This window comes from Leptosomus discolor, chromosome 10, assembly GCF_034619465.1.
Source record: "Leptosomus discolor isolate bLepDis1 chromosome 10, bLepDis1.hap2, whole genome shotgun sequence".
Lineage (NCBI taxonomy): Eukaryota > Metazoa > Chordata > Aves > Leptosomiformes > Leptosomidae > Leptosomus > Leptosomus discolor.
In genome coordinates this window covers 254,556-390,537 of record NC_141400.1, presented here as the reverse complement: position 1 = coordinate 390,537, position 135,982 = coordinate 254,556, and the positions used below count along the sequence as shown (strand labels likewise).

The following is a 135,982-nucleotide window of genomic DNA, read 5'->3' as shown; positions in this document are numbered from 1 at the left end:
AAAACAGGGCCGCCTGCCTGCTGTGGTGAGGCAGAAAGCAGGTACTTCTCCTCTCTGGAAACGGGACACTGGGAAAGCGAGAGAGATGGTAACTCCTCCTGGTGTTTTGGGGCAACAAGCCTAGGAGACAGGAGGAAACCCTACTCTCCAGGGCAAGGGAGATGAAGCATCCTCCTGCCAGCACCATCTCTGAGCTTCTTGGCCCCATTCTGCACCCAGGTCCCCAGCACTGCGCTTGTCCAAAGGCACCCAACAGTCGGCTGTGGCTGTCCTCCTCCAGCCAAAGCTGCCATACAGCTCCCCAGCTCCCCTCTGCCAGTGCCCAAAATGCCACACCAGCTGGCCAGGAGCCTCCCGCCGCTGTCCCCTGCAGCTTCAGGAAAATAAATGACTACTGTTTCACCTTTTCCTGGCAGCCAATTTGCTGCTCAGCCAGCTCTGCCCCTTTGGCAGCTCACCTGACCCTGCAAAAACCACTTGGCTTTCCAGTCTGGAGTGGGACTTGAGGAAGGCAGAAGGTTTCTGCTAGCCCTCCTCTGTCCCTGACCCTCCCTCCAAGAAGATGTGTAGACCTCTAACAAGGGGCGAAGGACACGAGAGGCAAGGACAGCACCAGGCTTGCAGGGGCTGCCAGCTCACCCTGGCCATACCTGCCCAAACACACCATCTCACCTGGAAAAGCCCTTTCCCGGCATACCCAATTGCAGGGAAACCTCACAACTGATCTCTTTCCAGGACAAGACGCTCATCTCCCTTGCAGTTTTCATGCTGGAAGAACAATGACTAACCTCCAGAAGGAGCTTTGAAGAGGGCAATTCCCTCATCCTGGATCTGCACAGCAGCCCCCATCCTCCCTGGAGAGCATGGACCTGCTTCCGGGGCAATTCCCCGCTCAGCCTCAGCACCAGGGCAGCCCTGCGAAGAGTGGCAGATGAAGCGTTTCAAAACAAGCTTGGACAACGGCCATGGTGTTAGTGCTGAGGCTGGACCGCCTGCAAGCCAGAGAGGGGCCAAGAGCACTGTGAACAGAACAAGCATTTACAAACACCTCCTCAAAGCCCCCTGCACTCAAGAGGAGCTGCAGAAATGCCTTTGGGTCCTTCCTGCTGGGCATCCACGAGAGCTTCCTGGGCATGTTTTTGTCTGCAATTGTGAGGGAGAGGAGTTGGAATCATTTAAATCAATGATGTGTGCACACAGCTCCAGTGCCTCTGCTCTCCTCCAGGTCGGTATTACTCTGTTGCTGGGTTTATGTAGCGTTCTTTTAAATCACTGCTTTGGAGATCAGCTCTGTGTCTGCAGGGTTGCATTCACTCACACACAGGCATATGCCCCAAAAGGCAGGTCCTGAGCTTCTGCAATGAGCTTACACCGCTAGAACAAGCCTTGAACACAACCATCAGCCAGTGCTGACTGCCACCTCAAGGATCAAAGATTCAAAACCCCAGTCAGTGACAGCACTAGGTGGGTGCAGGAGATGACCATTATCTGAATGCAGCAAGAGGTTCCACAACAGGGACATTTAAACTGAACAACATCAACCGCTTGCAATCCAGTAACAAATCTAAGCACTTGTTTTTTCTGTATGGGTTGACCTACACAGTTGCAGTTTGCTCTTTGTTGTGTGAGTATTTGAGATGTTTTCCTTTCAGAGCCATGTAAACAAAACCCCACGGAGGATGGGGAGTCAAGATGGTGCCACGCTGGCAGCAGCCAGCCCACCTGAGAGTGGGAACAATTAGTTGGGTGCCCATCCTGTCTCAAGATCCAGGCATTTGCTGCCACGTCAATACATTCTGACAATACACGTGTTTTATGCTAAGCAATGATTTCATCCTCTCCATGAAGGATTAACTGGTTTTAGTCCCACTTAGCTGATCCGTGGTATCTGGCTGAAAGCACGTGCTATGGGCTTATGCTGATGCTTCCTTGCTTTTTTTTTTTTGAGGGTGGGAAGGCCTTTAGGTCTTTGTGGTGTATTGTCTTTTGTTTCACCCAGTGTCCCACCCTGCATCCCCAAAGTTATGACATCTCCTCCAAGGTAATGGGGAACTCATCCCTCTATGTTCTCTGGCACAAAGAATTGGGCCCCCAGCTCAGCACACCACAAAATTTCCAGGCTTATCTGATGCTTCAGACACTTGCTGGTGCTTGCTTGGGAGGAGCCACAGCCTCTGAAGCTCACCAAAGAACGTCTGGATATGGGGGAAGGAAAGGAGTCCATTTCTAAGGTGTGAGTTTGGCACCACAGCATCTATTCTAAAAGCCAGGCAAACCCCAGTGGATATCCCAAAGCCACTAACTACACCGGAAAGAAAAAGATCTATTTTAAAAGTAAAAAGAAAGCCTTTGGGACTGGCGTCCTGTCTCACAGCATCCTTGGCATGGCTTCTGCAGGGAGGGTTGTGATGCCGTGGACCCGAAGGCTCCTGTAGAGTTGTGAAACACCACTTCTAGTTGAACTTGAGAGAAGAACACTTTTGGGGAAAAAAAATAAAATCAAAGCATCCTTTTCTTGATAACTGCAAAACTGTGATTGGTCTAAATCTTATTTCAAAACTGCAATTTGTTCTAAATCTTCTTTCACATCCTCACAAATGTTTGGGGTTTCTTTGGCTCAGGATGGAAGTCGTCAGTTAAGACAACTCCATGCACCCCCCTTTGCCCCAGCTCCATGAGCGGCCTCACTCCCTGTGAACAGGGGGCACTAAGGGACTTGAGGAGGTCAGGGCAGACAGTTACTGCCCAGCTCTGCCTCTTGTAGTGCCCTAATAAATTCCAGTTGCCCTAAGGGAGTATTTTGGCTGGTACTTTGAGAAGAAAGATATTGTGTGGGGAATAAAGGTATGCTGCCAATATTGAGGCCCAGACCATGGTCTTTATTGACAGCTTTATTCTATGTGTCTTGGTTTGAAAGACAGGTGTCTGCGGAGGAAGGCAGGAGCCTCCCTTGAAATGGAAAGTGCAACCCCCTTCCCTCCAAATTATTATAATTTTGAAATTAACGGGCCTTCAGGCAAAGATATGGGGAATAGGAATAACAGTTCTTTACTAATATATATATATATATATAGCACAAGGCAGGGAAAAAACCAACCCCCTGGTTTACACTGACAGAGTCAGAAATACAACCTGACACCCTGTTAGGGTGGCAGTAGCAGTCCGATAAGATGTGGCTGCAGTCCTCCTGAAGCGATGGATGTAGTTCTGTGGAAGCAGCGATCAGGTAAAAGGGTCTGGTCTTCCTCCGAAGGTCCAGTGGTCGGTAGGTAGCTCTTGTCCTCTGGAACTCCAGTGGGGGGAAAAACTCCTCTGGGAATCCAGTGGAAGAAGGCTGCTAGGGTGTTGGAGATCTCAGTTTTTATTTGGCATGGACTGCTTGGCTCCTTCCCCCCGGGCGGAGCATCTCACCATGGGATGGGGAGTCGTGAGGCAGTTCCTTGATGGGCCATTAACAGGAGATAGCCCAGGAGCGAGTTACCGATGGGTCAGGCGATAAGGCATTGTTGTGCCCATCAACAGGAGATAGTCCAGAGGGGGGAGGCAGGGAGCACCGCCCCACCTGGTCTCAACAGCTCCTGAAGATGGTAATGGAATACTTTTTTTTCTTTTGGCACATTTTACACTGTAACCTAGGACACTATGTTTGCTCTGTGTGTGAGTACACCTTTGAAAAGGGAGGAGGGATGGGAGCAGGGAGGCAGCCCTTCCTCAGCTTTGGACCCGCAAGGGCTCTGACCTCTACTTCTCTACCAGCTTGCGTGTGGCATCACATTGGAGACACGCCAGCTAGGAGCTGGGGATGCAGTTTCTCATGGGGGCGAGGGGAAGCAGCGTGTGGAGACAGCAGTCTTCATGAGGAAGACTGACTCCTGAACTGCAAACACCCCACCACTCGGGACAAGGTGGTAGGGCCTGGGAAGTGCTAGCAAGGAAACCACAAACTCACTGCGGTGACTCACTGGAGCATTCATTAGAGAGCCACCGAGGGCCAACAGGACAAATCTGACAATATTTCAACATTCCTGATGGATGAAGTAGCCCCACAGGGAGCTTGGCTGCAGTAAGCCATGGGGCGCAAATGTATCTTCCTCACACCTCCCCGGCCACAATGAATCATGACAGCTCTGACCAGGACCTGTGGCAGAGCTACATCAGTCCTCCAGCACCAGTCGTCTCAAAGCATCCACCAGGGTCAACAATTTGTCTCAAATCATCCACCAGGCTCAGCAATAAAGAGCCTGAAGAAATGGTTTTACCAGCACCAGACCATGGTCCAGCCAGGGAGAGGTCTCCACAGGGCAGCCACCTGTCAAATTCCACTTGCACAGGCAGGAGACTGAAAGACAAGCTCAACCACAAGCCATTTTCACAAAATAACTTGTGTCACCTTGGTGTCCCTAGCTGCCCCGGGCCAAGAGCAGAGCAAGGACTTAGGGATATGCATTGACTACAGGAAACTTCCTCCACACACGTGTCAAGTTAATGCCCTGCGCTCCTACTGAGACAAAGTTCTGTCTCCAGAAAAACTGGAGGGAAGAAACCCCACAAGATCAGTAGGTTTGGACTGGCATCTAGGTCCCATCCTGAGATTAAAGCGGTGAGAAATGATGGGTGATGGGTTTGCAGAGCTCTCAGCACGTTGTCTGAATGCTGCAGAAGGCTATTTGGATCCAAGAACACATGAAGGACATTTCAAAGGACTGTAAAAGATCCAGTCCATGATTTGGGAATTGCCAACATCCTTGCACACTTTTTAAGGAGAGGGGGCTTAAAGTAGCGGGAAAGAATCACTAGCCTGCAAGAAGCTGCATCGGAGAGGGGCTGGAGTCTTAACCTCCAAAACCAGATGTTACAAAAGGCCAGAAAGAACCCCAGCCTGGAGAAGGCATGCTCCTACCTGGAAGTCTCTAGAGCAAAGGCTCCTCTCCACACAGTGTGGAGAGCACTGCCTCCCCCATCCTGTTATTCAATGGGAACCTGCAATGGCTGGACTGCTCTTGAACACATTAGTGACCCCACTTGGTGTGACCCAGCAGCTTTTGGAGGCTGTAAATTAATGGCAGGATAAAACAGGTATTCTGGCACAGTAGCAGGTGCGTCTCTATCAGGCAGGGCTGGGAAACCCAGAAACCTGCAGACAATGCCTGCCAGTGCTTTCTAAAGCACACTTTCCAAAAATGTGCCTTGAGGGGATGGATTCATAGCCCACAAACCCCAGCATGTCCATAAGCCCAGAAGCAAGAGCAAGACCAGAGAGGCTGTCAGTTGGCTTGCTGCACAGCTGTACAAGTCAAGGATCTGGCATCGTGGCTGCAGGAACAGCACCCCAGGACCATCCGGGCACAGCTCCACAGCTCTGGAGGCACCAGCAAGGCAGCATGAGAACAACAGGAATTGCACAGCAAAAAACACAGGCGTGCCTTCATCCTAATAAAAGGATGAGCCAGCTGGTACACCAGGAGCCAGAGACAGCTGTCCCACTGAGCCAGCTATGCCCATCATCCTGGACACCGCTGGGGACAGAGCACCTTCCCAGCCAACGCATGGGAAGAGGGAAGGGAAGCAGGAAGGGAGGCAGGGAGCCAAGCCAGGCATCGCACTGCTTGGACCAGAGGCGAACAAGGCAGCTGGATCCTGGGAGGCAGGCTGTTGTAAAGTGGGGTGAGCGTAGCCCTGGTCCAGCTCAGGATAGGTCTGCTGGTGTTGGACCAGGGCATGGTCACATTTAGGGGTTGCATAACCTTTGCTAACTACTGTACATGATGCTGGGCTCTACTCCTTACTCATCCTTAGGAGGCAAGGAGAAAAAGCCCTGGTTTTATAAATTGTTGTCACTGACAACCAGCAAGATTAGAACATGGTAGCCATTTGTTGCTAGTTTTCAATGGAACAGCAGCCAGTGCTTACTGGATGATGTGGGAAGCCAGAGAACCATGCTTCCCTCTGACGTCATTGGGAACCAAGAGCTGGCAAGGATCCTCCCTCTCTGCAGGTGATGACACCATAGACTCCTCCATGGTCAGAAAGAACCCATGAGGGGGAAGCCAGCTTGCTGAGAAAAGGGTGGCGGGGAGACTTGCAGGCCAGACAAGGGAAAAGAGAAAGCACGATGCGTAATTGGAACAAGCCATCAGGAAAACAATCCAAACCTAATTCACTTGGATGGGCCTTCACATGCTGCTTAAAAGAATCAGCACTTTATCTCTGCAGACACAAGAAGCAAGAACTTGTTCTGCCATTGTGAAGTCACCAGTTCCCTTTCCACCCCCCTTTTTTTTTTTGGAAGGGCGAGTAAAAGAGATGTCTTTACAGCTCATCATGGGAACAGCAGTGGTGGACAAGGAATGGCTGGTATGTCCTCAGGATGTCAGTCTCTAGTGGGTGGCCAGAAAGACGCAAACCCTGTACGCAGGGTCAGCTCGGATCCAGCTGTGCCCCGCTCCTGAACACCGGGAAGCCAGGCTCCCTGGCAGGGTGACCCCCTGGCAGTGGCCCTCCAGTACCCCCATGGGGGAAACCTCGCCTCGGTGCTCACCCAAAGTAGATCATCAAAGGAACCAGAGTGACTTTTTTTTGAGAGAAGCAGTTACAAATGGAGGGCCGCAGTTAACCGTGGCCACGCTTTTCCATTGTTATTTTACAGTTGCTTGATGTTCTGAAAGATCTTTAGAAAAATGACTTCAACTGTCCTGTGCCAAACTGGGCGAGGTTGAAAAAAAAATGAAATTTGGCAGACATTCATTCAGCATGTAGTTTGGATGACATCCAGTGACTAACACAGGAGTTTTAAGTGATCTGGGAGACTAAAAACCATTCACAAATAATTTGATTTAGGGTCACTGTGATTTCTTTTTATAAATAATTTTCATTGAGAAGTATTTTTTTAATTAGGATTGACAGACCTAATAGCAACTCTATTGTGTGCACAGTTCATCGTTCCCGTCTTCATAAATGACTTACATATGTGGTGTGCTAGTTTCTTGTTCACTGCACATGACGGGGCTTGTTCGTGGGGCAACCAATGCCTCAGAGACAGTGCACAAGCCATGCTAAACGCCTCTCTCCAAAGGCACGGTCTGAAGAGGACCCCGATGGAACGCAAAGGAAGCTTTCACCACCCTGTTACATACTCTGGTTCAGGGCTGGTCTAAGCCTTTGCACAACTTCAAACATCCCTGCGCAGCTGTAACCGCCTTTTAATTGCTCTCGCTCCAAGAGATGGTAACGCCAACTTTGCTTTGATTGCTTTATTGCTCCCAGCCCCATCACGGCTCCGGAAACACTCTGAACCAGAACGTGCTCCCTCTTCCATGGTGGGAGCACTGAACAAGGACTGGACCAAGGCAAAGATCTGACACGTCCTGCCAAAAAGCTGTGTCCAATGGCAAGTCTAAACTGAGTTGCCTCCTAATCCAGCGCATCGCCCAGCTAAGCCTGAACAGATCTGGGAAGGCTGCAGGAGAATTCGGACAGCGGATGGGAGAAGAATAGCTCAGTGACTCGAATGCATCTTTCTTGGCAACATCTTCCGTGTGTGACAGCCTTTTCTTTGACTTGCACAATAACAATTGCATTCCAGCCACTTTCATTACTAATCTTATCTGTTGTTCGAATGGCTCTTAGATTCCCTCCTGTGATTATAAATGCTCGTACAACTTCCTGGAGTCAGCAGTTGTTGTTTTGTAGCTGAATAACAGGCTTGGGCTCCAAACTTTGAGATGCTCACTGCAATGATCAGATATGTTCTTAAAAGCCCTCCAAATTGGATTTAAAAACAAAAAAAAACACGGATCTTAAGCCTGAAATCCCAGCCATGACTCTGAAAACCTTCTCCCTCGTCTTTCACAGGAACTGAAACTGGTGTGATAAAGGACCAGACTACAACGGTCAAACAAAGGAGGATTTATCTTATGAGAGGAAACTACCAAAAGTTGGGTCTTATTTAGATGACCAGAACAGGGGCTGAAGGGGATATAATTGCTACTGAGAGACATGTGGAAGGGAGGAAAACATAAGAAAACCTTGTGAAAGCTCCAAGCCGAAAGCTGTGGAGCTGTAAAGAAGCCATTGATATTTTCAGGCTGGGGATGAAAAGATTTCTGAGCAACGAGGTCTGGGACAGATTTCAGCAGAACTCACAGAAGCAGCCCACCATGAAGCCTGATAAAGATATGGGGCATATTGATACGACTGCCACAGCAAGGGAGGGCAGCGTGTGACACAGGTGTCATGGACGCGCAAGATCCCTACCCAGCCTTTGGCCATCAGCACCTGGACGAGGTATGAAGAGATTCCCCTGGCTCCTGCATTTGTCCCTCACCTTTGTCCGTCCTGTTTTGCACCTCGCCTCATTCAAGCCATCATCCCAGGCTTGCCTTGGCCACGTTTTAGCACTGGACGGACTGATGCAGGTCCCTGTGGCACAGCCACAGCCAGACACCCAGGAGGGGCTGCCACAGTAGAGCTCCTTTTGAAAAAGATCACCTATTGGGAAGTAAAAACGCATTTTTTGCTTTGCTCTGTTTACTGAAATAAACAGAATCAACTTGCCTGTATTCAAGCCAAACTCAGACTCAAAACCGAGAGTATTAGGTAGCCGGTGTGACTAGCACCACAGAATGACACTGGGCAAGCAGTGTCCCACCAAAGGAGAAACGTTAGCAGGTCTGTTCCCATGACCATCAGTATCCACCTGGAGTGCAGCCACTCTGAAAGCAATAATGCTGGCCTGCATTGGGGAAGAAAGATAACCTCTGCTGCTGCCTGCACCTGGCCAGCATTGTCACCACCAGCAACTCCCACCCCACTGCAGTCACAGATCGGCCACGTCCCTCCTGGGCACCAGGTTTTCACCAAATGCATTTCCTCAGCAGTCCTGTATTTCCCTGCTCTACCGCATGAATAAGGCAGTGGTTTAGGCTCCATAAGGGTACCTGCTGGCGTTAGTCAGAAGCGTCATGGTTAGGCCTCGGTTCAGGTTGTTTAATGTCGTCTTCAGGATAAAAAGAGCAGATCGAGAGAGAGGGACTGCCGGAGCACCAGCCCTCAGCCTGCCACAGGGGTGCAGTGTGGCGGTGCCAGCCTGGCTGCGCAGTTCCCATACCGGGGACCCACCGGGAGAGGTCTCGCGTTCGGCTTGGCTGAACATCAAAAGTAGCATCTGCGTAGCCCCGCGCGTCCCAAGCATTCGGGGCATTTCTGCAAGGCGACATACAGCTGCTGACAGCTTGCAAGCTGCAGCTCACCGCAGCTCTGAAACATCGCTTCTATATTACATGAAAACTGTTTTCCTCTCTATTTTTTTTGTTGTTGTTATTAGCCATGGAGTCACTAATAACGAAGCCTTTAATTGTAACGATGTGGCAGTCTGGGGGTTCCTCCCGTGATATCTAAGCAACATCTTAAGAAACACAGATGTCTTAGCAATTTACTCTTTTTCTCCTCGATGAACGCATACGTGCTCTGCTCCAGCGCAGAGCACGTCCCGCGGGCCACCACGAAATGTGCCTCACAGCACGACCGCCTTGTGTAACACTTGCGGGTTTTTTGGGATGCTCAAGGTAGATCGATGCCCTGGCAGCAGCGGGCAGGGAAGCAGGCAAGGAAGGGACTGTTAGTCAAACGCAGCCTGTCAGTTTGCTTCCTAGCCCACAGCCCCGAGAGAAAGCATCCTGACTTGGGCTGGAGCTGGCTTGGGCTTCGGCATTCGGGGTTTGTTAACAAGGACCAGCAGCGAAGGGATCCCCTCCAAACCCCAACAGGAAGCAGCAGCTGAATAAAAAGCAAACTGGCCGCCAGCGAGGGGATGCTCGGAGGGCAGCCTCCCTGCCCCCTGCCCGCCGGCAGCCGCCCCTTCCACCCCGTTCCGCTCCCGGCGGGTCCGGCACTCCCGGTACCCCGCCGCGCCATAGCTGTATGAATTCATTTCATTAGCGGCCCCGAATAAATATCCCAAATTTCGCCCCGCCGGTGCTCCCACCTGGGAAGACCCGGTACCCCGATGCTGAGCAGGGACCGCCGCCCCGGCACTGGGGCGGGCTGGCGGACCCCGCTCCTCCCCGGTCGCCCGTACGGTTTCCTCCCGGGAGCCGGCGGCTCCCGGAGCATCCTTCCCGAGGAGCCCGGCGGCGCTGGCCGGTCCCGCCAGCGGCCCCTGGGACCGGGCAGCGCCGCCGGGAGCCGCTGATGCGCGGGTGGTGGTGGTGGGGATCACGGCCCGGCGTGGGGTGCGGGGGAAGGGGGGGGGTCGTCCCGCCCCCGCCCGGCGGCGGCGGCTGGCGGAGCGCGGCGCTGCTGCCCGGCTCGGCGGGGCGGCCGGCGTCGGGGGCCGCTCTCTGCCGCCTTCCCGCGCCCTCTCCTCGCTCCCGCAGATCTCGCGAGAGCGGCCGGCTGGTGGCCGCGGGGGCTGTTGCAGCAGCGGCGGCGGCGGCGGCGGGCGGAGCGGCGGCGGCGGCGGCGGGCGGCGGCCGGGGGCGGCCGAGGAGGAGGAGGCGGCGGCGGCGGCGGCCGAGGAGGAGGAGGCGGCGGCGCGGGCGGCGGCGCGGGGGGCGCGCCGGGCGAGAAGCGGCGGCGGCGGCCGAGGCCCGAGCGGCGGCGGCGGCGGCGGCGGCGGGCGGCGGCATCATGGCGGACAGAGACAGCGGCAGCGAGCAGGGCGGCGGCGGCGGGGGCGCGGCGGGCGCCGGGGGGCCGGGCTCGGGCGGCGGCGGCGGCGGCGGCGGCGGCCCGGGCGGCGGCCTGCAGCACGAGACGCAGGAGCTGGCCTCCAAGCGGGTGGACATCCAGAACAAGCGTTTCTACCTGGACGTCAAGCAGAACGCCAAGGGCCGCTTCCTCAAGATCGCCGAGGTGGGGGCGGGCGGCAACAAGAGCCGCCTGACCCTCTCCATGTCGGTGGCCGTCGAGTTCCGCGACTACCTGGGCGACTTCATCGAGCACTACGCCCAGCTGGGGCCCAGCCAGCCCCCCGAGCTGGCGCAGGCGGCCGACGAGCCCCGGCGGGCGCTGAAGAGCGAGTTCCTGGTGCGGGAGAACCGCAAGTACTACATGGATCTGAAGGAGAACCAGCGCGGGCGCTTCCTCCGCGTCCGCCAGACCGTCAACCGCGGCCCGGGGCTGGGCTCCACGCAGGGCCAGACCATCGCCCTGCCGGCCCAGGGCCTCATCGAGTTCCGCGACGCCCTGGCCAAGCTCATCGACGACTACGGGGTGGAGGAGGAGCCGGCCGAGCTGCCCGAGGGCACCTCCTTGACTGTGGACAACAAGCGCTTCTTCTTCGACGTGGGCTCCAACAAGTACGGCGTCTTCATGCGGGTGAGCGAGGTGAAGCCCACCTACCGCAACTCCATCACCGTCCCCTACAAGGTCTGGGCCAAGTTCGGCCACACCTTCTGCAAGTACTCGGACGAGATGAAGAAGATCCAGGAGAAGCAGCGGGACAAGCGCGCCGCCGCCGCCGCCGCCCCCCCCGCGGGCGCCGGGGCCGAGCCGCCCCCCGAGGCCGAGGCCGCCGCCGCCGCCGCCGCCGCCGGGCCGCCCGGCGCCCTGCTGCAGGCCGAGGAGCCCGAGGAGGACTGACCGCCCGCCCCCCGGGACGCGGACTGGCCCCGCCGCCGGCGGGAGGACGGGCGGGCGGCGGCGGGGCGGGGGGGCGGCGGCGAGAAGCCCTCCCCTCTGCCCGGCGCCCCCCCGGCAGCGCCGCCCGCCCGGCGCCCCCCCGCTGCCCGGCAGCAGCGCCTCCGACCCGCCACCCATCGCTGGATGTTCCTCCACTTTACCCACCGTATCAAACAGTAAGCAGCTGCTAAAACAAAAAAAAAAAAACAAAACAAAACACACAAAAAAAAAGTCAAAAAAAAGTAATAACATTATATATGAACTGTGTTTCCTACTTGATTAAAAATATAAAGAACTGAGTGTTTATTTCCCTAATTAACCGAGAACTTTTGTACACGTTTAAGCTATTATTATTAAAAGTGTTTGCAAAAATGGTCAAGATTATAATATTGCTGAATTATATAAAAAGAAAAAGTCCTTTTCATGTTGAGCTAACATTTGACTTTAGCACAAAAAAAAAAAAGAGATATTTTAGAACACGTAAAATAATATTTTTAGTTTTTTCTTCTCATTTTGTTACCAAATTTCGAACCTTACATGGAGGTTACTATAGTATATTTGACACCCTATATACCTGTGATTAGAGATGTGTATATATATATGAGGGCTAGGCATGCTGTGTGTCTGAGCTTTGTCTAAATGTTATGCAGAAGTTTGTAGAGTTAAAAGGTACGTAGGTTTAATTCATGCAAGGTAAACAATAAGTGCTCTCTTTTATACAATATGCATTGCATCTGGACCTTAAACATATAAAAATGGTCAGTGAAACTTCTGTGAACATGAAGAAAAATTATTAAAAAAGGCATTTAAATGAAATTTGCTAACTTGTGATTTTTACGTTTGAACCAAAGTTATTCAAATAGTTAAAAAAAAAAAAAAAAAAAAGAGAAAAGAGGAAAAGGAAAAAAAAAAAGAGAGAGAGAGAGAAAAAAAGAAAAGTAAAGAATTTCCTCCCGTAATATTTTTTTTCTGCACCTGTTTGGTTTACAGCTGAGTAGGCGTATTGTCATTATTGTGTATATGAGATGTACTTGTATTGTTCATAATATATTTTTTTTATTCTGTGTACTTAAAGTACTTAACCTGACATGCAGCGGTTTCCAGTCAACCTGGTTTTGGACAGCAGGTAGCGAGTCTTTCCGTGTCGCCATGCACTAGCACTGTCTCCTAAACTCGAGAGAGGGCCGAACATCTGCCGTGCTCCCTGCCAGCGCCGCTCGCCCCGGCGGCCTGTCAGGGACCAGGGTGACGCCCCTGCAGAGCGACCCTACTGAGCCGTGGGGTGCGAGCCCGTGGGCCAGCGAGAGCCGAGCCGGTGTGTGTCTGTAACAGTGGCCATGTAGCTGTGGTGCTAGTCCTTCCTGGCTACATACCTGGCAAGCCTGGCCGTGCCCTTCCCACCCCGTCCCAGCCTCCTCGCCAGCGTGCGTGCTCACGGGCTCTGCTCGAAGCCTGGGGTAGGGAAGCGCAGATTTGTCAGAACACTGATCTGTCCAGGTGTGTTCTCCAAATTGAAATTGTTTGTAATAATAATGAGAATAATAATAGACTTTGACAGGTTGTTGGTTTTGTTGTTTTGGTTTTTTTTTTTTCTTTTAAAAAAAGTTGGTGTGCTTTTAATTGACTAATTTCTTGCTGCTGTATAGTAAAATATTAATATATTTTTATCATTAAACTGCTGCATGACTATCATCATTATGAGTGAAGAGAAAACATTATAAAAAAAAGATGCCTTAAACAGTGAAAACAAAACTTTTTCTTTTTTCTCTCTTTTCTTTTCTCTTTTCTTTTCTTTTCTTTTCTTTTCTTTTCTTTTCTTTTCTTTTCTTTTCTTTTCTTGTCTTTTCTTTTCTTTTCTTTTCTTGTCTTTTCTTTTCTGGAATTTAGTAGTCAGCGTTTCAGAAAAACTAGGATCTGGTTCCATTCGGAAGTTTTTTTGGGATGCAATCGTTTTTCTTAATGCTCTTGGCGAAGTTAGCCATCTGGTAGACCTAGCTGCTGCGTGTAGAAGGCACCACCTGTATGAGCAGGAGCTGCCTGCGCTTCTTTGCTGATGGTCAAGGATGGAGTTTCAGAAGGGTGGGGTGGGGGGAAAGCTTGTTTTAAAGAATTTCATTTCCTGCTGTCTTTTGACTCCCATTTGAAATTATAATTCCCTTTTTCTTTTTCTTTTTTTCCTGAGATGTACTGTAAGTGTCAAAACAAGCTGTTTCCATTGTACCATGCATTATTTCCCTTTAAAGAAGTTTGCTGTTAGTGTTCACAGAAAGTTAAATGCGAGATGCCGGTAGTGAGGTGTTTCTGTTTCTTTTAAACAATCACTGGAAATGTTTAAAATTGCTTTAATGTGCACTTTCCTATTTCCCAGTAGTAAAATAAGCTTTTGGAGTGCGTAATGTGACATTTGAAACGGTTCTCAATTGCATGTAAACATTTGTCTGATAACCTGCTTCTGAATCGGAGGGTCTGGACGGGCAGTCCCATCGATTACTGTACTGCAACTGTGATGTGTGCGGGACTGCATTCTCCATGCTGCTAGCCCTAGTTAGGAAATTAATTGCTTTGGTTTTGCTGCTCGATTGATTGTCTCGGTCCTGCTGTTCACTGCCCTCCCAAAAGTTGTCGCGCGGCCGACGGACGCGGTCTGGCCCTCGTAGTTCCACGCTGCCGCGTTGCGCGCCCAGCAGTGAGTAGCAGGAGGCGCGGAGAGCCCGGCAGAGTGTCCTTCCCTCCCCTCCCGCGCCGGGAGCATCGCGAACGAGGCAGGCTGCTCCCCGTGGTCCTCCTCACCCGCGCCGCCCGGATCCTGCCCGGGATCCGGCTCACTCGAGAAGCGCATGGGCCGCGCGGTTCCAGTCAAACCAGTACAGCCCACTGGCAGTTTTGTGAACAGTGTCCGAGAACTTGTGGTCAGTTTTTGTCTCGTTTTGGGTTTCTTCTGCGTGTTTCGTTGGGTTTTGTTGTTGTTTTTTCTTCTTTTAATGCACGTTCTGTATGTTCTAAGGACTTGCTGAATGATAAAAGACTAAAATGACTGTAAAGGTTCGCGGGATTTCGCTTCTGGTTTTGTTTTTGGTTTGATTTATTTTTTGCCTTTTTTTTTTTTCCCCCCCGGAGGTGCTCGGTACTTTACCAAGGCTCTAATATCTCAGTATTTAAAACCAAGTACAGAAAACCCTGTTTAATGTTAGAAGAAGAAAGGTATATTTGACCATATGTGTTGTTTTCAAAAAAGACAGTATGCTCAAATGTGCCAAGATATCTAATTCCTGAGAAGTATGCCTTATATTTTCCTTGATGATATGCTTTTAAATGTCTTGTAGAATAGGTCCAAGAGCATGATAAAAACTACTTTATAATGACTACGTGCAAGAAAACTTGAAATTCATTGCAATACTGACATTATTTTATCTTAAGTTAAAGGGACACTGTCAAGTAATTTACCATTGAAATACAACCATCCTTTAAATGGTTTTATGCTAGTGGAAAAATGTCCTCCAGATTCAAAGTCCTTACTATTATTTTTTTAGTTTTAAAAAAAAAAAAAAAAAAAAAGAAAAAAAAAGTGAAATTGCTCTGTCTCTGAGAAGTTAAATAAAAAAAGAGAAAAAAAAAAAAAAAAGAGAAACAGAACGAGCCACTGTTGATTCCTGCCTCTTCTTTGCGGTCCCGCTCGCGATGCCGGCGCAAGAGGCAGCCCTCCAGCTGCCCCGCGCAGGAGGGGACTGGCTGTCCCCGTCCCGCGGGCAGCCCCGGGCCCACGGGGCCCGGCGGGCCCGCGCTTGCCCGGGCGGGCCCGCGCTTGCCCGGGCGGGCGCCGTGGCCCCCGAGTCAGGCGCGGGGCGCGGACAGGCTGCCGAGCCCCGCGCGAGGCGTGCCCGGCCCGGCCGCGGTGCCGGGCGGTGTGGCCGATTGGACTGGAGGGTGTTTTGGTGTTTGAGACAAGGAAGAAGAAATACTTGACAGTGTCACTTTCTCGCGCACCCCGCGCAGGGGTCGAGGCGCTCGCCGGGACGCGGCCCGCAGCCCGCAGCCCGCAGCCGTGCCCGGGTCCCCGCTGCCGTGGGGCGTGGAGGAGCGGCCGGTGCTGCGGCGGGTGGGAGGCAGAGGCGGTGGAGGCGGAAAGCTGCCGGTGGGTTTAACCCCTGCTCAGAGCCGACCGATGACTTCTTTTTTTTTGGGGGGGGGGGGAGCGATTACTTTGTTGCCTTTAAAAATAGCACTGTAACCACCTTTTTTTATGATTAGCTGTAGTGTAACCTTTGTCCCTTCGAACTATGCAAGCTATGAAATGTAAATTAGGGATCAGTTAAAGATAGTTGATTATATTCAATCAGATGGCGTTCATGCACTAACTGGAGTATATACAGATAAAGCTATTAGAGTGACTTGTATGCTAACAGTGAGATATAACATACCTACCTATTCTAAAAAAATGACTATTAATATTGTATAACAGGACTGTGGGGGTTGGGAGGGGATGTTATCTCTTACCTTCTTAAAAGGGGATTTTAGATTTTTATAACTGTTTTTTCCATCAAACTTTAATATTTTTGTCAAATTTTTAGGTATTTAATTTGTAAAATAGATTTTACTTTGTACTGGCGTACAGAAAATAGGAGTTGATTTAAACTTTTTTGAAGCCAAGTGATCAAGTACATTTGTAATAAAAAGTCAATGGATCTATATCAGTCGTACTCACTGTTTTCATTTCTTGTACGTTCTAATGCAGTGGCGCTGAATGTCTCCCAAGGAAAAAAAAAATTGGGGAGGTGGGTGGAAGGAGAAGGCAAAAATACCAGCATCGATGCTGCAAATTGGTGTGACTTTCCGTACACAAGTGGCCCGTGGTCAGTGGAGATTTGGTAGATATGCATTTTTACTAAAAACACGGTGCACTTTTTCAAGAAGGGTTTGTGAAAACCTGACGGTTTTGGCATGTCTTCATTTCATGCTTCCACCTTGGTGCCCGTAAACTCTAAAGCTGCCCTTTGGGAAGCACGTTTCTCTGGCACTTAAGAAAAAGAAAACCAAACAAAGCAAAACTGATTTCTTCTAAGGTGGTGAACTACAGCACGTTAACATTTTTGCACCCACACACTTTGTCTCCCTTCCTCTAAAGGTCTGCCACTTTCTTCTTTTCTCTAAGTTGAATGGGTTAAACCTTTTTTTTTTTAAAAAAAAAGTAAAGTTACCAAGTGTTTTGTATTGAAGACTTCGGCAGATCCACCGAGTTTGGATCCCACACCTCGTAGAGCACTGGCGTAATTATTTTTTGTTTGCTTGTTTGCTTTAAACCCGGACCTCCCGTTTCCCATTCCAGGGCATATATATACCAAATCTGATTGACTTGTCTGTGGCAGAAGTTGTGGGAGCTAGAAGTGGAGAATCCTGACATTAATGTACAAGAATGCTAAAACAGGTTTACATTTCAGGAGGCTCTTGTGAAACACAAAAACTCAAAGTGTAACTAGAACCAACTCATTCCCTGGGTTTTGCTAGTCCAGCGGGTAGAAAACGAGTTTCTCTTAGGTGAGCTGTAAAGGAGGCAGCGAAAGCAAATTCTTCCACAACTGTGCAATTTGCTCATTCAAAAACCTGCTGCTTCTCACCAGCTTGGATTGCTTTTTGAGAGGTAGCGCTCTGCCTAAAGCGCTGCAGAGTTTATCTGTTAAAACGGTACTGTCAAGAATTTTTTTTTTAATTGCAAATTTAGAATCCTGGTTTGCACCTTTTTTTTCTTTCTTTTTTTTTTTCTTTCTTTTTTTTCTTTGATTTTTGTCAGGCTTACTCAAACTTTCCTTTTATTTTCTTACTGTCCTCCTCTGCTGGCTGCCTGCTCCTTGTTAACTCGGCTCGTGTGATTGAAGGGTCACTGTTCATGTTGGTGTTTGGGCTATCTGGAAGAGGAGTCCAGCGTAGTTTTAAGTTATCGTGCTGGGCTTCGTATCTTTTGCATTTGCACTTCTCTCCCTGAAAATTTTACTCTGTTTGCTTTCTTCTATAATGCATGAAGATAGGTGAAAGGATCTGAGTTTTTGGTAGCAGAACGGAGAAGCGGGCTGCATGCAAAGTGTTGTCAAAATGTTTTGACAAAACCAACAAGGTAAACAAGCAAGTTCCATTTTTATTCTTGATTCCTTCTGCTGTTGCCATCTCCCGTGCCACTTGCAACAATGAAAGATAATTTCAGCCCAGAGCTTTTTTTCAAGCCTGTGGTTCCTTTTGCTCCGCTCACTTGCATGTGATTTCGCTCGCTTGCACTGCAAAATGTTGTGCACGGGTTGCAGACGTGGCAAGGAGATAGGTACATGCGGTTTAAAGCTAGTTAAGGTTAATCTAGATGGACTTTCAAAACTGTGACCTTTTTGAAAAGCCTGTTTTAACCAGAGCCTATTTTTGGACCTGAAGTTCATGGCTTTTATTTTTTCTTCTCTGAAGTGGGATCTCTCATGTTGAAATTACTGAGGGTGATGGCCTGATGGCACAGGAAGGATGCTCCTCTCATGTGGCAGCTGAAGTTCCTCTGCCGGAGTCGAGCTGCCTGCTCTGCTCCTGTCAGCGATGCTGCCTCCCCACTCCCGCACTGTTCATGCCAGATGGTCTTGGGTCTGCTCTGGGACTTTCTCTTAGCCTGCCTATCATTCTTTTTAACTTTTTATCTCTTCAAAGCGTTTCAGTTCCTGATGGGACTGTGTTTTAGCAGCACTATGGTCTGGGGGAAAGTCAGCCTACATAGGGGTCTGCAGTGCATCCCACTCCTTGCAAAATACAAGAGGGCTGTGAGGCTCTACTGAGCCCTGCGTCGCTTGTTGTTAACGCAGGTCTGAACAGCTGTTGGTAGCAGAGAGAAGTAAAAGACCAAATCATCCGTTTTTAGGCGTTCACAGAGTTACTTCTCCAATGGTACACTGGATATTTTATTGCAGTTTGGATGGTGTAAAGGTTGCTAGTGGAGCAGTACATTGGAAGGGAAAGGATGAGCGGGTTTGCTGCTGTTGTCACTAAGACATTTCCTGAGCTGGTGGACTCGGACGGGTACCAAGCCAGGTGAAAAGAGTTTGTCGCAGGGGAGAAGCTCCTGGCAGTCACAGTCTGGAGGGTGGGAAAAGGCTTTCAGAGCAAGGTGGGAGGGCTGGGCTGGCAGAGGTGGATGGCTGAGGTGTGCCTTGGCCACCGTTGGAGTGCTTCAGCATCTGAGCTGGTGTTTGGGATGGAGGGCAGGTGGTGCCGCTTGCGGAGAAGCATGTAAGAGCCGGATGACAGCAGCTCCGGCAGACCCTTTGCTGCGGGCAGCCGAGGGGTGTCGGGCAGCTGATCCCAGGGGCGCACGGGGCAGCAGAGGCGTGGGGCTGAGCTCCCCAGCTGGGGTAGCTCTGCTGGTCCCGTCTCTGCCATTCGATGTCTGTGTGTGGCTGAAACCAGACAAGCGGTCATGGATTTTGAGAGAGCTGGAGCATGTCACGCCTGCCTCTATAAAAGTAGCAAACATCTGTGTAGCCTTTTTGAGGCAAACTATCACAGGAGAGGGAGAGTTGAATTCATACAGCGAGGAATGAGGCCTGTTTTCATGGAAAAATGTCAGCTGGAGGTTAAGTGAGAAAATATAAAGGTAGAAGAATTCTGGCCCCGCTATCTGTCTTTTGAGTGTTGACTGATTAAAACAAGACAGAGTGGATGGCTGGGTATCCCCGAGCAATGCGTCACTGTCCCCCTGCGGATCGATACTGCTGGTGCTCCTTTGCCTGGAGAGGGGATCTGGTCATGAGCCTTTTGCTCTGGGAGGCGCCACGTTCAGCCAAGGTGGAGCCCTGCTCAGCCTGGCTGTAGGTTTTGCCTGTGTGTGGGTATTACCTCGTTTTGGTTATCCAGGACCCTGCACCAGACATCCCCGGGGCCGAGGCGGTGTCTGCAGTAGCTTTGCAGCTTGGGTTGGGCATGCGCTTCTGCAGCAAAGTGCTCCGCTGTCCCCGCGTGATGGAGCTTGGTTTCATCGTGGAGCAGTCTCAAAGCACACGACCTGATTTGTTTTGGGTATAACTGAGCCGAAAGACAGGCTCTACCAACTGATGGGCGTTAGGTCTGTCAGACCAAGCTAGAGCTTGTCGGAGAGTAAAAATGCCGAAACACAGATAACGTGACCGTCAGTCACTGAGCAGTGACTCCTTCGCTGTCAAACTTGGCTCTGGCTATGCTGATTGCTGGTGTAGACGTAGCCCTAGATAAAACAGGAGACCACCTGTGTAGATAGCTGGCCATTTTTGCACCTTGTTGTCTTGAGGCTTAGGTTCATGACACATGGCGTGCTTCTGCTCCTTTCTGGATCAGCCATCAGCTAGGAGAGTGCTTGCTTTGAATGGGCATGTTCTGGATCTCCCCAGCAGGTAACTTGGTCTTAACTCAGATAATTCCTTGGCTTTGCTGGTTGTCAGTTGGTTTGCTGTCCATCCTGACGTTAGCTTTGCAAAAACGCATACCCTTGCCTTTTCTTAGGCTTAGGCCACGTAGGAGACTGAAGTGAAAAGAGGACTAGCTGCAACGCTGGTGGTGGGAGTTTGCACTGAGCCTTCCTGGCTGTGGCGCAAAAGGTTTTTTTTTCTTGAAACACTATCTTGAAATATGTAGGAAGCGAAGAAAAGCTTCATTCTTTCTGTCGCAGATCAGAGAGGTGAGAGGTGTGGAGTTACATCTGCAGCGTGGAAGGATGTGCCCCTCTTGGCTAGAAAGACCTTGGAAGGAGGTGGCTCTTGTGGGAGCTGACCCCCTGCGTGCCTCTGGGAAGCCAAAGTGCATGCCTTGGAGTGATTTAGACAGCTTTTCAGGGAAAAACCTCTACACATTAAAACGTCATCCCGGTCAGCACGTTGGTTTCTATGGACAGCTGCTTGCAAAGGTGGTTTGCAAACGGCATCCGAATCTCTGTGACTGTGTTGACCCCTATGAGTTTGAATTTAGTGCTGGACATGGTGCAGGGACCATGTGGCAGCCCCCATGGCTGACCGTCTTGGTGCGAGGGATCATGTCTCACTGACGCACATCAGTGCTTTTGGTTGTGAGCTGGCACTGTCACGCTCGTGGGAAGGCCTGGGAGTTGAGCCTGGGCTCCCAGAGTCATCTCAGAGACATCTCATCATCCCGCTGGACTGATGCCCACCTGATCAAGGGTGGGCTAGCACAGGCACAGGGGGCTTCGGGGCTGGCGTACAAGGACACGTGAGCTGCGGGGTCTCTGCTGCAGGGCTGACCCCCACTGGCGTGTTTTCAGCTCCCCCGTGTCATCAGCTGTGCTGATGTGGCCAGCGCTGAGATGGAGCTGCAGGCTTCACGCGGCAGCTGGAGGAGGCTAGGTCTAGACAAGCTGTATGCCTGGGTCATTTATATTGCTGGGAGTTGAGGGTGGAGAAAAAGAGCAGTGGCATTTCTTTCTGTTGCTGGTGAACGTCTTGATCCACGACTTGAGCTGAAATCACGGGTGCTTATCGTATCTGCAGTGCCCTCCAGCTAGTATGCTAGCCCTGCTCAAAGACTGGAGTGGGTTTTGTTCTTCTGACTCTGGGTAGAAAGGCACACTATCATGTGCCAGAGTGCAGGGCAGCACTTGTGCATCTTGGGCAGGACCTGTCTGGGTTGGAGATCTCAGAGCAGCGGTCATTTGAAGGTTAGCTGCGCTGGTTTGAGTGTCTTTCTCTCCCCCAGGTTGAGCTTGCTGTAGTGTCTCACTAGGGAATATGTTTTATTTCTCTGTGCTCTATCCTGGTTGCACAGTAGTTTGTGAGAGCGATGCAAACCACTGGCTTTATTGCCTGTGGTCTCCTGAGGTTTGGAACTTGCCTTTCCCGGGCTTTCCTTTTGCGCGGGCATTTAGTGTGGGCAGAGGGGCTCAACCAGCAGCTCCTTGGGAGCATGCATCAGCATGTCGGCATCAGCTGGTCCAGGCTCCTCAAGACTCACCTGGAGGTCAAGAGGTGGGTGCTGGGTTTTCCAGGGCCAGCTCTTCTTTTCTGTGCCAGTCCAGCAGAAGCAGGTCCAGCTGTCTCACTTCTAGACAGACTGTGAAGGCTTGCTGGTCTGTCAGTGCTTCAAGAAATGCCAGGGCTAGGAAGCATGGATAAAGGATTTTATGAAATCTGGTATTTAAACCTCCCACTCAAGTGATGCTGAGGAGAGCTGGCAATGTAGCATTGGCTTATCAGGACCTCTGTGGGCAGGTCAACTTGAGAAAAATGTTGTGTGAGCAGCACCAGAGGTGAAGAAAAGAAGCCAGTGTCTTGTCAGGTACAGAGTTATAAGGAGTCAAAATTTCTTTTTATTAAAAAGATTATTTTATTTAAATAGTAAATGACAGTAGGATCACCGTTGCCAGGGACTGCTGAAGGGCAACCAGGAAGGTCTCTGAGCAAAATAGGGGCTAGAGGCTTGGAATTATTTTCTAGCATTAATAATTCTGAACTAAGCACTGCAAATTCATGTAATTGTCATTTCTGCTTTCATACATGCAAACAGTTTCGTTTGTGGTTAGGTCTTTTGACAGTGCTGTGTTCAGAGTCTCGTTCAATCTTAAAAAAAAAAAAAAGTTGGCTTCTGAGCTGCGACTGTCGATAAAAGTCCTGGTAAATGAGTCCTTGCAGACTTCTGCAAGGCCATATGTAACTTATCTTGTCCAATGAAAGTCTCTAATTGGTGGTTTAAGTAATTTTAAAAAAATCCATTAACAGTCAGTCTATTTTTAGTTTAAAGATGGACTTTATATGGTCATAAAGTAAAAATCCTAGCTTAATTATGGGAATCAAAGAACATCATCTTAATTTCACTAGGAACTGCACACACGAGTGCAGAGAGGACACACTTTATGATTTATTATCTTCTGATAAAATACTATACAGTGCAACAAGTGGAGGCGCTCCAAGCTCCAGAAAGCATCTTGAGGCCAAAGTTGCTGAGTTGGTGGGCAAGTGATGGCATTAAATCATCTGCAGATGGTTGTGGTCTGTCCTCACCTTGGCACTGGCTGCCTTGCCTTTTATTTGTGGAAACTTGACTTGCACCTGGACAGGATTAAAGGGGTGATTTATAATTTTATACTAAAGTCTTGGTTGAGGAGTTGCTCTCTGTTCTGGAGATGCCTCCAGAAGCTGGGGAAGTAGCTCTGGGAGGTTTGGGTGGCAGAGGATTTGGTCGCGGGAAATACAGGCTCTGCTCCTGATGATCAGGAGATCTATGTGATGAGTTGCCTGTGGAGTGGGCAGGTAGATCCTGGAAGATATCAGAGTGCTTGGGGCAAGCCTGGGGCCGTCATCACTGAAGCTGAGATACTTGGGAAGCTAAATTTGGGTGCCTGGGAAGAAGACAGAATTTAGGACATCGTGGTACCTCTTCCTGAAGTCTTGATATGTGCCTGGGAAAATGATAGAAAGGATGTAAGCAGGTGAAGGGAAGAGTCATGGCTTCGCAGCACGGGCTGGTTTCTGCTTCAGCCGAAGCGTCCCTAGACTGGTGGTACAGAAAGTGGACAGGGTTTTGGGAGGATGGACTGAACACAGTGCTGGTGGAAGACTGAGGCTGTCAGGACTTGGGCAAAGGTGCTGACCAGGAGTGCTGGGAGCAAAAAAACACGTGCCCATTCCTCCTGGAGGGCAAGGGGCGACTTTTCGGCACGGGGACGAGATGGTTGGGAGCAGAGTTGTGTACGCTAGAGGAGCAACCAGCTGTCAGGCTGCAGATTGGCATAAGAAATGGGCACGTGGTCCAAACAAGAAAAATGCCTGTACACCAGTGTGGAAACGTGAAACAAAGATAGACCTTGGCATAGCTGGTCTGATTGAAGCATGGTGGGGGGGTGATGAAAATCAGTAAGATACTGCGTTACCTGCCATCAGCCTATAACCGAATAGGCATGCGAGTTCATAAAGGTGTGAAGGAACACTAGATCTAAAAAGTGGCCATAAAATCTGAGAGGAAATTGAAGTAGTGGCAGCCACACAGCCAAATTTATGATGGATATAAATCCCATATTTTAATGGCATGGAGGTATTAGGAAATTTTCTGTTCCAGACAAGAAGGTGGTTATGGATTTCATGGGTCTTGGGAGAAAACGTCTCATGCATCTTCATAAACCTGTAAGAAAAAGTAAATTCAATTATGTCCATGCTGTCTGGCTGGATTGTTTGGGAAGGAGCTGGCTAATATTTTGGTGAGCAAACGTCTTGATTTACTTAAAGGATCATTTCTTGTAACAGCCTGGTAGAGAGCTAGCCTTGATTTAGGACTGTAATGTAAGAACTGGTTCAAGATATAATTAGCATTGAGTCATTAAATAACAGTGACCACAATTACAGGCTCAGCATCCTCAGGGGTGGACGGTGCTGGACTGAAAATGAGTCTTGTGTTATAAAGTATTGTAGGGGAGATGATCAGAAAAACAAAGTCCTTAGACTTGTCAAGGCAGCCCCATAGATACTTGGAAAGGTTGCAGATGCCCAAGTTAGGCAGAGGATGTCATGAAGGAGCTTCAGAGCTGAGCTGAAAATCAGTTGTGAAGTAAAATAGTTATAAAGGAAGCCACTTCTGGAGTCCAGCAAGACTCCATCAAAAGACAGAAGTCCGACTCTTGCAAAGCAGACCCAAAGAGCCATGCTGTACGGCAGGTGACCCGTGATCTGGAAATTAAGTGTGAAGAGCCAGGGGCCTTGGGAGCAAGCGCTACCTTAAGTGTATCAGAGAGAAGGCTGGGAGGAAAATCTGAGCATGCAGGACTGAAGGCACAGTTAATTTTCTGCACTACTTCATGCTACTGAAGTGACTTCTCTGCGTCACCCTGGAGCACAGAGTGTGTTTGAGAGCCTGCCTACCCATCACCTAGTCCTTTTGGATGGTAAAGATAAGGAGCCTCCCTCTGAAACTCACGTGCTTGAGGTGGAGATGCTGGAGCAAAGTGGTAAATTCAAGTGGAAGAGCAACAGGTGTACCTGGGAGTTTTAAAAGAGCTTGAGACCAAAACGCTGAAGTCACTAGCAAAAATAGGGCTGTTAAAAAATAGCTTAGTATTCTCCATGTCTAGGTAACATCCTGATGTGGGATTATTATTTTTTTAATTAAAGTATTAAACGGGGCACTGGGAATTGCAGATCAGCAACCCTCAACTCCGGTTTGAGAAGGAGAAACTGAAGTGCTGCAACTCTTCAGTATGTGATATGTTGTAAGCAACATACTTTCTGCATATAAAGGGGGTTGGACTGGGTGGTCTTTGAAGGTCCTTTCCAACCCAAACCGTTCTGTGATTCTATGATCAGTCTTGAGTAATCTGCCAGAATCTTTGAACGTGTTGACAAACAGCAGGATGTTGGGAATCAACTGATCTTTATTGGAGTGTTTTAAAACGCTTTTATCAAATCCTTCCAAGAAGGTATTAAAAAATTGTGCTTGTAATGAGAAGAGAAATACCCTGGAGTCCTTCTTGGGTTGCAGCCAATGTTCGTCACTTGGGCAGCATGAGGTAGACAAAAGTTTAGTGGGAGCTGGTGATCGAAGACTTCCAGGTCTGCATCTTGAGTAGATATTCAGCCTTTGAGCAAATTAGTTTCCTCTGGAAAACACCGATTCATTAAAACGAAAGTGGCCAGGTGAGGAAGGGTTGGTTTTCATTGCACTTCTCTAGTGAGCACATCTAGGTCCAGACTGCAAGTCCGGTTGACGGAAGAAGAGAAGCAAAGCCCGGAATAGTGGGTAGCATGGCATCTAGATTTCTTCTGAGATGTGACACCCCCAGTTCAAATTCCTACCCTAAGCTTGACTTGCAGGTCTGCTAGATCCTAGAGCATGCCTCAGCACCTGACATTGTGGCTATGTTCTGCTTTCTTTAGTTTTTACCAAGAAAAACCTAACAGGTTTTGGTTTTGACAGTGGGCAGAAAGGGAGAGGAGTGGGGAGAGAGCTCTGGTCAACATTTTCCTGATCTTGTCTAGCTCTGTTCTTGAGGGAGGGTTGTCTGTGTGTCTGTGTATGTGCGTGTGTGCAGACCTGTGTTACCTCTCTTCCCAAGAAACCTAGGAGGACCCATAGCTAACTGGTGTGAGCTAGAGCAACCCTCTGCTGCTCTAGCTTCATTTTAGGCTTCTTAAAAGTCTAAAAGTCATGGCAAATACCCTTGCTTCTCCCACCTTCCCTGTCTTCAGTAGATGATGGTGCCAAAGGGTAAGTGGTTTGATAAATCGCTGGGGTTTGCAATAGGCGCAAGCTAACTGCAGGCACCTCGAGGCTTTCGGTTAGAGTTAGTGTTTGAATGTAAGAATTGGCAATTGGACGAGCAGAGTGGTTGGTTTATACTAGAGAAGTGACTTCAGCCTGGCCGTGACTGGGAAGTTCAGAAGGGCATGATAAGGTCTGGTACTGTGAGCATGCAGCGGTGAGAAATGCAAGGCAGTAGGCAGGGGGAAAAAAAAAAGGCAGTTTTTAATGCTTCAACAATATTGCTAGGCTTTAAGTGATTTACTCATTCAGGAAGAAGAATATCTGGTTCTGGGCAGCAAAAGCAAATGAAGTGAAGGTGTATAGACTGCCATAGAAAATAACTGTGTATTACAGATGTAGGTGCTAAGGTCTGAGAGGCTGCTGTGTGTGAACTCTCCTGTAACACAGTTCATTAGACCCCCACGGTGTCCCTATGCTGTTTTCACTTGGTAATCTGGTGGTTGTTGCTGGCACAACCTTTGTCCCCTCCCCCTGGAAATAATAATTTCGTTAAATTGCTCACTTCCAGTTAAATTATACCAGCTGACTTTGAAGTACTTAATATAAAAACATCGTGGTATGCTTGCATGATAGTTACTTGATGTAAGAAAAAAAATCTCTTGTGCTCTCTCTTTAGGAATTTGGGCTTTGAGTTTCATTGGGGAGTGTTGTACGTACCCAACTGCACGGGATCAGGCCCATCTCTTTTTAAAAATGTATTTCACATCTGAGATTAGGAACATTCTAGAAGACAAATCAGAAGATAAAATTGTCTGTTACAGGCTCAGATGATAATAGCGATTTGTGCTAAAGGCTGTCCGTCCACATAGAAAACTGCACGGCTGCTTCTGTTTTAACTGCTGTCAAAGGTCTGGCATTTTGGTAACAGTGTTTTTTTCTAAATGTACTGAGTATACTTGCCTTTAAATCCTGTTAGGTAGAGATAGTTATCATTGGTATTCTGTAAATTAGCTCTATACTAGCGTTCACATTGGACTAGGCTTAATATTGTGAGTGTCAAAGATGACTTGAAAAAGGAAAATTCATTTATACCCTTTAATGTGGTTCTACCCCGTATAGGGGGTTGTTTGTACAAGTGCCAGGAGTGCTACAGCTGTCTTCCCCCTTTTACTTGCTGTGATTCTCTGCAGGGGAACATACAGATTTAAATCTACTTTTCCATCCTTTGGAGACACTGAGATACTATCACAGTGAGGTCCATGGAAATACCTAGATAAACCAGGCCGTAACGCAGAGATAATGCATCTTTTCCATTTTTTTTTCTCTTTTGCTGTCAATCAGGCCTCAGAGCTTTTCTTTTAAAACATAAAAAAGTTAAATTGTTTGAGTAAAAGTCACTTCCCTCATCTGCCCCGTGTGACATTCTCTAATGCCGTAGGTCTGTTCAGGCTGGATTATTTGTGGTCTTCAAGAAAAGGCAGACAGGACTGGAATTACTAATGCCAAAAATTGCCCACGGCAGGGGAGGGAAATCCTTGTTTTCAAGGCAAAACCCCTCTGGACCCCTTTCAGACACCCCACAGCACACCACAAGGGTATAAATACCTACTTTTTCTTTTCCAGGTGATCTTTAAGGCCAGGTAGCAGCGGGCAGGGTCAGTCTGTCTGGGTGGACGGGATGGGGGTCCAGCCCTGCAGATTTGCCCTGCTTTGGCGTCAAACCTGACGGTTTTTAGGCTGGGCTTTTGTCCTCTGAGCAGAGCTCAGCCCCACCACAGCCAGCCCCGAGGGTGGCCGCTGCCGTTTGGCATCCGCGCTGTTTCCCACTCCTTGCACCTTCATGGGGACCAGACCCCCGGCATCTCCGCGGGCGGTGCTGCCCATGCATCACCTAGCCGCTCGGTGTGTGTTTAGGGAGCTACGTGTGGTTGGCTTTCACCGTGTCCTCAATTTTGATCCCCAGGGCAGAAAAATTAGCACTTTCTCAGTTAAAGAAAAAAAGAAAGTGAAGCAAAATCTCTGGAGAGTGGTGTTTCCCCGCATTAGTGACAGCCATTCACTACCTGATTCTGTTCAGCCATGACCCCTGGTTTGGTTCTGCTGGGTTTTTAGCCATCTTGACATCATGTTTGCAAATATTATTGGTAATATAATGCTCTATGTACAAATGTCTGTGTGGCTCATGTGTATGTTTCTGTGGTTCAAGTCAGCCACAGACTTCTGGAATTTCATTGTACTTTGGTTAAATGTTGGACTTTTAACTCTTCTACTGTATGGCTTCTTGATTTCTCTTGTCCAATGTGGACCAACTCTATTTTTGGAAATAAATAAGCATGTAAATAAAACAAATGGGTTTATGCCACTTACAAGAAAATGCTTTATTTAAAATATACACTCAGTCTTGTATATTTTATGGTATCTCAGGGAGTGGATGAGGCTCAGGCACCAGCAGCCTTGGTGATGAGATACCATATTATGTACAGATTAATTTCCAAGAGGTTTTAGAAGACTTCCCATCTCCTGAGCCAAACCCCTGTAGGACCAGCCTTGCAGAGGGCGGAGGTGGGAGGTGGGAGGTGTGGGGGGGGGGCGGTCCAGAAAGAAACAGGTAGTTTAAGGGGAGTAAAGGAAAGAAACACAACTTTCCTCTCAACACAAGGCTTCTGGTTTGAGGTGTCTGGGTGCTTTCAAAGATGCTACCGAGCGTAGGGATGACATGGGGCGGTTCTTGGCTCTTGCCCTGGAGCATGTGGAGGTCAGGAGCACAATGACTTTTTTTTTTTTTTAATCTTCTCCATATAAACCAATATTTACCAGTAATCCTGTGTTTCTGTTTTTGTTTTTTGGCAGACTTTTACCAGTAAATATCGGTTTATTCCTGAAACCAGAAGCCCTAAACATACCTTTGTTTATAAGGTCAGTTGTCATTTTGTCTCTCTCGTTCCCCGCTCCCCCCCAGTACAACCCAGCAGGTGATTGAAAGGTACCGAGTTTTCTTTCTAGTTTTCCTGCTCTGCATCTCTGGGAACTGGAGCCCGCAGGACCTAGAGCCTTCTGTTGGTAACGTAGACCCAAGTTTACAAATTATTATTCTACCATTTTAAAGCCTGCTTTTAAGGACAGAGGTGTTCCCCGGTTGCCCACTATGGGAACTGGTAGAACCCCCCTCCAAACGCATAAATTGCTTCACCTCTCTGAAGCCTGCTCTAACAAGCATCTTCAGGCTTGGGGCTGACAAAATAATTTATCCAAAAATATACACTAGAAAATGCCATTTCTGTTTTGCAGTGAGCAGGACTGGGGGAGGGAAGGGCGGGAAAGGAGTTTGAAAATTTTTTTTCCCCCCCATTTTTTTCTAATTTACTGGTAGAAAGCAAGCGTGACGTGGGGAGGAGGGAGAGAATTTGAACGTTGCCCTTCCTAAACTTATTGTAAACCCTTCCTCCAAAGCTGGGAGAAAGGGCAAGTAAAAGGTCTGATCCTTAAAAGGACATTGCTAGGTGTCTGGGACCCCAAAAGCAGCTGGCACTTTTTAATGACGGGAATGAATCACTTTAGGCCATTTTTTTTGAGTTTTGGTTTATACCAAGACAAATCGACTTGGGAGCGTTGAAGCCTCCTTTTTTTTTACCTGCAGCTGATTACGACCCAAACACAACAGTGTTATGCTAATACTCAAGAAACAGACAAGCTGGCGAGGAGTAGAAAATGAGTTGACCACACGGTTCCAGACAATTTTTTTCTCCCAAGCAAACAAAATGCAAAAAAAACCCCAAACAACCAGCACCAACCCCCCAAAACCACCCCCTCCCAAAAAAGCAGGCCAAAGAGGATCTCAATGCCTAGTCTGGTTTTATCCCATGTGGTTGGCGAGAGTGTTTTTGGCATAGCTGCAACCTAACTATGTCCCTTTAAGGAGCACCAGTGGCTAATTTCCTCCTAATGAACCCAAAAGCTGAGGTTTTTGCAGTTTTTGAGTGCAGATCGAAGCTCCTGCAGCCCTAGTTGGAGTCCAGAATGAGGGGAGCCCTTCCAGCTGTGCACTTTGAGCTGAAAACTACCTTTCCTCCCCTTTTGCAGCCTGGGTGGTTCTGATTGCTGGCAGTTCTGTAATACAACTTTAATCTGAGCAATTGAGGCTGGTCCTACATTATCTTCAGACGTCTTGCGGAGGACTCCTGTTACCAGTTTGGTACTCAAAAGCTACACCCCACCATCAGAAGTCACTCTTTTTTTCTTTCAAAGGCAGTGATAGATTACCCTCTCTAGCTCTAATGGAAACATGATAATTGCAATGCAACTTTCTAATAAAATTGTTCATATATTCGTAATTCCGTTGCAATCCCAAATTGGAGAAGAGATCTGTTAAAGGTATATATTAGTCTAGACTTTTTCTTATTGTAAATACTGTAATTTTATAATACTGTCAATATTTTATTAACTTAGACATATTTAACAGAGTTTAATCTATGGTAGTTGATTTGTTTATAGGTTTATGTTGCAGCCGATATTGCATTACATTCTAATGTAAGATTAACTTTCAGCATGTAAACATTGATTTAATATATCATTGGAAAGATTAAGAGAGAAAACTCTCGCTCTTAGTGTGTAATATTTATCCCAAATTCCCAGTTTGGAATTCTTTAACAAAATATTAGGAAGTTTCAAGAGCTCATGAACCTAACAACTGCAGTTGGACTTGAAAACTTGAATTTTGAAATGTACCTGGCTCTTTCACCCTGTGAACAAGTTCGCTGCAATATCTAATCTATACAGTACGGAAGTCTTTATTTTGAGCAAAGGGACACTGTCAAATCCATTTTAGATTCTCGTTTGGGGCGGGGGGGAGCAAACCTCACCCCCAGTGCATGTGTGTTAATTCCTTTTTAATCGCGAGGGGAAAAACCCTTTTCTCGTTGGTTTGGGTGTTTGGCTGGCAGCATTCTGGCTCCGGCAGCCGTGTGCACCCCTGCAGCTGGGGCGCGGGGTGGGAGTGTGGCCGCTCCGAGGAGCCCCTCTGTCCCGGCGAGAGGCGAGGTGCCCGGCGGTGCTGCCACGGTCCTGGCGTCCCTGGCACCGACCGCAGTCGGAGCTGGGTGAGACAGGTCAAAGTGCACAAGGACTAAAATTTGCCAATTTTTGACCAAAGTTTTTGCTTTTTTTTCTTTTAAACATCTCTCTCTCTCTTTTAGCCTGATGGTGTCCCTTTAACAGCATAAAGATGTTCACGTTCTCTGAAAAACCATTAGAAGTGAGTTTCTTTTTAAGGCAGGGGAGAATTGGTCTGTAATATGTTTGCAACGTAACTTGCATAAAAAATACCAAAAATATATTAAGGGTTTTCATGGGAGTTGGTATTTTTTGAGTGTAAAAGTTAATCTTTATTAGAGATGTGCCAATCTATACTGCTTTATTGTAGTGTTGTTACACTTAGGCATTTCAGTTAACTTACGAATATATACTGTAACAGTATACTTTGTACAGATTTATTTAAAATTTATTTGAAAACTGAAATAAAGTAGGCAGAAAATAAAGATATTTATTTTTCATTTGACTATGTAAGAAGGTATCATTCTTTTGGTTTTAGTGCACTGGTGTACCAAGCCTCAGAACCACTGCTTTCTCCAGCTCATAGGATGCTTTTCCGAGACTGTGGATACGTGTATGTGTACTGCTGTGTTGATAAGTAAATGCCAACGATGGAGTTCGTTGCTTTTATACATCCCAAAGAGAAGTTCTCCACCGCTCATTTTCTGTTTTCTGACCGAAAAGGCATGTGTTTGTGAACAGTGTTCACGCAAGTTCTGCCATCCCACTCTCACATCAGCTTATACCAATGCCAGGATGGGAGGATTTGCCTGCGTACCTTCCCCAAAACACCCCAGTCCACAGTGGCATCGTCAGGGAGCAGTTCGAACGTGTGTCCTTTGGGCTTTGTGTAAAGCAAATGCAGAACAAGAAAAATTGAGATGTTAAATCCATTAGAAAACAAATTCCTTATTGTACAGTAGTATGGAGATCTCTAGTCAACCTGCCATTAATAATAGATTCTTATTTTTTGAATGATCTATTTAAAAGAACAGCAAGCATTGTATTTGCTAGTAAATCTGAAGTGTTTACATGGAATTACTAAATAAATTATTTGATCTAAGATGGCTCTCATCAGTGCTGATTTTTAATGCTGGAAATTAATTTTGGCAGCTGCTATTTTAGTTTGTGCTGTTCTTTAAAAATCTTCCAAAGCAGGTTTTTTCAATGCATCCTCGTGTTTTAAATCAGGTTCTGAGGAAGACACAAAGCATGCCTCTCCCTGCGAGGTCTGCCAGGGGTGCTAGCTAATGTTTTCCAACGCCCTACACGCCATGAGTCGTCCCCGTCATATCCCAAACGACTGATTACATTGCTGAGGCAGAGCGGGAGGCCCTGAACTGAAAGCCCTGTCGCAGATAGTACCGCTTAGCTGCAGGTTTCGCCAGTCTGAGTCCAGGTGTGTGTATATATAATTTTTTTTTTATTTTTAGCAGAAAGCATTGGGGTAGAAGCAAAACATCCTTCTGCAGGGTAACAAGTTGTCAACCTCGGTTCCAGCGTGGCTTGGTCCTGCTTTCCGCTGTTGCCAGGCTGCAGGAGGGCCCTGTGCTCCCGGCCCCGTGGTCCTGCTCAAGACCCTCGGGTCCGCGGGCAGCCGCAAGAAGCTGAAGCGGACGAGTGCTTCGGATCATCACCGAGGCTGAAAGTGTATTCAGGGGGGTTCCATCCCCTCCAAGCACCGGAGGACCAAGGTCGCTCTCTGACACGGGGGAGCTGTTTTGCGCAGCTCCCAAAGCGTGACGGTGCTCCTGGGGTGAGGATGGAGGAGGTGATGCCCTGCCCTGGGGCTCCAGCCCAGTGTGGAGGCAGGCTTGGCAGGTTTTCTGCCTGCAGGTGGAAAGCGGCAGGAGTGTAGTTGGTGAGAGGCTGGACAGAGAAATATATGCGAAAGGGCCAGGCAGAAATAGCAGGCAGTCATTGCAAATGCAGAGTCTGGCCACACCGTGTCCCCCTCTAAGCACTGCATATGCTTGTTCTTCCTTAGGCGTTCAAAACGGGGAAAAAAATGAAACTATAAATAATGCAGTCTATCCCTGCATTTCTCATCTCCCAGGCCTCCTTGTACAGCATGCTAAGTCACCTAATGTTTAATTTAATGCTCTCAGCGCCAGATCCCTGGTTAGAAAACCCATCGAACACTTACATTATGTGCTATTTGAAATTTTTTTTGGACATGGCTTTCATGCTTCATATTCAGGGCAGGATTCCCATCCTCCCTGCGCGTCCTCGCACCGCGGCAGCGCTGCTGGCTGCCTCGTGCTTGCCGGAGCCGTGACTCAGCTGGGGAGCGGGGAGCCCAGACCCTGCTCCATGCACATGGCTAGCAATTTCCCCCAGCCACCCGGTCCCCCATCCCACTCCTCTTGCCCCTGCTGGTTTGGAAAGGTCCAGGATTTCTGTCCCCTGGCCCTGCAGTGCAGTCCCCGCTCGCCGCGAGCCTTTCAACCCCAGCTGCTTGCCAGTCACAGCACGCTGCACACCATGCTGCTTCCGTTGGAAATAATTCTGCTCTCGCTTGTTCTCCCGAATAGTGTATTTCTATGCATCTTTTTCTTATATGAGAGCTAGCACGTGGTCATGAGTAGTATATTCCTAGTAATTTGCTTCCTAGTTTGGGGGAAACTGAGCACTGATAAAATGGCTATATTTATCTGAGTAACACCAGGAAACTTATTTGGGACAGATGTTTCTCCAAACTGATACCTACCAGCCCTGGCCAATGGTTGGTGCTTCAGCAGAAGTTGGAAACAGCTGCTCTGCACCTTGCCAAGCCATGCAAAACCCTTATTTTGGAAGAAAATATTTCCTCATTAGCTTTCTTTGCCACCCCACCCCCCACACTCCCTTTTTAGCATGAGGAATTACAAACATATCTTAGGAAATTATTTAACCCGCTGCTGAGCCTCGCAGCTCTAATGATGCTTTAATACGGGCGATGGGAGAGAACAAGGTGGATGGCCCAGCCCGCTCCAGGGACATGCCTGCAGCTCTGATCCCACTGCCTCTGGAGGCTCCTCTTCTCATTTTAATGTTTAAAACAAAAACTAAACTGAAGCACCAAACAAAAACAATGGTCACAGAGTTGCGGGTTTAGTAATTGCTCGCATCTTTTTTTATGATGGGGCGACTCCAGTCACTCAGATACAGAGCATCTTGAACTGGCTTTGCCTTACGCGATGGCTTCCAACGAAAGCAACTCCTTCCACGCTGGCTTGTTTGGCATTGCAGAGAACCCGCCAACTTTTCTGGAAACTGGCGAAAGCGGGTTACTCAAGAAAAAAGAAGTGCCACAGGATGGCATTTGCTGACATAGGAAACCAGAGCAGGTACTTTTACTACTTTTACTGTCACCACCACCACTGCTTACGTGGAAAGGTGGCTCGAAAGCCAACTGATAGCTCCCCAGTACTGCCATGGAGGTGTTAGGAGTAGGGGCTGCTCTTGATTTCAAGAAATGCATCGTTGCAATGAGGAGGCATAGATGTGAACTTGATCCATCTCCAAACAGCCTCCCTTTCAACCCAGCAGGGCATGGTAACTGTAAAGACATAACTTGAATTATTTCACCCCAGGTTTGTTCTCCAAGTCTAAAATATGGAGCTGCTAAAAGTGGGGAAAGAGAGGAGTTTAAAAGAGAGAAGCAATACTGATGATAACATCAAATAGTTGTTCAGATAGGAAACCAACTCGATCATTTGTTGTAGCCACCCACAGGAGGGGTGGGAGAGGCTTGTGTCCTATTGTATTTTCTTTTATAATTCACCCGAGAGTTGGCCTGAGGCTCAAAAGGCATAGCAAGGTGGATGGTGGTTCCTGCTGTGGGGCAAGGACGAAGGTGGCGTGACTCCTGCTGAGCCATTGCTCTGCACCTCCCGGACGAGCTGGTGCACAAACGTCCCAGCTGCTCTGGAGTTTGACCAGGGCGTTTGGAGGCAGCTGCCTGCTTCTGAGCAGCCGCCAGGCAGCTGCTGCCCGTGGGAAGTCATCTTGGTGTTGCAGTGCAGCGCAAGCCTGTTAGCGCTTGCACTGAGCCCTTCATGCCGATGGATGCCCAGAAGAGCTTGCCCCCCAACAAGGATGCCCTGCAAGAGCAGCAAACACAGAGGGGAAGAGGAAGGGGCTGGATTTGAATGGCGAAGCCAAGCCTCGCCCTACTGCCCGTACAACAGATGTTTGGCTTCCCTGCATCTCCCTTCGCTCTCCTTCCCTGGGGTGTCTCCCTGGGCTAGCCTGCGCCCATCACACCTGGGCTGGGCAGAGGGAGGAGCAAACACTTTGAAGATTGACCAGAAGAATTGGAATTGTACTAAAACTGAAAGGAGGAGACCCCCCTGAAGCGCCAGCTCCTTGTGCTACCTGGTGAGACAAGCTGTAACCTCAGCTCACATCCCATGAAGCATTTCCAATGGAGGCTGTTCACCTTGGTCGTGAAAATGAACCTGCCTCAAGCGTCTCTTCCAGGAGTGGCCATGGAAAAAACACCTTCCGACACTTTCCACTGCTGCACTGACAGAGGGGCTGAATGGTCTCCTGACGGTAACAAGAGCAGCCAGTGGCCTGACATGGTTGCTGGGCTCCCCATAAGCACAGGAGGGGCTGTTTTGCCCTGCGAGCAAGCAGTCTCTGGTGTTAGAGGCTCTTTGAAGCTTTTCTGGCTGAGGGAGATCAGATTTATCTCTACCAGCTAGTGATGCTCATGCTCCCCCTCACTTTGCCAATCCATAAACCTATCCCAAGATAGTATCATTCAGCCAGAAGGTCCTCGACAAAAATCACCTCTAGCAACAATAGAAACAACTTCCCATCTGGTTGGTGCTGTCCCCCAACCCTGTGTTTCCTCTGGCTCGTAGCAGGTGCTACGAGCATCTGTCCCCAGAGACTTTGTGATTGACATGTTGCTTTGACCAGCAGCTGCAAGAAGGGAGTTTTGAGAGTTTAGTTGAGGGTGCTGGGGACAGATGAGTCCCCACTGCTTTTGGGGAGATCTTATGTTTGGGGTGAGTCGTGGTGATGCCTGGCAGGAGCGGCTGAGCCCAGGGCTGCACAGTGCCAGATCTAGCACCCAGGAGCATCCCCGCCTGAGCAATAGGGGGCTTGGCACCCAGCTACCTTCCAGTGCAGGGCTCTCCCCATCACGGCTCCTCCTGTGTGCCGAAAACCTTGCAGACATGACCTTTGGTGGAGGTGCAATTCAAAGGAGCTGCAGACACACGTTCAGCCAAACACTATGTCTGAGCACACTAAAAGCAACGTTGTGTGTGGGATGAGCTGTGAGTCCCATCATGGAGAGCAGCAGGGGTGTGGGGAGTCCCCATGCCCAGTTTTGGTGTGCCTGGCGCTGCTGCTCCTCCTGGCCCTCCCAAGGCCCATGGCACGAAGCGCCCCTGGTCCTTGCGTTTCCTGTGGCGGACGTCCCTCAGTCCGTTTTAGCCTGCAGCTCCATGAGTTCTCAGCAAGCCTCTGCTTCTCTAGGATGGAATTAGTGACAGCAGATACAATCATAGCAAATAATTATTCAATAATTAGTAATTAGTAAACTAAATACCAGCTTTATGTAGAAGATTATTATTACACTTTGTTACCCCCTTGTGCATCTACTGGCAGCAAAGAATAAATTAATGGGGTTTCTATTATTTCAATAAAAACTTGCAACCCTTCCATAAATACCATTCGAGGTATGGCACATGTGACATGCTGGGAAGCTTAAGAAGCGTGATGTCTTTAGTGCAGAGAGAAGAGCTGACCTGAGCATCTCTACAGGTGCCTTCATAGACGAGGTTTCTGGTAGCAGCTGAATCTTGCATAAAACAGTACAGAAGGAGCGAGTGGCCTGAAGACGACAGCACTGAGGACACTACCATGACATGACTGAGCAAGTGATGTTGGACTGACAGTCGCCCGAGACCTCAAAATTGAGAGCAGAGGCCTGCAACTCGGCGCTGTTCCATGGAAGGTGTAGGTGGGTGTTTCAACATATTTTCTGAAGCTGGAGATGGGAGGAAGCACCCCTAGAAACAACGTTTCAGGTTTAAAAACCTGCAGCTCTACCAAGGGGTAAACATTCATGAGCCTAAAGAAGCTTCTGAAGCACCATTTGGGCAATAGCAAAGTACACCTGGGAAAGGTGAGCTCGGCTGGGAGCAGCACCGGGAAGTCTCTCAGTGAGAGGAGGACCCTGTCTGGAGCCAGGTCACATACCCTTGAGTCCTGGCTGGTGTTACAGCCAGGGGACTTCCCATGTGCCACCTTGAGCCATGGTGTCCCTACCCAAGTGCAGACAGTGCTAGGACACGAGGATCCCTGCGTGGCCTTTGCAGCCCCTGGCTGGAAGAGCAGCCCAGCCGTGGCTTTGGGGGGAGTGGGAGGGATCACCCAGTCCATCCTCCTGAAACAGCTGTGGGCACACGGCCGTCAGATCTGGGGACATCTGGTAACCACCACTGCCCATCCCAGGGCATTTGTCAGTCTTAAGGCCATTGAACCTTATTGCCAGTGTGCTGGCCCAAACCCGGCACCTCTGGCCACAGCAGGAGACGCCAAGAGGAACAGGCAGGAAAGAGGCCTTCCCAGCTCCAATGCATGGCCTGCTCTCAGACCTCTTAGCTTCCAGTGCCATTCAACTGGGAGCATGCTGGGTAGGGTCTCCTGAGCTCTGCTGTCCTTCACACAGACTCATTCCCTAGAAGCAACATGGTCTTCTGCCCTAATATTGTCCGTAATGGGTAGTGGGATGCCAAGTGTATGGCTTGAACAGCCAACGCCTCTGAGCTTCTTGGGAGAGCCCACACGCTAAACAAGCCCCTCTGGGGAGGAGGAAATGAGCCTCAGACTGGAGAGCCGGTGGCCTATCTGTTTCACAGTTGTCCAGCCCCTACTGAAAGAGAGAACTCAGTCTTCCAGGGATGGGTCAGGAAGCCAGATGAAGGATATATTTCTAGTTCTTTCTTTTTCACTTCACGTCACAAATGTCCCAGTGAGGCATCTCGTGGACTCCCTGGTGTGATGGCCCAGGTGTCCTTGCCCAGCACCCCAGCTCACCTCTAAGCCCGAGTTTGGCAGCAGCCCGGTCCTGCCAGGAACACATGCAATTCAGGTCACTTGTCAAGCGAGCAAACCTGCGTCAAACAACAAATTCCAGTCTGTACCACAGCTCACTGTGAGCAGAACAGGAGCCCAGCCCTACACGCTCACCTCTGACCCAAGCTCTGCCCTGTCGGTTGTTGGAAAAAATGCAGCCCGAGTCCTGGCAATGGGCAGACAGACAGACAGACGCTGCCCGCGGAGCCAGGATCACTGGACCTGAATGAAAGCACTCAAATCACCATTACTGGGTGAAGCTGGAGGCACTGGGGCAGCTCTCAGGAGAGTGGTGCCTGGAGAAGAGGAGGACGGGGAAGGCAGTGCCGTGACAGCCATGCTCCTGCTGGGCTGCTCGGTGGTGCAGAGCTGGGTTGGGACCCCTGGTTCAGTGAGAGCAGAACTGGCTTTTTGGCTTTTTTGCCTTTCAGTTGTGTACCCTAAGGTAATTCTGCCCAGACAGATCCTTGACACGAAATGGGAATCAATGATTCAGAAAAATGTAAACCATCTGTTGAGCAGCGTAACAGCAGAGACCTCTTGGATCATTCACATGTGTGAGCCCTCAGAAGACCTGCTCGTTTGAGCAAAGCAGAGTGAGCTACAATTTGTTTTACTGGCACTGCTGTTTTGAAGGGAATGCTTCCTGTGCATGTCCAGAATGTGGGCTTTGATCTCAAGTAAAATATTAATAGTGATTATTCACAGCAGAGAAATGCAGGCATGCTGCCTCCTCTCCGCCAGCAGCCCGCATTTGGGGTGCTCTTGGAGCTGCCGTACTACAGGAGCGGGCACCCACCGGTGTCGGCCAAGCGCAGCAGGCTCTGCCGTGGGGCGTGCTGCCCTGCTGCCTCCGCACACCTGGGGTTTGCCTCAGCCAAACCTTTGCTCAGCACATTGCCTTTACCGTAACCTGAAAGGTCTCCAGGGCTGTCCCAGGTCTGAGGCGACTGTCCCTCCACCAGGCTGGAGGAACACCGTTTTCCCAGGGCACGGACTGCAGCCCTCCTGCCGGGTCCCAGCGTCTGGCCAAGAAGCTTGGCTACAAAATGCTTCTCTTTCTACTCTACGAAAGCTGATTTAGAATCATAGAACAGTTTCACTTGGAAGAGACCTTCAAGGTCATCAGTTCCCTGCTCAGAACAATGCGGTGATTTTCACCTAATGTCCACACAGGAACATTTGACTTAAATAGCTTTGAAATGAGGTAAAAAGCTGTTTTTCCACTCGCTTTAGTAGCTAATCCTGAGCAAGCCATGTGCAAAACCAGCATTTCTAACCTCTGCCACTGGGTGCCCAAGGCAAATTTGGAGAGGAAAAGAAAGGAGACCTGCAAGGCGCTCAGCCTGGGTTGGGAGGTCAAGGAAACGCAGGCGACCTGGGACTTTGATGCTCCAAAACACCGGAGATGGGAAATAGATGCCCCGCGAGGCTTGGCAAGTCCTGCTCTTTGAGCCCTGACAACCTGCAGGCTTCCCTGCACTCACCTCCACTCCCAGCTGCACTCCTGACCATGAGCAGCTGGATTTGGCTCTCCTGAGGTGCTTGTGTCTGGTCTGACACTGTCTCCTTTCATCTTTTCTTTAATCCTTTTCTTTTTTCTGTCTTTTAAATCTTTTTCTTCAATTTCAGCATCTCTAAAGGATGAGTGAAGCCGACTGCTGTGTTCTGCTGTGTAACAGCTATTTACTAGGCACCAAACCACACTATTGTGAGTATTGAAAAAATACATATTGAATCTTTTCAGGGCTCTAATCCAGACAAAGCACAAGGGATTGGGGATTTCAGCAGTTCCTAGGCAGTCCTGAGCTCTTCTTCTTCCAACCAGACACACACAGCCAACACATGTGTGCAAAGATCCACCAAAGTTGTGTCTAAACCCAGTAACATCGAAATGAAACTTCATCACCATGACATCCCTGTGCCTGGCTCCCCAAGACCTCCTTTTTTTGCTTCCCAACAGCTTTTGGCTGGCACAGGGGTTTTTCACTGGCGCTTGAGGAGCACAAATGGTGCAATCACTTCAGCTCCCGCTCCCCCACCAAAATGGCTCATCCCACTTTATTTCTGCCCGGATCTTCCACCTAGCCCTAACAAATGTAATGGCTGTGAGGCTAAATAAAATGCTCATCTATGTAAATAATTCCCAGAGAAAAGTACAAATCCATTTACAAGATTTGTGTCTGATGCAAACGGGTTCCAAGCCTGGGGAGAAGGAGGTGATAATACTCTCCTACGCAGCCTTTTAGATTAATCAGCTATAAAATACTGTGGGTTTAGTAGACGATTCTTTAGTGATTGCACTGGTGTTGACAAAAATCTTGGGTTCAGCCCCTCTTTCTCCTGGCAGTCCGATACAGGAACTTCTGGGAAAATGTAGGAAAACCATGATTTACCAGGAGCTGTGCTGGAGGACTCCAGAGCCGAGGCTCCGTTAGACTTTGCTGTGATCATTTAACCACTGGCAGGGCTGTCCCCTCCAGCCTGTGCCATCATGTGGCACCACAGCCACACTCACAGCTCACCCAGGTTTGCACCCAGTGTCTGCAAGCTCAGCTGCCCCCACGGCCTCCCCGCACCATCACCCACTCTTCCCAGAGCCCATCCAGACAGAAGTGCCTGTGTGCTGCAGCGCACATGTGGCTCCTCCTCACAAGCTGCTGTCCTGTGTCCCTTGGAAGCGACTTCCATAGCCAGAAGGGTTCACATCATGCATCTTGGGAAATCCTGCTGCAAAGCCTAGGATGGGCTGCTGGTCCTCCCTGGGCTTCTGGATGCTTCAAAGGCAGGAGAACCACCGGGAAGATGACCCCAGGAGGTGCTGGGAGATGCCACATTGCAAAGCAAGCCTTGTTCCAGTTGTCTCAGCACCCTGGGCCCACCTAGGGGAGATTCTCAGTGCACATGGGTGCTCCTGTGAGGCCTTGGGGCCCCTTTTCTCCCAGTGGGGTTAAACCCATTTTCTCTAGATATTTGAAGAAGTCAAATAATAGCATTTCCAACACATCATCTGCAGTCTTTTTCTCATTAGAGACCACACTCCCTTCAGTTCTCCATCACCTACACCGGTAGCACTTTCAGCTTTTGCTGCTCTGGCCCCAAGATCCTCATGAAGCAATTTGTGCTCAGAGCAGATCTCCAAGCACAGCACCAGGACCTGCAGCTGCACTGTGACCATGGCCAAACCATCACATCCCACTACTGAGCCCCAGGGTGCCTCCCTGGGACAAATGTGGGTGATCAGCAGGGTGCTCTGGCTTGCTCTCAGCGTGAGAATGGAAGTTTTTCTCTTTCATCCTTCTCCACCTGCAGTACCTGGCTGTCCTCACAACTGCAGACGTGATTGGCACCCAGACACTCAAGGGTATTGAGGGGCTCCCAGAATTGGGTTTGAAATCCCAGCCAATTCTTTCTTTACCCAGTCCCTGCAATTTGTCCTAGAAGACAGTAACACTTCTCTCCCTGTCCAGCTCTGGAATAAAAAGCAGGGCACAAATGCACCCAGATGAGCATCACAGCAGGTACTGAGCCAGGATCCCTGCCAGGGCTGCAGCTCTTGTCTCCTCAGCACTCGTGATAAGCAGCAGTCAGGACATATTCCCAGTGAGCAGGATGGAGGTGTAAAAAGTCTCCTTTCCTCTGTGCCTGGCCCCGTGGGTACCACGCGTGTCAAAGTCTGCTGATGCACGCCCACCTCGCTGGACTGGGCAGGGTGGAGAACCACCGGCAGACTTGTATGAGAAAATCCGGAAGAAAAATTCAATCCTCTGCGTCTTGCTAGTAAATTCCCATTCGTGCATGATTTCTCAAATGCCTTTGGAGTGCTTTCCTTTGCTCTCTGTGCCAGCAATGAGTCAGACTTGGATGTGCATTGTCAGGCAACCCAGAGCTGGCCTCTTGCTAGGAAACACCATTTGTTCAGCAATATTTAGGTGCCCTCTGGTGGTAATTCCCCATGTCATCGCTGGGATTTCCCCCCTCCCCCGGGTTCTTCGCTGGAATATCTGCAGCAGTGCCAGGGCAGCTCCTGCTCTGGTGGCCCCCGTGCGCTCACAGGCACTTCATGCCCCGCTCCGCTGCCAGGTTCTGCAGCAAAACCACCAGCACGTCCCTGGTTCCAGCCCTGCGGCGGGCCAGGACAGCCAGCGCCGGCAGCCGAGCGCTTGGCCTGGTTCGCTGCCCGCGTGTTATCGCGCCTCCAACCGCAGCACCGTCCAACAGCAGGGCTGCCTCGGCTGAGGATGCTCGGAGCGGGCGCTCTCAGCCCGCTGCTTCCCCCACTAGCACTTGTATTTCAGCCAATTTTAGTAAAAACCAGAAAGTGTGAGCTCTCAGGGTGATTAAGTCAGTTCCCCTGTGCTGCATGAAAAGTGGTGGCCAGGCAGCAGAACAAAACCTGCCCCTCCAGGATGAAGGGACTGCCGTGAGAGCTCAACCAGGGTACAAGCCCTCAGAGACACCACAGGAAACCTGGTTTTATAACACTGCTTTTCCCGAAACTCCTTTTGCAACTCACTGTTCTATTTAATTTCCACAAAACATATTACAGAGCCACTAATTTTTCTTTAGAAAAAAGCACTAGAGATGCCTGCACAATAGCTTTGACTGCTGTGGGGGAGAGGGGGGATGTTACAGAAAACGTGAGCTGTGCCCACAGCGGGATGGAAATCCAGCCTGACTATTCACTTAAACATGAAACAGGCATTTCTAACCATGAGGTCACGCTGCCCAGCTCCCCAGCAAGGGACACATTTATGCTGGCTCTTTCTGCTCTGCTCCATGAGAGGGGCAGAAATAGGGAACTGCAAAGTAAAAGTAAGTCTAAGGGGGAATATCCCCCCGGCCTGGGATCCCACGGACCCCAGGCAAATGTCAGAGGCGTGCTGGTGAGAACCCGTATCCCAGTGGCTCCCTCCTGCTCCGGGGCAGAGGGGCACAGAGGGGCTGCAGCCGCCACACAGTGACCCCCCAGCCTCTCCGCTCACCGCCATGCATGGGCTGCACCCCTGTGTTTAAGCTGCACAGTCCAAACCCTCTGCCTGCGGCTTTAAGCCGAGTGGCCCAAACGCTTGTGCACGTCCCCCCTCTCTCACACCAGTCCCGATGGGGAAATGGTCTCACCACCCCCCAGCGCAGCCCCTCCGTGCCAGGGGGCCGCTCGAGCCGCTGCTCGGGAAGGTGCAGAGCTGTCACCTGCGGGTTGCACATTACTGTGGGCTGGTTTGACAGCCAGAGGAGGAGTGACCCTTCACATCTGGTTAAAACTCCGCTTTGCCAAGGGCTCTCGTTCTGCAGGAGGGACTTGGCCGGCTGAAAGCCTTGTAAATGAGGTGTGAGGCTGACAATGCTTCATTTCTGTGTGCGCTGTTCCTGGCACTGGGGTGAGGTGCTCACATAAAACGTGTGTGTGTTAAATGCCAGCCCCAGGACTGTGAAATAAAGTTACCCGAAGCTGACCTCTTTAATTTGTATTTCAGCCAGCTCAAGAAACAATCTGTATCTCCCAGGAGCAGCCCAGCACACAGCAGTTTCGAAAATTCAGAGTAGCTCTGTAGCTGTTTAAATATAGACTAAAGCAGATATTTAAGTACTTATCATTTCTCCCGGCCTGTACAATAAATCAGCTTATCCTGCAAACTGTCATGCACTTAACTTGCTCTTGCCTGGCTGAATTCAGCCCGGGTGTTCGCCACCCAAGCATCAGCCGGGCGATGGAGACAGGTCACACCGCACACCTTGGTGCCCATATGGTGAATGCTCGCAGTCCAGCATAAGAAACACACACGCATGTCCTGGCTCAGCACCAAACCCGAGCAGCTCTGTGACTGTCCCACCTCCAGCACAGGTTAGCAGGGAACCTCTGCAGGTCGTCAGTCCACAACCCTTGGACGGCCACCCGGTAGTGCCTGCTCCACCAGCCTACTTTGTCCTAGTGGCCCCAAAGCTCACCCTGACACTTCTGTGCCAAGTCACGGAATCACACAACTATGGAGTGGTTGGGGTTGGCGGGGACCTCTGTGTAGGTCATCTGGTCCCCTGCTCAACCAGCACCACACAGAGCCCATTGCCCATGACTTTATCCAGACAGCTTTTGAATACCACCAAGAATGGAGACTCTGCAACCTCCCATGGCACCTTGCACCAGTGCTTGGTAACCCTCACAGTGAAAAAGTGTTCCCTGGTGTTCAGAAGGAACGTCCTATGCTTGAGTGTGTGCCCTTTGTCCCTTGTCCTGTCACTGGTCACCCCTGAAAAGAGGCTGACTCTCATCCTCTTTCCACTCTCCCCGCTTTCCACTATACATTGATGAGACTGTCTTCTCCAGGCTGAACAGTCCCAGTTCTCTCAGTCTTTCCTTATGAGAGATGTTCCAGTCACTTTACCACTTCTGTGGCTCTTCACTGGATTCTTTCCAGTATGTCCATGCCTCTCTCTGTGCTGGGAAGCCCAGCACTGGACACAGTACTCCAGGTGTGGCATTCCACATGAAGTCATGCTGACTACTCCTGACGATTTTCTTGTTCTTCATGAGCCTGGAAATGGTTTGCAGGATTAGCTGCTCCCATTCCAGGGATGGAGGTAAAGCTGACCAGCCTCTAGTTCCCTGGATCCTCCTTCTTGCCCTTCTTAAAGATAGGAGTGACATTTGCTTTGCTGCAGGATGTGGGTGCTTCTCCTGATTGCCATGATGGATCAAAGATTATCAAGAGTGGCTTTTGCAATGACATTTCGTAACTCCTTCAGCACTCATTGGTGTATTCCATCAGGGCCCACGGACTTAGGTATGCCCAGTTTATTCCCTGACCCGATTGATCCTCTTCCACCAAGGGTATGTCTTTTCCAACTCTGCAAAACTGTTCTATTTCATTTCCATAAAACACATTACAAAGCCATTATGTTTTCTTTGGAAAAAAAAAGCACTAGAGATGCCTGTCCGATAGTTTCAACCGCTGTGGGGGAGAAGGGGATGTAACAGAAAACGTGACCTTCCCCCTGGTCTCTGGCCCCTGGGATTCACGGAGGCTGGTGGTGCTAGCAAAGGCTGGGGCAAAAAAGGCGTTCAGTACCTCAGCCTTTCCCATGTCCTGTGGAACCAGGTCCCCTGTCTCCTTCAGCAGTGGGCCTGTATTTTCCCTAGTCTTCCTTTCATAACTTACAGAAGCCCTTCTTGCTGCCTTTGACCTCCCTTACCAGATTCAGTTCCAGTTGGGCTTTATCTTGCCTAACCTCATTCTGTGCTTGGACAGGGTCTCTGTACTCCTTCCAAGACACCTGTCCTTGCTTCTACCCTCTGTATGTTTCCTTCTTGTGTTTGAGTTTGGCCAGGAGCTCCTTGTTCACCCATACAGACCTCCTGACACTTTTGCCTGACTCCCTGTTTGTCAGGATGGACCACTCCTGAACTTGGAGGAGGTGATCCTTGAATACTGACTAGCTTTGCTGTGCCCACCTTCCCTCCAGGGCCTTATCCCATGGGACTCTTCCAAGCCGATCTCTGAAGAAGCCAAAGTCTGCTCTCCTCAAGTCCAGGGTTGTGAGCTTGCTTTTCACCCTCCTCCCCCGGCCCAGGATCCTGAACTCTATGGTCTGTGTCTCACCCTGTCCTGACTTCAGGATGAGGCATCTGAGACTCCACTGTCCATCAGTCCTCAGCAGCCAGACAGGGTATTTTCAGTCTAAACCTGTCTACCCAGCTGTAGACCCTCCATGTTTTCTCCTCCTGAAGCCAAAAGGCAGCTGTTTTCAGGCACCTCACCCCATGCTGACCAGGACTGAGTCTTCCCTTGTGTCAATTAATCTGAAGAGACCGAGCACCTTCACTCTGCCTCATACTCTGTGTTGTCCTGCAGCCATGCCTGCCACTGCCCAGCTTGGCTCTGGCTGTCTTTGGAAGGAGGTGTTCAAAAGTGGGCACCACTGAGCTCCTTACAAACTGGAATGTGCTCCTAAAAGCAGCAAGCAGGTTGTTGCCCTGTAGTCAAAGCTACAAAGCACTCCTGTGGAGTGCATTTCTGGGATCTCAGGACAAGGGTAAGGTGTAATTAGGCAGACTGTGATTAGTCTGATTAGCCAGAAGCTGCACATCGGGGTGAAGTGCTGCACAGCCATCCCATTTCACAGCTGGCCCTGTGGTTTTGCCACTCTGAGACAGGCACCTCACTGGAGATCAGAGCGCATGCCGTGCTGCTGTTTTACAGGGTGTAAATGCTGCATGGTGCGTGTCAGGTGTGTAAATAATTGCTCTTCAACTCTGCAGTTCCTGGCAAGCACCAAAGCTCAGCAACCTCCTTCACCAGGACATTTACAAGGCTCAAATGTACGTGCTCAGGGAGGCTCCCAAGTTCGCACGCCACGCTCACTCACCAGCAGGTGCAGCAGAGACAGCATGAGCCAGGCTCAGTCTCCTCAGATTGAGTGATGTGGTGGTTCCCATCACTGCCCAGAGCCGCAGGTCCCCTGCACTACTGGGGCGGCAGACCACCTCCAGCTGTCCACACAGGGCACGACTGTAGTCTGACAGGGAACAGGCTGGCGACAGTCTGACCAGGCAGCAGCTGGCATTAAGGGGCACCATCCCCCAGAAGCCAGGGAGCTCTGGTCCATGGCCTCTCTGGGGACACGACCTTCCTAAGGGGTGGAAAAAACTGTCTGGGAATAGCCACACTGCATATTAACTAGGGCTGAGGGACTTTCTCCACTGCTGCTGGATACCGCCACCAGAACAGTGTCTCCGTTGACAGAGGGGACTAGCTAGCATCTGCTTCTTCCTACGATGGAGATACAAACTATGCTCCAACAAGGGCTCAGGTCTAGCACACCTGGGAGTCCTGGAACAGAAAGGACTAATGAGATCTTGGACTGAAAATAGCTGGTGACTGGCAGACATCCTGTCACATGGTGTCACCGGCACCAAGCATGACCCATGGACATGCTGCCTTGGTTGCCATTAGTGGCATGGGCATGGTGGCTGCCAGACGTGCTGCTCCAGGAGAAGGGAGTCCCCAGAAAAGGAGGGAAAACTAGAGGGAAGAAATGCCAGCACCCCAGAAGCCTCCTGCCAGGATTTCCTGGGGACAGTGTGAGTTGGGAAGTTGGTTCTCAGAGACTGGACCAGATGGCTTGCCTGATGGCTGCGCAGGAGCGCCAGGGCACAGGGAAATGGCACTTGTGCTGGTGGGTCCTTCCTAGTATCGTGTCCTGTCTGGGGATGGAAGCAGTGCAGGAGTGTTCACAGCAAGCAGGCAGGGCTCTGCTTCCCGATGGCAGCAGCAGCTGTCTGGTCTCCACCTTGGAACATCTCTGGTTTGAATTAAAATAATTAAAAACATGTAAATCTGAGAAGATGAAATTGAGGATTGTTCAGAGCCCCCAGGCAAGAGCTGGCTGATGCCTGCTCACTGCCTAGAGAAGGGTAAGGAGCATCTTTCCTCTGCCCTGGTCCCAGTGTGGGTGGCACAGCTGTATCTCCTTGCTGGGGTGGAGGTGAGCTTTTGAACCCCCAGAGCCTTGGGTTTCACAGAGCTTCTTGTGCAGTTGCTGATCTCAACATGACTCCAAGCCAGATGAAGGCACACAGACTCCCTGTGTCTGAGCCCTGCCGAGCCCCTTGGGAGCTTCTGGCCTTTCCTCCCGCTCCTGGGGCAGCTTGCTAAAGAGGTGACAGCCACTGCAGGGGTCAGAAGTCTCTCTGGCACCATGTGAACTGGAGGGCTGCGTTCAGCCTCGTAGCCAGGACTTGCTGAAACCAGACGCTAGTGCAAGGCCATAAAGATCATATATGTGCCCATTTGCCACAGAGCTTCTTTGCTCAGTGCTTTCCAACCCTGCTCATTGTGAGGCATGACATTCCTTTCTAGAAAGATAAAATAAAGCTACTGGAAGACAGTCAAAAGATTAACTTCTGCTTACCAGGACTCCCTGCTGCACTGCAATCCGTGGGTGGTGCATCTTCCTTGGTTGCTGCACTCTGCAGAGGTTCTCTCTGGCAAAATGCTGAGAGATGGATAGCTGAGGAGACCCGTGGGACTCCCTTCACTCCCAGGGACTCCTTCCCTGTCTGCCCTTTCTGCTCAGGTTACCTGCATCACCTTGGATTCCACGTCAGGGCGCAACCCCACTGTCCCACTTCCCTGGGTTTTTCTGTCGTTTCCTCCCACATGCCTCCCAAAGCACCTATGCTGTCACTGTAAAAATGTATGATGTTTTTTCTTCCACCCTTAATCGTTAAACTGTTTTATATCAGCTACTGCTTCTTCCATTTCTATGTATTTTTTGACATGGGGTAATGTCTCATAAACCAGTCTAAAACATCATTGTAATTCAGGAGAAATGCAATGCTCCTGGAAAAAAGCTTGTAAACCCACTGTTATTTTCTTTCCTAATTGCAATTTCAGTGACTCATCCCTGGTGCTACACTGCAGTGCACATCCATTGTGTGGATTTTTACCCAATCTTGAGCAGTCACAATTCGCTGCTCAAGTTTTCAGGCCACCCAAGCCATTAGGAAAATAAATGTAAAATAAAAACCTGCTGGTACAGTTGGCTGGCTGAGCAGCACAATCCCTTGGGATAACAACAGAAGAGAAAGGCATTCACTGCTTTCCAAGGTTGCTTGTGTCCAATGTGGCTGAGCTAGTGCGAGCTGCCGTCTGAACGTGTGCTTCTCTGAACATGTCTGAACAAGAGCTGACTCTTTCCCACTCCCTTCCTCTCACCATCTCTATCTCAGCCCCATTCCTTCCCACTCCCTTCCCCTTTCCTCCCCATCTTTATCCTACTCCCCATCTTCACCTCATCCACTAAACCCCACCCCAGTCCCCTTCCCTGTCCCATCCATTTTATCCTCACTCCGCTCCTTTCACATCCTTATCCCTATCTCTATCCCCATACCATCCCCATGCCCACATCTATACCCATACTCATACCCACTCCATTCCTATCTCCTCCCCATTCCCATCCCATCCTGTCCCTATCCTCCTGTTTTGCAGAGTTCCCCAAGGCTTCCCCAATCACAACCATTTACCCTTGCGGGGAGAGGTTTCTGGGGACACTTCCCGGGAGGACGATAGTGCTGGGCAGCTCCCACAGAAGCTGTCGGAGGGGTGTGCTGGGACATGGAGCAGAGCTCGCTCCCCTGCACTCTGCTGCCTGTGTCTCAGCCACAGGAGGCAAAGGCATCCCTTGGAGCACTTGGCCCTGTCCCTGCTCATGCTGTCGATTCACTGTTCAAGAGTCTTGTTGGCCTCTTTGTACAAGGATGCACAATCCTGGTTTTGACAGGACCGTTCCCCAGCTCCTCTCCCTCTCTCCTGGTGGTGAGAATTAGAAAGATGGTGACTTTGGCCATGAGACTGGCAGGAGAGCACTGGGACATGCCCTGCTCGTGCAGATTCCAAACAAATCCAGGGCACCAAAGCCTTTTGTCAACTCCACACAACATCCAGGGAATTGCTGACCATCTTTGTCCGCCCTGTGCCAAGAGAGCTCCTGCCTACCATTGTGGCAGGCTCTGCCATCGGGTCTTGGCACCTCGCTGAGCATGGCTGAAGCGAGCTTGCTGAGTGAGGCCAAACTCTGCTACAGTGAATTAAACTCCCCCGGCCTTTCATAGCCATACTGAAGGAGCTCAGCGAGGCTGGGGCAGCTGGCAGAGGATCCCAGCCTCCCTCTGATCTGCCATGTGGGACACAGGGCTCTGCTGGGCATCTCCAAAGCCCACACTGGCCACCCACACCGCTGGCCAAAGCATGATGCTAGCAGGCAGACAAATGCTGTGGCAGTTGTGCCGCTCAGTTTCTCATTCGCTTCATCATCATTTGGGAAGTTGAGCGATCCCATTTCAGCCACACACGCTCCGACTTTGTCCCAAAGTGGGCTGGGAAGGAGAGGTTGGAGCCTGCAAGGAACCAAGTTGGCAAACCCTTCCAGTGTCTCTGGGGCACGACAAGTCGGAGCAAAGGGGCTTCCTGAGCTAGCCTGGCGGCGTGGCCAAAAGCTGGGGTTACACAACCTGGCAGCAGGCTCACCAGCTCTCCCATTCCCGTGCTGCAGGGACAACCACAGCTGGCTTTGCTCCTGGGACTGAGAGGGATGGGAACTGCCCTCACTCACACCACGCCTGGCAGAGCACAAACCCTGCTTGGGGTCTCGCACTGTCCTGTTTACGGCCCGGGAAGCCACAGCGTGGGGGGCTGAGGCTGTGGAGCAGAGCAGGGCAGAAGAAGGGGGAACCCAGGTCGTGGCCCTGCCCCACTGAAGCTTCCAAAATACCTGGGAGCAGTGCAGCAGCCAGCACCAGCATGGCAGGGAGGACTGCGGGAGCCACCCAAGCACCTACTGAATGTACAGAACTGTGTCATTAGAGGGTGCCAGTGCATTGCGCTGCAGAACAAGCCTGTCCACCTCACCTGCCCCGGCTGTGTCAAAGGGCTTCTCCAGCAGCCAGGGGCAGGAGGGGTCCTGGGGCTTTGTGCTGTTGGGACGACTGCAGATCTAAATTCCCTCTTTGGAAGTTCAGGTGCCAGAGCCAGCCCGGCTGTGGAGCCACAGGGCTCAAGCAGCAGATGCAAAGGCCTGGGTGGCTGGGAGGGGAACCCGGCATGACACAGGTATGCCACCAGTGGCACCTACACGGCTGTGCAGTGAGCTGAGCTATGCCAGGGGCTCCAGCATCTCTTTCAGAGGTTGCTCAGCCTCATCTGTGTGAGGGCACCTGCACCGCTGTGGCCATTATCTCACCCAAGAGAGCACACAGCTCACAACAGGCACAGAGTAACTAAAACCCAACCTATCCAGCCCTGCAGCCCTCTCGAACCTTCCCCATGGGAGCACAGGACTGGGGCTCCAGGACATCACAAACAGGCCCCTGGATGCGGGCCAAGGGCTTACACATGTCCCACGAGGATCCATGGGTTGCTTTCTTTGTGAGGATGCTTTGATGTCAGGACCCCATTGGGACGTGCCTCCAGAGCTCCCAGCAAATACAAATCTGCATTAATCCTCCTGGAAGGACAGTCCACAGGCTCCAAAACCTTCTCTGATGAGCTGCAGGGCTTGGCTTGCTGAGCGAGGTAGTGAGCAGCACTCTAGCCAGGTTTGGGGACCTTGGGGACACATCAGCCTGGCTGTGCCAGTCCGTGGGTGCCTGTGGCCATGACCCCAACACCTGGGAAGCATTCTGCCACCAGAGGAGTAAAATTCTGGCTGTCTCCACTAACCGATCTACAGCAGGCACCTTGGAGGGACTTGAGTACAAACCATCACCCCAGTCCCATTTGCTGCTGGGGACAGTCCTTCGGCATAAAGCAGAGGTCTTTGCTGCTATTGTTGGCTTCAGCTGATGGGACCTATCTCCCTGTACAGGTTCAAGGACTCAAGACTCATCCCATTAATCCAGGTGGGACAAGGGGCTGTACAACACAGGACAGGCCCTGTGAGGGCTAAAGCATCCCAGCAGAGAGAAATGTGCAGGTGTAAGAACAGGGAGCAGAGCTGCACAAGGTGGGCTTTCTGCAGGAAAACTCCCAGTCTTGTGTCAGAAGTGGAGACTGGGCACCCTAAAGGGCCTGGGAACTGTAGGGTCTCACCCAGGGGTAGCCATGAGCAGGGAGAGGGAGCCCCACAGCAGGTGAAGGAAAGAAGTCTGTTCCCAACCTGCTCTTTCGGAGAGGAGAGGCCAGGTACCCAGGCCACGCAACTGGGCTCTATGGAGTGTTTGCTGCTCGGGGAGCAGCCGATCCCTCTGGCACAGCCTTCCAGGGCCAAAGGCAGCCCCTCCACACCTAAACAGGCTCAGCTGGCAGTGAAGGTCATTCAGATGGCGCCTTTTCTACAGCTGGAGTTTGCCCTAGGCTCAGCTGCTACTCACAATACTTCATAGGGTGGTTTCAGCCTTCAACTCCCTTCCTCCATCGCCTTTCTGTTTCAGCGCCTTAAGCGGCAGGAGGGTTTCCCGGGCTGAGCTGTGTGGCAGCAGAGCAGTGGTGCTGTTTGCACCAGAACAGTGGAGTTCAAGCACAGAGGCTGCGATGCCATGTCTCTCCAGAACAGACAAGGCTGAAATGACCTGAGTCCCAGGGCTGGGAGGTGGAAAGCCAATGTCAGAAACAAACCAGAACACCCACAAGGACAGGCATGGCCTTTCACTGAACCCTCAAGCTGCTAAACTGCTGCTGGGGCATCTGGAAGTAAAGCCAGTCCACAGCAATAGGGGAGCTGGCTGAAAAGGGTCTGGCATACCCTTTATTAACAGAGAGCAATGCCTATATGCTGTCCCATGGGATATAAATAGTGTGCGACTGAGATTCGCAAGTGCAAGGGACAGGCCCTGCCAGCGGCCAGGGTGCAATTCTGCAAGGGTCTGATTTCAGCAGGTCCTGTGGGTTGGGGCTGGCCATGGGACAGCGCCAGCAGAAGGGCTGTAGGCAGAATGTGTGGGTGTCCTGTGAAGTTTGGTATTGCTTAAGTCAAAATCCCTTGGTTAGTGGCGTGGGGAGCCTTCAACACCGGCCACAGGGCTCAAAGCAATGTTTAGAGCCCTCAGACAGAGGAGGTCTGTTCTCCAGGTATGTGTCATGCCCAGTTCTTCCAGGACCAGGGCCAAAACCCGTGATCATTCCAGCTACTAATAGAGAAACACTGAACAAAATCAAGGTCTGGAGAGGACTGCTGCTGAGCCACAGCCTCCTAACCTGGTAACAGTTGAGTATCCCACCAAATGTCCCTGCAGAACTGGGGGTGTCCCAGGGAAATCTCAGCTCAGTATTTACTCTGAGCCCCCCAGCATGTTGAGCTGGGAAGCTTAGGACAATTTTTCCTTTCCTGCCCTGCCCATTGGGTCTTATCAGTGTGGGCCACCTCAGACAGATGAATTTTTGGAGGGAGTGGGATATTTCTGTCTTATGTGGTACTACTCTGAGGCTTAATTATTTAGGATGTTGCAAAGCACTCGGCATTCTTGGGGTAAAATGCTTTGTAGGAAGCACAAGGCACTGTGACGGGAACACCAATGTTACTGCCTTCTCTCTAGTGACTTTCTGTCTGCCTTCTAGGAGCCAAGGGCTCCTGCATAGCACAGGGTACCTGCAGCTCGTCTGCTCTGAAGGGCACTGGTTTGCCTACTAACAGCCTAAAACCGCAACCATCAAGATACAATTCCCCCTCTGAAATCTCCTCTCTTCCCCCTTTCCAGCCATCACGCAGGACGCTGGTAAAACCCATGCCAAAGTCTCCTGTGCTCAGTCTCATCTTGCACCACCTCTGCTCCCCAGACTGGGCTCAGATCATTACGTTCACATGGCCACATGCCATCCTCTATGCGCATCACACTTTTTGCAGTGGCAGCAGTTGAGCTACCCAGGCCACCCCAAGCACTGCCCTGGCCTCCTGGCCATGCAGGCAGGTCTCTTTGGAGCGGGGAGTGAGTCATGTCCAGCCCCTACTCCACACTCCTACAGCGCAAGGAAACAGCAGGGGTTTGTTTGACTGAGGGTCCAGACCCAGCCAGGGTTGCTCTGAGGCTGATTTATGGCTTCAAGCTCTTCTGCAGCAGTTCAGCTACACAGACCATGTTTATAGTGAGAGCAGTGCTGCTCTGCCCTAACATCCTCCAAACACCACGCTCCTGCCTGCAGCCTCTTAGCTGCTCAGGGACCAGCATCATAGGACTGAAACAGAACCCTAATGGGAGATGGAAACCCTGGCCCTTTGGAGGGCTAGATCCACATGGCCCTGCTATGAGAGCCTGGACTACTGCAAGAACAGGTTATCCCCTCTGTGAGGCCCCTCTTAAAATACTACCTTTTGGGGAAAATTTCCCTCTACAGGCATTACAGCATTTGCTGTCTGGCCTCCCACCAGCAGCCAGGTATGTTCTGCAAAGCATCCACATCGTGGGCATCAGGTACTCCAAATATGACTGCAAATCCTGTGTCCGCTGGTGAATCCCCCCAGCTCTCTGGCCAGGAGCTGCTCTGGCTCTACAAAGATCACTTTCAGACCATTCCCGTGCCTTCTCCACTCCTTTGCACCCAAGGCTGGCAGTGATGCTGATCTCCACATCTCCCCGCAGTCCCATGCAGCCAGTAGGGCTCTTTGGAGAAAACCACACAGGGGCCCTGTGGCCTAAACAAAGGTAAGATTTCCACAGCCCACATCTGCTCTGCCAAGCCTCCATCGATCTCTTGTGCTGAATCGCAGTCAGTCCAGCCCAGGAATGATGTATTGTTCTTGGTTTATAGCAATAAGCTGCCTTGGTGTCCCACGGCTTAAGCGCCTCTGGACTGGAGTCAGCAGAACTGAAATGTGCCCTGCCTCAGCTGCTGCAGAGCACCTGGTCGAGGAGGTAACAGGTATTTCCTTATCAGCTCCCTCAGCTCAGGTGGCTGGAAACCATCCCCTTGCAAGCAACCAGGGTCTGTCTGCCCAAACCCTTTAGTGACAGCCCCTGGGAATACACCAGCTGGAGAGCAAAGCGATCGCATCTGCCTTTTGAACTCAACCCTGTGGCTCTGCTGCAGGCTTTCCCCTGTACAAATGACCTTGTCCTTTCAACAGCACCCAGCCTTCAGTTTCTTCACCGCATTTACAAATGATAGTGAGTTGAAATCCACACTTCCAGGGGTGGCCTGTGCTCAGCCTTGCCTTGCAGATAGGAAAACTGAGGCACAGCAGATGATCTACTTCCACCAGCCATACTGGAGTACAAGGAGCATTCATGTATTGGAGATACATCCCTGGTAGCGCAGGAGAAGAGCTATGTCTCTAGCTTCTCTTGCAGTAGGCACCTTCACATGGGGGTCCCTCGAGCCTAAGGCCTAGCCAAGGGATCTGCTCTCTTTCCGTTAGTGATCAGCCTGGCCTTTGCTGACGTTTTATTTCCACACACCCAAATGTAACAGCCTTCCTGTCTTATCTTCCAGCACAAATCTTACTTTACTGGGTGGGAGTGAGAGATGAGCACGAAGCAGGTAGAGATCAAAAGACATTGAACATGATGGAGTGCAGAGACCCAAGTCTTCAGAAAGACACAGCACCAGGCAGCAGCCTGGAAAGGACGCAGAGCCCTGGGATGCGCAAGCAGAAGAGCAGATCAACTTCAGGACTATCTTGCATGGGGTCAGGGCACAGCAAGCAATATGACGGCCTTCTCCACTGCTCTAGCATGTGGTGCTTCCCAGCCCTTGGAATAGGGGAAGGGAGAGAGGGAGATGCCGCCAGTAATAATGAATTTCATTGCCAGACAGGGCAACTGAGACAAGATGCAGTCGGAGGGTTTATTAAATCAGTGGGAGGCACACCAGAACCCATCCTGAGGAAGGAGGGAAGAACAACCACCACTTCTTTGTTGCAGAGCCAATTTTTAGACTGCAGGGCTTAGATTCACACAGATGAGGCTGTCAAGATACGAAGGGACATTGCTCAAAAGCATCATGCCAGGAGGGTGTGCCTGGGTTGCTGCAGCTTCTCTACTCACAGCACCATGGTTTGCCATCAGGAGTACTAGCCCCATCCACTCCCAGCTCCAGCAGCACTTGTTTGATTCGGATCAGACACGCGGGCACAGCTCTTGGCAGGGCAGACCTTCTTCTAAAGCCACGTGTGTCCCTGAAAGAAACCTGTGGACTTGAACTTTTAAATCGATAATTGTTGTCAAGCAAGTCAGAAAATTTTCCTGATAGTACAGGCGATGGGTAAGGAAGACCTTTGTCCCAGGCAGGCCTTGGGATTCAGCACACAGAGTGCAGATCTGCTCACTTTGTCCTCCCAGGCAGCATTTTCGTCTTGACGTATTACGTTGATCCTGGATGTGCCCACTGGGTCCTAAAGGATATTTTTGTGTGGAGGCGCTGGCACGTGGTAGGAATGAACACGCAGGCTGGTGGGAGCATGTGGATGGACCGCGATCTCTTCAGCCGGCACTGGCATAGCAAAAAGGACGAGGACGTCTCCTCCCTGATCCCTTCTGCCCTGCAGATACCTCTGCCGAAACTGATAGCCAGCAGAGCTGCCCTACCCTGCCTGCGACCTGTAATCTCACATAACTGTCTCGCAAGACACTGGGGTGTTTCACTAGGCTTTTGCAACAGTTTTAACCAAATGGCTGTGTGGAAAGAGGTGCAAAAGGCAGCAAGAATGGGGACAAGCAACCACGGCAAGTCCTCCGGGCAATGGTCTTGCACTCCGCTGTTTCCCTTCTTACGGTTCACCTCTTCTCTGCAGCTTGACATGCTCTGTAGGTCCAGCTTCTGCATTTGTCCTCTGTAAGGCCAAGTCCTGCCCTCTGGTTTGTGTCTTTCAGGCAATCAGAATGGAAAAAAAAGTAAACACCAAAGACAAAAGCTGTGATTATAGATAGAGCCAGGTGTGGGGAGGGATAGGGGAGATAAATGTTGCCAAACCAGAGTTTGGCAGCAGAGGTTTCCCAGTAAACAGGATTCACACCCCCCTTCCCATGTCTGCTAAATAGTGGTAGGTCATATGAGGGAACAGGAGAAAGCAAGGGAGAAAATCACTGGTAGAAGAGAAGTGCAAAGGGGAGTGGTTTCGTGGAGGCAGGAGCTGCTCTGTCTTCCAGCATCCCGGGCAACGCTTTCACACAGGACATCAGTGTATCTCAGGAGTTTCCTGCCCTCAGTCCTGGCCACATCACACTCACACACAAGTGTGTAAGGAAGCCCATGTGGGAGCTCATGTGAACACGAGTTCTACATGTGTAACACCTCCAGAATGCTCCCACTGCCTCCCAGCTGACCTCTGGGGATGTGCTAACACACCTGATGGAAACTGGGTGAACCCTCCACGTGCCCTTGCTTAGCAGGAGACCTGCCCCTTCTTGTTCCAGGGGACAGCTGGCTTGTCTTCTCTTTGTAGGAGTTAAATTCCCATCTGTTGTATGGCATTGCATCCCAGACTCCTTTCCAGGGTACAGTAAAGATATCTGCACCTAGAAATTAATATACAATTTCTGTTGGAGGGGTAGTAAGAGCGATAAAGCCTCGACTGCATGAATACTTCAAGTACGTGCAACCTAGGTAAGAAGGAGATCTAAGTATCAAGTGTCATTTTAAGATTTGAATGAAGCTAAGCAAAGTTTTTCAAGCTGCTTTCTCAGTTAATGTTTAACAAGACAACTGCGTGTGCCCACTGGCACTGGAGTAAAGGACCAAGACAAGTTTAACGTCAACCAGCAGAACAATGTATATTGTGTCTGCTGCAAGGTACCCAGCCAGTCAGTATAATTCACAAATTTGTCAGTAATACCATAGGGCAAAGGAAGCCGCATGTGAGGGGACTGGTCTGCAGCTTCCAGGGCAGCAGAGCAGCAGCCCCTCCTTGTGCCTTCACCTCAGCCCCTCCGTGCCAGCTCTCCCCTTCCTCACTGTCATGGCACAAAACGATCCAGAGGATTGTTCTGTTTTGTTAGTTTTCTCCCATTTTGGCGACTAAACTGCCTCCTGGGAGGCTCTGCCAGATGTGAGGAGGGCAGCGTGACAGGGACAGTCAAGGCTGGGGAGTGGTGGGCTGGTGAATCACTCCCTGCATCCAGGGAACCACAGCCTCTGCCAGAGCAGACAGCTGCCTGGAAAGGGCTCTGTGATGTCTCCCACACCCCCCATCAGCCAGAAGGTTTCATTTGGGATGCGCTTAGGGCACTGGGTTCCTCATACAGAGCAGGGGTAGCTGTGTGTCTTGTTTTTCTCTTGCCCAAGAATACAGCATGTCATATAACTAATTAAAATAATTTCTTCCTGGCCGAGCCTCACTAGGGCCTCAGTATTAAACTGGCCTGATTAGATCTACCGATTGATGAAGGGGAAAAGGAAGTGGGTTTTGGCACGCACGGCAGCACAGTGGCAGGATCGCACCCCTCCACACCCCACAGACCACCACTGTGCCCCAGCCGCAGACACCACCGCAGCCCCCAGCCCCACCGCGTGCCCACCAGGCACAGTGTCACCCTGCAGGTGGCAACAGCTGTCCCCTTGCCGCCAGCCACCACCGTGAGTCACGGCCACGTGCCGAGGGCAGGGATGGCAATTCAACATTTTTACCTGTGTCCCTGACCCATTTTATCTGTGCGAGCCTGAGCAACTGCTTTCCTAGTCGGCCCTTGGACCTTCTCCTACGCACATTTACTGCCGCCAGCTGAAGGTGACAAGGCACCATGCGAAGACCCCAATCACTGGCCCGCGTGTCCTTCTCAGCCCCTATGCCCCCATGAAGAACGGGAACCGACCTGGAGGCATCTGGGGCCTGTGGATCCCAGCCCACACCCCGGCATGCTGGGGGCTCCCTGACGGGGACGAGGGTCTCCAAGCCCCACTGCTGCCGGCACTGACCCTGACCAGCCCCTTGCTGCTGCCTGCCCTGCCTGCACCTACGACAAGCCTCGGTGGGGGCTGAGGCAGAGCCCTCGTTTAATTTCAAGGGGATGAGCCCGCCTCGTTTCCAGTTTGGCCCCATCTCTGCCCAGCAGCTTGGCTTCCTCTGTCCTTTTGACCTTGGTTGCACTTCCTTGTTTTTCTTGTTCCCCTTTTAAGACTTCCCTTGGCTTAATTTTTGAGAAGTCCCCACTTCCTCATGAAGTTCAACAAGGCCAAGTGCAAGGTCCTGCCCCAGGCCCGGGGCAATCCCAAGCACAGACACAGGCTGGGGGATGAGTGGATGGAGAGCAGCCCTGCGGGGAAGGGCTTGGGGGTGCTGGTGGGTGAAAAACTGAGTGTGAGCCAGCAATGTGCGTTCACAGCCCAGAAAGCCGATTGCCTCCTGCGCTGTATCAAGAGCAGCGTGTCCAGCAGGTTGAGGGAGGGCACTCTCGCCCTCTGCTCTGCTCTGGTGAGACACCCCCTGCAGGGCTGCGTCCAGCTCTGGGGATCCCAGCACAAGACAGACACGGACCTGCTCGAGCGGGTCCAGAGGAGGGTCATGAAGATGCTCAGGGGCTGGAGCAGCTCCCTGTGAGGACAGGCTGGGAGAGTTGGGGGTGTTCAGCCTGGGGAAGAGAAGGCTCCGGGGAGACCTTGGAGCGGCCTTCGGTGCTGAAAGGGGGATGCAGGAGAGGTGGGGAGGGACTCTGGATCGGGGCCCGGGGGTGATGGGACGAGGGGTGCCGGTTCCAGACCGAGGCGGGGAGATTCAGGTCAGAAGCAATCCGTCACCGGGACGGCGGTGGGGCGCGGGAACAGGCTGCCCCGCCCCGGCGGTGCCAAGGCCCCGCCCACTCCACGCCCAGGGCCCGGTGCCGGCGGGCGCGCGCACAGTCCCGCGCGGGACGGGTTCGGCCCCTCGCGCCCCGCGGCCCCGCCCCGGGCAGACGCTGCCCGCCCGCCCCGCGAGCGCCCCGCCCACCGCGGCTCCTGCCCACGCCTCCCTCCTGGCCACGCCCCCGGAGAGGGCTGCGGGCCTTGTCACGCGCCCGCCCCCTCCTCGTCCCTCCCCGCCCGGCTCTGTTGAGGCGAGGGGCGGGGGCTCTGCCCCGCTGCCTGACGTCACCACCCGTCGCGGAGTGCGCAGCAGGTGCTGCCGGCGGCGCGAGACGGGCGGTGCCTGAGGTAGCGGACGGGGGGGAGAGGTCCCTGGGGCCGGGAGCCCCGCGGGTGTGCGTGAGGGGCTGCGGGAGCCGCTGGGGGGCTGGGGGTCCCCATGGGGGTGGGGCTCTGAGGGGCTGCGGGGGCCGAGTGCGGAGCCGGGAGCAGCGTGTACCCCAGCGTGTGGGGGAGGCTGCGAGCCCGCCCGGGGCTGGGCTGCCCCGGCTGTGCGGGGAGGGTCAGAGCGCTGTGGGGCAGAGGGGTGGGCTGTGAGGCAGGACCGGGACGCGGATGGGTGAGGAGGAAGGCATCTCGGGGTGAAGAGAGGGACCGGAGTGGGAGGCCGGCTGCGGGTGGCTGCTCTGGCAGCATGGGTCCGAGGTGTGGGGCCAGGGGGCTGTTGTTCTGGAGCAGGCGGGTGGATCCCAGGCCTGGGCTGCCGTGATGCTGAGCTAGAGGTGTCTCTCCCTGCCTGCCAGCTCGAACGGTGCGTTGGATACCGAAAAGTTGCTTTAAACTCTTTCAGGCTTTCATCGCAGGGAGAGAGGTGGCTGTGGGGTGCTGTGGGGTTTTACAGCCCTGCCCCGTCCGTCCGGGAGGGCTGTGCTGCTCAGCTGCGGTTGTTTATGCAACACGGGGGGAGAAGAGGAAGGCTGGCGTCTGCACTCAAAGCAGATGGGCACGTTTGATAATAATGGGCTTATTTAGTGTAGAGCAAGAGGTATGCTCGCACTTTCTGAGTAAAAATAATAATGATGCATCATGTGTTTAAAAGCTGTTATGGTTGTCCTGGATTTGTATTTCCTGTTCCTGTAGCTGTTGGAGACCTCATTTGGATAATTAAATGTCATGGTGAAATAGGAGAATGAGGAAAGGGGAGTACTTGTCTCCTTTCCTCAGCCACTAGGGTCTGGCAGCCTCTTCCGACAGCAGTGGGGAGACCCTCTTTGTCCAGGGCAGCGCTGAGATCTGTGCCAGTCATCCCAGATTCACGTTTAGCTCTATTTGAAAAAAAAAAAAAAAAAAGTGCTTTTTGCTTTTGCTGTTTTCACCTTTGCTACGAGACCCGTGTAAGCAGATGGTTCAACCTCATTGTCTAAATAGGGTAAGTCTCAGTAAGGTAGTAAGTGTGGGTGAGTTAAAATGACTGTGCAGAGCAGCTGCTGCCTCCTTTGTGCTATGGTAAATATAGTGACAAGATACAAGGTGTGGGAAGTGCTGCTGTGCCAGAAAAACGGGTCTTTTTCTTTCAACTCCATCAGTTGCTTTAATAAAAAGGCTGACTCTTTCTAGAAACATTGGGCGGTAAGAATACTATATCAGACAGACTGAGGAGGAGGCACAAAATGCTGAGTCTTAATACATTTTAGTGATCATATTTCGGTGCATTTGGGGGACAGTCAGGAATTAGCATGCATGTTGGATAAAAATCTTTGGCGCTACACAGAATAGTGTTTTTTACCAAGCACTGATTCTGTTACACTTTGCCTCTTATTCATGTGCTATAAAGGCCATCTTTGTTAAAATACTGATTTGTCATTCCCTTAACGGCTTGAGAGCAGTAACGATAATCTGCAGAGGCTGGGGGTGTCTTCGCTGCAGAGGTCGGAGAGTGGAAGAGAATGTCCTGTAAATGAGTGGCTCCAACATGGGCTGAGCAGACCTTGCGAGGTGGTGCCCCCGTGTTGGTTAGAGGAGAGGGCTCTGGTGTTTTGCTGCATGTGTCCCCCCCCTGGTTCATATTACATTTAAAATTGGCAGTGGCTTGCTGCTCAAAAAGACTTGAGGTGATCCTGTAAGTGTAAGCAGCGATGTTCCTGCTCATAGCATTGTGCTGGTATGATGGAGAGTTTCCCGGAGGGCTGTGTCTGTGGTAAACAGGAGCGACCTGTTTTCAGGGTAGCTCTGTGCATGATCAGGTTAATATGTTACTTATTTTTCTTCTTGGAAGGCAGAGCGAGCTTGTGTAACTCTGGATTTTCAACAAACTCCGCGTTCCTCCTGTTACCTGTTGGTGGTCTCCCTGTGGTGTGGCTGTAGGCTTAGCAGGGTGCTGCGAAACCCTCCAGTGGGAGCTGAAGACGTGAACGAGCAGGGTTGGGATGCCTGTCTTTGGTACCGATGCGTTCGGCTCTCCCGGTTGTGTGTTGTGTCTTTCTCAACTTCCTGCCTGTGAACTGAAACTGTATGGCTCAATGAGTCGAAAATAGCGCTCCGTCATTTTGGGGAATAGGGGAAGATTGCAAGAAGCCCGAGTCATTCAAGCAGATGGTGGGAATTGCCAGGCCTGGCATCCTGCCGGCTGCAGCTTGGCTTCCCACCAGGCAGCCTGGGAGCCTCTGAGGCCGCTCGCCCCACGGTGGGAGATGTTGCTTTCTCCAGATTTGGGCTGAGGTGTGGGGCTGTGCAGCGGGGCCAGTGTTTGTTGGGCTGCCCTCTGCAGCCCAGGGAGTGTTTCCCAGCTGGGACCCGGTGGTGGGGAAGCATATGCACGTTCCTGCCCCGCTGTCTGGGAGAGGGAGCTGTGCTGGGCTTCACGCCTGCCCCCCACCCACCAGGGCTGCAGGGGTTTCGGGGAACGCGCCTGCCTGGAAACGTCGGGTCCCCATTGTGTTCCTTATGCCCCCCACCACCGCTGTGAAACAAAAGCAACCGTTTCTTTCACTTGTGTATCGGAAAGATGTTTCCCTGCTGGCATTGGAACACGTTGTCCAGGCGTTGTTGGGTCTGACGAGCTATTGAGGGCAGTGCCCGGAATTGTAACAGCTTTTCAGCCTCTGACGGGGCAAGGCAAAGGCTTTCTTGGTTTCCTGACAACGGGTATCAGAGGTACTTGGTTGTGCCAAGCAGCCGCTAAACGGGATTTTTGCATATGCTCTGCAGGTGTGTTACAGCTGCATGTAGGATGTGGAAAAGCAGAAAAAGTGAGAAAACATAAACAAAAAAAAGTCTCATTCTGTTTTCCAGCCTGTCACGAAAACTTCTGAGCAATGAGACCTTAGCTGTAGAAAACGTGTGTACTTCTGTTTGCTTACACTGACTTTGCTGTGTCTTGGAAGTTGTGTGCTGCCCTTCAGTGTGGCTTCTGCTTGAGATGGCAGAAAACCATCACGCAGTTGGGGCAGTATCTTCCACTAAATCTGTCAGTGTATTGGAGCTGGGGAGGTTATCGTGAAAGACTGCTGCTGTTTCATGGCTGGGATGCTGCCAGAGCACCATCTGAATGTATTATCTGTGCTTATTCATTTTCTTGCAAGGCATACTGTTTGTTTCACATTCTTCTCTGTTGGATCAACAAAGCTTCTTTCTTTACTTGTTATGTCTGGTTTAACTTGACAATCGGATGTTTTCATTGATGTTTTGGTTTGGTGTTTGTTACACCTTGAAACTGTCTTTAATATATCCCTTTAGGAGCAAAATCTGTGTATTTCTGGAAGTATCTAATGCAGCGCATTGTACAAGAGCAGTGCATGCAAAAGCATTCAAAACCTGAAACCAAGATGTTAACGCCTGTATCTGCAGTGAGTTCTGTGTAAAAGGCTTTGCTTTTTTGTACCTTTTGCCCCAAGCCCTTCTGTAACCGGGCAGAGAGTCTCACCTGGTGTGTCAGCAACAAGTGCCCTGGCTTGGAACACTGGAGGGGCTGTGCTGTGGCACTTCCCGGCGATGTAATTGTTAGTCTCTGGTGTTAAAGCATATGTTCTTAAAACCTTTCAGCAGATGTCTGAAAAACCTGAAAATTTTTCCCCGTAACCATGTAGCTCATCTAATAACAGTAGCAGAGCGTTGGATTTGATTTTTTTTTTTCCCCTAAGTTTTATTTTGAGGACTACACAGGCAGCTATTTCAGCTTCATACTTTTCTGCTGTGCAGAACATGTAGGTGGACAGCAGACAACATACTGCAAGCAGGAAAACTAGGCAGTAAGTTATAAGTAGTATTTCTGAAGAGGTTTTGTAGGTTCATAATGATTGATGAGACATTGAAGCTTGTCTGCAGAAGGAAACTCCTGGCATTCAAACCTGTGTGGGCGTGAGGCTGCATTGTTGGAGTGTCCTGTGGAGACAGAGCAGCAAGGACAGATCCTATGACTGCGAAGCGCTGTGAAGGACGTTGTGCCTGAGGCAAATGCTGTCAACGTGACTACAAGGCCTTTAGAGCTGATCAAAACCCTGATTTTTGAAATCAAAACCAACCGGAAGCATGTCAGTCGTGGTTTTGCAGAGAAGACAGGACAGATGATGGGGCTGGCGAGGTGGGACAGTTTGTAGGGACACAAGTGTCAGGTGTGCTCTCCGTTTGCAGGCTTCAGGCCTCCGGAGGGCTTGGAGGGTACTGGGGGGAGGGAACACCCAGCTCAGGAACTCGGAGGGTTAAATGCTCGTTCGTTGTCCAAACTGCTCCTGTTGCTCTGCCCGGCTGCCTGGTCCGGTGGCTTTGGGCGCTGGGAACAGCAGCTGAGGTTGTTGTGCAGGAAATGCCTGGCAGCCACTGGAACAGAGGTGAGGAAATGCACCTTCCTGGTGGCCCTGGAGTATCCTGGAGACCTCTGAAGGAAATGGGTTGAACAAAGCAGTGTGTTCTAGCTTTTCCTTTGACAGCACAAAGCTGGGCTTTTCACTTCTGCCTAGACCTGCATTTTGGGAAGCTTTCAGCAGCTTTTGTCAGAAAAGGAGGGTGCAGCTCCCCTTCAGGTGTTCCTCTAGGCCGGTGGTGCTGCCTGCTAAAGTGGGCAAACCTGGGAGGAGGCTCTTCCTGGAAGTGAACCGAGCAAGGATGGAATCTCTTACAAGTTATCCTTAAGGTACCTTTTGTGCAGTCACTGAATGGAGCTTGCAAAGCAGCTGGTAAGAGGGAAACACGCAACCAGTGCCATTTAAAAGCCGCTTGTGCTTTTTTTTTTCATTTGGATACTGTTCATATGAAATGTAATTTAAATGCTAGGCTGGTTGCCAGGAGCTGGATTGTTGATGTTAAATGTACTTTCCATTAGAGCTCTGTATTGGAAAACTACTTCCTAGCGCTGCAGGCATTGGAAGGGGTGGGTTACATCAGGGTGCCCCAGTTGCCCTTCTCAGGAGCTGTGCCTCACTATGCTCTCCATCTTCTGTGCAAAGGCCAGCTGAATCAATATCTGACCTGCCCAAAATGTGATTCCTTCTGACTAGAGCAGCATATGAGGTGCAGTGCTTGTTCTGCTGTTCTAAAAGCAAACAACTTCTTGCCTTTACATTCCTGAAATCTGCTAATTGTGTTTTTTGGTGGTTTGTTGTTGTTTTTTTTTTTTTTCCCAGGGGAGGTTGTCTAGGTGTTCCAGACTGCTGATCTGCTTTGGGTTTTCTAACTCATTAATCCCTCATTTGTTTTCAGAGGACTGTTTCTTGCACTGTTGTTCCCTGTGCAACAGAAGGTGTTTAACCCTGTTGGTACCCAGATTAGATTGCCATCTCCTTCTGCATACACAGCTTTTTATTTAATTGATTCAGTGGCAGAGGAGATTGCACTTGAAGGATCTGACTTGCGGGCAGTTGTCTGTAGGGATTGGTGGTACTTTGCCAGGTGGATTAGCAGCTGTGAACACCTACTCTGTAAAAACGCAGGTGACTCTTCTGTGCATGTTGTTTTCAGTTTTGCCAAGGTAACAAGGTGGTGTCAGTACCAACAGGTAGAAGCAGATTTGTACTGGTCTCCAGTCACTCTGATGGCCAGAATTATGCTGACCTCAGAAGAGGTGCTTGGGAGCACCAGCCTTCTAAGTGGCATTTTGAAGGAAAGAAGAGGGTGAAACTGGGTGGTCTTGGCAGGATGTGAAGGCTCTTTGTTTGGGAACTCCTTGTGCTAATGGAAGGGCTTTACTTCCATCATGCTTTCCCTTATTCTCTTTGTTCTTGGTTGTTTTCCTGCATCACCTTACCTTCTGACCAGAAGTCCTACCTGTTCAGGCCCTCATGCTGCACTGCAGGGCTTCTCTTGCGAAGTGAGACAGCAGTCAGATACCTAAATGAGGCTACCCATTTTTCCTAGTTTAGGAGAGGAAAAAAAAAAAAAAAAAGTCCTTCCCAGTGATTCCTAAACATAGATGGGATGAAGGTGGATGATTCATAATCCACCATGCACTGATCTGTCAAAAGGGGTAAATAGGTGGCAGCTTGTGGATGATGAGACTTTCCCAGGTTGAAACTAAGGCTGTTTTCGGGGACTGGTTGGAAGTGTCAGGTACCTGGTCAGTGAAATGGTGGAAGAGACTGTGTTGGTGCTTTGAGGAGCAAGGTGTACGAGAAGGACGATGGCCCTAGCTGTACGTGGGCAGCGACAGGCTCTGCATGAGCTATTCCCGCTCGGAAGGATCTTGCAGTTAAATTAGTACGGTGCAGCTCGAGTGCTGTTTGGCTTGGCATATGGCAAGAGCTGTCCTGGGAGTGAGCTGGGAAAGGGATGGAAAGCAGAAGACTGCTGCAGCACTGCGCAGCAGAACTACGTGCAGCCTGCTCTCTCCCTCCCGGACAAACGGTAAAAGTAAAAGCACAGCAGTGGATGGCAAGAACAGCCAAGGAATAGAGCAGGCTTTGTAGAAGCAGAGTCTCCTCAGCTAGAGAGAGATTCCTGGAGGAAAAAAAAGCTAATTCATGAATGTGCTGGAAGAGGAGAGTCAGGAGCAGTGACTGACTAGTTCTGTAGCAGCTGCATTGTATGCTGACCTTGCATGAGGCAGTAAGTTTAAAGCAATCGGAAAGAAGGAGGTATTTTCGAAGCTTGATGATGAAATTTCTCTGAGGTGTGTTGGTTGCCAAAATGGAGAGGTTAGAAAACCAAAAAAATACAGCGTGTACAAAAGCATCATTGTTCTGTACTTGCACCTTTTGCTAAGCCTTAGTCAAAGACAGGTTACAGATGGAGAGGGACTTATGTTCTTGCATAAGATGGTCATTCTTACCTTTTGATGTCTCAGTGTGTGCCTATATAGAGTGCTCTGTGTTCTCTATGATGCATTGTGTGCATACTCCTACTTGAGTGATTTCTTCTTTTGCAGACATCATGGGATACAATGCAGCCTTTTGGGGTATGGTAAGCTGCTGCTTTAAAAATAACCCCCTTCTGTTAGAGTAGGGAAAATGATGTTTGCTCAGCAGTGTGGAACAAAGGAGTTCAAAGATAGCTTAAGGAAACTTTATGGTATATTAACAAACTTGCCACCTAGCAAAAGTACTAAGGTGGGGGGGAGAGGAAGGAATAGGAACATGTTTTGTCATTCTCTTCAGGTGGACTAGTAATTTCTCTGTCATTAATCTGTGACATAGAGGGCAAACATTTAGTGGCAATCAGGGAAGTCTCTTCGTTTGCTGGTTTTAGTGCTAGGTGAAGTTTTGCATCAGGTGAGACTGTGCAGTGCTGTACTGGCTCTTCCTGATGGACCTCCTACAGTGCCGTGAAAACCAAAGGGCTTTACAGAGGCGTTGGCTTCTGTCTTTTGAGCTTTGTCTGCAGGAGGTGCTCATTGGGAAACCCACAGATACGAGCCCTGATGTAAGCTTGTAGGAATTGGTCTTGGTTGCAGCTCGTGTGGAATTACTAGTTGGGGTGAGAACCCACAGAAAAGCTTGGTAATACGTTTGACTAGGAGCTCAATTATGTTCTGAAAAGTATCTGCTTAATGATTCAAGTCTCTGCCTTGCCAATGCATACCCCAGTGAGTAAATAGGGCTAGTAAGCATGTAAAACCATGTGTGAGCTCATGAGAACGAGGAAAACCTAAATACTGTCACACAGTTCAAAAAGGGCAGGTAGGGAAGGGTATATGCGTGGCAGTAACTGATAGTGGAAGTGAGGCACGAGGAAAAATTCTTCCCCAGAATGTGTCTGGGGACAGAGGCCATTGCGAGAAGACTGACCTTCACAGCCGAGGCGGAGCTGAGAGGGAGTGGACGCAAGTAGTACTTAGGACCTCTGGAAGACCTGCTTTCCCCAGCCACCTCCTGGGTTTGCAGAATGCCGTGATAAATTCTTCAGGAGTTTTCTCATTCATCACAGATAAATCTCCAATACAGTTGCTGTGAAACTGTTCTTGCTGGGTGCTCTTATTTGCTTCTTGCCTAATCTCTGTTGTGTTACTTCGCCCTTAACTTTGAGGGGAGAAGTAACCTTTTCCCTGGTGGACTATGCCCTTTAATCTCATTCATCTTTTCCACTGTTCTGTTGTTCTTCTGAGATCTCTGCCCAGGCATCTGTCTGGTTTTTAGTAGACTCTCACCAGTTTTCTCCTCAAGCCCTGTCCCTCATGAAGAGGCAGAAGCTCAGTTACTAGCTCCACTCCAAACCTGCCTCCTCTTCAAAAACTGTTTTGACAGGGCTAACACAGAGCTGTTAAACAGACAAAGAGCACTGGTATTTCTTTCTTGTTCCCTATGACACCACTTCCCTGTTTGCTCAAGCCACTGTAAGACTTTGATTTTTAACTCCTTCTGTCTGGTTTCTCAGAGTTTTCTGCAGAGCTGCTGATGGGCAGTTTTCTTTACTCATCCTCCACAGCTGTTGGTTTTAGCCAGGTTCTCACCTTACCACGCCTTTCAGTGTTTTCTAAGCTTTATCGGATACAGCCTTGTACAGTTGGTACCCATCTCAGATCTTTCTGCAGAGATGCTTTTCTACCTGTTTTGCTTCACCAGCAGTTGTACCAGCTCTCCAAAGGGCTTTGAGTATGATCCCACACTGGGTGCTTGTACAGAAACCAGTCAACTTCAGGATTCTGGGCAGGCTCCCTGCTTGGGTACCAAAGGGAACAGGGAAGGGAGCGAATGGCCAGCCCTGACGGTGGAGGATGGCCCCTGGGGGTCCCAGCACAAGTCCCCATGGCAAGGGAGCAGTGTGGTGGTTGAGTTTAAGTTATCCACTGCCTGAATTTGAGCTAATTGAAGAATTGCAACACCTTTTAAGCCTTGCTACAGCACTAAAATGGCAATGATAATGAATGTAGATAAATGAATTGATGCATATGAAGGGACAGAAGGGAAGACTGAACTTCACTGGAATGGATGGCCTGAGCTGACCATCCTCTTGGGTAGGAGGGCTTTGGAAAACTGAAGTAGTCAATGTGGCTCTTTGCTGGAGCTTGGCAATGATCACCAAAGCCAGCTGAGCTCTGGGGGTTCTGAAGAAAAGATTTATGAACAAAAAACATGATCTGCAGTTTGCTGCCTTTGAATATCTTGTGTGTGTGTGTATATATACACATATATATGTATCTAGGATGCCAGCTTACAGCCTAGAACAGACCTGGAGGGATTCGGAGAAGGGGGAGCTGGATGGAGGGGCTGGTTCCTGCCCAAGGAGCAGACAGTACACTGGGGCTCTTCAGCCTGGAACGGGGTGTCCCCACATGCCTTCTCCCACATTTGGTGCATCCCTGAATTTAGGCAGGTGGCTGCTGATCCCTACCTCCTGCAGACACCCCGATGGGGCAGTTTTCCATAAGGCATGCAGCAGAGCTTTGGATCCCCTCGTGCTGGGAGCGGGCGCTGCAGCTGTGTGCCGGCTCAGGGAGACCAAGCAAACTCGGGGGAAGTTCACAGGGGTCTGCGTGTTGCCTGGGCCCTGTCTGGCATGGGCACCATGGGCTACCCTGCCGCGTGCAATGGTATGTAGGTATACACACATGCGTGCTCTGGCCTTGTTCTTACCTGGGAACTGCTTTTGGCTTCTATTTTGGCATGATTTTCTGGGTTAGATGAACATTAATGACCCATTTGTTGCATTGCAGTGAGCTGTAGGTCTTGGTGCCTGCCTTTCTCTGGCTCTCTGAAGGGAGAATTTCCATGCTGCAGACTGGTAGAGGCGTGGCAATGCAGGCTGGTGTTTAAAGAGCCTCAAGTTAAACATAAGTTGTGCTTGTCCGCTTCAAAATGAGCAGTTAAGTGGTCTGGCTGGCTTGGCAATGGAAAAATACATAAAATTCCTCAAAATAAATACCATTTGAAAGGTAACAGTGCTGCCTTAACAGTTAACTGGGACTGTGCCTGGCTTGCACAGCAAGAGGAGCATTAGAATGAATTCAGGCTGGCAAGGCCGCAGAAGACCCCTGAGACTGAAGGGCTGCTTCTTGGTGGTGTTGTGGGAGGTTCATCTGCCCCGTTCCCTCAGAGTGTGCCTCTGGAGTTGTTTTGAGTCAGATGCTCTCCTGGGCATTGTGTGTGATTAGACTGGCTGTTACTGCAAGGGTGGGACAGGGCTGCGTACGTGGCAGAGCCCCATGGTGCCTGCATGGCAGTGGGCGTCGTGCTCATGAGGCTGGGGCAAGGAGCAACGTTTAAACAAGCAGAAAGCCCCGGGATCCTTCCTTGGGGAGGGACAGTCAGCGCTCTCTGAGGTGATGAAATAGCAAGCCGTAAACAAAGCTCACTTCAGCACTGGTTAGAGCCTGCAGCAGCTAAACATAGCCCCAGAGGCTTGACTCACTTGGCTTCTGCCTGGCAGATGACTGCTCTGGGCTCACTATAGAGTTACAAAGGTGAAATTCTTTAATCTGCGTCACACCAGAGCTCAGTCTAGATGTGCTAATGCTCTCCACTGGGCTCAAAATCTGCACGTCCCTGAGAGTGAGTGCGTAGTACTGAGCATCCAGGTCAGTCTAGCTCGGCTGCTTGCCCTTCCCAACAGCATCCAAAGAGGATCCTGCTTGTCAGCCCCTCCTGCTCTGTGCTGGCAGCAGTGAGCCTCAGCAGGGGCAAACTCTGCTCCCAGTAATTTTCCCTGAAGCCTGTGGTGTGTGGGAAGAGGTGTGCAGCAAAGGGGAAATGGTGATCCTTCTGGGCGCTGGAATGGTGACAGCAAACAGCAGAGTCCAGCTACTGCAGCCAGGAGGGGTCCTGAACACGTGGTATTTAGGACACTCTGGTTCCTTGAACAGGGAGAAGCTTCAGAAACCTAATGTAATAAATGAGTTGCTTAGTCATGCTGCTTAGAGGTTAGTTGGAGTTGCATTATTGAGACAGTCTTGTCTTTTGATGGCTGTACTATGAATAATATGTGAGATAGGTTTTACAAGCATCAACTCTCTGTGGTGTCTTTAATGTTGCTTTTTGAATGAGACTGAGCACAAGGCCCTGATTGCTTGTGGCTGCTTAATGATTCAGCTGCATGTTACTGGAAGAATACGCGATGTGCTGGGTTACAGTGTCATCAGGCAGTTACTTGCTCCAGAGTGCCGGTCTCGATACTTAGAACAATTAGCAGAAGCATAATGGACATTTGTGTTCACTCTCTCTCCTGTTGAGGCTATCACACGTCTCAAATAGGCTGCATTTCTGCATGGTTTTCTTTTTTTAGTATTGACAGAAATATGAAGTAATTGCTTCTAAATCTCTTTTAAAAGCAATTTAATCAGGAGTGGAAGCAGAGGATTTTGCTTTGCAGTTGCAGGACTGTTAAATGTCTTAGGGTGAATAGCTGATGCGTGACTGGAAAGCAGCAAGTCACTCTGAGCTAAACTCATGTCACATGGAAGAAAACGCTTCAACTCGGTCTCTGCCCCTGTGTTAGGGTTAAAAATAAACTCGCTGCTTGACCAGGTATTGGGAGGTCTATTTCTCACACTTAATGTAGGGCCCTCTGGAGTGCAGTCTGCAAAGGGAATTAATGGGCATGGATGAAGTGGACAAAAGCAAACCAGTTCTTCTGTTTGTTTTCCTCCTGCAGGACAGATTCTGCATCCCACATGAGCTACGAAAATCCTCCACCTTATCCCGGCCCGGGCCCGACTGCCCCTTACCCACCCTATGCGCAGCAGCCGGGTGGTCCTCCTGGCCCGTACCCAGGCTATCCGCCGGGACCGACTGGGCCTTACCAGCCAGGTTATCAAGGTTATCCCCAGTATGGATGGCAAAACGCCCCTCCGCCTCCAGGACCAGTGTATGCAGATGGGCCTAAAAACACAGGTATGCCTGGCAGCCTCAGTGCGATGTAACTGTGACACTTGCTGGCTTGCAGATGCGTGAGGACATGTTGACCTTGAAGCAATGTGGTTACCAGCACCTGGCCCTAACGGGGCTGGGGGAGGTGGAGACTTGTTTGAAGTAGCGATTCTGTTTATAGCCTGTTTTCCTGCTTTATTTTGCTGCTGTGTCTCTTAACAGTTCTCTGGCTGTTGGAAGATACTGCTGAACATCCTTAATGCTGATCCCTCGAGGGAATCCTTACGCTGAGGTTGTTATACCTGCTTTTTGCTGGCTTTAGATTTGCCACAACTCTCATTCTGCCTGTCTTTCGGTTGATAAATTTCAACCAAAGGCTGTGCGGTTAAAACTTGTAATATTCAAATATACAGTTCCTACTGAGTTAACGTGCATCAGTTTTCTTGAGCCCATCGATATCTGTCCAAGTGACCTAATAGTGCCATTGGGATCATTCCTGGGCTCTTTGGTTTGGGTTTTTTTTTCCTGAAGCTGTTATCATTCTATGGAAAACCACAGATTTCTGGGGAAGGGGAGGAGGATGGTGTAACTTACCTTGGCAGCTAGCTGGTCCGTCTATGTTCTGTGACCCATCCATATGGTATGCTGGTTTAGTCTGGCACCCACAGTTTTTGTGGGCCTCGCTGCAGTGCCTCGAATTGCCAGAGGAGGGCCGAGAAGATGGTTAAGGGACCAGAGCTTCTTTATATGAGGAGAAGCTGAGAGGGGTGAGGTTGTTCAGCCTGGAGGAGAGAAGGTTCAGGGGGGCATTATCCATGTGTATAAATACCTGGTGGGAGGTACTGAAGAATATGGAGCTGGACTCTTTCCAGTGACAGGGCCGGAGGCAATGAGCACCAAATGAAACACAGGAGGTTCCTTCTGAACACAAGACAACACTTTTCTGCTGTGAGAGCAATCAAACACTGGGACAGGTTGCCCAGAGAGGTTGTGTAGTCTCCATCTGTGGAGATACTCAAAACCTGACTGGACAATGGTCCTGGGCAGCCTGCTCTAGCTGACCCTGCTTGAGCAGGGGGAGTTGGACCAGATGATCTTCAGAGGTCCCTTCCAACCTTGACAGCTCTGGGATTCTGGCAAGGTTGAATGTGATCCCTGCCTTTTTCCCATTGGAAAGAGGAAGATTTAGCTTGGGGTTTCTTGATAACTTTGTCTTGCTGGTAAGGACACTTGCCTAGAGACCAAGTTTACTCTTGCCAGTGTTTCACAGGCTGTGGTTGTAAAATCTCTGCTCGTACGTCATGGGGGTGTACTCACCCCCTCACCATCAGCATGGGGACTCAGGCTATCATGCCAACTCCAGTGCCTTCTTTCAGACTTGTTCAGTGATAAAGATACTCATCCTGGGAAGCCAGAAGCCATCATCACCTCTCTTCCTTTGTTGCCGTGAATATCACAGACCCGAGCTGTTGAGAAGAGCCTTCAGTGCCTATAGCTGTTCTGGCTGCCGTGGGGTGGCAGAGGACGTGGCCAGAGCTACCAAAGGGGCAGTTCTGCAGGAGGGAGTGTGCGGGGCACTTCTGTAGAGGCGCTGTCCCAGCACTGTGCTATAGGTGGGAGCTGCTTTCTGGAAGGAAAGGGGGTTTGTATGTGCCGGGTGTGTCTGGCACAGTTGTGGACAGACTAACCCAGAGTGGAAAGAAATGAGAGGAACATGTACCTCAGTTCAAGAGTTAAGGCAGGGCTTTACAGCTGTGCAAGGCACTAGCCCTTTGGGCGCTACTGCTGTAAAGACCGTCTGATAAAGTGGGTATCGAAGCTGACATTGCTTGGGAAATTGCCAGGACTCGGACAATTCCCCCGAGGCTTTTGCCATTGCACATTAAGGTCATTCTCCACATACTGTTGTTGTCGTGGCGTGGGACAACGTGCGCTTGCACTCGGGGCCTGCTCAGGACTTGGGTCTGTGCGCATTTGCTGCATTTTGAGCTAACTGCCTGCTGTGCCCCTCTGCCTCCTCATGTTGCTCTGACTCAGCAGTGCGTTGTGACAAAGGTCTTCTCAAAGCCCTCATTTTTTTGGGAAGCTGGAACTTGAGAAGTTCCCAGCAAGAGTTTTTCACTGCAGTGAATCCAAAGGAGACGTGACATAGATGGGTGGGCAGGCTGAGCTGTGGAGAGGACGTTTTCAAGAACTTTTTTTTTCCAGTATTCTTGGCTAAAATGGTGGTGGACTACTGGTCCAGCGTATATAAAAGCATCCCTGAATTTATAGCTGATGTAAGATGTCAGGAATATTCTGGTGTGGGTCTGGCCAGAGGAGCAAATATAAGCAACAAACAATTGGTGTGAGTGAATAAGAACCTGAATGAGTGCAAGTCATGAGTTCAGCTTCCTCTGTAAAGAGAGTGAAAACCTCAAGAGTCTGCCTTTGAGAAGGAGGTGGCACCAGCATGGTGATGCTTCCCCCCCACTACTACCACATGGACTCAAAGTGTAATCAGGGTTTTCCCTGGGAAATGCACATAGTTTTGGGGTGGCTAACAGGCATTTCTTGATACTGAGGGGGGCGGGAAATTCCTAGTATCCCATGTAGAACATCTTTGGTTAGTGCAAATGTCGCTTTGCTGCTGTAGCCAAAGAAGCTGACGAGAGAGCGGGTCTGTGGCTTTGGACAGTCTGGCTCTGAGCCAGGCCTGCTGCCTTGGAGGCTTAAAGGATCTGATATCAGACTGGATCGGGGAACTGGTGACACTGAACGTCCTCTGCTCAGATCAGGTCTCTGCTCTGCTCGCAGACCTGTGAACCAGCACGAAGGAGTAGGCTGGGAAGCTGGGAGGACAAGTAGCTAAGTGTGTGAGTGTGTCTTTCAATTAAAGCCCAGGCCTACATGTCAGGAGGCATGGTTTTGTTGTTAAACCTAAGCCAACACAATTGCAGTTCCGCAGAAGCAGCATCCTAGCACACAAGCCAAAGATCTTCTGCTAAGTCCTGTCTTTGAACTGCCTTCCTGTAGCCACGTGTGGTCTCTGAACCCACCTTGGGAGCCTCCACTTTGAATTGCTTTTGCTGAAGTGGGTGTAGTGTACAAACCCCGCTTATTAATGTGTGTAAAATGAAGTTAGGGCTATAACTTTGTGTTTGTCTGCAAAAGCTTTTCCTTTTTCTTTACTCTCCTTCTGTTAAACACCCTTTTCCCCCCCCTTGCTCCTTTTTGGCTAGTCCGTCAAATTGGAACCTGATCTTTGTCCCATGCCGCTTAACAGAAGTCTTCCGAGAGAGCTTTCTATGAGATTTTGTTTAATGATCACCTCCAAGAGTGTCTAATATAGACTGGATGTCCCTAAAAAGCTAATTTTTAAAAAATCTGCTATACTAATGCTCTATATCTGTTGGTGTGGCTGAACCTCTAATATAAAAAATGGATGTCTAAATTTAATCAAGTCATTACAGTCTGCCCAGCTGGTCTGGCATGATTTAATGTGGCGTGCCAGTTCTTGTGGTGTTTCCAAGCAGTTATCTGGGAAGCACTACTGTGTGGTTGCTTTCTTCTCAGTGCAATTGTTTTGATCTCCTAGATGACTTCGCTTAATCTAATGAATTAAACTACTCCAAGTGATGTATTTCTGAACAAACGTGTGTCCACGTTGAAAGCTAGGAAACTTGCTGTACTTAAAATTTTATGCTTTAAGTTATTTTACTGTGTAGGCAATTTGCAAATGGGCTCTTACGTTGTGGATCATAGCTGGTGCGCTAGTGTGTGTAAGTAATTATGCATCATATTTTGGTCTTGAGTGGATCTCACAGATGGAAGTAATTACTGTTGAGCTCTCAAAATCCGATGGTAAAATAGCATTTCATGGTGATGGTGTTTTTTAACCTAACCATTTGTGGCCTGTCTGGAGTAGCAATAGACATAGCCTGTCCAACTGGCCCTTGGAGACGAAAAAACCTCCTACAGCTTGCTCTCTGTGTTAAAAAGAAAGCTGCATCTGAGATGTAACAGCTTCAACTTAGTACTGTTTTGTCAGCCACGCTGCAGAAGGCTTTGTGAGCCACTGAGCCTTGTTTCCAAGGCTGCTGTTGAAGGACTCTTCATGCTGAGCAGCACTGGTGTGAGTTATGCTGCCTGTGCATGGCATGCGTGCTGCAGCCGGGCTTCTCCCCAGCCACAGCACCATTCCTCTTCATCCTCAGGAGGTGGGGGCTGTAAGCCCAGACTGGAGAGTTTTGGCCCCTCTTGTCGCGATCATGGTTGGGAAGGGCGGGTAACATCTAGGCTGGAAAGTTATTACTGTTAAGCGAGCAATGACTCTGCTAGAAATAGGGGAGAGAGGGAGGATGTTGACATCGTTTCAAATAAGATATTGAATAGGGGGACATCTATAAAGGCTTGTTACAGCCCAGTACAGCACTGAACAAGGAGAACAAGTGTATTCCACTCTGTGTAGGATTAGTTAGCCATGACGCCGGTCTGCCTTGCAGAAATCAACTTGCAGTATATGCATTGAGACTTGGTGGTGTTGGCCATATGACTCCTGTGTGTTACAGCCCTGTAGAAGAGGGGGCTGCAGCTGACAAGGTCAGCTGATGGTCCTGTGTCCCTTCTCCCAGAGTGGATGGAGTTCAGCGTGTGCAGGCCTGCACCCCTCAGGGTCACCCTGGCTACCTCAGCGCTGTTGGGTGTGAAGGCCTTGAAGCGTATGTTTCTTCTGCAGGTGGAGCAGCAGTGGGAGGCTAGGTGACTTGCTGAGGTGGCACAGGAGACCTCATGGCCATGGTTTTGGGTTTCTGGTTTGGTTTTTTGATAGCTGGCTTTTGGGCTCACACAGGCTACCGATAGCAAAGTCTCCAAAGAAATAACACTACTGGCACCTTGCAAGGGCTAATAGCTGACTTGGCTGTTGTTCGTCAGAAGGAAACAGCTTGACCTTTAGAGCTGATAGTTTGTATGCCGAACCTGAGGGATGTTATCCTGAAGGGTATCTGGTTCAGCTTCCTAGCTCTGTGAACTGACTTGGGCTGATTTCCATCTGCACCTTTCCTGCTGTAAAAACTGAGAGTTATCTGTCCACATGAGGTCTGTCCAGGCCTGAGTTCCTGGAATACTGTAGATCTGCCATTTGATGTCACACAGTGCTTTGGGTAGCTGGAGGGAACTCAGCTGCACCAGCACGAAGCTGGGAAACACTCAGCAGTAGGAGTATGGTGCCTGCGTGGAGCATGGCATAAGGAGCCAGGCCTTCTTGAGCAGCAGGGGCTCACTTGGGAGGAAAAAAAAAAATCTCATTTTCCCACCAGTGTTTTCATTACAAAATAATTTGTTATCAACTGGCATAAGGAAACCACAGTATTTGCTGGCTAGTCAGCAGGTGCTTTTTGTCTATGTAAACTAGAGGTGCAATGTTATGCTGTTGATAATGGTGTGCTTTAAAAAGTGGAATGTGCCAAAGTATGAAGTGACATACTAATTTTGAAAGCACTAGCTGGTGTTAGCAATTTCCCCAGCTTAATTTCTCCCTGCCCCCTGCCCTGTTGACACCTAACAACGTAATGGATGAGGCTGGTCTGTGCTGGGCCAAAGGGAACCAGGCTCTGTCAGCAGTCTTCCTTCCAGCCAAAGGCAAACAAAGCTCAGGATTGCGTTTGACCTATTGTACGTCTGGGGTGGAAATCTTACTTCTGGAAGTTGATTACTTGTAGCAAAGCTGGCTGTGATAAAGAGTAATAGTCACAGTGGTGCCGCCTACCTCCTAATGTTTGGCCAGCTGCGAGAATAAACAGGTCGCCTAGATACAGTCACTGCCTTCTGCTAGGTGGGTGGATTTTTCCTCTTTACAGGTCTTGGTGTGGAAAGGAGGGGATCCTAATCGCTCTGGCTAGGCTCTTGGGCCTCTCAGTGGTTACCCCCTCACTTCTCAAACAGTGTCAAGCTGAGCCTTTCCCAGCAGAAGTTTGTTTGGAGGGCAGCATGTAGCAGTGCCAGCAGGCTTTCTCTCTGGATGCGGACCCTTTCCAAGCAATCGGTTGGAGCATTTAGTTTAACTGTTGCTGAGCATTCAGAACCTGCAACTCCAGGCAGCTGGTGTCCTGCCAAAGAAAAAACCTCACTTGACGGTTGTCCTCTTATCTGCGTCTGATACTGTAGTGTGCCTTAAAACCTGATGTTCCCTTTCCCTCAAGATTGCTGTATCATACCTCCCTCTGTCCCTGGCTGGTGTCAGCTGACTGCACAAGCAGCAGGACCTGTTTGCTGGCAAGCAGTGCTGTCCTGGGGCTGCTTCTGACCTCACCTTCTCTGCTTTTCACCCCGAGGAGGGGATAACTTGAGAAACACCTGATGCAAAGAAAAGGATTTCCAGATTCAAGTCCTGGGTCTGAAAACCTTTCAGACAAACTGGCTCCATGAGGCTAAGACTGGCTCCATAGTGGACTGAATTAAATGAGGCTGCTGCTCTGGCCAGTCCTTGCCAGCTGGGCACCTAGCCTGCATGGGGAGCAAATTGTGTAAAGCCTTTTTCCAGCACTGCAAGTGCTGCACAGCTTGAGGTACTCGAGCCCTGGGGGGACCGCTCAAGGAGAATCTTGCTACCCTGGGCGACTACTTGCTGTGGCATGGTCCCTTTGCTTTAAAACAGGACGTTGTCCCTCCTGTCTGTCACCCGGAACACTCTCACAAAACCCTTCTAAGACTGAGTTTGTGCTGTGTAAATCTGTCCAAGCCAGGTCTTGCTGAAATCTAGGACTGATGCTGATTTTCAGTGAAAGTGCAAACTCAGGCCGAGGAATAACGTGCTGTTCTTAGCCCTGCAGTTGACTTGGTGGAAAATGCCTCCTTGCTTTAACAGTAAATTAAAATTTCACTGATTGAAAACAAACAAACAAAAAGTTAGAGGAACTTCTCAAATTCTGTAATTTTGGGAAATGTCTCTGCATCTGTTGCAGTCTAGAAGAAAACTGAAGGGTCTGAAGGCCCGAATTACTTACTTTTGAGCCAAGGAAGCTCATTTCTTACATGACATGTCTCGTACACTTTCTAACCCGTGCAGTGGGGTTTATAGTGCTTTGGAGAGCTGGCCAAAGCCTGCTGATATCCTTCAGAGACTTGAATACTTACTATATGAGGTATGCTTTTCTCCTATGAGGAGTGGTCCTGCTTTTCAGAGATGTTGAATCCTTCCTGGGCACATCTGAACTCCATAAATGCTGATTAGTATCACTTCCAATTCACCTCTTTCCCAGCCCTGAGCTCAACTGCAAGAAGATCTTCTGCAGGGTTTATAGCTAGACACAACCCATGCTTGGAGCACGTGTGGTGTGTGAGAGGGGAACAACCTCACCCTTGTGCGAAGGCAGCCAGCGCAGCATTGCCTCTGGAAAGTGCTCGTTTGGCACGCCCGCATGTGCTCCCTGAAGGCTGTAGCAGCTCTCTGGGGTGACCATAAGAGCTTCTCAGACTTGCGGGAACTGAAATGCAGGAATTTTCCTAAGCTGCTGGATGTAGTCTTGCAGCCACAGAAGAGGGCAAGTCTGATCCCAGTGGGGGTAGTTGTGGATCTGTCGCTTCTGCTTGAGTCCAGCCTGAAATCTGGGCTGGGTCAGCAGCAGCTGTCTGATGGCAGAGGGGATTTGCAGGTGACACTACCTGTACTCACAAGTTTGCTTCCTTGATATTTGATTTTTTTTTTTGCTCAGGTGGCTCTGGCAGCAGAGCCGTTTGTGTTTGGTGCTGGGGATTGTGAAACTTCCTCTGAGCGTTTTGCAACTGTGGAAGATTTTTGTTTGCAAGTAGGCTGTTGTATTTCAGTCCGGCTCTGACTGGTATCTGCTTCAGGAGTGTGCTGAGGTATTTCCTGAAATCTGAATATGGTGTCGGTGGAGTCTGTTCGTACAGCGAAAGCCTCTGGGCAGAAAGGAGTTGAGGGCCAGGGAACGTGATGTGACAGGAACAAATAATTAAATGCTGCCTTGCTTGGGTACTTAGATCTCATCTGTGCCCAGGGTCTGCCCTGGAGGTCTTGTGGGCAAGGGAGGAGGCCTGGGGCAGAGAGGAGCCTTGTTGGCAGCTAGTATGAAAGTTTTAGTTGAAATCCTCGGGTCTCAGTTCCCCAGTCATGCAGCCTCTTCTTCCATGCTTGCCTGCATGGGATTTACTGCAGGACACATGTCTGGCTGGGAGAGCAGAGTTGGGTTTTCCTCCTGCAGTGCTGGCCTGCAGACCCAAGGTGCGCACCCCAGAGAGTGCCTCAGAAACACTTAATTTCTGGTCACTGTCACCTCTGCATCCCTTGGCTGGCACTAAGGCCGTTCTGCTGACTTGCCCTTCTCTGGCCTCCATCCTGAACAGGAAGACTTTCAAAGGACTTGGGTAAGAATGTTTTGAAGGTAGAAGCAATGCACAGACCAACTTGACTTAGCAATCTGCTGCAGGTAGCTCTTATGCCTGTAAGAAACTATTATTAAAATGGTGTTGGGCAGTTCTAAGCAAGACCTCTTGCTGGCTGGAAGTGAAAACAAAGCTCTTGGTGCAGAAGTGGCTTGTGATAAAACCCACTTTATTCCCATGTTGGTCCCTTCTCTGCCGCGTGCTTCCTCCCAGATGAGAAGGTTGCGGTGGTACTTCTGCTCTGAGCAGTTGTTGCTGTGGCAAACAGCCGTTCAGGTGCCGTGGGAAGAGCTCTTGGTCTGCAGCAGCAGTGGTCGGCAAACTGCGTGTTGCTGCTTCCTCGTGTGCTCCAGGCCTTGCCTGGTGGCTTGCAGCAGCCAGGAGCTCGGCTGCATGCGGAGGGGGTCTGTGCTTCGAGCCCTCTCGCCTTGGGAAGAGGAGAGAGTCCCCGGGGGCAGCTGGCTGGGGCTAGGCTGGGCTGACCACCACCTTTGGGTGCCCACACCTCGCTCCTCTGGGCGGGCGGCTGGCTTCTGGGCTGAGCTGCCCCTTGGCTTGCCTGAGGTGAGCTTTTGCTGGCTGGCTGTCTGCCTGGAGGTCGGACTTGAAATACCCGGGCAAGGGCCAGGGCCCACGGTGACGTGCAGCGAGGCTCCTGGGAGGGCTGGTGGAGCTGAGGGCTCTTAGGCACCATCGCTGCCTGTTTTCCAGCAGGGGCCCCATACAGGTGAGTAGGTACTACACAGCGATGTCTGTGCCTGGGACGGGGTGGGCTGGTTCCGTCACCAAAGCCAGTGTAGCTTGCTTTGCAATCCTTGTAGGCCCAGTAAAGCGCCGCGATAAGGAGCGCTACAGTCTGAGGTCACGATTTTAGTTTATACCAAACCAGGTGAAAAGTACTGCTCATGCCTTTCCGTCAAGGAGCTAATGATTAACATATCAATTGGGTAGGAGAAGCAGCAAAATGTGTATGCCTAAGATAAAGCAGACTGTATGTGAAATAACAAGGTATTGTAGTGTTTGTTTTAAAAACAAAGTGGGAGTTATTTGCACTGGGTTGTGCAGGCTGGTACTGTGTGATTACAGGGAGTGCTACCGTTTTTGCAGTAGGCATGATTCATTGTGGTCTGTGCTCTTTAAGGCTGATTAGAAGATGGGAGGGTCTGCTCAGCTTACACCCTCTCCTGTCCTGCTTTAGAAAAAACAGTGGAAGCATCAAAACTTGAGCCTAAAACTGAGGGCTGTCTAGTGCCTCTGAGAGAAACTGCCTTTGTTTCTCTTTCAGACCACCAGTCCTCTGCTCGTAGTGGCAAGGACCGTGACATGCCGTAGGAAATCTTTGGAGTGCCTGACCTTGGGGAAAACAGAGAGGCACAGAGCAACTAATGAAGTCCCCGATAAGGCTCACCACAAGAAACTGGGTGGCTTTATCTCGGAGGCCATCAGGCTTCTAACAAGAAGCATGCAAAACCAGGAGTTTCCTTAATTGACATATTTTGGGTTGGGGTTTCGTTGATGAAGCTACTCCAGTAGAAAACCTGGTCTCTGTGAATGGAAAACTGCTGGTTGAAGTGAGCTGAGAAGATGCTGGGTGGCTTGCAGCAGTAATGTGCTGTGCAAGACTTCCTAGCAAAATGATTTTAAGAGATTTGAGGAAGGTGCTTAGGGTTTGGTTGTGCTGTCTCTTACTGTGCTGTAGCACTCATCTGTAGGCTGGGAAGAGGGAATAAAGGTGCTACCACACACTCTTGATTTCCTTGGCTATTTCTGTCACCGTGTGAGTGCTTTGAAGCTGATGTTCAGATGCACAGTGTCCAAAATGAGAGGACTGGTATAGGATGTCTCCAGCTTTAGGAGAGGCTTTGCTGGGAACAGTTCGTCTAGCCTTCCTTTGAACTGTTTGGTACTCTATGCATGTTGGTAGCTGTAAGTGAATAGTTGACCACCCTTCACCCATTCTGCTCTTATCCTCTCCTGTATAAGCCCCACACCCAACTGGTTGATGAGATGAGCTTTTTAGCATTCACGCTGTATGATTGTGTTCAGAGTTGTGGCAATTTGTCTGGTGACAGTGACAGAGCTACAACTTCCGAAGCATTGCTGAAGCCTCAAAGAAGGTGATGATTAAACTCAAACTGTAAGGGAGAGGTAGTTTTTATTTAGAGTGTTGCCCAGATGCTCTTGAAGTCTGAAAACTTGCGGTGGCAACTGTATTTGCTTTCCAACTGCAGCAGCAGCAGCTGACACCAGCTCCCGAGAGCTGGTGGTGGCAGAGAGCTGCCACTTCAGAATTTGCTGTCTCTGGGAGAGGAGCTCTGCAGTGGAAGGCAGCGATTTCTCAAATGTGTATTTCAAATGGTGGGCTTTGGGGCTTTCCTTGGACTTGGAAGGTGGATGGGTTTGGTAAATGACTTTTTTTTTTTTTAAGGGTTCTACAGAGAGGTACTTGCATTGTAATGTGCTGCTGGTCTAAATGGCTTCCAGCTTTTAGCAGGAGAGTGAAAGGACATGAGCTCTTTCCAGCCCAGTTTCTAACAGAAAGGCACATCCCCCAAACCCATGGGGCGTCCCGGAGAGGTCTTGACACGGCTGCTGTCCCTTCTCCTGCCCTGAGTTGTTAGTGGGCAGTTGTGCCCGTGCATCAGCCAGCTCAGCGCAGACCCCTCTGGCCCAGGCTGCCGGCAGTGGTGCCACCGGGCGGGGGGAGCGGTGGCTGCGGCCGCTGTGACCCACTTGTGCTGCGAGGCAGCGCCCGATGTGAGTCAGCTGAGCGGCCGCGTGGCGAGAGCCCCGGCTCCCCCTGCACAGGCCCAAACTCAGAAAAGCCATTTTGTTTAATATTTCAGCAAGCGTTTCATAACAGCACTTTGTGCGTGCTTGGGATGTGCCTTGTGAGGATGTCCTTGGCACTTGGCTGTAGTTTAAAACTTCTGATGGATTAATCATGAATACTTCAGGCAGACTCTTCTTGTATGCCTGCAGTCATGGGCAGCTTATTACAAATTGCGGAGAGCAGCATCCATTTTGACTCTGCTTTGGGGTGGGGAAGGTTGTACAGACCCATCCTCCAGCAGTTGGGCTCCATTTCACTGACTTCTGTGCAAGTTGCTCACTCAGCAGCAAAATCCTTTACTGGTGTGTGTGCTACGATGGAGGACTTGTCAGTGTTCGTGTGTCGTTTGACAGGTCGTGTCTTCTGCATCCTACAGTGTTGCTCCTTGGTAGCTTAGCACTGAGCTGCCAGACAGCAACGTTGCTTTGACTCCGGCAGTGTTAGATCTTTTCCCTGGATGGTGCCTTGTCTGCGGCTACAGATACGGCCGCCTTCAAGCGGAGTGAAGATGGGCTTGACTGGGGTGGCAAAGCTTGTAGCTGCCCTCCAGCCCGTGGTTTGCGTTGCCGTGACCTGGCCGCCTCTGCCTGCAGGTGCCTGCCGAGGGCCGTCCAGAGCAGCCGGCTGGCCGGGTCTGCCAGCACTCGCTGCGCAGTGCCCACCTCGGGGCTCAGAGGAGAGGGTGCCTGCCCTCAGGCAAGGTGTGGGCAGCCTGGGAGCTCCATCCATCTCGGCTGCTCCAGCGAGGGAGTTGAGAGTACATGAGGTACCCCCAAAGCACCGTAACCTTACACGTCCACCAGGTTCAGGAGCGTCACGTGCTGCAGAGCTTTTTCTGGGGCAGGGGAGGGTGTCAGGCTCCCCTGGGTTTCACTCAGTCTGAAGCTGCAAGGACTTTGCTCTGGAGCAAGTTCTGTGGTGTCTGTTCTTACTAGTGTCTTCCAGAGGTCAGAGTCACCCCACTGCCTCCAAACCACCAGGAACCAGCGCTTCCCTAAACATCCTCCCAGCCCCCTTCTGCTGTGCAGATCTGGAGGCTCAGGGCGCTGTGGCCCTCAGTTTTGGGTATGGCAGTGCTCCGGCAGCAGCCAGCCAGCTCTCCGCGGCTCCAAAGCAGGACAGCACCTGGCAGCCAGTTAGAAACCAGAGCTGCCTCAGGGCTCCAGCACAGGGAGGTGGCTCAGAAGCTTCCTGAGCAGCCATGGGAGCTCTGAGGGATGGCAGGAGCCCGGCGAGCATCCTCTCCCCCCTGAACGTAGGCAGGAGAGCATGGCTGGTACCCCGCTCTGTTGAGCAGCTCTTGGTCATGTCTGCCTGTTGTGTGGCTCCTCTGCCCTGCCCAACAACAGCACGTCATCGTCTTATATGGGACTTTTGGAGCATTTGGTGTGTGTTTTGCTTTCGTTCACTGTGACAGGACCTTCTCGGAGGAAACAGAGGCACCAAAGAGTTAACTGCTTGTTCGGGGCTCCTGGATCTACTAGGGAAAAAAAAACCCTGAAGGTCTTTCCCAGCCTGAAACACACCAGTGCCTCCCTCGGTCCTTGCAAGCTGAACTTGCTCTGCCCTGCTGCTCTCCTTCTTGAACAGCTTGGTTGTACGACTGGATTTGCACAAAGGCGTCCTGTGGTGCCAGGGCTTGCTTCTTGTCACAGCTCGGCCTGTTCAGCCAGACAGAAGGGCAGCTCTGTCTGCTGCAAGGGAGAATGCTGCTCAGCCGAGGAGCGTAAATGGGCCAAATGTCAGGTTGTCCAGCTGCTCCCAGCGGTGCTGCTCAGGGAAGGGAAGGGAAGCAGAACAGTGTGGGCAGCTCTGCTAAGCCAGCTTCTCCCCTGGACAGCAGGGCACAGCTCCCTTCTGTCCCACTGCTGAGCAGTAGGTGACCGCCCTAGCTCACTGCTCCGGGCACCTGGCCGGCCGCTGATGACAGCTTGCACTGCACCGAGGTCTTCGAGAACGAGCGGGCTGGGGTCACCTCACCAGGGAGAACAGGCAGTGAATGGGGAGCTGCTGAGAGAACATGGTATGAGGTCAAACCCTCTCAAGTCCTCGTGTTTCTGAACGTGAAGCCGTTGCCAGTCTTCCATGCAGGGTTTTGGTGGAGGTTTGGGGCTGCGGGCAGGTAGGAGGGGAGGGCCTGAGCAGTGTCCTGTCTGCCTGGGGACAGTTTCTCCCTTTCAATGGGTCTGTGGTCTACCCTTTCAGAGGGATGAAATAGGCTCTCTTGGATCGCAGGAGGAGGCCAGGGTGCTGGGCTTGCAAGGGCCCCGCACTCCTTGCCGGTGTCATGGCACTGCAGCACGCTGCCACCTCTGTCCAGGGCTGGCCAGAGAAGAGGTGTGCTCCCACGCGGACATTCCTGGAGCAAGGGCACCCCACACTGTGTCCGAAGGCTCCCAGACAGCTGCAAAGCCAGAGGTGCTTTGCTGCCCTGTGCAGCAGCTCCTCTGCAGCCGGGCTGCGCCAGCACCCCCGAGGCCTCCTCGTGTGTGATTCCCATTGGCAAGAGGGAGGCTGCCCCAGGCTGGGGTACAGACTGCACCTCAGGGTAGGTGTTTGGGGGCGGTGGGTGTTACCACTCTGATGGTGACAGGATTTTGGTATCATGTAAGCCGGAGCAGATCATCTTCTACCCATTGCTCTGCAGACAACTGAAGCCGTGGAGAGGGGGAATGTTTTTCTGAGCACAAATCAAGGCCGTGGGAGGACCAGGCTGATGACATGAGCTCTCTCCTGCCCAAGCCTTTGCCTGTCAACACCCCATGTTCAGCTACTCAACTTGCAGCACTAGCTGCCTGCCTGGGTCAGACTGCTGGGTGAGGGCATGTTTCCCACGCAGGCTGTAGCAACCAGACCCAAGAAAGCTTTCAGGAAGGATGGTCACATGCCTGCCTTCAGCCTGCTGCAGTTCTGGGTGCGATAGCCCGAGCTCAGTGAGGAGAAAGCGGAGGCAACCTGCTCATCTGCCCCAAGTGGGCTTCAGGGCTGGCAGAAAGAGCAGACAGCACGCTGGCCTTGGGTAGGAGACCCTGCTGGGAGAGCTCCAGCCCAACCTGAGGCTCCCTTCTGTGCTCCCAGGCAGCTGGCAATGGGCAGCGAATTCCAACAGCCTGCTGGGAGCCTCTGGGCAGCCCTCGAGGGGCAGAGCTTAAATGGTTTCTGTCCATGAGGCGATACCCTGAGCGTTTGGGAGTGTGATCCAGGCATCTGCCCCTCACAAGTGAGTTGTCTGAGGATTGCGGTCTCCTAGTCTGGTAAGGGCTGGCTGTGCCTCGGTGTGGAGCAGGCAGAGCTGGAAGTCCCCTGGCGTGCCAGATGGACACAGAGCTGGAGCAAGGACCGATCCCTGCCCTGACTTCCCAGGGGAGGAGGCAGTTACGTGCACGGTAGGGGCTGGAGCAGCGTCAAGGAACAGCTACTTATTAGTGCTGCCAGTCTAAGCAGGGAAACTGGAAATGCACTTGTAGCTGGGGAAGCTGGCTTCTCCTGGGAAACTCTGTCCAGCCTCTCCTGCCTGTGGCCTGGCCAGACCTGGCAGCAGGCAGGTTCTTGTCATCTTCCCAGTGCTGAACCTGTGGGTTTTGATTGTGCGTGGAAGTGACACAAGGGCGAGGAACCCACCCACTTGTTTTCAGAGTCAGGCTGCTGCTGATCCTGGAGCCCTCTGGGTGCGGGCACTGTCAGTGCTCCTTGGCCTCAGCTGTGGAGGCCACGAGAGGGGGAGGCTCTGGAAGTGATGTATCCCGGCTCTGCCCTGGCCGCCTCCCCCTTCTCGCCATGAGGCTTTGTAGGTCGGTCAGGCAGAGCTGGTCCCTGCTGTCTCTGTGGGGCCTGCTGCTCGGGAAGAGTGAGCTCTTCCTACCACCGAGAAGTGCTGGCTGGTGCAAAAGCACCCTCTGTCCAATGCAATGTAGGGGGAGCTTCCTCCAGCTGCGAGGGGCTGGAGGGACCTCGGCCTTTCCCAGGACTTGTCTGTACCCACCTCCCCTCGACCATTCACACGCAGGAGCTGGAGCTCACCGTGAGACCACCTCCTGCCCCTGGGACCTTACCTCTGTCCTGCTGTACATGGCGAGGCCCGGCAGCAGGCTTCCCGCAAGACGCAGCCAAGGTCATCAGCAAACTTGGTGGTGCCTCTGTGGGAAGGTGTTTAAGAAAGGGCAGGAGATGCCAGAGGGAGAGAGGAGGGAACAGAAGAGGGAGAAACGGTAGAGGGTTGGAGGAGGAGGTGCTCTGGGTATTTGCTGCAACCTGTGGGGGGCCGGGGAGTTTCCAGAAGGACCTGCGGCCCATGGAGAGGACCCATGCTGGAGCAGGTTCTCGTGGCAGGGACCCTACGTTGGTGGCCGAGGGCTGTGCTGTGTTGAAGCTCAGGCACGCCGGGAGCTCTGCAGCAGCCCCCAGCAGTGCCCAGCCTGATCCGGGGCAGCTGCTCCTGTGGGTCTCAGCGCTGGTTGCCGAGAGCCTTGAGCTGCCTTCGCTGTCACCAGGTACCTTGCGGTCCCTCCACAGATTAAAGTACCCAGAGCACAGATTGCTGGGGGGCTGGGGGGGCCTTGGGCTCTGCCGAGGCTGCAGGGAAACAACCCCAACCTATAGGTGTCCCCTCCCTGTTTTCACACATGGCCACGCAGCAGCTCACCTCTCCTGGCAGGAGCAGCAGAGGAGAGGAGCTGCTGTGCACGGGCTGCAGCCCCTGTTCTGCATGGCCCTGTGCTGCTAGGGGGAGGAGGCAGGAGGGAAGGGGGTGTTTCACTGTCTTTGTTCTTGACTACCCAAATCTATTTTCATCAGTCAGAAATTAATTTTCCCCGAGTTGAGCCTTTTTTGCCCATGATGGTAATAGGTGAGCAATCTCTCTGTATGATGCATGAGTTTTCTCGTCTTCTTTTCCCACCTTGCCCTGCTGAGGAGGGGCAGCGAGTGAGCGGTTGGGTGGGAGTTTGGCCCTTAGCCGTGTCTGACCCACTGCCCTCCTCGCATCTGCTCCCTCCCCAGCACCCCAAGTGCTATGGGAGCGCAGGGTCCTCTCCAGTGCTTCTGCTCGGGCTGGGAAGGGCAGCTGTGCCAGGCCTGGAGGGACATTGGCTTTGACTGGGGCACCGTTGGGCACTCCGCTCTGGGGACCTCCTGCTGGCTGGAGGCTGCCGGAGGGCAGGGGAGGCAGCAGGGCAGGCAGGGAGGCTCAGGTGCTGGTGTTTCCGAGAGGGCAGCTCACTCAGAGCAGCCGCCTTCCAGGCTGAGCCTGTTTCCTTGCTCAAGAGCTGGATGTGGCGCAACAGAAGCCTGGTCCTGGCTGCCCCTCGCCAGCTGCTTGGGTCGGGACCGTCACCTCGTGCAGTCCCAGCGGACCCTTCCCGTCCGAGGGGGCTGCAGTGATGGGAGGGGCAGTGGGGCCTCATGGGGTGTGGTGAGGAAGTTGGGGCCAGAGGGGCTGCGGCACCCAGTGTGGGTGCTCGGCACCAGCGTGTCCCCAGCCGCTGTGGGCCACCCAACGCGAGCGCTGGGGTGCAGGGGGGCACCATGGCCGTGCCAGCGGTTGGCCGCTGCTGGGACGCTCTCTGACTGACCCCGCTCTCCTGTCCCCGCAGTGTACGTCGTGGAGGAGCGGCGGAGGGACGACACGGGCGAGAGCGCCTGCCTCACAGCGTGTTGGACCGCGCTCTGCTGCTGCTGCCTCTGGGACATGCTGACCTGACGCCGCTGCGGCCGCCGCCCCTACCTCTCACTGAGCGCTATGCAGGCTCCCCACTCCCATCCTGACTTCGTTCTGTTACTGTAATCAACGCTCTGCTTTGCACAGCCACGAGCTCCTGTCTGTCCGTCCTAGCGCCTTGTTGGGGTGGGGGGTGCACTCCTTTATTTTAGTAAAGGAAAAATCCCTTTTTAACGTTTCTAAGACTTTTCTTGTAACTTGGAAGAATGTGCTAATGGTGTATTTCAGCCAAAGGCATTCTGATGAAATGTATATTTATCAGTTGAAATTTTCCTAGTCCTAGAAATGAAGACGTACGCAATAATTAAAGCCAACAGTTGATTTTCTTCACTAGGTCCCAACTGTTTCAATAAATCTGTCCCGTAGAGGGTGTGCTTCCCCCATCGCTGTTCTCAGCCTCCCACAGGCCCTGGCTCTGCGGCAGCTGTGATGGCCTTGGCTTCAAGCAGCTTTGCTGCAGAAGTTCACGCCTTGACCCCTCCCTGGTGCTAGGCTTGAGGCATCTGGCCCTGCTGTTACCAGTATCTGCAGGATTTTTTGGAGCAACCCAGTGCATAAGCCATGCCAGCGCAGCGAAACCAGCTGAGGTGGGGTGGGTGGAGTGCCCGTGTCTGACACCACCCACCCCCTTGTCCCACACAGGGCAGCTCAGTTGGGTTTTCATCCTTCTGCTTACCCAGGGCTGGACAGGCAGGTCCCCTCCTGGGACCGGGGGCTCTCCAGCAGCCCCTGGGACGGCAGAGAGCTGGGGGAAGCAACATGCTGAGCTGCTGGCACACACATGCCCTCCTGGGGGAGGACTGATCCTGCTCAGGGGTTCTGAGCAGTGATCCATCATCCCCCTTCTGCAGAGTACAGCCCTGCAGAGTGGGGGTGGGTGGTGGTGTGTAAATTAACAGGTGAGAAGAAACAAGGCCATGGATTAATTTAGTGCTGAGGATTTATAGCTGAAGCTTTTCCTTGGCACACCAGGCCAGAAGAGGGATAAAAAGCTTTCCTTTTAAAAGCAGAAAAGTGGGGAAACCTGCTGCTGATCACTATGGGGGATGGTTCCCACCAGCTGCCTGGTTCACTGCTGTGCTCCCTGCCTCGGGAGGAAAACCAGTCCTGGTGGACTGATATCCATCGTTGGCTTTGCTTTGTATTTTCTGAAGGCCACCTAGTGATCTTGCACCCTCTTGCAGCAGAGCTTCAAAGGTTGCTGTGCTCCCCATCCCCAGGTTTGGATATGCTGCATCCAGCCACCCTGAGACCTGGCAGCAGGTCCCCAGAGAGGGAAAGGTGGCCCAGGCTGAGCTCAATGAGGGTTGTGCTGGTCTGGACCCTGAGGATCTTCCCGTGCTACAGCCGAGGCAGCAGTGCTGCTCACTGGGCCAGGCATCCAGGCCTGAGGGCACCAACACAGGGACAGAGCTCAGCTGCGAAGTGCGTGGCAGGGCCACAGCTGCCGCAGCGCGAGGCTTGCTCAGGCCTCACGAAGCCCCTCACCGGGTTCTTCTGCGCCTTTTTTGTTAGGGAGTTCCCACACACACCCCCTTCTGGCATGGTCTGGGCACTCTGTACGCCTCTGCTTTAGTCTTAGAAATGCAGTTTTGGGCCTCTGACGTGAGGCAAGACAGTTTGGTTCGGGTTGACGAGGGCCCCTGGCAGCAGCCAGTCCCCAGCAGCCTTCGAGCCTCTTGCTTGGGGCTGCCCCAGGCAGGCTGCAGCCCTGGGCTCAGGTCTGCTGCTGGGCTCCTGGGGGCTCCCTGACCCGAACACCTGCTGTCACCTTCCCGGTCACCGTTCCCTCCCTGGCAGCTTGGCTGCCGTGAGGGCTCAGGCGGGTGGTCCCTGGCTCACCCCGCCAGGTGTGCTGCTGCCCTGCGCCCGTGGCCCTGGCTGCCCCCACTCCCCCTCCCTCAGCCCCTCGTCCCAGGGCAGTGGTCAGCCCACCCAGCCTGGCCTTGGCTGCTCCCAGAAATGGCCCTGCCGGGCACACGGTGAGCCTCCAGCCACAGGCTGGGTCTTGCTCTGCCTCAGGTAGCAGCAGGAGCTGGGCTGGGGCCATTTGCCCCCGGACACCAGCATGGGAAGGGGTGAGGATGCAGGTTTGCTGCTCTCTGATGCCCACTCCAGCATCACCACAAACTCCACCGAAGCAGCCGTGGGCAGGCCCAAACCAGGGGAACACCTGGGCCAGGACCCACCCCTGCACCTTCCCTGGGTGCTGCCAGGCACAGCAGGTGGCAGCAAGCGGCAGAGCCAGGGCTGGGCAGCAGCAGACGGGGCAGCCTGTGGTCGGTTACAGGGTAAAGCACCCCTGCACACCCCCAGAGGAGCTGGGAGTCACCCAGCAAGAGGGGAGCCCAATACCCAGCCAGGCCACTCCCAGGCCCACCACAGGGTCCGTCAGCCCTTCACAGGCCACTTTGCGAGCCCAAAGGAGCCCATGGGCACCATGGCAGGCAGGACCCCAACCCACAGACACCTGAGGCACAGGGGCCTTGCCCGGGGCCTTGCCTAGGGCTGTCCCCACAGAGCCTCACCCCATGTCCAGGCTGTGCTCACAGGGACCCAGAGCAGCCCTCCAGAGCGCCCCTCGGAGCAAAAGGGCTTGATGCCTGGGGGCAGGACACATCATCAGCTGGGGGAAAAGCTGCTTGGGATTGCACAGGACTTGCTATGGGATGTTTTGCTGAGGACCCTAAGGCAGAGGTGTAGATGATATTAGGAGGAACAAGTGTGCAAAAATAGAGAGGTATGGGGATGAAAGGACCAGTTGGGTGTAAACGATCAACTGGTCCATACACTTGTCCAGTGCCTGATCAGTGCAGCCTATGTGATCTTATTGAATTCCTCTTCAACTCTGTCCTGGGTGAGGGCTCCCTGCTGAGTGTGCACAGGTGTGCAGGGTGTGAGTGCACCAGGGCTCAGCCTACGGCCCTCCTGTGTCCATGGGGCAGCAACTGCAGGGGTGTGATCACAGGTGAACATGAGGCAGGACCAGCCAGTGGTGAGCGGGTGACATGACCAGGGAGCCTGGGGGGAAGCAGGTGGCGAAGGGCCAGCCCTGAGTGTGTCAGCACCCATACGTCTATGGGGCAAGAGCACAGGGGGTTACCCATGGAACCTGGCAACCTCTGCCCAGCTCCAAGATCCCACGGAGCTGCTGGCAGGAGAGGAGATGACCCTGGAAGCTCCAGTTCAGAAAAGCACCAAAACCAGTAGCAGGGAGGGAGAGGAGGAGGCTGGGCTGGTGCACTGTGAGCACGAAGCACAGGGTGGCACTGGCCCTCCACGAGCTCGCTGCCACGCTGGGGCTCTGCCAGGCCCGTGTGTACAAGGAGGGAACTGGGTCCTGTCACCGCTGAGACAGAACAAACGACTGCCCGTCGTGGACCTGGAGGTGGCTGTGCTGGCCAGCCCTGCTCGGCCCTGCCCGCCGCCCTCTGCCCCCACTGCAGTCTCGCCAGGCCTGCTCCCGTAAACAACGCAGCGAGCCCTCCCCCGTGTCCAGTGCCAAACAGCGCACAGGGTCTTTCCGAAGGGCGAGGGCTACAGCCGCTTTGAAGCGAAGTCGGACTCCCTGCAGGACCCTCACCCCAAATCCCACCACCGCCTCCTTTCCCCATCAGCTCCTCACCGGGAGAGCAGCCCCAGCGAGACCCCGAGGCAGCAGGCCAAGGAAACGAGCTCAGGCTTCGCAGCAGAGTTTTATTGAAACGGCCGCAGAACGGAGCTGGTGCAGGCGGGCGGCGGGCAGCTGTGTGCAGGCAGAGCTGCCCCAAACCGCACAGGGGGTGGCGCAGGAGGCCTGGGGGGAACGACACAGCTACTGCGCCCGTCGGGCCATCAGCATTTCCCGGATGTTATCTTCTGCTTCCTTCACGCTCCGCTCCAGGTACGACTTCTTCTGCTGCAAGGCAGAAAACCCAGAGTTAAGGTCCCCCTTGGCACTGCCAGCACGTGCCAGGGTGCTGGGGTCAAGAGGTGCCCAGGGCAGAGCTGCGAGCAGCCTGCCGAGGGCACGTGCGACCCTACGGGCTGCCCAAAGCGAGGACAGCGGTTATCTATTTCCAAAGGCATCCTGGAAGCGTTAATATTTAGCCTGGGCAATGTTTACACAGACTGTGAATTTTGTTCCCTCTGAAATCGTCTCCTCAGAGCTGCTGGGGCTGTTGCAACAGCGGAACTGCAAGAAGTGGGATCCATTAACCATGGCAAGGAAGGAAAAGGAAGTCAGTTCCTGTAGTGCCTGGAGCCTAGGGAGGAATTAACATGCTGAGGCCTCCTTATGGAGACAAAAGCAAAATCCTTTCACACTGGGGTAAAAAAGGCTCTTTTTCCCAGCTGGGACAGTTTTCTAAGCCCGGACCCTCCTTTCTATCAGAAATTCCCTGGCATCATCACCAAATACACGGGTTTCCTTACTCATCTTTAATTACGCTAGGCTTGGCAGGGAAGCAGCCCGAAGCTGTGGATCCCAAGACAGGAATTCAGCATGCAGCGTTTTTTCCTGCTCGTCTGGGTGCTCCTAGGTGACTGGAAAAATTGATGCTTGGCTCTTTTAACTATTTTCTCTGGGTTTCCAAACAACAGACACAACAGTGTCCAGTGGCCGCCAGGCCAGCAGAAGCCACCGCAGCGTGAGCGCAGGCAGCCCTTGTGCTGGCCACAGACCTCCTTTGGTGGCAGCAGGGTGAGCACCGCTCCAACTGCCGTTGGTAATGGGCTGGGGGGACCCTCGGGGAGGCTCCCCAGAGCTGGGCCTGCAGAGGACCATGGGGAGAGCCCTGGGGGGCACATGTGGGGCTCCACGGGTGGTACTGCACGCGGCTTGCTGGCTGCACGATGCTCCTGCTACCCCATGGTGGTGACAGCCACACGCTGAGCACCTTCCTGGTGGAGCTCAACAGACCTCAGCCTCTGGACCAAGCCATAAGCAGTGACAGGATTATTATTAAATTACAGGAGTTCGGGCCTCAGCCTGGGACATCCTGCCATAGGCTCTACTAATTGCCTCCACAGAGGAGCCCAGCACGGCATGAATGACCTCCAAAGCCCACCAAAACCATGACAGCTAAAGGGGGATGGGGGAGGTCCCCAGCACTGCTCAGCCGTACAGAGGGGCTGGAGGAAAGGGTAAAAACACACGCTGCTCTGGGGTGCTCCCCAGCCGGCTGGAGCAGAGCAGCACCCGTGTGTGCAGGCTGCAGCAAAAGCACATGCTGGCCTCCACCGAGCAGCACCCTCCTGCTACGGGGGTCAGGCCAGCTTGCAACAGGCAAGACCTGCAGAGCTGATGCTCCCCTGACAGCCTCCCCCTGACTCTTGCAAGCCCACGGGGAGCAGGGACCCATAGCGCTGAAGGAAAATTCATGAGCACGTGGGAGAGTCCTGCTGCCATCACTGCCCGTCCGTCCCTGCACAGCAGACCTGCCGTGACACCTCCGTGCACTCAGTCAAAATGCCCACGCCATGAGGACATCTCTTCCAGCCTGTTTCTAACACTGAAGGGCTTTTATTGACACGGTGAAGGTTGCTAGTGACAGCTAGGGCCGTGGGGACGGCAAAGGGCTCCTTGTCCCTCTCCCGCAGTCCCCAGGCACGTGGGATCCCTCTTGCTTACAGAGTTGCTTTTCAGGAAACCGCTGGGAGAGGAGGCGCAGCGCGGGTTCCCGCTGTCAACGATGCGCTGACGCACAAGTAGGGCTTCTGCCACCGCCACGCTGTTCTCACGCCGCCCAGATGGACGTCAAGGGATCTCACATATAGGGAACTGAATCTGAGGGCTGCAAGGGGAGACAGCTCCCGGAAAACCCGCGTGGGTCCAAGCTCCACCTCGCTCTGCTGACTGGAGGAGAGCAGCAGCAGTGGAGCTGACTTCTACGCATTCATTCATTATTAAAACACTTTTTTTACGCAATTAAATCAGTCTATGAAATGGTTCTGGCTTTCTGTCCTCTCCACTCCCCCTCGAGCACACCAGGCAGCAAGAGACATCCCCAGGGAGCAGCTCTCCGTGGGCAGGCTGGCCCTGGCAGTGACCTCAGGAGAGCCCCTCTGCGTGGGGAAGCCTCTGCACACAGCCAGGAGCTGGTGGCCTGAAACAACGGCTCCGTTCCCCCAGCACAGTGGGATTTCAAACGCCCCCTGTTAGGAAGCCATGCTTGTGCCCATTTGCCCCCCCCCCCCCCCCCCTCTGATGGTGAGGGACCCTGAGCGCTAAGGCAGCCTGATGCAGGGCAGGAGCGTTCACGGTCGTGAGGGCTCACAGAGACCCACGCTGCCCGCTGGCGTGCTCTGCCCTCCCCGGGGCAGCAGGGGTGCTGGAGCCACACAGCTTGTGGCAAAGGGACACAGTTCAATGCTGCTTCTTTACTCAAGCATCACCTGCAGTCCCAGGCAGGTGAGGATTCAGGGAATTCGTATTTCCCCTCAATCACTCTCCCTGGTCATATTGTTTCTGAAGCAAGAGGATCTAGGCTGGTCCTGATGCTTTACTCCTTCCTCCCAAAAGTAGCCTCTGGGGAGACTCATTCCTGGGCACCCCTTGAGCATCACGGGAGACCCGGCACCTGCAATTGGGGCACTGCAGACTTCCCAAGCTCTCTGGCCAGCTGGCACCGGCTCAGGCAGCACAGCAGCTGGCTCCCGCTCCAACCAACAGCCCAAATCACAGGGGAGCGAGAAGCAGACGGTCACTGCATTTTCCAAGACGCGTACCATGTTCCTTCCTGAGGAGCAGTAGCCCGGTTTCTGCTTTGGTAATCACAGGAGAAAGAGCAAGAGCTTGCGTGCAAACCCCTCCTCGCCACAATTACCGGGGTCTAGACAGGAAACTCCGTCTCTCCCTGGTGCGTCTTCCCGGGGCGCAGCACTGTGAGCAACCGGCTGCCACACACACTGCCTTGTCACACCAGCTCCCGGAGCCCCGAGCCGTCTGACGGCACAGCTCTGAGGTCACCCTGGAGGCTGTTCCGGTCCAGCCAGATCTGCCAGGCTGCTGGTATCTACTCCCCGTGGGAGCAACACTACCGCAGCCTCCCCAAACCCACCTCCAAGCTTCCGTGAACAAACATGCTTTCATTTGCACTTGATGTTGACTTGCAGCTCTAGTTAACCCCACGTCCCCTGACCTTCTGTTTTGGATCAGCCCATGGCTGCCAGGTTTTAGCTCATCACCCAACTGGCTGCATCTGTTTTCTTGCCAAGGCACGTTTGCCACTCCAAGGGTTAATTCTCTGTTGCCTGTGCCAGGGCAGAGCACAGTGCTAGAACTGTGCTGCTGGGTTTGGCCCCTCATGAAATCAAAGGCTGCTGCTCCCTGCAGCCTCTGATATTACTTCTACACCAGTAACTCCAGTGCTCACCAGTCAGGAGCCCAACGGGACATGGCAGCACACTGGCCCTGCATGGCAAGGCGCTGCTCTCAGAGGCTGCGCAACCTACGCGCTGCAGATTCAGAGCTACTCACACCAGCAGTGCTGCCAACTGCCCCCACCCACCCACCAGCTCCTGCAGGGCTCTGGCCAGACAAGGTGGTTACCCAAAACGACCAGAGATACCACTGCCTGAGTCACGGAGTCTCAGGGGAGGACTGAGAAAGGAGACTTGCTTTGGGAAGGCAACAGGGTGAAGGTGACACATGCCACTCGGCTCCCAGCAAAGCCCAAACTCACAGCTTACCACCAGGGCCACACTCTGCAGTGAGGCTGGGCACTGCCAGGAGGTGCTGGCATCTGCCCAGCAGTGACACAAAGCGTGGGGCAAGGCAGCGAAGGGGAAACACAGGCAGCACCGGAGGAAGAGGCAACTCTGTCAGCTGATGGCTGTGGCCACAGCAAGGGGCCAGTTCCTCCTCCTGGGTCACGATTGCCACATCCACTTGCTAGAGATTCAGCTGCCGCGTGGCGAAATGCACTTACTGAGCGTTCCCGAAACTCATTTCAGAGGCACAGCTTCTGCACACTGCTCGGCCAGGGCGCTGGGCGCGCTCCCGCGCCGGCCTCCACCGCCCCAAGGCTTTCAGAGGTTTCAGAAACGCAGCTTTGTTTCCACGACCCACGCAGGGAGGAATGACCTGAGGCTGCAGGTCCCGCCGGTGCGTGAGAAGCCTCTCCCCTGCAGAAGCGAGGAAGGGGAGTGGGAGGCTGCCCCGGAGGTGGCTGAAGCACGCGAGAAGGTCGCAGGATTTGCAGCTACAGATTCCCAGGCGGGCAGCACACTGACATCAAGCCAGGTGCCCGGCTCCAGCACAGGACAAGCTCTTGCACCATTACTTGTTCCCACCCCAGGCCACCCACCGGTTCTCATCCAGTCTCTTATTTGCAGTGACAGCCCCTTGGTCACCCTGCTGCCCCGCTCTGTCCCCACACAGGAAGGGCGCTGCCACCTGCGCTGGGACACGAGACCAACACACGGCTGCTGCAACAGGCTCGCGAGGTCTGGGCCCCATGCAGAACAGCTGATATGGGGCAAAACTGCCGCAGGTGCCCTCAAAAAGCAGCGCAGCCAATGCCTCCCAGCCTGGAGTTTTGCAGTTCCTTTAAGCTAATCCCGCTGCCAACAGCGGTCGCTTTCCCTCGCCAGGAAGGGCTGCAGCACTTGGGAGCAAGACAAACCACAGCCCTGATCTGTCTGAAAAGCAGCTCAAAAGGAAATGTTCTCACCTAAAACTGCTTTCTGGAAGTAGGTTTGCCATGCTAATGGCTGCCCGGCCCCGAGAGGGAGGGTGAGAAGAGACAGCCAAGACCTCTTCTTTGGCAGCAGAACCAACCCCACCAGCTGGACCTCCTGGCACCTAGTGGAGGCTCTGAGGCTCTCCCGCACCTGAATGCAGATGGTGCCACCAAGCCTGTTCCTTACTGTACCCTTCCAGCTTTCGGGAGCTTTCCCCACTTCCAAGCTTTCCTGCAGCCTTCCTGAAGCAGGTGCATGGGGCAAGGGGCTGACCCATGCGGGGTTTCAGTACAGCCGTGAGGAGTAAAGGCGCCACCTCCCATTCGGTCAGAGGGGCTGCCGAGAACAGGACTGGCTGCTCACATAGCCCCCTCTGACAGGCAACGAGCCTCCATCTCTCAGGAACCCTTCCCATGAGGAAGGGCGGCCCGCAGCCCTGCAGAAGGAGCCTCACAGCCCAGCCCTGCCCACACGGAGGGACCCCAAAACCCCAGCAGGGCGGGCGGGCTGCAGCACCTGCTGCCAATATGCACTTCGCCGGCAGCACGGGGCAGCCGCTGCCGCTCCAGCATGAAGCCCAAGCTCCAGGTGGCACCAGCCCGAGTGGCCCCAGCCACAGGCTACGCACGGCAGCACCCACAAGCCACCCCTCGCTGTGACGCGCTGGAGCAGCACGCCTGTGCCCTGGTGCTGGTGGCTATGGCCAAAACAACGCCACAAATACTCGCCCCTGCCATTACTCGGGCTCGCCCTGGCACTTCGCTCCCTGTCACGGGTCACACTTGCTCCCTGGCCCGCTCCGCACTGGTTACTTTTGGCAGCAGCTACGGAAATACTAGATTAAATGCAAATACAATTACAGTTCACACCCCGAAGAAGAAAAGGAGTTGTGGTGAACAGAGGTGGCCTGTGGCCTTTTGACACAGCTGGAAGTCACCTCCTGCTCGAGCCTCCCACCTCTGTTCCCATTGCATCATGCTGCTAGCGCGGCCAGTGCTTCGCTGGAGAAGTGGATGACACATCCGGACCTTACATTCCTGGCAGATGAAAGAGCTAGCATCCACAGATTCCCCAGCAAGAAAAAACTATTAATCAGCTCCTCTCGGACAGACTTTTGATGAGCAAAGCAACGTATTTCCCCCAGCACCGTGATTCAGACACCTCTGCTTTCAGAGAGAGCTGGTCAGCCACCGCCAGACCCGCGTGCCTACGGAGCCTTGCCTGCAGCTGGTGGCTCAGCACAGCGTGCACACTCAGCTCCAAAAGCCAGAGCAGCGCTTCTGCTCTCCACAGGAAGCCAATGCACAGCAGCCACAGTTTACTCACGCTGCATTACGCCTCCCGCTCACAGGTGAATGCCCTGTTTCAAGCACCAGTTTCTCATTCAACCTCTACTCCTTTTGCTCTTCAAATTCCACTTCTCTCTCTTCACCTCAGCAAAAGAAAAAGAGTTTCAACCCCTGACCTGCAAACACAAATATGCTTAAACCCAAACAAAAATGTTTCCATGGAAATGTAAGGATCTGGTATTGGAACATACCTTCTTATTTCAGTCTTTTTTTTAAAAAAAAAAAAAAAACAACAAAAAAACCACAAAAAAACACACAACTGTTTCTCTACAAACTTGTTTTACATCCAGCTTGTGAGGATGAAATGAGCTGGCAGGTTCCTTCTCAGAGGACACCTCCCTCCCGCAGCCTGCAGCACGCTTGGCTACCAGCCGCCAGATGCTGGCATCCCACTCTTGTGCTTAGAAGGCTTTCGTTGAGGAATGCTGCAGAGTCTTCAGGCATGATGCAGTGCCTCAAACAGGAGCTCTGATACAACTCATCTTGTGACACCGTCTCAATAAATCTGCTAGGCAAGAGTTTCTGTATCTCCCAAAGTTAACCCATGTCATTTTCGGCATTCCTTGAGGGCTCTGTGCGTGCCCTCTTTGGGAAAGTGATCAGCAGATCCTGAGATAGAGCTGGGAGCACACGCTTGTCTGGGGAAAGATCTTCCCCAAGAGGAAAGCAAGCTGTGCTGCCCATGCATTTGGGGCCGGGCAGCAGCAGCAGCGTGAGCTGCCCTCGCTCTTGAGGCCACCACCGCTGCTGTTGGGGTGGCTGGACTTGCCCAAACCGCCCTTGCCAGGGAACAGCACGCCGAGCCGTCACCACGCACGCCGCGAGCAAGACGAACGTTCTGGTCAGCCTGAGCTCGTGGGAGCTGACATGCCGAGGATGTGCACTCTGTTTGATGGGATTTCACTTGGAACACAAACAGGAAGGAGGGGGACCTGCTGACCAGCACCCAGCTGCTTCTGCTTCAGGAGAAACCGAAGCAGTGGGCACCAGCAGTGGGGCAGGGTGGGTCTGCAGGCAGCCCTACGCCCTGCTGGGTCCACCCAGCACTGGTCCTCACCCAGCACAACACTGTGGCACACGTACCCGTTGGGAATTACCGTGCTACAGCAACCACCAAATATTTAGATAGACTTTCCAAGCAGAGTTACTGCTCTCAGGAAGTTGCCCACAGTTTGCTCAAGAGGGAGCGAGCAGCAATAGGAAGGGAACCTGGCTGGTTCCAATGACAGCTGCTGACAGCAGTGCTATGATGCCATTTACCTAAGAGAAGAAGTGATGATTCAGATCCCCGGGTTTTCCCTTACCCGTTCTTTAGGTAACGGGGACCCTCGGTCACTTCAAAACCATCCGGATTAGAGAGGAGAAGACATCAAGCATACAAGTGCACTTGCCAACTCGGGAGGATCTTTAGGAGCACCTGCCTGAAGAAGGGCTGGTGCAAATCCACCTTCACCCCACATCGATCCCACCTATAGCACAACCAGCAAGGCTCCCCTCACCATTACTGCAGCACCTTCAAACCCTGAGGAACACACTCTGAAAAAGCTAGTTTGGAAAAGCACCCACTGCTTTCCACACTTGGTACCAAGGGAGGCCACCTGCAAGAGAATGGGCAACGTAACGGGCAGGAAAACCTGCCTGCAGAGCCCTTCCCCAAGGCCCAGCCCTGCTGGGCACACGCTGCACGTGCCCGATGTCTCAGCCACGGGACAGCGTCTTTGGCAGAGGTAGACACAGTTGTGCTCTGCCTGGGAAATGACAGATTATTCCAGCAAACTCCTGCACCTCAGCCTGGTGTTACTGCTACAAAAGCAAGCTGGCTGGGAACCTTTCAGTAGGTGGCAGCAGAAATTTATTATCAACCCAGAGGATTCCTTTAGGGACACCCCCTCTTGGCAAAATTACCAATTTTGAGCAGTTTTCAGAGGTGCATCGCTTCAGCTCAGACACTGCACGCTAACCAGACTTGCAACAGCCGAGTCAGGTCACACACAGAGACCTTGGGGAGAGGAAACTCACCTAGATTCTGAAAATCCCCGTGTTTTGCTTTGGCAGAAGCGTCCCTCGCCAAACTGCCTCTTGCAAAACACGGTAAGTTCCCTAATTTGTTGCTTCGATTTCTGTGGGCCCACAGAGCCAGTACAGCTCATCGGAACACCTCCTAGCAATATGACTTCAGCAAAATCATACCACACCTTTCATCTCTTGCAGTCCTGGCCAAACAAGGCCATTTTAAAAGAAAAATTACTTTGCTGAATTTCAAAGACTTAACAAATCAGCACCAAAAAGACGATGTAAACTCCCAGCTAACCAGCATCCCCCCCTAATTCAGACACCCTTGAACTCAGCTGCCTCTCAGGCAGAAAGCAGCCGCGTCCCCGCTAGCAGGGAAGCCGTTTACGGATGAGAGGAGTGACGGGGCAGCGGGGCCAGCAGGAAGTCCCGACGGCCTCCCGCATACCTGGGGAGCAAGGTGTGGCTGTGTAAAGCTGACTCAGGGCTGGGCCAGGTCTCCCACAGGCAGGAGCACGCTTTCCAAATAATCGTTTCCTGTTCTCCCCAGGCGAGATGGAGGAGATGGGGCAGGACGGAGATTTACTGGGTACAGATTGATCCCCCTCCCCGGAGCTGCCTGGCATAAAGGACAGCAAGAGGCAACGCCATGGGCCGGTGACTAAGGCAAGGACAGCGGCACTGATTTTGTGACTAACCATTACTCATGCAAGGAGGAATTTGGAGAGGGACCCGCATCCAGCTCGGCTCGTTGCTTTGGATACTTCTGCAGCCATAAGCACAAAGGAGAGCTTTGACAATGAATCAGACCCCGGTTTAAAATGACAAAGGCAGACTTATCTACCAACTTTGTGTTAAAATGATTTCAGTGTAATCACAAAAGCAGCTTAATGCTAATCAGAGGAAACAAGCAACGTTTTCAGACCCAGATGACTAAATGTGGGCTCCTGGATGGACAAAACCATTTAGACGGGGCAGAAGTAGTGGGTTTTTATTAATGCATAATGTATTTCACTTTCCCCTGAATTACACAGTAATATGAGCACACTGGCAAAGTCTGTTTGAAAAGCTTTTTCCATTAGACTTTTTTTTTTTTTAAGAAAAAAAAACAAAACAAAACAAAACAAAAAACCCCAACACAATCAGAACACCCACCCCCCCTCCACCCCTGAAAAAACCCTACAAGTTCTGGGATACATTTATTTTGAAAGCATGTCTGTAACTAACTTCTAAAGGATTTTTAAAAGGAACTAATCAACCCCCATGTTAATTATTCTCCTGCTTTTAAAATCTACAATTATCACCCAAAAATAAAGGTAGGAACAGTAAAAACAGAGTCATCAAATTCCAGTTCTCCCTTCATGAAGCCTTTGTCCTCTCAGCTAGCTTGGGTGCTTACTTTGCAGTCTGCAACGCATGGAAGACTAACAAAGAATTACTAATTAAGCAGTTGCTTGCAAAAATCTGGGAGTTTGAAAACTTGTTGTGGTGAATGATTACTCCAAATGAAAGATCCAGCTTTGCAAATGCACACCTATACACATGCGATGTTACAACTACACGTCATTCCACCAAAACCAGCATCACCCACAACCACTCTTCACAAAAACATGGTGAGATCTTGAAGTTTTTATAAGCCATCCCAGGTCTAAATCAGTGTAAGACCCCTTCGGAGAGCTGGGAATCCCCTCTTAGATGTGATGATTTCTTCTCTCTACGCCTCCGAGATTACAACGTCAAGTTTTGCAACCAGTGGCTTGTGCAGTTTTTAAACACAGGACAAGCTTCTTACGCAATTTTTAAAGCAGAACATACACTTATTTGATCTTTATCTAACAAATCTACCATAGGAATCAAACCTACCATTTAAAAAATACACCTCCTTTCTTGCGACTACTGAACAGGCCTAGTTCCCTTTCAAAGCTGCACGGTGCCAGCTGCACACAGCCAACTTAGTTTGTCTGGGCGAGAGAAGGTGCAACTCGGGTAGAAGAGAGACAGCATAAAATAGGCGTTAAGTTAGGCTGAAGAATGCAATCCTTTTGCTATCCTCACTGCTGACAAGTGATAGTAAGACAGACTGCGAGGCTTTAAACAAAGAAATGAGTTAAGTCAGTGACTCCTCACAGCCTTGAAAGCAAGGAATAAGGCCTATTATTCATGGCACCATCAGCAGCATCAGTTTAGGGGACAGAAAGAATCACAGCAGCATTAGCTATGCCCCAGTTCCTCCAGTATTTACCTTAAATTTGTATGGCCTCAGTCCAATGTCAGAGGGCTTTTCCATAAAGAATGGTTTTGTCTTGATAGTGTCAGCTCTGTGCCCATTACCTTCTCAACCTTCTCACTGCTTTATTATTTTAAAGCCTATTTCTATCATTTTACCATTTACCATTATCATTTAATTTCAAAAATCAGGAATGAGAGTGCAGATTCTCCTCCCTGTAAGACAGCCAGACCTACAGAGAAAAATAAAATTTTTTTTTTTTTTTTTTTAAAAAGTGAGCTTTGGCTACTCCCTTCTTCAAAACAACCACCTTCGTGGAGGGCAAACCGGTGCTGACAGCTCTGCCCATGCAGACTGTCCTCTGCTCTCCTATGGGAGGGCCTGTGGATGCTCCCCAGCAGACAGCAAGCTCAGGCAGGCAGCCGGACCACCTGCATCCTCAAGAAGTGAGCTAGGCCTTTGGCTTTGGAGCCTGAAAAGCAAGAGCAAGCCCTCAGCGAAGGCACAGACTCGGGCCTGGATGACAGAAGCCAACAGTCAAGATGAAACACCTTTCCCAGGAACGCCACCAAGTCCAAATGTCCGTGCCAGGACCTGCCCAGGCACCTGCAGCTGCCTCAGATACCCAAAGCCAGACGAGACGAGGGCTATGGCCTGGCCTGGTCCTCAGGGGGAGCCTGACGAGGTGCTGCAGCTCCCTTTCACCCCAGTCTCCATAATTTGCGGAGTTTCCACAGCTTCCTTCCAAAAGGTTTGTGCAAGCCCAAATGTTAGTCCTACATGTTAAGTTCACTTTCACACTCCACCAGTCCCCACGTCAGGTGTCCAGCCTCCCTCTACAGCAAGCAGAGGCAGGAGATTACCTCTAGGAACAACTGACCCTCTGGAAGAATTTATTGTCTTTCTCTTGACTGCAGAGAACTTCTGGACTCTTGCCTCACAGACGGCCAGAGAGAGTTAATGAACTCCAAGCTGTGATTCAGGGACGAAAGGACAAGAATATATCAATACCCTGAATTCCCAGACATCAGATACTTAAAGCTAGGGGCAGGGGAAAAGGGGAAACAAATAGCAAAAAAAAAAAAAAACAAAAAACAAAACACAAAGACACCAACCCACAACACACCACCTTCCGGGACAAGCAAATTAAGAAAATACAAATCAATTTACTCCCCAGCAACACCCCAAACCTGTAAACAATCTGTGCCACAAGAGTCGTACTGCATAAGTTCACAAATCACGACTGCAACCGAGCCCTCAGGTTGCAGGGAAGGTTCTGGCTCGGCCCCTATATGAACACAGCGTCAGAAGGACAACAGCCTTCCTTAGAGCAGACCAGGCTATAGAGCCAACAGGGCTGAAACCAAGCGAGGGACTGACCTCGTTTGTGCACTCCAAAACAAGGGGCAGCTTCTGTGACAACATGTGTTTGAAATCATGTCCTCAGTACGTGCGTGTATGCCAGCAATGGCATGAGAGAACAGCACACTCACCCCAAGTAAAATCTGCTCCAGGCTAAAGCACAGAGGGCTATTCTTGAGGCTTCCCCTCTCCAAAGCAAACAGGAGCATTCCTTATTTCCCCCTGTTTATTTAAAAAGCCCACCGCACATTCCTGGGCACTGGCCTATCCCAAGCCAACCATGGGATGAGAGCTTCTCCTCTGTAAATCCCAGGAAGAAATCGGTCTAACTTGGGAACGGCCTAATAATTGCTACCGTCTGATGGTCGCTTAGTGGTCTGCAAAGCGCACCACAAATCCTGACAGACTTGTTTTCACATCATTAAAGCCACCCTCAGAATTCGCCTCCATGATGACGGTTTCAGCGTAAAACCCGGAGGGCCGTCCAGCGAGCTGCCGCAGGAGCGTACCCGAGGCGCCCAGGCAGGTCCGCCCGAGCCGTCCCTGCGCAGGGAACACCAACTCCCAGGCTCCGGCGCTTCTCCCCAGCCACCCCTTGCCCGCTTCAACCCTCGCTCCCACAGGGTACAACACCACGACGGGGGCAACCGCCCTGGCCAACTCATGGAGAAGAGGGGTACCACCGCCGCGCCCCGGGGCTGTGGCAAAGCCATTTTAAAGCGCCAAGAGAAAGAGGATCAGACAAATGGAAGCCGCAGCATGAGCCAGTTTGCATCCAGGCAGCACCAGGGAAGGGGTCTGTTGATACCCCTGACGATACGTACGACGCCTGGTCCCCACGCGGCATTGCAACACCGTCCCTTCTTAACTCCACCAGGAAGGAGCCCTGCAACACCATCTCAGCCTTTAAACGTGGAGCACAGCAGTGTTTGAGAGCAGAGTGTTTACCTCTCCACCACAAACGAGAGCAAAGAAGTTTTCTGTGTGGGACAGGACAACTGGACATGGCATTTTAGGGATCACATGAAAAGATTCTGAATTAGAAATCAAGCACTCAGGTATAGCTTTCCCGACTGTATTTTCTACTGCAGGCAGACAGAGAAGAAAACAACCAACCCTTTATCCCCGCAGCAGCAAACTTTCAGTCTCTCATACACATGTGAAAGAACTGCCTGGGAAACAAGCACACAACAATGCTGTGGTCAGAGCTTAAAACCAAAACCCAATTCAACCAGAACGCGGCAAGTTGCTTTGCCCTTTTCACGAAGGAGCTAAATTCAGTGGCACACAGTAGACAGAGCTGCCCAGCAGAGCCCCCCCCTTATTTGTTATTTTTAGCAATTTAGTCTGACAACGCCTGACAACTAAACATGCTGAATATAGCAGGAGAGAAGGGGACTATCAGATATTATCAGAGAAAACACATAGCAATAATCACTTTCTCCACCCCTAACGAAGAATCAATTTTCCATGTCTTTATAACATCAGAGAGGTCGTTCTTTTTAAAACGCCACATTTAAAAACAGAATCCATCTAGCCCTACAATGGAAACGGATAACATTTCCTGAAACAAAGCATTGTTCCACCCCTCACATATCATGTTTCCTTAAAAACAAGGGAAGAAAAACATTACTTGGTTTTTCTCCTAATACTGCACAAACATTGCTGAGCTAAAAAGAGTCTGTGCTCATCCCTTTAGAATGCTTTCAAAATAGATTTAACACATACCCCTCGTACTGTGAAACACAACAAGAATTTGATAGTATCAGGACTGGAAAAATCCAATCGGTACTGCTAAGCAGGACGCTTCCCAGGCCAGCATGTGAGTGAGCCTGTGCCATCAACCTCAGCAAGATTCAAGGAGGTTTTTGTCAGCCTCACTGGCGCAGCCTTTAAGCAGGCACGTGTGTTCTGCCAGCAAGCCTGGCCAGCCTATTGGGATCCCAAAGGATTCTATACAAGTTGTGAAGCGAAGAATGCTACATATGTACATCTATACTCACATTCATACCTCAACTTCAACCCGAAGGGTAAAGCCACCTCGCTTTTTCTGCAGAGTGACTTACAGGCTCTGCCTCTGCCCCCTCGCACGCGTCCGTACCCCTTGGTGTTTCCAGAACATGGCTCCTCTCATCCCTTGTGTACTCCAGCCAAGCCTTCTCTTCACAGCCCTGCTTCTCCTTGCTGCTTTGCCGTGCAATAAGCAGCAGGGAGGACCAAACTAGCAGTGTCACATCGATTTTGTGATGCTGCCTTGAAAAAGGCAATGCACCTCCTCAACAGCAGTGGAACCCAAGAGAGGGGAGGGAGGGAGGGAAAGGGAATGACTGCAACCACACATCGCACCGGAGACTGTCAGAGGAGGGAGAAAAGCGGCTTTCAAACTAGATGCAAAACACCACACTGTTTTCAGAGTTCACTCTGACAGCTGTGACCGTTCAGAGCTCGCAGCTCTGAAGGAGGTTAAAGCCCACGTTTTCATGAACAGTCAGCACTCAGAAGCTCTCCTTGCTACACTGGATGGATTTACAGAGAGCTCAGCAGTGAACCCAGCCCTCTGTCCTGTGCTCCTCTGCAAACAGCACCAAGCTAGCGTCGAGAGCATTTCTCAAATTCAGGCTTGTATCAAAAATACATATTTCACAACACCTGGGCAACAGCATTGTAGCAGCAAGGCCCAATTGCCTCAAGCTCACGCTACATGAGTACCTGGATCAGCCACACCGTACGGATACTGAAGGATTACTCTGACCAACTTGACTCGACTATGCAGAGTGAGAAATGCGAGTAAGTAATAAGGTAGTTAACAATGTAAAATATAAACCTAAGCTTTAAAATCCTTCCAGTTTTAATAACAGAGGGAAGTTTTAACCTATCTCGGGTTGGTATTTATTTTACACTGATGCCGTGGAAGCACAAGGTCACAAAGTTTCACATTCTTTCCCGCTTCTGTCACAACTTTTTTTCAGGACTGTAAAATCCCCTGCTCCCGTGATAAGTGCTCTCTGACTTGGACTCAGGTATTTCCCCCAAAATCTCAGTTTCCAGTAGTTGTCGGTCTAAGAGCTTGTCCTTTTCCATGGAGAATCCCAAGCCTAAGGAAAATCCTTTTCACAAAACTGCCAGCCAGCTGCAAGCAGAGTAGTTAAAAGAAGGACTTGAACATTCACTTAAAACAAACCTGAAAGTTTTGGCAATCAGAGCCCTGCTACCCACGGTTTAAAAGAAAAACCAGCCCATGTGGCAACCACCTTTCCACTCCCATCACCTTTTGAGACAGTCACTGTCGGTGGGAACTTCAATTCAGGGGCCGCAACCAGAGACTCAAGCAACAGGGAGCTACAAAGCAGAAAAACGCGCTTGTGAAGCGGCTGGCCCTGAGGCTTTGCATAAGAGCAGCAAAAGTTACAATTTTGGGGGAATTCCACCCATTCTGCTGAACTCAGCAATTGGAAAGTTCAGGAGGTAAGATCATTCCCCGCCAGGAACAGGAAGAGACCAAGATGCGCAGCTGAAGGGCACAGCAGGCAAACAGCTGACCACAGCCCGATGGAGCTGGCAGCGAGGGACCCCAGGGCAGTGTGCACACAGGGGCTGTCAGCCACACTCCCATCACTTCCAGACGCAGACGGGCTGCGATGGAGCTCTCCAACCTCAGTCGCAGGGCTGTCTTTGCTCAACGCCATTGCATCTGGGACAGCTCCAGAGCAGCAGGGATACAACCAGTTTTGTCACATAACCATAAACAAACCCCTGGGCCTTGCCTGCACTAACACCACCTCAAATATGTAGCCTACCCACGGAGTACTTGCTTTCCCTGTGCAGAAAAAGTTCTCGTGGCCAGAAATGCAAAACCCCTTAGTCTCTGGCACAGAAAACATTCCAGGCAATGCAGCATACAGTGATGTTCTTGCCCTACAGCTCCCCAGGCAAGCAGAGTTTTAAGAAGGAATTTAAAAAAATACAAACTCTACTTCTGCTTTAGTGTAAGTAGGAAACAATGGAGACAGAACTGCACAAGTTTGAGCAGGTTTGAGCACCGACTTCCTATTCCTGCTTGTCCCTACTTCACTGGTCTCCACACTCACTTTCTCCAAAACACTAGCAGATGAGATAAGCAGCTGGACACAACTCAGTCTCTACTTCCTCTGTCATTCCCCAAGAACCAAGGAACAGGGTTTTGTATTAATTATATTTTAGGGTCATTAAGAGAAAAATACACTAACGGCCTTGGAAAAGTACATTTTGACCATCTTCTCCGAAGAACTGTAAGCTGAAAATGTAGTCACTAGAAGATAGTCAAGATTCACTAGATAACTTGTTTGAACACCGGGACTTGCGCAGACATTACTTTCTAGTTCCTAGATATTCTTCTCTGCCTTGAATACTCCAACCAGATAAACATAAGAACACAGAAATGCTCTGACCACGTCGTCAAAACAAAGTCCCGGATCTCCCCCTAGATCCGGTCTTCAACAGCAGCCACAAGGAGATGCCTAGGGCAGAGTGTAAGGACAGGGCAGGCATATACAGTACTTCCTCCTCATACTTTCCCAGCCTCGAGACATTTTTAGCTCAGCAACTTCCTGAGCAGGATGCCATTTCTACGTATTTGGTAACTCTCGATGGACTTCTCTTCCATGAATTTGTGCAATTGTCCTGAGCCACTGTAAACTCTTAACGTCCACAGCGCTGGCAGTTTCACATCACCTAGCTGCTGCAAATAACCACCCAAGCATCCTTTTGCTAGTTTTAAACCTTGCTCCTACTAACCTCATTTTAATCCCCCACCCTCAGTTGTCATATTGAGACACAGAGAGAACAATCAATCCCTACTAGGGCTGTAGATCTAGCAAAGAAAAGAAGTGACATGAATTACTTGCGGGTTACTTGTAGCAGGCACTATGTTTCACCTAGGTACAATCTTTCCGAACGAAAAGCACCAGATAAAAACAAGGGAGGTAGCAAACAGCATCTTGTTGACCTTCGATGTTCTACTTTCGTAACCATTACCTGCCACAAACTTACCTCTAATTCTTTAATTTTCTCTTCGGCTAGTCTCTGTTTTTCTAAGAGCTGATTATGAATCACTCCTTTAGACTGAAGAATAAACCTACAAGTGAAAAAGAAGAGACAGACAGCTGTTGGACATTTTTCACGCGTGTTGCACACCTAGCTGCACACAGCGTTAAACTGCAGTGACCTCTGCAAAGTGTTCACCCTCACCCCGCACGTTCTGGACAGAGGCAGAAGAGATGGCTACGATGGCTCACACAAAGCACCGGGCTGGCCTCAGAGGCTTGCTCACTGATCTCACCCGTGATTTGGGAGGAAGAAAACGGATGTACACAGATCCCCCTCTATCGTTCAGTGTCCTTGAATTATGTGAAAGCAGTTCTTGCACACAGCTAGCAAGGGGAGTCTGTCATCATGTTCCCCTCAAAAGGTATCTAAATCAGTTGATGGCATATAGTGAGGGAAGCCTCTTTCAGCAGGTAAAAGCAATTCACTGCTGTCTCAGTGCTCACAAGCTAAACAAACATGCACAAAGAAAATGAAGCTTTCTACAAGGAAAGGCTGAGAGAGCTGAGGGTGTTCATCCTGAAGAAGGGAAGGCTCCAGGGAGACCTTACAGGGGCCTTTCAATATATAAAAGGCACTTAGAAGAAAGAAAGAGAGACTTTTTATCAGGGCCTGTCGTGACAGGACAAGGGGCAAGGGTTTTAAACCACAACAGGGCAGGGTTAGCTTGGACATGAGGAAGAAATGTTTTAGGACAAGGGTGGTGAGACACTGGGACAGGTGGCCCAGAGAAGCTGTGGATGCGCCACCTTGGAAGTGTTCACGGTCAGGTTGGATGGGGCTGGGAGCAACCTGGTCTAGTGGAAGGTGTCCCTGCCCATGGCAGGGGCGTTGGACTGAATGATCTGTGAGGGCCCCTTCCAACCCAAAAACTTCTGTGACTTGATGACAGAGAGACAGGCACTCCCACCAGAATCAGAGCCATGGCACACCTGCTTTTACTTGAGCTTTCACAGCTCCCACACCTCAGGGTTTAGCTTTAACACACCCCCTCACTGGCCTCCCAACTCCCATGCTTTCTACATTCAGAGGGTTTTTCTGTGGGGTGGGAAGTGGTCATTTTTAACTGAAACTACAGCCACTGTTTTCCACTTGTTCTGTTTTTTAATTGCCAAAGGGACTTGAAAGATGCATCCACAACATGTCAGTCACAGCCATCCTGCTCCTCAGCATGAAAAAAGCTGCCTGACTTGCTCAGAAGAGCCTCTGAAGGAGCACCAGCATCCAAAGCAGCTCTCCAGCACATGGCACTGGCATCCCACAAAGAGGTAAAGGACAACTAAGTTCAAACGAATTTTAGGAACCCTCCGTGGTTGTTTTTCATCCTTCCAGACATAAAGAATGTACAAGCTGCAGATTTACCCCTTCCCTACTTAGAAAGTCCCCCAGGGGATTTAGAAGGAGCCTCCATGGGTCATACCAACGAGGTCAAGGTCTCCCTCCAGCACCAACTAGGGTCAACATCTCCCTGCCAGGTGACAAGATCTCATGCTTGAACAGTTAAAATGAGAAGCTTTAGACAGGGCAGAATCAGAGTGCATTCCCCGTCTGCTACAGAAAAATCTGAAATCTGTTTGTAGTGCCATCTCCTATGACAAATGATGTTAATAATGTGTTTGCGCAGGGCCTGGTAAACACAAAGGCGGATCTGCTGCTTGGCTTGAAACTGCATCAGCAACGCCACAGCCAGAAGGAAAACTACCTGCCAGATGCATTCCTGAAATGCATGGGAGCAGAACTGTGGTTAATTATAACTGGTTTCCAATTAAAACTCTCTTCGGTGCTGCTATTAACTGCATTTAGCAATCACTTCCTTCTTCTCCCATTTCTCTCCCTTGTTCCGCTTCACCTCCTCTTTTCCACAGTAACTTCCGCTCTATCTTTTACATTGCAATTTTCTCAAACCTCTCCTTGTTTCTTCCCTGTCTCATGCTTACTACTGGTGTCGCCCTCGTTCTGCGCCTGCCCCTGCTCTTTACAGCCCAGGTCACTTGTACTGTCTTTGTCCCCTCAGTCCCCGCCTCTCCATTAGGTGCCTCCACAATCCACTTTCGCACAGGGGTAATGTTTTCAGGTCCCAGCACACGGGCTGCTGAAATAAGATACAGGTTTTGCTCAGTCTTGTGAAAAATCAAGTCCATGACTACACTTCTCAGAAGTTATTGACATTGCTATTAGACATAGAGTCTGAATCCAGCCAGAGATGAGCTGCTTTTCAGGACCACCAGCCACTACATCATTCTGATGCTCTTACCTCGAGCCTGCAATACCAGAAGAAACAAACATTAGCCTTCACACACCCACCCTGTAGATTTTGGGGTGAAGAGTAAAATTTTGCCTTGCTTCTGCAGTAGCTGCCATGAGCGAAAAATCAAGGCTGCAAGATGCCCTCAGTAAACAAAGCCATCAGTCCTTCCCCACGTCACAGCTTCCCCAAGCCTCTGTGGGTGTACGTGAACATTTCCTTCATTATTTCCCTTCTTTGTGAGGGCAGCAAAGAAGAACAGAATACCTTCTCATTCGCTTCCCCACATTGCACAGCAAGAGTGATCATTTGGGTTTCACTGATGCCCCTGGGCTAAGAAACAAAGTTAAACACCAACACAGCTTGATCACTTTTCCCCGTGCTGCCGCTGGGAAGGTCCCTGGGCTACAGGCACTGAGCAATCCCGGCCGGCTGAGAGCTGCCACAGGCACCAAAACCTTTGAGCAAACAAGCGGCTGACTTCATTTCTATGCTGCAAATGTCAACAGCAGTCATTGGGGAAAGCAGCCTCCCTCCCACCCTCCTGAATGTCCTGGCAGACGTGTGGCAGCAAATTAAAACTGGATGGCCGAAGTTAGCGCTGGCAAGACTTATGTGGGCAGCTGGGCACAAAGACAACCACACCAATTTTATTTGCCATAAAACACTGGGCTGGAACCTCTGCCCATTCACACACTGGTGCAGAAGCAGATCAAATGTCCCTGACTTGGCCAGCAGCATTCTTCAGAAAGTCTTCACCAGGACCAGCTTCCAGCCACTCATTTTAACTCCCTGACACAAGACCACGGAGTCCTCAGCCTAGAGCACACAGGTGCTGCCATGCAAGCTGTCAAAGGCCAGGTTTCTGAAAGCTAAAGCTATAAATCCACACCCACAGTTAACTATTTAAACCTGTGGCTTCACTTTCCAACATAAGGAGGACTCAAAAAACACTCATCAATATTTTAGCTTCTAGCGTGGGACACGCATATTATGGAGATCTTGGCCAAAGCTTTTACCTAAGGAAATAACGTGGTTTATGGCAGCACTTGCAAAAAGCAGAAGCTTGTTCTGCTCATTAGGTAAGAGGTGCTGCAGGGCACTTGTAATAAACCAGAGTTTAAATTTAATCTGGATTTCATTCTCCCTCTTACCCAAAGTAAAACACCAACTTGATGATTCCCCCCGCCCCAAAGCTGGAGGAAAAGGGCAGTGTCATTCTGCTGTCTGGTTTCAGGTAAATGTGATAATTTTATTTATGAATTTTTAAGCTCCTGACAGAACCATGGAAGGTTCTGAGGACCTAGTTCTTCCCTGAGTGAGTCTGTGAACAAGCCTTTCAAACACGTGAACTTCATTCACCACCTGGAGGTACACCACCAGCTGCATGAGTCTCACATTAGAGCCACTGCATCACAGACCTGAGGAGCCACTTTCTGTGCTGCGACACTGAGCTTGTCAGATGACAGGACTAACACCAACCCTTGGCACAGATCAGCACCAGAGGTACCTCCACAGACCATCTGCTGGAGTCCACCACAGGAGGCTCCCAGCTCCGAGAGCTGGCATGTTGAACTGGGGTGGCTTTTAAGTGTCGATAGTCCACAGAAGACAAGCAGCAAACCGAATCCTCTTCCAGATAAATGAGCTCACTCGTGTCCCCCTTCTCTCAGTGAAGCTTCACAGTACACACTAATAGATCTGTCAAACACAACACCTACACTATCAAACATGAAACAATGATTCAGCACCACAGTGGAAATTACAAAGCTTATAACAATCTCCTCTTTACACAGGAACTTCTTCACTGTTGTTAAACAACACCAGAAATATCTGGTTCAGAACGGACAAGTTCACCACATCTCTGTTGGCCACTCATTTCAAAGGGATTGGCTAGTAAAAACAGAGCAGGATTTGCCCTATTCCAGATATTGAGCAATTTTTCTAATATCCACAGATAAAGGTAAAAACTCAAAACAAAACAAAGAAAATTAGAAAAGAAAGCTACAGAGGAGTGGGGTCCTCGAGGACAGCAGCATTCAGCCAGATCTGGGCTGCCCACAAGAGCAGCCCTGTAATAGTGAAGTGTCTGCGAATCAGCTGTACCTACATGCTCCGGTCTCCTGGTCACTGCTGGCTCTCAAGTGCAATGCAAGGAACAAAAATAGAGCACAAGGGAACTGAAAGAGAAACCTCACTCTAAATATTCCCACTTGTTACTATTTTCCTCCCTCTGCTAGCTCCACATCGGGATTTTTGTTTCCCTGAGGCAGAAGTGGTTTATATATGCTCTCTGAGACTCGTTGCTTGTTTCCTTCTGAAGGGATCTCCTACCCCTTCCCAATTATAAACTTCTAGATATGGGGCCCATTTGTACAGTGTTTATACAGCACTCCCTTATGCCCTGTCAAAATGGTCTTCAGGCTCTAGCCAGGCTGGTCGGCAACGCTGTCAGCTGCATCATCTGTCTGTTCTTTGTGTCACATGTACACACCCACCAAGTGATCTCTGTACAGTGTAAGTAATTCCATAACTCAGTCTGTTTGCACCAAAATGTACTGTTTACTTGACTTTAAGACATAATATTAGACACTGAAAGATTCGTCTCTTAACGAATGAGGTTATGGAGATGTTTGTTCAGCACACACCACTCTTCGTTATGACATACAAGCCATTACAGTTATTAGAGGTGGAGTACCAGTGATGCTCACAGTTAAGGCTTTCCATTAAGAACCCCTATTCGCAATTACTTGCGACTGCAACCAACCTCAGCCTCTACGCCCGAAGCTTTCGGTGGCAGGCATCCGTCTCGGACGCGACCACCCCTCCTGCCCTGGCCAGGGAACATGGCTCAAGGGTTTCTCCCACACGCCTTCCGAGGACGTGAGGCTGTTCCTATGAAAGGATTAAAAACAGAGGGAAGGGGCCACACAGCAGGCTACGAGGGTCCCTCCTGCCGGCCCGCAAAGCAACTCTCCCCACTTGGGTCCCTGCAGATCACTGCAAGAACCTGCGCAGGGCACCAGGAGAAGCTTTAGCTCTTCCCCTGCCCGCTGCTGAGACGTCCCCCTGCCTCACTGCAGAGGGACACCAGTTCACAGGTAGGAACGCCCTGGTGCTATTGAGCCAGAATAATGATGAGTGACAGCTCTTCAGGCCCCCTCAGCCTGGCTCCCAGCTAACACAAAGGATCATTATGACTTCAGTTTTACGGTTCCCATTGCATTTGGGGAACTCTACAAAAACTTAAGATACTGGCAAGAAAACTAACAACTTTGTACAAAGTCATAACATTATTTTGTCAGGTCTACTGTATTTCTGAAAAAAACAACATGCTGTGCTATAACCCAGTTGTTTACAGGAACACCCTGGCCCTTGAAGCCAAGCGTTTTCATTAGAACACTCCATGAGAAAAGTTGGGCTAAGCCCAGTCATGCCCTTATCTATTTAAAGACGCTTTTTAATTCTGAACTTGCACTGCTGTTCAAGCTTTGAGCATACTCAGTAGGGGATTACTGCACTTTAAGTACTGTTCAAAGCCAATGGAAGACAGGCTTCCAACAAGCTGATCCCAAGCCATCCAGCTTGATTGAACAGGAGCCGGCTGCGCACAATCGCAAGCACCCAGTAGCCCCCTTCCACTCTCCCAGGGTCTGCTTATGCTTCTGTAAATGATTCCCTATGCAGTTCATTACAGGCACTGCTTACACCCCAGAAAATTCCAGGTTTAGTCATCCCAGATTAATTACCCAGTTCCAAATAAGACAAGGAAGCAATATTTTAAAAAAAAAAAAAAAAAAAAAAAAAGGTAAATCATGACTAACTATAGTTTGTGCTGCCACCCTTCGTGTCCAAGGTTTTCACATTTTTCTGTCTAATTTTGAATTTCCCATTCAACAGGTCATACGCCTTAACTAGATCTAGTTCAGAAACAGACGGAATTGGAACAGATTATTTGAAGCTTCTCCTTTGTTTGCTTTTATTTTAGTGGCCAGTCGTCTCATTGGGTCACTCTCCATATAGCTAAACCTAACTATTCCCCCCTCCCCCCGACCAAAGCAGCACATACCTTACAGCAAAACAAATCCTGCAGCTTATACTGGGAGGATTATATATTAATACATTCCAGGGGCTGCAGTTTATAGTTCACGTGTCATTTTACCACTGCACTCAGAGAGGTGGATATGCACCAGGAGCTGTTTGGGAAGGAGGCATGGGCTGAAGCATGCTGGCAGCCTCTCTGGTGGGCAGCAGAACCCGTGCAAGCTCAGCCTGACAGCACCGGAGCATACACAGGGACCAGGATTAGTGGCACTGGAAGCAGTCCAAACCGAGTCTTATGTAGGCCACAACAAGGGTAACTTTTACTTAGATGAACATTTGTAAGCCATAAACCTATTTACTTTAAGGAGCTAAAAGAAGAGAACAAAAAGTGCCACACTATTTGCTTCCTCAAAGCTCTCCATGTACTGGCCCAACAGGTCCACGATGCCCCGCGGAGGGGCAATGGGGTTTGTTCTGCACTTCAGGCCACGTTTACATTGAGTTTTCACTTTTTTTTTTTTGATCTGTCAATAGCCACAGCATATTACATTACCTCAAGCCAAGATAGTAACACAGCTTGCAAACAGCAGTTTCTGCATTGCCAGACACTTAACTAGACAGTAGATTTATACCATTGTTCACGCTTGGCTCTTTAAAAAAAGAAAGCAGGAATATACCTCTAAGTGTGTAATTAAATATAGCACAACTCAAAATAACAAAATAGTGGTCTGCTTTTAAAGAACATCATAAATTCTTTTTGAAGGCTCAATTGACAAATGGAATTTAAAAAAAAAAAAAAGCAAATGCCTCCTCTCTATCATACACGAATCAGTAACATTTCAGATTCAAACTATGTGGAGAAAACAGAGCAAACATGACTGCAGCTCATGGAGGTGAAGTCTCCACGGGTAGTTTTTCCTCACTATATCCCTGGTTTAGCTATTTTATCTTCTAATTTTGCTTTAATGTAACTTTTTAGTATGTGGCAATGATGACCCGTAGCTCGTTTAAGCAAAGGGAACTCAAATGACTACAGCATGCCTTCTAGCAGATGCACTTCAAGCAGACTTTTTGCAGCCTAGGTTGTACCACATTTGCAAGTTGCAAGCAGCAGAGAACAAAAACAATTCTTCCTATAATGGGAAGTCAAGATCCATTTCTAAAGTCTCCTTTAAGAATTCCCCACAAATTCCTAAAGAACATTTAAAAAAAAAAAACCAAAAAAAACCCCAACAAAACAACCCTCCACAGCAGCAAATGAGTACACACCTAGGAAAACACAAACAAGCAACATTGGTGTGAACACCCTGGTCAACCGATCTGAACTCCGCAGTAGCAAATGAAGTGACATGGAGATACTGCTACACTCTGACAGGCAAACTTACGTTCACCCTTCACTGAGGACCTTCACAAGAAAACTAGCAAAACCAGGATACACCTCTTTTGAAAAGCAAGACATAGTTGCAAGACAAAAAAAAAACCCAAACAAACACTTTGTGCCTTGCCCAGGAAGAAACCTTTGAAATGTGAAGTGAGGAGGAAGACACAGCTCTGGGCTCATGGTTGTTACACAGCACAGCCTTGGCTTCTGCACATCCCAAATCCTGCCACAACAAAGCATCCGAGCAGGCAACACAGCAAACATCTCAGAAGTGGACGTAAAGATAACCCAGTCAGAAGAATTCAAGCATAACGCTAATATATTTCTGGACACTAGAGTTAAAATAGCTAGCACTAAAACAATCACACTGTTGTTTCCTAATCAGTAAGAACAAACTTTTTAGAATCAGCATTTGTGGACCAAGAAAGCTGGATATTGTTTTGGAAAATCATTTCTTCTCAGAAAGCCGGGGGGGGGGGGGGGGGGGGGGACGGACGGACGGTAGGGATTTTTTTTTTTTTTTTTTTTTTAACTGACCGAAACATTCTCTTAATTCAGCAAATAGTTTTGGAGAAAACAAAAACAAAAATTCAAGACAGCAGTCACAGAATTCCTGAGTTCAGCACTTTGGTTCTTGTGTCTCTGTACTGAACTTGTGTAAAAGAGCAATCTCATCCCACAGGATTGCTCTCCTCATATTTTACTTCAGTGTTTTAATGCAGCAGTCATGAATTAAAACCCCATTCTTTCAGGCTTTGAACGGGCAACTAGGTCAGAGGACGCTCAGACCTAGATTTCCTGTTCGTATTAGGGCCATTCCACATCAAATTTATACGTGATGTTGACATACATGGACCAGACCAGAGACTGATTCTGGGCATCTCCACTTGACAGCTGTGGGCCCCGAGCACTGGGTACCTTGTCACACCCTGCCCCACTAGATATCCACTGACACCACACTGGGAAGGGCAACACCAAGCAAGGTCCGGGTACGACAGGGACTCTCCCAGCACGTCTTCGGTTCAGTGATTTGGCTGTTCCCCTCTGCCGCAGGAAAACCAAATTCAAGTGCCCACGTTTAATCAGCGAAACAGCCCCACATCCTGGAAGACATGCTCTAGCATTCAGTATCTCCCCAGGTACTCTAACCCTCGATTCCAACATTTCCTTTAGGAAATGGGGGAAAAGACTCAGAATACAGTACTTTAAATCCACTAAATATTAAAATAAATCCAAGTTCCTTGATGCTTAGACTATCAGTGTGACATTTTAAGTGCTTGTAGAACTTCAGAAATAAGACGGTCATGTCCCATAATGTTTTTGCAAAGACATTTGGCACAGTAAACCACAAAAGCAGGAGTAGTTCAAGGTCCCCAAAACATTTAATACTTGTCTAGCATACCTCCAAAGATAACTCTGTACAACTGAAGAAATACATGCATCACACTTGCAAGAGACCACAGGTTTCCTCTTTCTGGAGGCAGGGACAAAACGAAGGTGCCTCACTACGGCCCTCACTCCCCATAACAACCTGACTGCCAGAATGCTGCCCTGTAGGTGCAATACATCCTGAAGGCTCTGGAATTTATAGGACAGCACATTGCCCCTGGATCACAGCAGATCAAACTGTCTCTTCTAGTAACAATGGTAGCCTGCACGAGTAGTCTGTCTCTGTTCTGACCCTTAACTTTTCAGTTTAGATTCCATCTCCTTTACATTTACTCAGGTAGCTCCTTCCTCTGTGAGAGGGAAAAGGAAGGAATAACGACAAGATGAATGGAACAGATCTGTGTGAATGTCATACTCCTAGTCCCAACAGAAAAACGTTCCTAAAGAGTTAAATGTCTCCAGGCAAGGGAGACAAGCATCAAGTAAAAGCTGTATCCCTAACCTTCTGTTGCAATGGGTACGTAGGGGGGACTATAACCAACAGGTTTATTTCAAATAGGACTAAGTAAAATACCTATTTTTTTCAAGTTAGCTATTATTTTTATTGCAAGACTTTTCTTCTGCTGCTCACACATTTGACAAACACTGACTTACCAGATGTGTGCATTCTCCACCATTCAGACAGGTCTCTGACTAAGGCTGACTTTTTAAAGAAATGTAGCCATTTCCTAGAACTGGGCAGCTACATGTCTTGCATGCAAGCCGTGGAAATCTCCTCTTCTCTGAAGTTTCAGTATTACATGGGGAAATTACGTAGAGCAGCAGGACAGGAGAGCTATAACTGGACCAAGATATCCAAGAGATTACAAACGAGCAGCCCAGGGCAAGAGGAATAAGATAAAGAACTAAGTAGGGGAAGGGCAAGAGGAACGTGTTTGAGAAATGAGAAGATATCAAGTTGGAAAAGGAGCCTGGGTTGAAGAGAACAAGCTCCCTTTCCAATTTCCTTTTCTGACCAGAATCCAGCAGTCGAGACTCCCAGTATCCCACTACTGTCAGCAGTTAACCGCTAAGCCCACTGACCAGCGATGCTCCCCTCACGCTCCTGATCAGCCAGGAGGAGGATGACAACCAACTGCTGCCTCTTACTTCACTGCTCAGGTCACAGGCACCTGGACAGACTACTACTTCATTGCCCCTGCGTGCGCCGGTTTGATTTTTGCTTTCTGTGACAGCTGTCTCAAGAGATTTGCAAGCTTGCAGAGGCCCGCTCACACGTAACACCATGAAGACCACTGTCCAGGCTGCAACAAAAGCAAGTAGTTCAAAACTGAGAAAAACCTGAAATAAAAAACAACTGGGTAATGGAAAACCTTACAGCTTATGCACACGTCGTGCCACACAGCCTCTGCTTCCTCACGCATCATCTCCCAACGTACAGCATAAACAGTGGTCAAGCAGATGGACACAGAGTTTGTGTTCTTCACACTTCAGCGCTTGATTGTACTTACTAGACACACCAGATTATCGTGGAAAATAAAATCTTCCCTTTTTCAACAGGAAAGATAGAGGAGCTCCAAGGTTACAAAAGGCGTATTGAACAGAGGCTGACAGCAACATGTTTGTCCCTGGGATTCACTCAAGCACAGCAGCACCTGTCAGCTTCTCAGCAGCTGGGCTGCAGCACTGAACTCTGCAAAAAGCTTTCCCCAAGGAGAAGGGCGATGGAGAAGTCACTCGGATTTCAGAGACAGGCCTATAGTTAGTAACTGAACCATAAAGATTAAGCCTTGCATGTCCTTCGGTTCTTTGGGAGTTTTTTGGAAACACGAGTGGGAAGCGCAGCACTGCTACCGTACTCTGCAGCCATCTCCACCAGTGGAACCAACACCAACCTCATACACACACGAGAAGTAACAATGCAGCTGCTGCAGCTATAGCGAGAGACGTGCAGTAGCGACTGCTGTCTTCAGGGGCTCAGGAAAAGACTTACAATGACTTACCATGTCTCATTTCCAAACAAAACCAAGAAGCACGGTAAAAGCATGAATGCATTTAAATGCCAGGAACGACCAAGAACATTTAATCCTCTCTCAACGTTTCACTTGTGTATGGTTCAGCCACCAAAAATCTGAACCACTTAAAAAAAGAAAAGTCAAAATCATATTATTACAGCTGTCCCCATGAAATACTCTACTGGCACAACATCATTTCTTGGGGACAGCTGTAATAATATACTGTACTTGCATAAAACCTTGAACATAAAGTTGTGTTACATTATTTGCTTGATTTTTACTTTCTTACATTTCATTTTTGTAGGTGTTCTCCCATTTGTTGTACAAAACTGATGATAAAGCAGTCTCAAACCAAAACTGACTATTTTGGCATGGCATGACAAACTGCAGTGCTCTTTTCGCTGTGCCTAGCACAAGCACTGGACATTTTTTTTCTGTAAATAAGGATCTTGTCCAGGTTATGGGTTAAAAGAATGTACAGGGAAAGGTCTGAAATATTCAGACAGAATTCTGAAGCTTAAACTTTCAGCATAGTTCTCAAAGCAATATGATGATATCAGTTCACAAATAGCTTCTGCTAAAGTCCAGCATAGTGGTAGCTGTCTCAGGCTACGTAACAGACCTTTCAAAAGCGTATGAAGTAACAGAATTGAAATGTATTTGGCAAGATGCCACTACTCAGATGATATCCCACCCTCACGGATATGTACAGTACACAGCAATTCATCATCTCATACTATGTGGCACTGACATTCCTTGTGTCAAACCAAAAATAGCAACAGTAAGAGTAAACTGAGCCCCACATGTGGAGGCCAGTAAAGCCTCCACATGTTATACCCACCACAATATTAAAAAAAAAAAAAAAAAAAAGACCGAGTTGAGGAACAACAAATGGACTTTCACATCCGTCAGCAGTGCAGGGAAAGCCTCTTGGAAAGGAAGGAGGCTCAAGATAGGGGTTCAGAGAACAAAACACACGCAACTGCTTTCCAAGTAGTGCAGAAGCGAGTACAGAACTAGGCAGACTTCCTCACAGGATGTAGTGCATCACCACAGTTCCTCAAGCCTTCGAATTCCATGAAGACCTGGAGCATCTTATCCTCAGAAGCGTATGTACTAGTCCCCTAACACACTCCAAACCATCAAAGCTGGAGAAAAAACAGAGAAACTCTATTAGAAGCCAGATTCTAAGTAGCAGCTTAAATGGGTTAAAGGAGAAAAAAAAGAAAGAAAGAAAAAAAAAAAAGTTAAAAAAGCGAGCACAGGAATTGAAGCATAAAACTTATTTCAAAGAATTTAGCTGTTCAATCAGCCGGCAGAAGAACACCGACAACCGGAGTTAACACTGATGCAGACTTCCACCCTTTCTGGATAGCTGAGACCCACTAGAGCTCCAGCATTTGCACGCTAGACCAGGCAAAAGAAATGGAGACATCATAAATATCCCCTCGGTGGCTGAACTCCCACATCTGTGCAAGCTGGAGAAGCCAACAATTAAAAAAATCTGCAATTCCACTTCACAGAACATAGCTTGTATGTTCAGAAGAACCATAACAACCACCTCCTTCAGTCTCCAGTGGAACAGATGCCAGACTGCCCTTGGATTTTAACTCCTGCTCAAGGGCTGCTTTAGCCTGCTTTGCTAAAAGCCCAGATTTCAGGAATAAAATCTCTACTCGGGGTTGGAGTGGGCTCCGGGAAGAGTCTCCATGTGCTTGGTGCGTGTTCTCCATGCTAGGGAGTGACACAGATCATACCAGAGCATTAGTGCCAACTGGCAAGGCAGCCTTCAGCCCCACGGCCAGGACAGGCAGAGCTAACAGAAGTACTGTATCAAGCAAAGGCAGCGAAAAAAAAAAAAAATTAAAAAGTGAATTAGTAGTATTCAGAAGAGCACCCTTCTAACCTATATTTGCACAGCAATTAGTACAGCAAAGCCCATGAAAAGTTCAGCTTTTAAATACTATCACAATGCAAGTATTTTTCTGAGGGCACCTCTGCCATCCCTGAGGAGCGAGGGCTGCCTGCCGTGCCCAAGCCACCCCGTCTGCTCACAGCAAGGTCAGCAACAGACCTCTCCCCAGCAGACTGTGACTCCCACAGCTGCTGCACCCAGAGAAAGCGTATGTGGTTTAGGACAGAAAGAAGGTAAGTGTCTCTTACTCCTCAGTGTAGGAGAGAAGCAGTGGGAGGCAGAGGCAGAAAGCAGGACTGTGCCTTTCAGGCAGCGCCTAAACACCGTCTGCTACCCACACCTGACTCACAACCAAGACTGCTTGATGATAAAGATGAATACACTCACATTTTTAAGGTATCTTGAGGGAATTCTCCATACGGAAGAAGTATTCTCTACCTTTGGATTTTAAAAAAGCTTTAAAAAAAATTGTTGACTCCAGAATTGTCGTCTTCTGTCTGCTCTGTGACAAAACCAAACAGAAAAAACCCTTACGAGCTGTCTCATGACTACTTCAACCATAAGTGTTTGCTATGCCTACAGCCTGCCCGGGTCAAATCAGTCAACCCCTGCAAGGCACCAAAATCTCTCTCTTTTTAAGTCACTAGCACCCCCACACAAACCCAACATTTAATGCACCTACACAGAAAAGTTTAACTACTGGGAGCCAAGAAGGGGGACTCTGTCAGGACGACCACCTCCATTAGCCTGGGTACAACTTAATCTGAAAACCTGCAGCAAAGGGCAAACTACACACCATTCCTGGCTTCCTAGTCCTGACACCTCCCTACAACTCGACCTGGAGATGGTGTGGTCTGATGGATAAGGGCACTTGCAGTCTGACCTGGCTCACTGCTCAGCCCTGTGGTCATCCACTTCGACACAAAGAAGGTGGGGTAAACGAATGGTGGGGAAAAGGTCGACACAATCACCCCTTCTGGTAGCCGTCAGAGCGGATCCAAGGTTTCACAAAACCACATCCTGAGCTGAGCAGGCATCGCTGTTACCCAACTCACAAGAGAGAAATCACCGTAGTCTCAAACCAGAAGCAGACATATTTACCAAGTAAGCACCTGTTTCAGATTTGAAACCACTTTGTATGGTCTTCTACCAGAGGCTGCTGAAGTCGAACACAAGTGTGTTGTGGAAGTTAATCAAAACACGTTATTTCTGGTTTAAGGTGTTTCTTTTGACAGCCACCCGACACACAGAAGCACACCTTTACGAGTGCACTGGGACTACCCACAGGAGTTTTATGCTCACTTCCAAGGGTTTAAGAAGGCAACACCCGTTAGATTCATTCCCTGGAATGATACTGCAAAGGGCATTTCTGCAGAACACTTGAGCAAGCAAAGCCTTGAGCTCATGAACTATGCACAGGGGTTTTTCAAGGAGTCTGATGTAAACCACACTAGAAATTACTAAAATTGGTCAGATTTGTGAAAGCCTTCTCACAAATATCATTTCTCATTAGAATGCTACTCTGCTAGTCTAGATTGCAAACTTCCCAGAGATGCCAGATGAGACCATCGCAGACAGGAGCAGAGCCAGCAACCAAAACCACTCAAAGCCAATAACATTATAACAGCCTTTCTTCAAGGCAGTCAGTAGCTGACCCAAAACCCCAGCAAGTCTCACCGCATTCCCAGGCAGATTGCTGGAAGTAAAAATGAAAGACAATGAGAAAAACGAAACAAATTAACATTTCGAGAGAGAGTTGGCACGTTCTTTGTGTAGGGAAGAACCTCCTGCCCAGGACAGCAGCCTAGACGCCTCTCACACTCGAAGGCCAGGGGGGTCTCCCTGTGCACAGGGCTACAGTCATCACCCCGCTCTACAGAAGCCAGGCACGCCCGAGCAGGGAGCCAGCCAGCGGCTTTCGGCACAGCCAGGAAGCCCCCGCCCCCCGCCGGGCAGGTACTCACATCCTCCCCACGCCCTCGTACATGCGGGTCTCGTCCACCAGCATCATGACCTCCGTGTCGGTGAGGTGGGCGTGCTTCTTCGTCTTGCTCAGCTGCTCGATCTGGATGTCGGCCAGCTTCACCTTCTGCTGCGTGTCTATCACCTTGGCCTGCAGCTCGGAGAAGGCCTGGGGGGAGAGCAGCGGGGTGAGGGGCGGCCACGACAGGCCGCGGCCCGCCGGCCCCGCACTGCTGAGCCCGGGCGCTGGGGCCGAGCCGGCTCTAGGCCGCAGGGGAGGAGGGGACCGGCTAGACACCGCCCGGGACGCTGAGGGGACGCGCTGCCCACCGCAGGAACGCTTGTACCTTCTTCAGCTCCAGGTCCACGGGGGCCGCCATCTTGTCTCCGCAAGGCGCCTGCGCACTGGGAGGGCCCGCGCGCGTGTTTCTGCGCATGCGCGGGAGGCCCCCCTCTGAGCAGGGGAGGGAGGTGCCTGGGGCCGCGCCGCGGGGTGTCCCCGGCGGGACCGGCGCCGGGTTGCGGGTCTTGTCACCGGGGCGGGGACACCTGGTGCGGCGTGGGGGACGCGGCCTCCCCGTCGGCCCGTTCCCGCGTGGGTGTCCCTGGCCCGGCCGCTCGGCGGGAGGCGGGGGCCGAGCTGGGGCAGACGTGCCCTCGTGAGGGGGGAGGCGCCGAGGGCGAAGCCAGGGCAGAGCCCGGCGGGCCCGGGTGCAGCCTGGTCCCCTGCCCAGCCCTGAGGGTCCCCTGGGCAGACCTGAGGCGGCCCCGGAGCCCGGCGGGACGCGGCCGTGGGGGGACGCGCTCCGGCCGCCCCTGCCCGAGCCGGCGGAGTTCTGCCAGGCCGGAGCCCGGCAGCCACCCCCGCCACCTCCCTGCCACCCGCCAGCACCCGTGCGGGGGCCCCGGGCGGCCTCAGGAGAGGCTCCCAGAGTCCCCAGAGGGGCAGCGCCAGGGACGGACCAAAAAAAGCAGTAACGGGTGCTAAAAACAGAGCCGGAGCCGTGCTTCGTTAATGACACCCGGCAGCCCAATGCGGCCCGTGCGTCCTCCAGGCCCGCAGAGGGGCTGGTGCTGGGGGTGCCGGACATCTCGGATCCCGTGAAGCGCCAAGAGGCGGTTGAAATGGCGGCGTGCTTGCCGGGCAGAGGTACCGAGCCGGGCGGCGGGAGGCCCGGGGGGCTCCCCGAGGAGGGGGTGGCAGTGCTGCGTCTGCTGCACCGAGAGCTGCCTGCTGCTCCCTGCGGCCTGCCGCTGCCCGCGAATGAGTCACTTTCACTCCCTCCAGCCCCGGAGCTTCCCTTGCAGCTTGCCCAGGCTGGCTCGGGTAAGGGGTGAGGCCATCAGATGCCTTTTGGGCGAGGGTAGCAAAAACTGAAGTGGCCAGCACGGGGCTCCGCAGCCAGAGGCAGGCAGGGGGAACCTGCTGCAACACCCCTATTGAAAAGCAGAATGCAGGATGCGACTTTCAGGGTCTATCAGCTCCTGCTGCCGCCGGCTCCCAGAGCGCAGCTGCCCTTGTTAGTGCTCCCCAGATCTTTCCAGCCACTGCAGCTGCCCACCCACTGGCCCCCCAGCACTGCTGCTCACCTACTACAGAGCTGGAGCTGGGGGACGGTCCCCACCGCCTGCACCCGCTGCCTGCGAGGGCAGCTGCGTGCCAGCGTGAGGCCTTCTGCTGTGCCTCCAGCTCCACGGGCACCTGGGGGGATTCGTGTCACCCCCTCTGCGGTGGCAGCAAACCCACTGGAGATGCCTCGCTGTGGCAAAGCCTGTCCCGGGCTTGGGATATAGCGGCTGGGTGAGGAGTTAGACAAAGCCAACAAGCCCAGTGAGGAGGAAGATCAGCCGAATGGAGCCATGTGCAGGGCTGTCGCCACCTGCTCCCAAAGGGAGGCAGCGGGGGTGGTTCAGCCTTTTTTGGGGTGTCTCTTTGGCTGCCTTGGCCTGCCCCAGTGCACTGCTGCCCCCTCCATCCAAACCCTGCCGCACTGTGACAGCCGAAGGTGCTGAAGCGTGACTGCCAAGGCACCAGGGCAGGCAGGGGAGAACTGGATATTAAACCAACTAATATGATATATTGCAATTTTTTATTAAATCCACATGTGGTATTTCAGAGGTCTCCTAGCCTTGGCTCTTGCTCTGGAGAAGGGACTGAGGCAAAGCCACGGTGCTCTCTGCCAGATACATGGTCTCTGTCCGCAGCGGGACCGAGTGAGCCTGGGCATGGGGCTGCGGGACACACCGGTTGATGGCCTTTAGTGGCTGGGCACATATTTTGTCACCTCGACAAGCCAGACAAGAAAGATGCCAGAGGTCACAGTGTCAGAGGCAGCCAGTGGGCTTGACACTGTGGCAGTCGGGAAATGCTGTGGCTGGTGACGTGTTTGTGCTCCTGGGTCCATGCCCAGAGCGGGGTGAAAGGCCAGGCTGCTGAGCTGGGGCTGCTGGAGGCCACTGCCTGCCTCGACCAGAACCCCTGCCAGTGCCCAGCTTGGCTGGCTGCCACAGCAACCCGCTCCTGTCCAGGGGGCTGGCAGGGTGGTGGACGCTGCTTTCGTGACACCTCCTTCCTGCAGGCATGGTTAGGGGAGGAGTCCAGCCTCCCCCTGTAGGGTGAGGGCACCCTGGGTAGGGCAGAGGCCCGCACGCCCCAGGCTCTGGGGCACCTTCTGTTTTGTAGCCACAAGCACGGCTGCCCAGGGAGGTACCCTGGGAACTTCACCCCTGCCTTAGCCAGGAAGCGGACGTCTGTAGGACTGTCAGCCTTTCCCAGCCCGGTGGGGCAGAGGGAGCCAGCCCCCTGATCAAGCCAGCTTCCCGCTCCCTCTATCTCCAAAACACATTTCCCACCTCTTGGCCTGTTAAATTAGCACCCGCAGGCATCCCAGCCCATGCTGCTGGCCTGCAGAGGTGCAAAGGGGACCAGAACATGCCCTCGCAGGGAAGGGGGAGAGCAGAGGGCCCCTGGGCTCCAGGCAGAAGTTCCAGCTGCCTGCAGAAAAGCCTCCCAGCAGAGCTGCTCCCAGTGCCCGCCAGGGCAGCGTGGAACCGCAGACGTGCCAGGCTGCCCCCCATGGAAGGCAGGAGGGCTGGAGCAGGGAGGGGGGGGCAGCAGCAGCGCAGCAAGGCAGGGATGCAGCCAGGAGTCCCCAGCGCAGAAGGGGCTCCTGTGCAGCAGGTGGAAGCATGATTTGCTCAATAGACATTGAAAAAGGCCTAAATTTGGAGTCTCTGATTGAACTGGCACTCCCACAGCATTGTGGTTCAGGTTTGCACAAAGCAGAGCCAGCGACTTGTTTCCCTGGCTCTGGAACTCAGGACACTGCAGGTGCTGGGGGTTTTGCTCCCCATGAGCATTCCTGTTGTCACACCCCTGCTTCCCATCTGCCATGGCCACACACTTTAGCCCTACTATCTCGGGAAGCACTGGAAAGCTGCATTCCCCCTTCCCACACCCCAGGTTTTGCTACTGCAAAACTGACTGCTGCACAAGAGGGATGAAGCTACACCCTCACTTCCTAAGCAACACCTTCCTCAGCGCGCATAAAGCTTGTCTCATACTTTGCTAGAGATAAATTTTGACCAGAAAGCTTTGCAAACGACTTGCCGTCTGGCTTTAGTGCACATCGTAGGAGCAAGAGTGGAAAGCGGTAGCTTGGCACTCCCCTTTGAGAACCGGAGTTTGACATCTCCTGAAGGGGAAGGGGTAGGAGGAAAGCAGGTTTCCTGCAGGGGGGAAGCCCCTTCTCTCTGCTTCAAGGCTTCCTACTAGAGCCAGCATCTCACCCTGACCTCAGCTCCCCCTGGGAAAGATCAGGGAAGAGGAAAGAAGTGGTTTGGGGGTTATTCTTACTGAGAAGTCAAGAATCCGTCCTGAACCACCACCTGAAATGATGCTCACTGAAATGACCCAAGCCCCACGAGCCTGCAGCCACCCCAGGAACTGCTGGGATCCCCTGCAAGGGAGGTGTGAGTCCACCTCTTGATTTTTTTTTTTTTTTTTTAGCCAAATGCTGGCTTAAAACCAGAAATCGGTTCTCATTTGGATCCATCAGTGGCCAGAGTGGCTTCATTCATACTGGAGGCAGCTTTGCTTGATGAGCAGACACCCAAACCTCACATCACTGCTGAGGCATCAGCTGGCAAAGAAACACAGCTGGGCTGACATGGCTGCAGGCTCCTGCAGGACAGATCCCCCCACCCGCCCTTTGTACCCCACTGCCCTGCTACACCCCACGGGTGGCACAAGCCGATCCAGCAACCCCCGCCGTGCCTTCAGGATCTCTGCCGCTGTTTGCAGTGCCCCACTCGCAAGGGCCTGTCGCTACAAGCAGTCTTCAGAGGTCTGGCTCCTCACCACCTCCACCGTTAAATCAACAACCCGTGTTTGTAACAAAGTGTTATTTATTAGAATATTACATTGCACTTAAAAAATGAGGGAGGTCTGACCCTATCATCTCGACGTACATAAAAGATGCAGGGCCAGACCTACAATAAATATAAATACTATGTACAGTTTATCTAAAATAAATATATAATTTAAAATGAAAAATATCTTGTTAAATAGCTGTTACCCTCCCACCCCTCCTGTGCCTAAGAAAGCCCCGAGCCCGGTCTCCTCGCCTTTCACAGTTTGTTCGTCGGCATGCACTGCAGTGGACGGGGAGCTGCTGGAGAGCCCGTCTGCCGACGGCTGGCCAGTCCCTCCTGCCTCCTCCCAGCCGCCGGCCAGTGAGCACCTTTCCCAAGCCCCCTCCATCCTGGAGATGGCCACGAAGCATCCACGCTGTCCTGCTGCTCCAGCGAGCTCCCACCACGCTGTGGGCTCCAGGGACGGCGCTGGCTCCGTGGCTCTCGCCTCTTCCAGGAGGTAGATGTGCCTTAGTGCCGACCCCTGCAAGAGAGCGGGAGAGCTCACAACCCAGCCCTGTTCCTGCGTGGAGCCATTCCTGCATGCTGGGGCCACGATGCCAGTCCCACCCAGCCTGGCAGGAAAGCCCACGTGGCCACCAAAGCCCCAGCAGCAGCAGCCACTCGCCGCCTCGCAGGGCTGGACTGGGGAGGGTGGGAGCCAGGATGCCAGGGGAGCAGTGGCTAAGCATTCCGCTCCATGTCCACCACACTTCCCTTCCAGGGACCACAGCACTTTTCCCCCTGGACACATACATCCCAATGATCTCCAGGGCAGAGAGCACAGTGATGAAAGCTTTGTGCTGAATCCCCTCCCCCAAAATTCAGCTCCTATAAACAGATAAAACCACCCCCAACATGAGAGAAAGTCTTTTAAGGCATTACTTCATCCTCACAAAGAACAAAGATTTTTCTTTTTTTTTGAAAGGAGAAGTAGCTGTAAGACGTATAGGCACATCTAACGTCAGAGTTTGGACCAGATCAGAGGAAGTCTGCAAGCTTTCCAGCACCCAGCCATGACCACATAACCACCCCTGGGGCAGAACACACCCCCCCGTGCAGCCAGAGTAGCATTGCGTGGGGCTGGCAGCAAGATCCCCCCGTGCCCAGCTGCAAGGCATTACGTTGGTGCAAGTAATAAGCAGAGTGGGAGTGGAAAGGAAGGGTGGGTTTTTTATATCTATATAAATAGAGGCAATATCTAAGGAGGGGAAGTGACTCAGAGGGTCAGAGAAGGAGCACAACAAGCGGGGGGGGGGGGGGACACCAACCAGAAGCAGCTTCCCCACTGTCAAACATCTCCAAAGCATGCAGTGACAGGGCAAAGCAGGGACTCCAGGTTAGAAAGATGGAGGTGGTGGGTGGCTGGGGGTGTTGAGGGACAGGGGCTTGAGCAGGAAGGGGAAGAAAGAGGGCTGGAGCCCCACAGGGCAGCCCAGGCTCTCAAGCCAAATCCAGCAAACTGCTTCTCTAGGCTTGAACTGCCTCCAGCTCCTGCCTGCCGCTGGCACAGGATCCACACAGCGGTCCCAGCCAGCATGAACAAGCAGATCCCTCAGGTGCCCACCAGCCCCACTGCTGCCCCATGCCTGGACAGGGGCTCACCTCGCTAGCACCTGGCATCCTCAGTGATTCACAGTGATGCCCAGCTTGATTTTCTCTTCGTTTTCTACATCGTAGACACCCCTCTTGTGACACCTGTAAGGCCAAAGAGCTGCTCAGAGCATGAAGCCCCTGCCACCCTCCCCTGCATGGGGTGTTCCTGGGATCATGGATCCAATGTCTCAGCCCCATCCCGCTCACCTGAGCATCAGCAGGGCTGCGATGATGACGAGACACAGGGAGGACAGGATGACAGCAACGACAGCCAGTGCCGTGGTGTGGTCGTACGCACTGGGGGGGTGTTCCACAGGCAGCGAGAGGCCGTGGCATCTCTCTCCATGGTATCCTGGCTGACATCTGAGCGAGGAGAAAAAGTGTTAAAGGCTGGTGATGACCACACACAGACGGTCATTAAGTCCCCATGGAAAGGAGCTGCCTCTTTGCTCAGCCTTAGCCAGCAACCTGCCCATTCCCTGAGGCTCCCCTCGCCTGAGCAGCAAGATCTGGTGTCACCATTACCTCCCTGGTACTGGCAAATTAAGTTGCTCCTGCCCCGAGCACCAAGTGAAGACTCCTAGAAGACTGAGCTCCCCCACGGTAGAAGGCACCAGGGACTGTGCTCTTCCCAACCGGCCCCAGGCAGAGACAGGCTGCCCAGACCACCTCTGGAAGTGGGAAGTCCCACATCAGGGAGCAGAGGCAGCTGGACCAGAGCTCACACCCTGCCAGCCAGAGAGGTGCCACCCCGCTGAAGGCTCAGGAGGTTACTCACATAACAGAAATAACGCTCCCCAACAGAGCTGTGAGGCTGCCAACCCTCCCTCTGAGTCAAAGCGCACAGATGCAACCAGATATATATATCTCTCTCTATATATCCAGTGCCACTGACCCTCAAGCTTATCTCCAAGACAGGGTCTCAGCCCAGCCCTCCTGCCCAGCTTGCAACAACACCAGGCGCCAGTGTCACCTCCCAGCCGTGGCAGAAAGGCTGGGCACGAGGCAGAGGTGCGGGGCCCCGCCTGGCAGCATCCTCACCCAGCCCCGCACCCTGGGGACCAGCCCAAGGGTGCAACAATCCAGGAGACCCTGCGACACGGGCAGACAGCCACCAAGAGCAACCGCAATTGAGTGGCACCAGCCAACACAAGGTGTCATTATCGGAGGGGACTGAGTCAGTTGGCCGCTGTTCCTAAAAACCATCATGGCACTGGGGAGATGTCACCTAAGGATGGGCCACCAGGCTGAAGAGCCCCAGCTGGCCCCCAGACCCCTCCTGCTTGCCTGTGTCCCAGGTTCTCACCCAGCCCCAGAAACCTGGGGAGGGCAAGAGGCTGGGCAGGGTGTGCTGGGCTGTCCCAGTCCCAGGCAGGGGATGCTGCACCCCGCATTGTGCTGGGTCACCAGGCCAAGCTGAGCCAGCAGAGATCTCCTCTTGCTGGCAGTCCTGAGCCCCCTGTGCAAGGGCCCAACTTCATGACAGCTTCCAGGCAGAGAGAAACTAAGCGGTTCAAGGAGCTACGTGGACCCTGATCCCTGCAGATTGCAGGGCGTGAGATCTTGTGGGCACCGTAAGCCAGGGAGCTATTATCTTCCCCATGCTCCGGGCGCAGGGCTGGCTGGCTCAGAGGATTGATAGCAAAGAACAAAGCCTCTTATATATCTGCCAGCTCAACCCCTGCCCACGTCAACTGGGATCAGATGTGCACCCCTGGGTATTTTCTGCGGCAGCAGTGCTGGATCCAGGTGCCCCAGCAGCAAGCAAACACTTTCTCTTCCACTTGCCTCGTCTAGTCCCTGCTCTCTACCTGCATCCGAGGGGGGTACACAGCTCTGCCCTTCACCGGGGCCAAGGGCCAGCTTGGGCATGGCTTTGGCAGGCTGTCCCCAAAGGCGCTACCTCCAGTCCGCCTTGCTGGTGCCATGGCAGGGATGCTCCTCCTGCCTGCACCAGTACATCCCAAATGCCACAGGAGCCCCAAGCTCTCGGCCAAGGCTGGCAGCCACAAGGGACAGGGGGACACAGGTTACAGAGTCAGGATGGGGTCTTGCAAACCAGACCTGCAGAAGACCTTGGCTGCAAGACCCCAGCCCCTGCTGACCATCCTTGAACCCCACCACCGCAGGTCTCCATGCAGCAGCTCAGCCAGAGCTCCCCACACCGGCAGGGGGTGCTGGGTCTGAGTCCACAGTGGATTTTGGTGGGGGATGGACATTGCTCAAGAAGCACAAGGGAAGAGGCCAAGTCAAAGCTGTCCATGCATGGACAGGGAACACATACTAAAAATATCTCCTCCGCTCTTCCTCTGCCCGATCCGGAGAATTGAAGGAACCGTGACTAAGGCTCCCCCGGCACAGGCATTCCACAGCAACTCACATGCAGGATGGAGCTCCCAGCTCTCGGATGTATTTGCATTCGCCGTGAATACAGAAATCCTTGTACTTCCGCAGGCACGGGTCTCTCTTTTTCCCCAGGCCTTTGCCTTTTCTTCTTTTATTCCCGTTCCCTTTTTTCTTGGGAGTAACCAAGCCTTGAGGCTTTGACAGGAAAGCAACTGGAAAACAATTTGGGAAGGAGAAAACAGCGGTCAGATCACCTCTGTGTGTCAGCCAAAGGAAAGGCAGAGTAGCAAACCCCAGGCTGATGCAGCCAGCTCAGCCCTGGCACTCCTGCAGCCTTTTGTGCGGAGATCTGCCCTCGAGCAGAGAGGGGTTTTTCCTTTTTTTTTTTTTTTCAGCTTCTTACAAATATCATGGCCTTTCCGATTCACAAGAGTGATTCTCAAGGAAAGAAAGGAATCGGGGGGGGGGGGGGGGGGGGCAGAACAACGAACAGAGCTTTATGCATCTCAAATGTTGCTATTATAGGCATTAGTTTCCACTGAACACAAAGTTTCTAATTGCCCCTTTATCTGGCTTTTATTTCCCTGATGAGCACGGTCTTTTGTAAGACCCTATTCATGGCTCTGATGGACTCTCCTTCCTGTGGGTACAAGCATGTCTTGCGCACCCAGGGCAGGATTAAGAGGACAAGCCTGGCTTAATTTTTGGTTTTGCAGGGCCGAAGAGATGGAAAGGGCAGCATTCCCATGAAGTACAAAGGTATGTTTTAACTGCGGTGCAGAGACCAGCGGCTTTTGGTGCAAGGCCAGCTCCCTGCTGGGTTGGTGGGAACCAGAGCACTGAGCTCCTCGCCTGGACACAGACTGAAACCAGCAGTGTTACTGGAATACTTTTAAGGCTTGCAGATGCCCAAAAAATCAGGCCCTAGCTTGATCTTGCAAGGTGCAGAGCTACTAGAAATCGCTCACTGCTCTGAGCTTTCAGCTCCCCCAAACCATGGTGCTTAATAACTCAGGTGAGCCTGGGGAAATAGGAACTAAGCTCTGCGCTGCTTGGGGAGCAGAGGGAGGTCGAGTCTAACCTGGCGAGTTGTGACCTGCCTGATTCCTCCTCAGCCACTTCGTGACGTAAGTGGCACCTCTCGTGCTGTGGCACACCAGTTGCACACCTATCAAAGTTATGTTGCTATTTCGACACCCTTCACGCTACGCCTGGAGAAAACCGATACTCCAGGAAACACTGCAGCTAGGAGAAACCCCGGGTCCGGGTGAGTCCTGGGGCTCTGCCCCAGGCTGGCAGCAGAGGCTGTCCCCTCCCCCTGCGGTTTATCTCCCGGCCACAGCAAGCAGATACACAGTGCTGCTGAGCCCCCCCAAGCCACTTCCACTGTCACCACCCCTCCTCCCCGGGGCTCTGTCCCTTAGGACAGCCAGAAAAGATACAGAAGCTCTCACTGGTGGGAAAACTGGTCCAGCCCAGGTGGGCAGGGGGATGCTGCTGCTCTCCCCTGCTCAGCCACCCTGAGGGCTGCAGCACACAGGAACGTGACTTCAACACAAAGGGCAGATTTTTTGGTGACCGTAGCTCAGCTCAAGGCATCAAGAAAGCGCTCCGAAGGCTGCAGCCTCAGTAACCAAATATCCCCCATCCCCTCAGCCTGTCCCGCAGCCGAGAGTCAGCCCACACCTGCCAGATCACTTGCTCTAGGACAGAGTCCCTTCCTCAGGGGGATGCACAGAGGAGCAGGCTGGAGCATCTCCCTCCAAGCTGGACGGGGAACAGTGTTTCCCGGGGGCTGCGTCCCCTTGGATGCGAGGGGGTCAGCCAGGTTTTGCAGGGTTTTTTTTGTCATAGTCCGACGGCACAGCCAAAAAGCAAAGAAAAACACGGGTGGGGAAAAAGAGAGGATGCGCTATATGGGGCAGAGCACACTCCTCCCAGAGCCAGGTGACATCTCGGTATGTGGCATGTGCAAGGCACAAGTACCGGTCACCCTCCCCAACCTGCGATGGGCCCCGGCCCGTCCCGCCCCCGGGGCACTCTGCCGTGCTGAGCCGGGGGAGAGGAGCCGGACAGGGATGCTCGGAGAGCCTAACGGAGCGGCAGCGGCCCCAGCGCCCCGGGAGCGGGGCTGCCGCTGACTAACGCTGCCGAGCATGGAGAGCAGCCGCGTGTAGGCGGCGGTGAGTCACGGCCAGCCCCCCGCCGGCGGCCACCACCGGGAAGGCAGCACGGGCTCACCGGCCGGGGCCGCGCACCTGCGGGCGGGGGCTGCCGTGACCCCCCGAAGGGCTCTGCCTTCCGGCTGGCCAGGGAGCCGGGGGCCCGGGAACCCTGAGGACCCCCGTGCCAGCGACTTCAGGGACATAGCCAGCCCCTGGCACGAGGCGAGGAGCTGCCAAAGCCCGCTTGCCCCATGCTTGTGCCCCACGGGCTGGCCCCACTCGGGCCGCTCCCACCCGAGGCTGGGGGCTCCCCCACAGCGGAGCCAGAGCTGCTGCCGGGCCGCCCGCGGGGCTGAGCGGAGCCCAGCCCGGCCCCTCCGCGCCCCCCGCCCCGGCTCCGACCGCCCCGACCCGCTCTGGGACCAACCCCCACCCCATCCCCGGCCCGGGACCTCCAGTCGCGGCTCCGCGCCCCCGTACCTCTCGGCAGCTCGCTGAGATCGTCCCCCGACGCCGCTCCGCCGCCCTCCTTCTCCGGGCTCCCGCCGAGCAGCGGGGCCGTGGCCGGGACCGGCGCCCCGCTGCCGCCGCCGCCCTTGTGCAGCACTTCGTTGTGCAGCTCGTCCCGGCCCAGCCCGGCCGCCGCCGCCGAGCACACTGCGGGGAGGGGACGCGGTCAGGCGGGGCGGCCTCTCCCCGACACCCCCCACGCGGGACCGCGACCGAGACCCCCCACGCCCGACCGGGACGGGGACCGAGTCTTCCCCCTGCCCCCACCCGTGCCGGGGACCGTGGGCCGCCTTGCCCGTCCCCGCGACCCTCCACTGGGGATCGGGGCCGCGTCGCCCTGGACACACTCCCCCCCCCGCGTGCCCGTAGCCAGGAACACGCCGTGCCCGACCCACTCGTACCTGCCGCCAGCAGCGCGTGGATCAGCACCGCCCGCCCGTCCATGACCCGCGGGCTCACGCCTCGCAGCCGGTGCCGTGCCGTGCCGTGCCCTGCCTCGCCCTGCCCTGCCCTGCCCTGCCCTGCCCTGCCCCGCTCCGCTCCGTCCGGCCCCGCACCGGCAGCCGTTCTCCGGCGGCGCGGCCCCGCGGCGGGTAGAAGGCAGCGGGCGGGGGGGGCGGGGCCGTACGGCCGCCCCGCCCCCGGGAAGGGCTTTCCCGGCCGCCACGGGGGGGTCCCGCCGGCTGGAGCCCGCCGGGGCTGGGGGGGAGCCGGGGGCGAGGGACACCCCCGCTCCGGGGCTGCCGGGGCTGCCGATGGGGATGGGGATGGGGATGGGGATGGGGATGGGGATGGGGATGGGGATGGGGATGGGGATGGGGATGGGGATGGGGATGGGGATGGGGATGGGGATGGGGATGGGGATGGGGATAGGGATGGGGATGGGGATGGGCTCGTTGGCCACCGGTACCGCCCGCCTGTCTCCGGGCTGGGGCACCCGAGGGAGCTGACGGTCTCCTGAGGGCT

The 135,982-nt window shown here is 51.6% G+C and overlaps 4 protein-coding genes across 4 annotated transcripts; 2 read left to right on the top strand and 2 right to left on the bottom strand.

Annotated features, from left to right (window-relative positions):
• The first annotated feature begins 10,626 nt into the window (after nt 1-10,626).
• Nucleotides 10,627-11,580, top strand: PURA (purine rich element binding protein A). Its single transcript, XM_009960227.2, has one exon. The coding sequence runs from the start codon at nt 10,627-10,629 to the stop codon at nt 11,578-11,580; it is 954 nt and encodes a 317-aa protein (XP_009958529.2).
• Nucleotides 11,581-59,485: 47,905 nt separating this feature from the next.
• Nucleotides 59,486-88,516, top strand: CYSTM1 (cysteine rich transmembrane module containing 1). Its single transcript, XM_086471108.1, has 3 exons — nt 59,486-59,525; nt 71,190-71,428; nt 88,214-88,516. Exons 2-3 carry the CDS (start codon nt 71,209-71,211, stop codon nt 88,318-88,320), a joined length of 327 nt encoding a protein of 108 aa, XP_086327234.1. The 5' UTR covers nt 59,486-59,525; nt 71,190-71,208; the 3' UTR covers nt 88,321-88,516.
• Nucleotides 88,517-92,014: 3,498 nt separating this feature from the next.
• Nucleotides 92,015-124,376, bottom strand: PFDN1 (prefoldin subunit 1). The gene is made up of 4 exons (XM_086471015.1): nt 124,334-124,376; nt 123,989-124,155; nt 108,982-109,066; nt 92,015-92,236 (listed from the first exon to the last, which is right to left on the bottom strand). Exons 1-4 carry the CDS (start codon nt 124,364-124,366, stop codon nt 92,153-92,155), a joined length of 369 nt encoding a protein of 122 aa, XP_086327141.1. The 5' UTR covers nt 124,367-124,376; the 3' UTR covers nt 92,015-92,152.
• Nucleotides 124,377-128,567: 4,191 nt separating this feature from the next.
• HBEGF (heparin binding EGF like growth factor) lies at nt 128,568-135,460 on the bottom strand. Its single transcript, XM_086471076.1, has 6 exons — nt 135,418-135,460; nt 134,987-135,163; nt 132,376-132,553; nt 130,203-130,358; nt 130,005-130,097; nt 128,568-128,883 (listed from the first exon to the last, which is right to left on the bottom strand). Exons 1-5 carry the CDS (start codon nt 135,458-135,460, stop codon nt 130,025-130,027), a joined length of 627 nt encoding a protein of 208 aa, XP_086327202.1. The 3' UTR covers nt 128,568-128,883; nt 130,005-130,024.
• Nucleotides 135,461-135,982: the final 522 nt, after the last annotated feature.

What these genes read in the sequence shown, in the direction of transcription:
- PFDN1 (XM_086471015.1), bottom strand. Translation starts at nt 124,366, where the DNA reads ATGGCGGCCCCCGTGGACCTGGAGCTGAAGAAG. An exon ending in TACGAGGGCGTGGGGAGGAT is followed by an intron (nt 109,067 to 123,988) that starts GTGAGTACCTGC and finishes TTTCACTTGTAG; the next exon opens with GTTTATTCTTCAGTCTAAAG. An exon ending in AGAAAATTAAAGAATTAGAG is followed by an intron (nt 92,237 to 108,981) that starts GTAAGTTTGTGG and finishes TCTGCCTTGCAG; the next exon opens with CAGAAGAAGTCGTACCTGGA.
- HBEGF (XM_086471076.1), bottom strand. Translation starts at nt 135,460, where the DNA reads ATGGACGGGCGGGCGGTGCTGATCCACGCGCTGCTGGCGGCAG. An exon ending in TCTCAGCGAGCTGCCGAGAG is followed by an intron (nt 132,554 to 134,986) that starts GTACGGGGGCGC and finishes ATTGTTTTCCAG; the next exon opens with TTGCTTTCCTGTCAAAGCCT. An exon ending in CTGGGAGCTCCATCCTGCAT is followed by an intron (nt 130,359 to 132,375) that starts GTGAGTTGCTGT and finishes CTCCTCGCTCAG; the next exon opens with ATGTCAGCCAGGATACCATG.
- CYSTM1 (XM_086471108.1), top strand. Translation starts at nt 71,209, where the DNA reads ATGAGCTACGAAAATCCTCCACCTTATCCCGGCCCGGGCCCGACTGCC. An exon ending in AGATGGGCCTAAAAACACAG is followed by an intron (nt 71,429 to 88,213) that starts GTATGCCTGGCA and finishes CTGTCCCCGCAG; the next exon opens with TGTACGTCGTGGAGGAGCGG.
- PURA (XM_009960227.2), top strand. Translation starts at nt 10,627, where the DNA reads ATGGCGGACAGAGACAGCGGCAGCGAGCAGGGCGGCGGCGGCGGGGGC.